Source organism: Epargyreus clarus, unplaced genomic scaffold, assembly GCF_041222505.1.
Source record: "Epargyreus clarus isolate Ecla_fem2 unplaced genomic scaffold, WU_Ecla_fem_2.2 ptg000019l, whole genome shotgun sequence".
Taxonomy (NCBI): Eukaryota; Metazoa; Arthropoda; class Insecta; order Lepidoptera; family Hesperiidae; genus Epargyreus; species Epargyreus clarus.
Genome location: NW_027332227.1, coordinates 2,507,144 through 2,629,039, shown reverse-complemented (window position 1 = coordinate 2,629,039; position 121,896 = coordinate 2,507,144). Strand labels below are relative to the sequence as shown.

At 35.2% G+C, this 121,896-nt stretch overlaps 6 protein-coding genes across 10 annotated transcripts; 4 read left to right on the top strand and 2 right to left on the bottom strand.

Moving 5' to 3' along the window:
* The first annotated feature begins 1,584 nt into the window (after positions 1 to 1,584).
* Yod1 (Yod1 deubiquitinase) lies at positions 1,585 to 8,638 on the top strand. Its single transcript, XM_073083300.1, has 4 exons — positions 1,585 to 2,128; positions 3,745 to 3,917; positions 4,566 to 4,724; positions 5,206 to 8,638. The coding sequence occupies exons 1-4, from the start codon at positions 1,735 to 1,737 to the stop codon at positions 5,413 to 5,415; spliced, it is 936 nt and encodes a 311-aa protein (XP_072939401.1). The 5' UTR covers positions 1,585 to 1,734; the 3' UTR covers positions 5,416 to 8,638.
* Positions 8,639 to 11,516: 2,878 nt separating this feature from the next.
* aralar1 (calcium-binding mitochondrial carrier protein Aralar1) lies at positions 11,517 to 33,248 on the bottom strand. 3 transcript variants are annotated; one of them, XM_073083386.1, is made up of 14 exons: positions 32,988 to 33,248; positions 30,531 to 30,669; positions 26,841 to 27,017; positions 24,664 to 24,950; positions 23,371 to 23,609; positions 20,650 to 20,740; positions 18,014 to 18,089; positions 17,241 to 17,449; positions 16,624 to 16,704; positions 16,000 to 16,212; positions 15,513 to 15,635; positions 14,959 to 15,061; positions 14,275 to 14,365; positions 11,517 to 13,621 (listed from the first exon to the last, which is right to left on the bottom strand). In XM_073083386.1, exons 3-14 carry the CDS (start codon positions 26,968 to 26,970, stop codon positions 13,459 to 13,461), a joined length of 1,806 nt encoding a protein of 601 aa, XP_072939487.1. In that variant the 5' UTR covers positions 26,971 to 27,017; positions 30,531 to 30,669; positions 32,988 to 33,248; the 3' UTR covers positions 11,517 to 13,458. The 3 variants fall into 3 exon arrangements, with proteins under 3 accessions (XP_072939487.1, XP_072939485.1, XP_072939486.1); XM_073083384.1 differs by having other exon boundaries at positions 32,992 to 33,248; XM_073083385.1 differs by lacking the exon at positions 32,988 to 33,248 and adding an exon at positions 32,369 to 32,437.
* Positions 32,293 to 53,357, top strand: LOC140750065 (oxamate amidohydrolase proenzyme). Of its 3 annotated transcripts, none has more exons than XM_073083391.1 (2): positions 32,293 to 32,580; positions 51,626 to 53,357. In XM_073083391.1, exon 2 carries the CDS (start codon positions 51,636 to 51,638, stop codon positions 53,220 to 53,222), a length of 1,587 nt encoding a protein of 528 aa, XP_072939492.1. In that variant the 5' UTR covers positions 32,293 to 32,580; positions 51,626 to 51,635; the 3' UTR covers positions 53,223 to 53,357. The 3 variants fall into 3 exon arrangements, with proteins under 3 accessions (XP_072939492.1, XP_072939491.1, XP_072939490.1); XM_073083390.1 differs by lacking the exon at positions 32,293 to 32,580 and adding an exon at positions 44,685 to 44,801; XM_073083389.1 differs by lacking the exon at positions 32,293 to 32,580 and adding an exon at positions 51,278 to 51,431.
* Positions 53,358 to 98,231: 44,874 nt separating this feature from the next.
* LOC140750165 (uncharacterized) lies at positions 98,232 to 99,994 on the top strand. Its single transcript, XM_073083559.1, has 2 exons — positions 98,232 to 98,513; positions 98,664 to 99,994. The coding sequence occupies exons 1-2, from the start codon at positions 98,381 to 98,383 to the stop codon at positions 99,953 to 99,955; spliced, it is 1,425 nt and encodes a 474-aa protein (XP_072939660.1). The 5' UTR covers positions 98,232 to 98,380; the 3' UTR covers positions 99,956 to 99,994.
* A 10,931-nt stretch (positions 99,995 to 110,925) lies between these two features.
* On the top strand, positions 110,926 to 113,479 carry LOC140750385 (uncharacterized). The gene is made up of 5 exons (XM_073083871.1): positions 110,926 to 111,713; positions 111,881 to 111,980; positions 112,393 to 112,482; positions 112,776 to 112,931; positions 113,426 to 113,479. Exons 1-5 carry the CDS (start codon positions 110,926 to 110,928, stop codon positions 113,477 to 113,479), a joined length of 1,188 nt encoding a protein of 395 aa, XP_072939972.1.
* Positions 113,480 to 118,130: 4,651 nt separating this feature from the next.
* Positions 118,131 to 119,182, bottom strand: LOC140750277 (uncharacterized). Its single transcript, XM_073083722.1, has 2 exons — positions 118,676 to 119,182; positions 118,131 to 118,139 (listed from the first exon to the last, which is right to left on the bottom strand). Exons 1-2 carry the CDS (start codon positions 119,180 to 119,182, stop codon positions 118,131 to 118,133), a joined length of 516 nt encoding a protein of 171 aa, XP_072939823.1.
* Positions 119,183 to 121,896: the final 2,714 nt, after the last annotated feature.

Sequence of the window (121,896 nt, the reverse complement as noted above, 5' to 3'; positions counted from 1 at the left end):
ACACGTGGCCCTATACGTATAACTTTGTTGATATAGTTATTGTGCTTTGATATTGTATGTTCTGGTCTGAGGCAGTCATTATCTTAATCTAAAATTAAATACTATCATGCTGTTAGCTAAATATATTATTTCTTCATTTACTTCAATTTTTTACATGCACATTTTAATTGTATAAAGTTAATTGCATAGCACCACGTGAACAAATTAATAAAATGGATCATAATTCAAATAAATCGTAAAACTGGAATAGACAAAACTATCGATAAACTCTATCCTAATCATACCAAAGATTGCAAATTCAATTAATATAAATGTTTCATTCGAAGTCTGGGTAACCAAACTACCTGTAAAATCGTTTGGACAATATGTGACATAATAAATTTCACAATCCAATGTATTGCTTAGTACCTACGTTATTGTTTATAAATTATTTATCTGAATTTTATACTCTATAATTATTATTTAAATCCTACTACGATTTCATGTTAAAGCTTTAGCAACTGCATTTAGATCTCAAAGGTTAATTTATTTCTAAAAATATGTTTATTCCAATTATTTGTATGTCAGTTCGTACTGTTTTGCTTAGTTGAAAAATACACACATCCAGTGCAATAATACCATAAACAATTTGTTAAGAAATTCAATAAAATTATTGTAAAATGTATTCAGGTACAATTATACTAAATAATGTGCCAAAAGTTGATACTTACTTATTATTAAATTTAGAATTAATAAGCTAGTGTTTTGTAACTTAGTCATGGAAATATTTATATATGTAGGAACGTTACATTATTTTTTATTAAAATGTGGAGAAATAATACCAATTGTTGTTTTAATGAAACTTACCATGATCATTTAAAATAAATAAAAATAAGAATATTATTTTATAATTACTCAATTTTAATAAAAAGTTAAATAAAAAATGATTTTATATTCATTTATAATTTGTTAAAATTTATATTGCTTAAATTAACGTAAAAGGCACACAATATAGACGAATGCTAGTAAATATACAAGTTGTTTGGGCTGTAAGACCAGCCAAAATCATTACCCTCCATAGTCGATAATAATGTTTTATCAGTCTACATACTACGATCGATCTACTATGGCTGTAGCCTATAATTATTTTAATACCCACTGTTGGGCAAATGTATGTAAGGTTCGTCCCCACTACTGGAAGTGGCGTATAAAAAATTTCCACAAGGCTGTCTTGACAGTCCAGAAACCTGTGTCGAAGTGTAATTAGTATTACATCTGTACATTTATCAATGTACAGATGTAATTACACATTGATAAATGTACAGATGTAATTACACTTCGACACAGTGACTTCGTGCTTTCTGAAAACAACACGGCTAATAAAATGAAGCTGGTGCTTATATTATAAATCGCGTTAAGGGTTTTGCGTTAATTATGAAATTATGTATTTAAAAAAAAAATACGAATTTTGTAAGAATCGATAATGTGAAAATCGATTCCACAGACGCGATTTCTATTTTATGCATCTACTATACTGGCAGCCCAATGTACTGACACATCAACGTCATCAACTGTCACGCCGTCATGTCAACCGTCACTTGCTTGCTCAATTGTCATTCTAAAAGTCAAAGCGCTACGTAACGTGATGTTATTTATTTATTACGTACAGTTTTTAACAACGTCTTTTTGACGAATACTACAATAAATTTTAATTATTAGATATTTTTGTTGTATATAATCGTTATATATAGTGCAATGGCAACGGTGGCTTTTAAAGTTAAAAGTAAAAACGGGCAGCAGATTTTAAAGGATTTGACCTCTGATAGCACTGTGGGTGAACTAAAAATGTTTCTGTCGAGTATATCGGACGTTAGTATTGAGAGGATTTGCGTGTTGTGTGGCTATCCGCCGAAGCCTTTAGATATTAGTAACGATGGGAAAAAGTTGAGTGAAATAGGTTTGAAAACTGGTGAGACATTGATTGTGGAGGAGAAAGCTAACCCCACGCCGAACACTACTCCGAAACACGAGCCCACGAAGCCAGTGGAGAACGGCGTAGCGTCCCACGAACCCATAGCACTATGCAGACCAGGCATTTTAATGAAAAAAGTTGTTCCTTCTGATAATTCTTGTCTCTTCACTAGTATAGGTGAGTGTGCATTTTCTTATTAAACAAAGAACAGTTCATTTGCAACACTGTTCTGAATTTACGTCACAGAATTAATGTTGCTTAACCAAGTTTGTTCCAGATATAGCATCCAGATAATATATTTCTATACAATTTTTGTTTTTGTGAGCCTTCAAACATGTTTATTAATTTACACAATAATTACATTACAATTGGCCTCCAATTAAATATCGTACGTATTCCAATAATATAATTGGATGTGTTGTTGACAATTTATTATAAAATCATTATTTACATAAACAATCACATATTAACATAAACATGTTTCTTGTAATCAGGTCAATTTGTTTACCAGATATTTAACATTCATACATTGTTGTAACTAAAATAGAAGATCAGAGCATGAACATGTTTTATTAATACCTGAGATGTTATTAATTTACTGTAACCTTTGTTAAAGTCATTGATAAATTGTCTTATCTGTTGTATTTCACAAATAATAAATAATAAATATTTTAATTAGTATTGGTAATTTATAAATACAGAGGCACTTATTTTCAAATTTTATAAGAATTCATTATTTTCTTCTAGACTCATAATTGGATAATTACATAATAAGAAATACACTCTAACAACACTCTATGTGCGTTAAACAATACTATTTTTCATAAATATTTGGCCCCCTATTTAATTTTATTATGAATCCAAATTCATGAAAATGTGTGTATAATCACCATCCAACAATTTATATATAAACTGGTCCGCCTGGCAGAGTATCAGGCATACTTGCCTGATACGCAGAGGGTGCCAGAAACCAGAAGCCAGAAGCTTTGATCGCCAGTCAGACAAATATGCTAATGATGAGTTTAGATTCTGATTTTGGGTCTAGCTGCTTGTATATTCATTTTTATCTATGTCCATGGTACCAAAGACACAGGAGATCCTAGTCTGGGGCTGTGAGTGTAGAAAGCATATTTTTCAAATTACATCTTTATTACGAAGATTTATTTTATGATGATCATAACATTATTTTGATCACAAAGCAATTATGATTTGTAATCTTTAACTGTATTAATACTAAATAAAAATTACTGACTCACATTCTTATGTTCTATGACTAATCCATTCTGACCTATTTACCTATTTTACTATTTTTTTGCTAATTGTAAGTTTGTCATTATTACTTATTGCAATTGCAATTATGCTGCATCAGTTTTTATGTTAAGAAACTTTATATTTAGAAAATTGTTTTTAGGGTTTTGTACCTAAATGGTAAAACAGAACTCTATTACTAAGTCTCCACCGTCAGTTACAGGACTCTCGTGATGTTGACAGTTGTATTTTGTTGTTGACAGATTATGTATAACGGTAGCCGCTGTAACAACAAACACAAAAAATAAAAAAACTTAAAAATAAATGGGGGTTGTCATACAAGAAACTGCTATTCTTTGGAATTATTAACCTAATCTATTGAAATTTAATAGGAAGACAGTTTTCACAATGCATTTAATTTTATGGCTGCTATGATTACAAATGCTAAAAATAAAAATAAATATGGTGTTACTAAACCCTTCATGTGCAACTTCGACTTGCACTTGATCAACTATATAAAAATAAAATCTGTTATATATTTCCAGGTTTTGTATTAAATGGCCAAGTGGACACATCCGTACATCAATTAATGCGTCAAATAATAGCAATGGAAGTGGCAAGTGACTGTGACACTTACAACGAAGGCATGCTTGGCAAACCCAATGCAGAATACTGTGCGTGGATACAGCAGCCAAGCTCCTGGGGTGGTGCAATTGAGGTATACCGACATTCAGTCTAAAGTTTTATGAAAAAAAAAATTAAAAGAAAGTATATTATTGTGGATGTCAAAATGTGAAGTTGTCTGTACTTATCTGAGGCGTTTCAATTTAGAGAATTTATCCTGGGGGGTAGCTACATATTTGTGAGTGACCTCAGGTAGGACTTTAGAGTCCACCTGAGCCTAGTATTTACTAGTCTTATCTGGGGTTGATAACATATGTCAATGGGCCGCACTAACTACGTAATATCGGGTGGACTGCATGCTAGTTTGCTACTTCTATATTATAAAAAGGATAAAATTGTCATAAGGTTCCTTAATCAGTTTAATGTCATACATTTTTATTTAGTGACAAACATATTTTGGGCTAAATGACAAGAATGTCAATATTATTATTGTTATTAGTTTGTGGTTACATTTTCATAACCATATTTTCTTCTTTAAAGCATTTTTTTCATTTTTAACACTTTGAATGCTATTGCAATCTGTCCCTATGGGACAGTAGCATCTGGTTTAAAAAAAAAATTTAACACAAAAAGTTTCAGTCTAATAAAACATGTGAAAAAAAACTGGTTTTACAAAAAAAATATTATGGAGGTTGTTAACTAAAATCACATTATATAAAACATTTTATTCTATAATTTCCAGGTAGCAATACTGTCCCGTTTTTATGGTTTAGAAATGGCTGTTGTGGATACGTTGAATGCAATTATAAATAGATTTGGAGAAGACAAGAACTATGGTCAGAGAGTGTTCCTGTTGTTCGATGGTGTTCACTATGACCCATTGTATTTGGAGCAATCAGATGTAAGTGGATAATAATGTTATCATTCAGCATGCAATGCTTAGTGCTAGATAAATGTTGGTGGAACATATTATGCAATAATTACTGGGAAACAAAATACATTACCTGTAGGAAACAAAATGACTGCTCAGTTATTGTTGAAATCTACGGCTTATTCTGAAGCCCTGATATTATCACTAACATCTAAACAAATGATGCATATAAAAAAATATATATCAACTCAACTGTTTTTATAAGTCCTAAGTAGGGCAATTAAGACAAAGCCATTTAGTTATACATGTTTCCGAAAACAGCATACTTTATAAATATTTTTATGGAAAGATGTTGTTTTCTATAATTAGACTTACTTCCTGCTTTTCGTATTTACTATGGATGGGTAAAGATGCAACTGAGGGATTTAATCTAGAAGAATCCACCGCATTGCACTATTCGGTTCTATAAATAAATTGCCTTATTATTGCTACAACTTATATCTCATTCCAGGGTGGTATCCAAACAATATTTCCAGCAGAAGACATGGAGATTTACAGGGAAGCGGAGCAACTCGCCCACGAAGCGAAGTCTTCCAGACAGTTCACAGACTTAAACAAATTCACACTCAAATGTATGGTTTGCAACCAGTTCTTCACGGGACAAGTGGAAGCACAGAAACACGCTAAGGAGACGAAACACACCAACTTTGGGGAAGTCTAGCAAAGGCCTTCTGGCGTAAGCTGATCTTCGTTGTGTCCACTTGCTCATAAACTTGATATAATTGGATTATTTGAGCTAGACGTATTATTGTGTCGAGGTGTCATGCTCTAACGATAACTCTGAGACCATCTATTGAACTCAAAGCCAGGTGTTAGACACCATAATTATGTAATGAAGGGTTCCTAATACCAAAACGACACGATCCTTATAAGCGACACTATTCGATAGTGGAATAATATAGAGAGTGTAATTTTTTTCAAAATGAACTCGTTCGATTCCCGGCTATTTAAAAATAGTAATGATGCAGTTTTAGTTTTTATCAAAATCGGCCTCGTAACTCCTTTCAGTATTTTATAATCATTATAGTTTCGGATTTGGCCCGGAAGGCCTATTTGCAAAATTCACCCTGTATATGGGATACCCTCCAAAGAGTTTTATAGGAGAGGTATCTGAAGTGCCTATATTGATATATGCCCTCCCTCAACTCAAACCAACACATGTCCTATATAGTTATTATAGTCATACCATTACATGCACGTGCACATGAAAAAGTATCACACCTCGATATAATAGTATATTTTTAGCTTTAACTATTTCTGTAAAATCAATTACAATGTGAAATTTATATCACATCGCATGTCACAAATTTCGGTACTGTTTTATTTTGTGTGTTACATATCACGTGATGTAAAATGTTTACATAGATAGGACAATGTTGTGATAGTAATTTGAAAATACACATTCAATTGTATTATATTGGTCAATGATATGTCATTTATATCAATGTTTTCAATGATTCTGTTCAGTCTGCACTCTGCAATCAACCTGGTCAATGGCAACACATGCCTCTGTACTGAACATCACAATTATTTTTACACAATAATTTATTTATTTAAAAATCGCGTTTTGGCAAAACTAAGCAATGTTTATGTAATAGTAAAATATTGTTAATTGAAATGATAGTGTTAATGGTGTTTATTTAAAATGTTAATTGTACATGCTTTAATGTTAAAAATACTAAATGAATTTTAGAAATGATTGCCACTATACATAGACATCGACATTATTTAACATTAATTGTTATTGATGAAATTGTTTATAAAATATATCAATATAATATGGTGGCAAGTGTGGCAACATTATTATGTACATTGTAATCTAGCCGCCATAATTTTATAAACTATACGAGTGTTTCCATTGGAGGGAAGTGCTTGCTGTCACTTTATTAAATGTCATTGACTATTTAAATGTATTTCTATGTGGGTATCTGTTTTTATTGTTATTTGCATAAATATTAATAATATTATTATGGTTATTTAACTGAATAATTAAGATACCCCACTTATAGAAAATTAATAACTATAAAGAACATACTGTTTCTTTGTATATAAAATATGACATAAAATAACCTTTAAATTATATTTGCAGTGTTCTATTATAAATGAAAACAACTCCTAATATATTATGGAGTGTCACACAATCATTTGACAATATTTATCGAAAATTGGGCGTCATCCAATGCCCTTGTCGGGTTATACTTTTAAACTAAGGGAGTGGACACAATTAAATATAGTGTATGTTTTAGGTAAAAAAATAATTATACTTGTTCTACGCTGTTTCGATTTTAGGTAAATCTACGAATAAACCTAGCCTTCCTATTACTGCCAATGTTTTCTTCTAAAGTTATTTATGTAGCTTTTAATTTTCACGTGCTCAAGTAATCTCGTTTAGTAGTTCTCCCCTAAGCACTTTTTCACACTAGAGATTAATTATTAGATAATCCTTGGAAGTTTGAATGGAATTTAATGTTAATATTAAAATATTTTTAATTTTATTTTGGTTTTTATTTTCGTTATTTTATTTCAAGAAGAGTAATAATAAAATATAAAAAAATTAAGCGACTTTATTACAGCTAAAATACAAATATAATTAATGTTAAAGTTAGTAGGGTCATTTAGTATGGAATAGTTATGAAATAAAATTGTTAGTGTAATCAGTGATTCGATAATGTAAATACCTCATTATACAAATTTATACATAACAGTTTATCTACAGCTTTATTCATAGAAAATCTCGAATAGACTTATGACTGTTGAATATTTTATTAAAGCCGTAGATTTAAAATATTCGATATGATAGTGCCTCCAAAGTCAATAATATAATGTTATATAGAATTGCTAAGGATTTAATCAACTGCCGATGCCCGTGTTCCGGTTGTTATACGTGTAGATTGAAACATTTAAAGTAAATTAATATTTAGAGTAGTTATCAGCACGAAATTAGAGCCGTTTTAAGGGTTAAGGTTGTGCTGAGTTAAGAGTTGTGAGGACTATGTTACAAACATAGGTAAACGGTCCCTCAGTATCGTATCGGTCTGTAGGTCGCGTACATAATTAATAAGTTAGGCATGTTGAACACATTTTAATATACCTAGTGTAAACTTTTGGACATACAAATAAAGTCAATCAACATTTTATACGGGATATGTCGAAAGATTTGTCAATCAATCAATCAATCATTTAAATACAATCACAATGCCAGCAGGCAGTTCGTATACTTAATTTTAAGCCAACGATTACGTGGTGATTATATTTCAGAGGAAAGTATTTAAAACTTTCCTAGAGAAAAGAATACAAAAAATAAAATCTCAAACATAAATTCTGCACACGGTGCATTTAATTTTGATGATTTAGTCTTATATGTACGGTTACACCCATTGATATTCAATAGATAACAATGTGAATGCGACTATTCACAGCTACCTTCATTGACTGTCGAGAAGCTAATATGTCCAGTTGATGTTGTGTGTGAAAGTACCTAATGTTTCGAGAGCTCAAGTTTCGTGCTTTAAACTATACAAGGATAGTAAACGCTAGATTTATTTTAAATAGTACAGTAAGTTTTGGGAGACTATTTTTATATCAAAGAGTAAGAATTATTGAGATGGATTATGATTCGTTTGAATGTTTCCCTGCAAATTCAGTTGTAGCTTTAGTATCTATTCACTCCTAATTTTGATGATGTGGTTTCCCCAAGAATTGCTCTATACTTGTATTTTTTGCATTTTATTTTAACTTATTAAACCCGATGTTAAATTAACTTCTTAACATTTATTTCGTTCAGCAAAAATCCCTGTCAATAACAATAGCATGTGATCTAACAGCTTGCCTTAAAATTGTCTGTGACCGCCTGGCTGAATGGTAAATAAATGAATTTTATTAAACATTGTTTTTGTACACCCTATTTTCATTTTAACCTTTAAAAGTATACCTGGAATGTGAATGTTACCTGTTATGACTATATTAGTAACAATTTACTTAATTATATTTTATTACAGGATTTTTCATTATTAATTTATCACAAACCGCAGCATACATAAGCTATATTCATTCGAATGAAAAACATCACAAAAAATTTACAGGTTTTTACAATTTTGGAATCATTATAAACATATTTTTGGAGCTATTATTTTAGGAAGAAAGAAAATACTACTTATTCACTTACATTTACCACAGATTTTTTGAACTGAAAGTACCAGGTTATCATATTCATGGAGAATGTGTTGTGTATAATTCGCCGCTACAATAAAACAACAACTTTCTTTTATTCGATTTATTTGTAACACAAAAATGTACAATATCAATAAATATAGTACCTAGTCACGTCAACTCCCTATCACTTGTCTTTATTACTATAAATCACTTTATAGTTGTCTCACAACATGATCACTTACATTTACTCACAGAACTAAATTCAGTTGTGCATTTGATATTGGGCCATCCATAGCACTATGTTGTGACAAGTGAGAGAAAGGTGTTTCGCTGATTTGCCAACACAACAATTACTGAAGTAAAACAAATGTTCATTACTCGACTGTACCTTTTCCGTTTTAAGTTTAGGTTTTTCTTCAGTTTTAAAAAAATCACCTACAGAACTATTAAGAAGGTATTTATATATTGACTTTTCAAAGGGTTATAATTTTAAAATGGCATAGACTCAGATTTGCAATTTCGGTAACAAAGAGGTAATTGAATGTAAAGATGGCAAGTCCGAAAAACACCCAAAGAGTATTTTATACTCCAGATAATTAAAAATGCAATGTTGATATTTTAATAAACTCTTTAACACAGAATTCAATAAATATATACGTCGATTTATTTTAATGAACCCCAAATGTAGAAGTAAAAGGTATGTATTAAAATATCACCATATTCAAGAGCATTTTAGAACAATATTGTTCATAGAATTTAGCAATTTAGACGTTGCTCAATGTGCATAAATTTGCACACGAGCGTATTATAATGCTAACAAAAATATATCATTAAGTTTTTCTTAAATCTTGTAATACCATGTGTATGATATGACAGGACATTTCTTAAAATACATATTATATTCTAGAAGACGCACACGAGGCGAATGTCTACTAATTTACAATCTTATTCGATTATACATAATTTATATACATTATTTCAGCTATGGATGCCCCGAACTAGTTATTACACAAACAAAATATTAGTTAAGCGATTCAAGATAAAATTGCATTAGAATCAAATCATTGTCTAACTACATAATTATACACTTCTAGATAATCTCGAATCTTGGCGTGGAACTACATTTAATTGATACGCGAAATTTTAATTATTAATGTATTATTATGGTCTAAATCCTAAATATAATCCGATATAAGACGAACTTCACCGAGCTGGTTAATGAATGAAAAGTATTTTAAGTCGAATTAAATATGTCGATAATTATATTGCAAATGGGTTGTCTAAAAAATTTCAATCATACATGATTTACTATTGATTATGAATACAGGTCAAATATATAATGTAAGGCGTGTCATTTATTTTATGTCGCTTTCTTGTACTATTGTGTACCGTACATAATCTAATGTAGTTTTCTTTTGAATTGAAAAACATATTGTTTTAAATTAAAATAATTTATAATAACGAGGCTTAAAAAAATAATAGAAAAAAAAACCTACAAGAAGTTATCTCAAATTTCGCGTATCAAGTTTTACAGTTCCACACATATATCGTATCAATTTACAAACACTTAGTCAAATCGTCTTTAACTTTGTACAATCACGATAGCTCTATTCACTTTGTACAACTCCTTCGGACAACGAAAAATAAATAACATTTTTTTTTAATTTAATAAGAATAAGTTTTAATCAAATTTAGCCCGATTCTGACATACACTTAGAACTAGGCAAATATTTTTAAATTATACCTTATCTTGAAAAGCGCACTAATGCTTACAACAATAGTTGATATTCCGTTGCACGTAGCTATGTTTTGTAAGAGATTAGAAATGTCTTTATGTAAAAGCATATGCGCCTAAATGCTGCGAGGTGTGTATGGACTTGCTACAACAATCAGGAAAAGTGTATTTTACTAGTTTGTCCCCGCGGACCCGTTCGGGTACGAAGCTAACTTCCATGTGGCCGTATAAAAAGTAAAAACAGACAGTAACTTTCATTTTCATTATATTAATCTCGCCAGTATCTCATCATTCAACTATCAGCAAAAAATACTAAAATTAAGGCAGTTATTAGCATTTAAAAATCCAATCAACTATTTTAGTTACCACTTAAATTAAAAGCTTTGTTTATTCGAAAAAATTGCTTCGTTATTGCTAATAAAACTCTCGCTAGAAAAACTTTTTAAAATTAATAATTAACTACTGCTTTGTAAACAATACGATCGGTTCCGATTCTAAACACACTCTTTAAATAGTTTATAAATACAATACATATTAAAATCGCTCGAATCGCATATTAATAAAAAAATCAATAGAAAAAATATATAATATAAAAATCCTTTAATCTGTTTGCACAGCCGGTACAAAGCCATTAGAAATAAAAAAATAATAACAAAAGCTTTATTTTTCTTATTTAGTATTAACGCCTACTAAGCAAGGAGAATGAAAAAAGTTAGAAAATTTATAATAATTTGATTAATTGAGATTTCTGAGAATGAATAATAATCAAGGTAATGTTTTTAAGATTGAGTACACGATTGACTAAAGGCTTGTACACAACGACCGCTTTGAGCGGATTTTATGACGAATTTGCATTTTTTTGTATCAACTAACGCTTTAGTCTTCATATGCCGCTTTTAGATAAAATTGTGTCTGTGCCTGCAGACGTATACAAATGTTATCACAAGGAGAATAATAAACACAGTAGTATCGAAAAAAATGAATACTATCGTTTTAAGTGATATTTTTAAAATTAAGAATTAATGTGTTATCTTTTTTAACATTCCGGTTACAAGCCGTCTTTTCTGCGCACGACACGACAATGAAATGGGGAGTTTCGTATATTACTATGGACGTTTTACGAACAACTTTACGAGTATATAGTTTTTATCAGTATTTTTTACAATTTTATATAATCATTATACGACAAAAAAATATACCCGCACCGGCGAATTTAAGTCTTTTGAAGAAGGTTCAACGCGTAATCGTTAGGATCGTCTTCGTAAATCGTGTCGTGTCGTGCAGTATCAAAATCCCTTTTTCTTTTCATCAAATGATGCGTTTATGACAAATGCTAGTTTTACAAAATGCAGGTTAACGCGAATAACAATGGTGCTTCTATTGTCATAAGGTTGTACATTCGAGTAGTTATTACTAAATGCTTTTATATAATAAATAATGCGATTACATTTAATTATTATCATCTGTGTTTATCGCTATGGGCCCCAGGTAGATACTTTTAGCGTCGGTGATCCACGATTTAGGTACTTTACGAATGTTAGATACAGCGAATAAACATCCCCTCGAACAAGTTTGAATGCCGGTTGCAGCTACTTTTTGTCGCTCTATGCAGCAACTGAACGGATATAACGCGATATAGCATTAATGCATTTCGTAAAACGTTTTTGCTATCGCATGCAACAACTCAACAGGAAAGACGCAATGTAGCATTAATGCAGTTAAAACGCGTTTTCGATATTACAACCAAACCCAGAGTCGTGAAAGTGTTATATAGCTTCGATGCAATCGCCAAAACGCAAATCGCCGATACTAATAGTAGCTAGTCTCTTAGGGCCATAAACTCGCGAAATCTCAAGTGTGTATGGTATCAGTAACTTCAGATAACTCAACATTTTTGATCAACATAATAATAACATCAGCTTCAAATATATTTTCGATTACTACTACAATATAATGTACAATTCGATACATATCTACGGCCATTCTTTATGGCATGAAATCAGCTTATTTACGGCTTAAACTTTACTTATCCGTTATTATCAATACAATAACAAAATTAAATAAGTTCTTCTTGTATTTTGCTAACGAATTAAGACTCGTATATTAATTTCGTAAGACGTTTTCTTGTTGAGAATGGAGCTGCTAATCTTATTAGCCTCCCCTACTGCATGTGCCATATTGAGGTAGTCAAATAATTATTTATAATATGCAATGAAGGCAATCCTTCAAAGTATCCTACAGGTAAGTTAAGGTAAGTTTCAGTAACAATGTTGGTCATGATTTTTTAATAAGTGTAGGTAATCATTTACGAACGGCGTTCGATCAATTCATTAATTCTTTAACTTCTATTTTTTTGTTATTAGAGTATCTTCTGAACCAAACTTGACGTTCCTTTATATTAATATTGGATGGTATTTTAATATTTGCAAAACGTGTGCCACTTATAAATAATGGACATTTGAAATATTTTATAACAACTTTTTACGTACACTAAAATAATGAGCTTTGAAGAACCTTAAATATAATAAATATCCACTTAAACGCGCTATTAAACATTTAATTGTTATTAATCGCTCATTAGCGATAAGACCGCCTTTTTGTATACCGTCTCTAATATTATTTTATGTGTTCCTAGTAATTTGGTTTGCAAATAAAGAGTATTCGTTGTTGTTGTAAACAAGTCATGGTACACGCAAAAATAAAATCACCTACGATCCGACACAGGCAGTAGGGGCGCCTATCACAGTCCTCTTGCATATCCCTACCTATCCTTACGCGTGTAGCTATCTACATATCGCTAGCTATCCTTGCAAGTGTCTACTGCGGCTTGGGGTACGAGAAGCGGGGCAGGGAGATGCCGAACTTGGTCTCGAGGCCGGTGAGCACGGGCGCCGCCACCTGGTAGCCGCCGATGTGGTCCGCCTTGCGCCGAGACTCCTCGATAGGTGTCGCCACGTGCAACTCCGAACCGGCGGGACGGCTGCGAAATAAACATTATCAATTAATATCGTAGAGTCCAACCAAACTGCTAGTCCGCTCTGAATATAAAAACGAGTCGCGACAGGAAATTGTAGATATTAGCGGGACGAAGACAGCGTGGGACATAGCTACGTTAGTGTGCCCTTACGTTGCTACGGAGTATATGCTTGTAGTTGTGTTCGACCGCATTCACTCTCTGACTACACCTGTGCGCAACAACTTCAGAGCGGACTAGAAGTTTGACTATACTAAACAAACTTTGAAGGTAATAGAATCAAATCATTTTTATTGTGTTCCACATAATAACATAAGTACAACATAACTAGCTAACAGAGATTTGCAATTCCACATATTTCCGCTACAGATGGTAAATACACATAACATACCATACAATAAATTGTACAAAAAATACAAAACGCAAATCAATATTAATTTATTAACCATTGTGTTTCGACTTCGACGGCACCACACCAGCTGTTCTGGTTTAAAGGGTGTGATATGGTGAGACATACATTTCAGAGGCGCTTCCACTTACTCCTCCGAAGTAATGGCGCGCCTATGGCCAACCTCAGGTAGAAATGTAATCTTACAGTAGCCATATACCATCAGGTGGACTGCTGTCTTTGTATGACTTAGTAAAACAATAATACTCACGATCCTCCAAAGTCGACGAAGAACAGACGCTGTAAGATTTCATACGTGACCAGCGTCACACCGAACTGCGGTGATGACCGGAACACTCGAGCTGAAGGGGAAGATTTAATACTAATTAGTATGTTTTTAGTGAGATTGCAAGTGACTCACGTTGCAATCATAAAATCAGTACCGCGCCATAGTATATCATCGGTGCCCTATATCGAATAATTAAAAATTATGGAATGTACCTCTAGTTATCTAAAGGAACGAATAAGCGACATTCTATCCCGACAAAATCCTTATAGCGTCACCTTAAAGTTGTATTTAAGCTTCTGTACACTTTTGTGCACTGCAAGATGATGCACGAAGCTAAACTATTTTCAAAATTATTCGTTTGTACTTGTACTTCCCAGAATTTGATCCTTATACGCAATACTATCAGATAGTGGAATAATATAGAGGTGTATTTTTTTTTTAATTAACTCGTTCCATTCTTCGCTAGGGAAAAAGAAATTAAAAAAAAGTAATGATGCAGTTTTAGTTTTTATCAAAATCGGCCTCGTAACTCCTTTCAGCATTATTCGCTAGTCCTTATAGTTTCGGATTTAGCCCTAACGGCCCGTTTGAAAAATTCACCCTGTAGAGTACAACATTATACTGCACATGGTATTAAAAATATTTAACATCTTAAACATGACTTACCTAAGGCACCCTTCCAGAAGGCCCGGGCACCCTCCTCCGCGTATATCTTCCGCGTGGCGTCGATCACGCCGTTATAAGTCGTCTGTCCAGATCGCGCCACTACCTGAAATGACACATAGTTTTTATATATTTATATGATACTACAAAGAAAAATGGTTTCTATATGTTCTGTGTACATCGTCATGTACCAGTACCGTACGGTAATACGCCATACAAAAAATATATGATTTGGATAGCTTTACATATCCATGGGAGGCAAGGTATAAGTAAGGGCTACGCTACGTAATAATCAGAAATTAAAAAAATCTGAAAATGTTGTGTTCCTGAATATTCAACGCATGGAACCCTCTACGACTCATTTTGACTCTACGGTAACGTTTCGCCCACCCAATAGAACAATAAGAAAAAATATTGGAACAATTGAATGATTGATAGAATATATAAGGTTAAATATTATACTGAAACTAAAAATTTAAATGTTAGTTCGTATATCTAGTAATTCTTTCACAATACCCACTCTCTACCATTACATAGTTTCCATCAATACAACTAACCTGCAATCGTGTCTTGATGACGTCAGCGGGTGTTACGAGCGAGGCAGCGGGGATACCGGCGATGGCGCCGGCCGCCAGCAGCGTCAGGGGGTGGTTGTAGCCGTTCTCGTCTGCGAATTTCGCCTGGAATATTCAAATAATCATATAAGACGTCAGTCAAATGACTTATCGCTTTTTTATACATTTTCCATATTAATATAATTTTATAACCATTGGGTTTTTAGCATTTAGTAAAAAATTTTCAAGGGTAAAGAAGCGAATGCAGAGAATGACATCGCTTTTCATGTCAAAAACATTGTATAGATTGACTTTATACATTGCCAATCTAACAATAACAACTTTTGGGAACTAGCGACACTTTGTTGACCAATGATAATCAAGAAAGTCAAGTGATAATAGCCTTATCCTATTGTACACCCCGAACAGCCCAAGGGCCCGGACCACGATCCAGGCCCACAGAGCTCAGTACACTCAACACACTTCGTACCTTAACGTGCGCGTACGCCGGGAAGTATATAGCGCTGAAGGGCACGTCCCTCAACAGGCAGGCCCTGGCGCCCTTGTACAGCCCGAACAGCCCGAGGTCCCGGACCACGGTCCAGGCCCGCACTCTACCTCCACCCGCTATCTCGCCCGCCACTTGCAATCGAATCTTCACGATCTCTAGCGGGTTCGTGAACACCACTTGAGAAGCGCCCGCCTGTGAAACACCGGTACATTAGCGATTTAAAAACAACAAAGTCATACGATATTATAGTATAATATATTTTTTTAAATATTGGAATAGCAGCATTCAGTTTACCTGATGGTAAATGGCCACTGCCGTCTATGGACATCTGTAATCAACCCCCAGAAAGATTTATATTCATGGCTGGCATAAGTCACAGATACGCCATTACCAGAGAGGACTAAACTGGAGTGTCTCAAAAAAGTATGTCTCCCTTACCGCACCCTTCAAACCAGAACACAGCAGCACTTAACACTGCTGCTACTAGGTAGTACTATAAATAGAAATTACTTAAACATTTGCAAATTGATTCGAGACTGCGAAAACATCGCTCCTACACTTATAAAGATTCAATTATTTTTATACAAGTGTATTGATACTTACACATCCACCAGCGAGAATTTCAGCGTATAGATTTATGTTGCCCTTTTTGTCCATAAATTTATCACGTACAAAATCGTTGACCTGTAAATGAAATAGTAATTTGAAAAAATCTTAGAATTCAATATTGATTATTATTAAGGAAGGCTTTATGCAGATTTATAAAAATCGATATTGCAAAATCGGAAATCCTGCTTGAACCTTCTGCTGTACGCGCTACCGTATACGCAGGAGGCCAATGACATTGTTTTTGCGTATTTTTTAACGTGGGAAGAGTGAAAAGGGAGGACAGATAGGAGTAAGGATCAACGATAAGTGGAAACAGTATGGATATAAAATTGAAATATAAGTGAAACCGTGAAGCATACCAGTTATAGTCCGCGCCAAACTTCAAGTTCGCTAAAGTTAATGCGCGAAGGTGTCAGTCAAAGAGCCAATGCGGTCGAACACAACTACAAGCATATACTCCGTAGCAACGTAAGGGCACACTGACGTAGCTATGTCCCACGCTGTCTCCGTCCCGCTAATATCTACAATTTGCTGTAGCGACGGGACTCATTTCTATATTCAGAGTGGACTAGAAATTTGGCGCGGACTCTACTTATATATTGTGAACGTACCGTCAGTTTGATGGCTTTTTCAGGGGCAACACCAATCAGCTGCGGTACCAGGCCTCTGTACAGACCAAAGACACCTTCATGCCGGATGACCTTCTTGAAGCAATCCCAGGAGTTTCTGTAGGCCACCTCACCAATGAAGGAGCCGGTACGCTGGTTCTGCATACGAGTCTTCACTAAATCTATTGGATATACCGCTGACGCACCAACCGCTGTGAAGTTTCAGATAAATTTTGATTAACGTGTTGTTCACTTGATATGAGGCAGTCAGTGCCATCTATGGGCATTTGTAATCAACTCGAAAAAGGACATACAAGTCTCTTAGATATTGATTTGGAAAGCCTAGGATAAGCTTGCCACTTTACCAAATATGGTAAACGAAGCAGAATAAAGCTATGGAACCAACACAAAAAGTCTGCTGTTCTGAAGCAAACTCTTCATACGATATTGTTGTAATTTATTGCAGTAAAAATGCCTTTATTTGATTACTATTCTAGTGACTAGAGTACTTCGATATTTTTATAAATTTTAATGTTAATTCTGTTAAATATATTAATAATATATTTAACAGAATATTTATATTTTATACCCATAAGAAAGGTTGGGTTGGGTTACCTTTGGTTGGGGACCTTTTATTTCATAGCTTTAGTAGGTGGGTATATTTTTATTCCATTGGTTAGTTGTTAGTATGGGTTTTATTATTTTTTCCAACATTATGCGAAATATTATTACAATGGATAATAAAAAAAAATCAACAAAAAACCCAAAATACTTGCCACCAGCAATAGAACCAAGGGTAAACCTATATGTGCTCTCCAAAATTTGGATTAAAACGCTTCGCTCTTCTGGACTCTGGAACAAACATACCATGGTATTTATCGATTATTTCATAGAAACGATGAACACATTAAATGTATGTATTTAAATAGAAGCAAAATTTTGACATGTTTAAAAATGAAATTACATTTATATCTACATTTGAAGCAGTGTTGCCAGATGCATTGTAATTACAGTAGATGTACTGTAATTTTACTGCATTTACTGTATAATTTATTGCAATTTTACAGTGTGTGTATTTTCTTGCCGATCTACTGCATTTTTTCCTCAGTGCACTGTAATATTACATATCTGACCTGGCAACACTGATTCAACGTGTTGTTTTCAGACAAAATCATATTTCTACACAATATTTTGACAAACACGGGCTGAGTCTGTGTGGCCGTGTTATGGAAAATATCTTACCTTAAATACGTAAGATATATTCCATATGAAGTATAGAAAAATATGATTTTGTGTGATTTACGATGTCTGTAGGTATAAATATACCATGGAAGTAAAGAAGAAGACCGTATGTAGTATGGACAGTAATGTAGCTTCTATAAATCTTAAATCTCATAATGTCACACTTATATCGCTTCCGCCTGGGCCACGTCTAAAGCATATCGATGATAATGATTATGTAATTATTTTAATTTATTATTATATTTGTTTTTCATTTTTGTATATATGTAAATTTTGTAAATAAGTTATTTTATATTTATAGTTTAATTTATTATTTTTAATTTTCTGTAAATTTAATTATAATTGTAAATATTTTTCAGTTAATAAATGTAATATACTTATTATTTTAAATTAGCTAACATTTACATATGTTGTTTTATTAATTCAAAAGAAATTAGAAATTAGTTTAACATTTTCGAATACAGTTTAACATTGCTTTTTAATATTTTATGAAAGTATGTGTTACAAAGTTATGAGCTATAAGCTGTAGTGAATTAAGCATTGTGTGGAATTCATAAGTGACATAATTCAAGAATGTTTATGATCGTGATAAATTCTGAAACAAAGTGACATGTTTAATATTTATGAAGAACATAATGAAGAACTTTTGTATAGAATTCCCTTAATATATCGTGTATACTAGAAAAGTAAATATTGGCGAATTAAAATAGAGGCTACAATTAGTCTTAATTTATATTTGTTGTACGTGTTTTCAAGCTATAAGAAATTTTAAATTAAAAAAATATTTATATAATCCATAGATTAGTAAAGATTACTCACTCCTAACATGAAAATGTAATCAGTTTCGACAATTAAAATTGTCACTGTCATCTATTTTCGTGTTTGAAAAATATTAGAAAAATGTAGTTTTTAGATCATTTACGAATGAAACGATATTTCTCCGCACAATTTCTTCGATTTCGTGTTTTTGCACCACTTAACTGCACATGTCGGCATTGTTCCACGTAAATTACACCATGACAGCCAATGACATTTTACAGCCATTAAATGGCTGACAGAATTTTCAGCCTTTTAAACCATTTAATGGCTTCCTTCAATTACAAGGCGGTGAGATATCTATACTTATCTATGATATAATCAAAAGATTTCTTTATTCACCGTATCTACTTTTTATAACTAGTATACATGAAATCTTAAATGAAGAGCCTTTTGTATAATTATGTATACAATGTCGTATATTGTATAATGAATTGTGACAAGTAGAAAGGATGATGCGAGGTTTTGGTAGTCACTTGAAATGAATCCAGTAGAAAACTCCAATCTTATAATTAGTGCCAATCCAATGATCAATCAGTATAAATGGGTAGCCAAATAAATGTTTACTTACTTTAGTTTTAAGTATATTTTTACGATTGGTTTTTAAAACTAAAGTAAGCAACAAAATATTTGGTTACGTATGAAATTATCAGATAACTTATAGTATTTTATGACACAGAGGAGTAACCAAGTAGAGTCCTAATAAGAGACCATTTTTCATAACATCAATTTTACATGTACAGGTACAGAAATAAAATTGCGCAATTATTGAGAAAATTGTTTGAGGCTAATAAATGTGAATAGAAGATTTATATACACATTATATTATTTTGGCAATGTTAAGTGAAAAATAAAAGACTTCATATTAGACATTTACAGCATTAGGAGTCTATTGAATTACCTCATCTATGCCATTTATTTACTTAACAATTTTGAATTTTGAAAATTCTCGTGACCCATGGACAACGAAACCGTGTTCGGACGACGAAAATCTCGCTTGCAAGAAGAAATAAATGTATTAAAGAAACATCATAATCTTCACGTAAGCTTACTCAGTACTTACCAGGACGCGTTCCAGAAAGTTTACTAAGCGAAATGGCTCTTTTAATGTATTTACCTCCTCCTTTTTGCGCATTGAAAGAAAGAGAAAAATACAGAGCAGTAAGTTAGTGATGTTCCCGTAAAATAAACTGTTCGATACACTTAACAACATTCAAGCTAAATAACTAAACATACATTCTTTTAGAAAAAACGTGTTATCTCGCTGACGGCTCCTGTAAGAATTACCCAATTTCGTGTTAAAGCGAGACAGATGTATCGAGGATCGTACGGGTAAGAAAGAGAGGGTGCTTACCGAAACTGCCTTTATTTCGGCGACTCGTCGCGTTACTTGCTTGAAGTACTGCTCGGGCGTTATCGAATTCAGGTCGTTGTACACGATGCGGCTGGAAAATAAAGAAAATATATCTTTGAATATCACTTTCCATTCCTTTTATATTAATTTTAAGGTTTAATATCTAAAATTTATTTCAATTTTTTTTTTAATATTTGTTCATTTATCTATAAGCCGAATATTGGGAACATTTAAATTGGCAGTTTCAATTTTTGGTACACTACTTGTTCTTAATGTACTGTAGTCAGGGCAAAATAAAAAAATATTCTATTCAATTCTCATTCCTTAACAGGTATAATGGTGGTCGATAACATACCTTTTCTATGTACATTACTATAGTTGTATACAAATTATTAATCGTATAAATAAAATTTATAATTAAGAGGTATATAAATAAAGCTGTAAAGAGGTTAAAGTAATTTATTTGGTATAATTTGATCGTTAACTGTGATACGACCATATTGGCCATTGCACTGACATGCACTTAGATTAGGTAAAGGGGAAATAACAAATAGGGTCACCAAATGTGTATAAAACTATAAATCATTTCTTATCAATTATAGCTATTTGTGTTATTATATTCTTTCATATTATTTTTAATAGGACAGGTGTTAAGTATAACGTAAATACGGTACCTAGTATTTATATTAGGTACCTAATATGATCGTGACTGCTCGTTACGTGGAGAGTACAGTAAAAACCTTGAGCAAAAGCCTCATTAAACTAACCAAAAAATGCAGATTAGGTAAAAGGGGAAAAATATAGGGTCACAAAATGAATTTAAAGCTATTTGTATGTGTTACAATAGTGGTGTTAATTATAACGGTATAACGGTACCTAGTATTTATATTAGGTAGTATTTTAATGACTGCTCGTTATGTATATTAAATTAACCAAAATAATGTACATTGTAAGGAGGAAGTGACACACATCTGGTTTCTATTTTAAGTCCCATTGTTTTGACCAGAAAGAGCAAAGATTTTACAGCATTTACTAGAATTAAATAACAAACTTGCTATACGCCGGAGATCCCCAACCTGTCACTCCAGTCTCCCTGGCGTAACGGGGCCGTCAATGTAATAAAACTATAATTAAAGTTTTGATCGATACATTAATTATATATCTATTTTTGTGGGTGGGTATAATAGAATAATATAGTGGAATATTTTAGAGGAATTGGACCCTAAATCATAATAGGCAGTTATGAGATTGTAAAACTACTATAATTTAATTAAAGGAGTGTAGTTTTTGGACGAAAACCCAAGAAAACCGTAATTTTATATTTTTTACTTGCTTTAATATTTCCATTGCATTTTTATGTTATTATATGTCTTTGTAAAGTTATCATTTTAGAAACTAATGCACCCGCAAAAGTTAACAAACATATAGTCCGCGCGAAACTGCTAGTCCGCTATGATGTTGTTGCGAGCAGGTTTAGTCAATTTAATATGGCGACGATCATTTCTATATTCAGGGCGGACTAGCAGTTTTACGCGGACTACACATACAATATTTATCTTGTATTAAAACTATGTTTGTTGTCTCTGTCTCTTTGTTCCAAACCCTTACTTGACATATCTTGTAATATTCAATACAATATGCATTGTATCATACGATTGCTTGCCTTGCTTCAACCATAACACACAAGCGGTCTCAATGCGTAATGGCCATTGAACTTCGCCCGTGATCGACTCAATTGATCTTCATTGACCGATCAGCGATATAGTAAATCATTTTATCTTATCGATCACGCGTAGTGATCACCGCGTGGCGACATCACTATCGCGGCTGATCGATATGATTATTATATATCTTTATTTTTTTTTATCTTTTACATTGTTGTTTTTTTAATAAATTGTAAGTTTATTTCGTTATAAATAAGTATTGTTGTACAATTTGTTTGCTGATGAGGAATCGAAAAGTATACGAGTAGAAATGTGAAATTAACTTCTTAAGAATTCCTATTTGCATACAATTAAATAGAAAATTTATTTAATTTGGAAACATTTTTCAGTCTTATCCATAAGTTTTTGGAAGATCAAAATTTATTATTCCAAGCAGTCTTGCATCTTCTGAACTCATTATTATTACTATGTATTTATCAATTCTGTAAGTAAACCTAGATATGACTTATAATGATGTTATTGAAATTAAGCCTCATTCAAATTTCAGGAAAAATAATTAATTCGTTGAAATGGTCAGTTCCCCTATTATATAAACGTCCGATTTAAGAAACACTTTAATTGTGTAGGTGTGTTATAAAAAAAGAAAAACAAATAGTAATATTTATGAAATTATAGTAACAATTAGCAACATTTACTTTTTATAGCATAGACATAATTTTAAACCGTGGCTGATACTCACGACATCAATTGAATTACCTTAATCTAATAGCAAAAAGTAAACACGTCGCGATAAATGTTTCAAATATAAAATACGAACATGTACGAACATTTCGCGAGTGCGTATTTTTTTAAATTGTAACGCACAAAAAATATAATATGCATGTACCTACATATTAAAATTATAAGGATTATTCAGCATCTACAAAAAAATGTTGTATACAAAAAAAAATATCTACTCTTTAAAATAATATTGTTTAAAGTTAGAATAGTTTCGTTATCAGAATGTTCTGAATAACCACCTCTATTGTAAATATAGTTCGCTCATTCATTCACTCACCCGTTCGAATGATGGATCATATCGCAGAGGGTGTACAGGATGTCGACTTCCAGCGGTGTGATCTGGCTCATCATCTGGGCAGAGTGGAGGAACTCCTCCTTCGTGACCTCCTGGGTTCTGTGGCCGTTGGTCGCGTTGAGGTACACCCGCTTGATCAGCTCCATATTATTTAGGAGCGAGTTGAACGCCATGTAGTATGGGAAGCTGATTTTGCGCTCCCCTTGGGGGAAACCGGACGCCTGGAAATGACATAAATCTGTTTTAAGACTTTTTGTTTTCAGATATTATATGAAAAGACATGTGGAGTGTATTTTGCTACTTCTTTTCCATAACAAAATGCCTTTCTAAGTGACTGATAAGTTATTGACGTTCAACAACAAATCTGCAAAAAAATTTGAATACAATATTTTGATCTGATTAATTTAAAGAGTGATGATACTCTTCACTCTTTAAATTCATGGTAGTAAGTACATAAATAAGTTACTCCCACTAAGTCTTCAGGGGTGGCAACACATCTTTTATCAAGTTTGGGTAGGACTAATGTTCTACTTACAGTGTCACTAGTGTTGTCTACATAGTTATGGGTTTATGAGTTATACATTATATTTAAGGTATTATACATTATATATATGGTAGACACTTTTAGGTAAAGTATAATTTCATTTATTTCTGTTTAGTATTTTTTTTATCACTATGAAATAATGGATCCACTTGTCCTATGTTTATTTATTACGAATCGTTCCCCTACCAAAAAATATTAAACTATATCAGTTTGATAATCGTCATCAAATAAGTTGTTTTTTTATCTAAGAATTAGCAAGTCATTCTATCATTGTCCAGTAAAAAATTGCAAAGTTTCGGCCTTATCGAAATGATTCATGATATTTTTATCAGCGTCAATTGCCGGGATATTACAATTATTACGTATAGTGTAACACAATCATCTAATTAACTAGTAATTAAAACGTTTCCGGCTTTCATCATGATATACAAGTACATGAATCTTTGATTACATCAAAGGGTAATTTAATCAGTTGAAATAATGTCATTTTTTTTGTAATTTTTTTTAGATTTAGATGATGAACATTGTTGAGATTGATTCTGAAACCTTTGCATTACAGGTTGGAGCGAAGGTACTTCTTTCTTAGCATATTTTAGTTCCGTAAAAAATACACAGGTATAACACAAGAAACATATACATTTTTAAGATAAATGACGTCATGTTTTATAGAATAAGTAAAATTATTCGATTTAGATTGCGTTAAACGAAACACTACTAACAACATTACTCACATTAATAACTTTCGTCTTCAAATCCTTAGTCAGCAGGTGGTTCTTGACGCTCATCATGATATCCCTGAAGTCTCCGGCGCTGATGAAGCCGGTGCCATCCTTGTCGCACTTCTTGAACGCCTCCACACCATACTCCTCGTGGAAGTCGTGGAGGAACTGGCTGAACTCTGGGTACGTGACTAGCCGCTTCTTGTCCTTGCCGAAGTAGAGACGCACGAACGTGCTCTCCATGTTGAATGGTAGTTTCTTGTGCAACGCCGTCTTGCGCATGACTTCGGCGAACTCGTCTGTGAATTTGGATGAAAAGGGATAGTTTTATATCATAGATATATTATAAAAACATAAACCCAAATACCCTTGAGAAAGAGTACCTTCGGAAGAGAAAGAAAACCTTCAGAAAGAGTAGTAAGTGATCATACAAGTATGATGAATTCTTGTTGAAAAAATTAATCATTAAATGTCTTTGAATGTAGGCAAAGTAACCTTGCAGAATGTTCATAGGTTATTTATAATGCTAACCCTATTTATTAAGTTTTGATCACTGTTGCATAAGTATTCATGGGCAAGGCGTTTCTTCCTATGTAGCTTGAACCAATGGTATTTGTTTGTGACTTACATCAGGTAGAAAAGGGCAACCCTTTTATACCCATTAGGGCAATACGAACTGCGACCTGCGAGTTTCGAGGTTCAAGGTACGTCTCCCAGGCATACATATTATGTATAAGCTTAAATGCCAAACGACAGGCATAAGTGTATAAAATATTATTTCCTCCCAAACGATTTCGTAATCACATCACATTGGAGCTATGCAGTTTTAAGTAGAACCTGATTATTCTGGTATCATTTGAGACGTCAATTTGGACATCCTGATAGTCACAGCTGATTCAAATTGTAGATCAAATAAGATTATTCCTTTGAAAAATTTACATTATAGGTCCTTATTTAGAGTTAAGCGAACATAAACTACGAGTAATATACATTTTACACTCTGATCTCATTTCGGAATTGAACCCAAAACGTGTTAAAATTATAGTTTGTTGATACACATTTTATACAAACAAAAACATGTTTGTTACCTTTTCGACTTACGTATTAACATTGTCATATTATAATAGTTACATATGTAATAAGTATAGGTAATATGTAATTTCAAGCTTATGGATAGCAAGATACCATACAACTGGACCTATCTGTTAAACCCTGATTCAATCTATACCAAGTTTTTAATCTATTTATGTCATACTATCCACATATAGTTTGTACTACTTGTAGCCATGTTGGAGTGATTAGCGCAAGTGCGAGCACTGACAACTTTGCAGTCCCACCCACTGTGTCCCTCTGGGAGTCTAATTATTCGTAATAGTAATAGAATTACCTGACTGTAGTTTATCAGTTTAATATATACCCGTCGCTAACTGTTTTTCGAATTAAAACATGTTTGTATTGTATAGTTGTTGCGAATACTCGAAAATCGATGTAACTATGTATGTCTGTATGATACTGAAATAGCAAGAATAGATAACCTCTCTTCCTTTGGGAAGTCGGTTAAAAATACATAGAACGTACAAGTTACAGGCCTATCCAATTCGTAGGATATTTTAACTCTTTATCGACTCTTTGTTAGTCATATATTATTCATTATACCTGGATTGTCCCCAGTTGTCACTAGTTATCCCAATTGATGACAAATATGTAAGCATCATACGCTGACCATATAACATGGTCACTAAATATGACCTAATACTTAATGAAGCTTTGATTAGGCCGCCATCAATTTCACAAATTGTGTTTGACACTGGGGATAGAGTAAATTAAGATCTTGTTGTGTATATCCATACATGTGTTTGGCAACGATACAGGATCTAACTCCTAACTATGTTATGATAACCTAATTAGTATTGTTTTTGATAGCCTAGTGATGACACACGACCTCGGTCGGGGGGTCCGAGGTTCCAATCCTAGGCACCTCTGAATTTTCAATATTATGTGTGTATTAGAAATGAATTATCACTTTTTATAACGGGGGAAAACATTGCAACATAAACTACATGCTTGGAATTTAAAAAAAAGTCCACAAGGTATTTGAAGTCTATCTCACGTTTGGTTAGTCTAACCCTCTTAGATGCCGATCAGTGGGACAATAATGAGTTAACGAGACATAGTTTTAAAATGCTTACCAAAAGCGACCAATCCGTTGCCATTAGTATCGAAGAGCTGGAAGGCGGTCTTGTACAGCGCGTCCGGCACACACAGCAGCCCTTCAAACGCTTGGAACTCCGAGAAGGATATGAACCCGTCCTTGTCCATGTCGACGATGCCCGCGATGAGCTTAACCGACTCCTTGTTGTAGTCATCTGGAATTGTATTGGGAATTTTAGTTTTCAGTACAAGAAACCCAAGTAATATCTTTGATGAATATTTTTTGGTAATGTGTCCGATTTTAATATTCAATCTATCTAATGTTTTGCCTACTAAGGATCGAAGTGTGACGTCTGCCTAAGAGAAATAGTTTTTTAGCTCCTTAGAAGCCAAAAATCGGATGGGTAGATTAATAATACTCGTAACGGGCGATAAATCTATGCCACAACCTGTAAAGTTATTTCTATGAAAAAGTTATAAGTTTTATGAAACTCGTGCAGTCCATTCCACTATCTAGTGGACTATCAATTAACTACTAACTGGCATTCATGGATTTCTGTAATACCAAAGAAGTTCTCAACCTCAAGTCGGCAAATGCGTTCATGCTCCTGAAGACGAGGTTGGAATGCTTTTTGTCTTACTTAAAAGCAACGCATCTGTAATGTATTTTAGGTACCAAGAAGCATTAGTCTATTTAATAGTAGATACTCAAGTTCATGACTGGCAGTGATCACTTAAAATTAAAAGAAAAAGAAAGTATAATTGCATTAATAAAGTTGTTAAGAATAACCGCTTAGCAACGGGGGAACCCTCGAGATAATTATCTTTTTGTGGAAGCGCTCGGGCAACAATGTCAAGAGTCTCAACACAATGTCAGCGATTCTATATATACGTATACGTTAAACTAGCTACTACTAAGGTGCTACACTCATAATAATGACAATAGTCGGTGTACAATCGAGATTATTGAATTGCAATCGATCCATCCATGTAAGGATTAACACACCAGCTTCGCCAGCAGACGGCCGTAGCCATAATGTATATCAGATATTATAAGCACATTGTCGCTTGTGAGCAATCTCCCTAAAACTGTTAAGCTCCGCGACCACGAGGACCATAGATTTTTAGGACCAAACAAAATCATATTACTATTGAACTTCCATCGGACTGTATTACATACAGATGTAATGTAAAACTTTCATAATGAGATATCTTTTGGGGTCCGGGATTCCAATCCCTGACACACACTGATTTTTCAAATTTATATGCTCACATTAAAAATCATTTTCTTCGAATTCGAACTTCGAACAAAGAAAGAAATCATCGCGAATATGCGATTGGCCAGCGTGATGGACTATGCCCTAATTCCTAAACCATTTTTCATTCTGAGACCTGTGCCCAACGGTGGGACAAAGCCTGTAACATTGACTGTAACATTACTCTCATCATATGCCTTACCAAAACTATTTTTTTTTTTGCAAACAACACGTCACAATTTAAATACTGTTATAATACTAATAATAATATTTTGAAGGTGGTAGAACCCTTTGTGGTTCGACTCCGGCGGCACCACCGCCACACCTATTTCTACCTAATAACAGCAGTGTTAGGCGCTGCTGTGTTCCGGTTTGAAGGGTGTGGTAAGGGAGACAGACTTTTCCGAGGCGTTCCTATAATATCTAATCCTATCTGAGGTTGATTACAGATGTCCATGGGCGGCAGTAGCCACTTACCATCAGGTGGACTGCATGCTCGTCTGCTACTCTTATATTATAAAAAAAAAACTAATGAAAACAATTGGGATCGAAAGCCACTTATAAATGGTCCACGTGATTACAGTGCAATTTGACTACGCGGCTCGTATTATTGCTTCCGTCCGCTTGGTTACAGTGCGTAGGTAACTTGCAATTATCTAGTTTACTGTTGCATAATAATAAGCTATATTCGATCACGTAATTACTCTTTCACGTGATAGCGACTAACTTCACGTTTCACGTAATAATAATGAGCGTATGTTCGTCTTACACAAGATTGAATTATTAATGGCTTGCAGTGAGGAGTCGAAGGTAGTAGAACGTATTCCTTTATATTAAGGTATAAAGGAGCAAGAATGTGAAGCTTCTATATTTTAATTTTAAAGTTGGAAATTTGAAAGTTGATACTAATACGATTTGTTCCAGTTTTTTTTTTCAGGTTTTATAGTTCTTTTAAGGTGGGACTTATTTAAACGTGAAAGGTGTAATAACCAGTAGAGTACGACGAGGGTTAATCCACCTGTATCCCTATTACTAGCGTGAAGGCGACCTTCTTAGTCCTCAGGAGTAGGCAATACCAAATACATCTGTTTTGGTAGAACTCCTGTTCAACATGGAGTTGGTTTCAGTCCAGAGCACTTAACACTATGTGGACTGCACGATCGCTAAGTATTGGGTACTCTAATGTCATAAAAAACATGTAATTCCGAAGCCTTGCCTTCAAACTAAAACCCACTAGCAAATAATACTATTATGATAATATAGTTTAATCAATATAATTTCGAATAGAACAATATAGAAAACAAAACCAAAGATAGGCAACAGTAATGTATAAAATATCGCATCATGCTGATATGATCAACATAATGATTACAGATATATGACATAACAATTGAATAGATAATTTACTATGGACATGATAAAACAACTTATAGGTAAGATTGTATTAACATTGTAAAATTGTATGGGTTTAATTTTCAAGGCAAGAGTGTAGATTGGCCCAGATAAGGGTAGTTCCCTGTAAAATAAATCATAAAATTCCTTTGAAATCCTATATCAATTAGATGTAACTATACTATATATGTACTCATATCATGGTATTTGATTCATTACATTTTCATTTATAACCGAAATCAGAGAGAAACCTCCGATTTTTGAGTTCTTAACAAGGAATATATCATGGCTTTGAACTAAGTAAGGAATCTATAAGGAACTAAGTATATGTCCAAGAGCTCTATAAAGCGTTTTCAGAAGCATATGAAGTCTACCGAATCAACCAATAAGGTGGATATTGGCATGGAATCTTCAAATTCTATGAAGTCGGTTAAAAACATGTACCTAGAAATTACAGTAATTAATTAATGAAGAAGACATTTATCGATGCTACTTTAAATAAGTTTGAATGACGATTTGAATTTGAAAGAAAAAATTATAAGTGAAAATGTCTATGGAAAACATGTTACAGTATGTTTTTAATACTATATTCAATTTACATAGATAAGCAAGTCACTGACCTACTTGTGCCAAATTATTTTTTGAATTGTACTGGTTGGTTCGATAATCGGTATGTACTGTAGGTATTTTTTTCACTATGTAAGAAAATGACGTACTTATACATCATGTGATATAGTGTTTTTTTTATATTATACGAGTGGCAGATGAGCATGCCGTCGACCTACTGGCGGCCATGGACGTCTATAATCAATCCCAGATAAGATTAGATTCCCACAGGAGGTCTGATGGTATCTGTTACCGTTACCACACCTTACAAATAAGAACACAGCAGCGCTTAACACTACACTTTACATTAAGCAGAAATCAGTGTAGTGGTAGTGCTGCCGGGGTTGAGCCAGAGAGGGTTCTACAACCTTCACTATGTGCAACAAGTAGATTCCAAAGATTATCATGATGCCACGGAATATAATCAACATGATGATTAAATAAATTTACAAAAGTCATCAAGGTTTTACATACCTTCGTCAAACAATCCAAGGAACTTCCTGACAAAATCCTCACTGGTGATGTGCTTCTCGCCATTCTTCTCTACTGTGGCGTACTGCAGGAATATCTCATGTAGGCGGTCGGTGTCGGCCCGTTTCAAATACCCAGCCCCCTGCAAACAAGGAAAATAGGTAAGATATGGAAGTAAATTATATTATACTAGCGGACCTGGCAAACATTGTGTTGCCATATAAAAAAAAAAGTTAAGGGTGAACAACCCTTATCACTAAGGGGTAAGAAAAATAGATAGTAGCCGATTCTCAGACCTACTGAATATATATAAAATTTGGTGAAAATCAGTAAAGCCGTTTCGGAGGAGTATGGTAACTAACATTGTGACATGAAAATTTTATATATAAGATTTTCTCACCATAGCTATAGTGTTAATGAACTATCCAAGAACTGTTAGTATATGTGTAAAATGTTGGATTTTAAACAATGTTTCTTTACCAATCTGTATTAGAATGGCATAGCAGAGTAACCTCTGGGCTTCCTTCAACTACAAAGAGCTGTGTTAACTTGTGATTTACATAAATTACAGAAATTGTTCTGTATACATTGTTGTAAAAATATAACCAGACGAGACTGTTATTTAAGAGCCCAATAACATAGTTACGTATGTGAGAGTGTTGACAGACATTCAATCAGTATCTTGGCAAGATATATAGATTAGAAAAGATCCCGCTAATGAATATCTTGTATAGGCCAAGTGATTATATATGTTGAATTGTTTATATGCTAAGAGCCAAAAGATAGGTACACAAAGCATAGTAAAATATTCAGAGTACAATGACCAATGTTCATACAATGAAGTATGGGTGATACAAATGTAATACATTGCCATGTGTTCGATTGAATGATATATATCGTCTTTTATAAGATTGGAGTAGCAAACTTATATACAGTCCACATAACGGTAACTGTCATAGGTGGAAGTCTATAACTAACTTCATATTCAACAGAGGTTATACATGAAGCCAATCACAGATGCATCGCCACTCCTGAGTACTAAGATGATTGTCTCAAAATACATGTATGCCAGCTACTATTGAGCTATTACAGCAATAATGGTTAACATGTATTCCTATTATAAGGGTATTGATGTTGTTCCAACACACCAGACATACAGGCTTAGTATCCTGGGTTTGGTTGAATGGTAAATGTTATGGGTTTGGGAGTTTTAAACTTGTTATTGAATTTTATGGGAATCTAAATAATATGTACAACAGTGTATAGGTGAACAATACATTAATCTATTCAATCTTAAGCCATCATAAGTCTTGTCAATGTAATAAAAAATAACAATAGATTTAACCTTTTACGACAAAAACCACAAAGTATTACAGCATGGGGTCAAGATAAGCTATCTGTCATCCTCTTGGTGCATGATATGTACTAAACAAATAACCCAAAGATGCTTTAAATTACATAACCCACAATATATAACATAACATTAAATATTTATTTGAATACATTAGCACAGAGTTAATGAATATTAAATGATAACATTACTTTACCAGTCTTAGACCATATGGAATATGTAATACTAAAATGAAACACTCAAATTTAATTCACATTAATATTAAACCAGTTAATGAGAATTCACTTTATATACAACCAGTTAGCACATAAATTGTAGCGTACAATTAAAAACCAGCTTAGCAGTTGAAATTTAAACCAATTTTAAACTTGGAACACTTCAATCACTATTATAACACAAACAACACATATAAATTTAAAAAAAGAACATCAAGTTTATTGCATTTCTCTAATTTAAGTAATTTTCATTACAATTGAAAAATTTATGTTACCCGTTGTAAAGGCATTGTGGTTTACCGAAGACTCAAATTGGACTGAATTGATGAATATTGAAACAGTTGACGTAACAGATAAGAATTATCTTGTGTGTTCAAGCAATATACATATCTCGCATGGCCATATTACTTTCATCATTCACCAGGACTGGCATATTCCATATTTAGAAAAAAAGAAACGACAAAGGCTTTTGATGCATAATAATCAGGTGAGTGAAGGACATTTTAATGTATTTAAAAAAAATGTTGTGGTAAAAAATATTATTTTCCGTCAGTTTTAAGTTTTTTTTCGTCTAAGGTCAAAAAGGTTAGCTCGGCTGATTATCTAACATTGTGTTAGTTTCTTTGAGATATTCACGTGTTTTACTGTCGTTAAAGACATGTTATTTTTAACTTATTATCACCATGTTAGCAGGAATTGTTGTACCTAACTGTTTGTCTGCATACCAGAACACCGCATCTTTGACGTTACGCCAAATTTCAAGGGCACAGATTCAAGGGCGTTCGCGATATAAAAATAAACGAAAAATCCGCATACCGATGACCGATAACAGTTTAACATTGCATTATGCGGTTGTTCTAATAAGAAAAGCCGATTTATAAATTAAAAACTTACCCACCTCTTGACAGCTGGCCGGAGTGATCAGAGAGTCGAACAAAGATTTAAACATTACAGTGTTTTTTTCACTGCACAATTTTTGTTACTTTAAATACTGTAGTGTTTAACTTGGTAACAGTTGTATAAAGTTCGTTTGCTCTGATAATACGTCACAAATTATAAAAATATTACAAAATCTATTTTAGTTGTCCACGCACTCTGCTCATGATCAAGCGAGGAGCGACCGCCGGGTAGTGCTGCGTTCGGTTACTTCGGAAATCGGAACTAGCGATGCGCGATTGTTACTAAAAACAATCGAATTATTCGATTGTTATTGTGTTCGATTGTATTCGAATAACTATCGAAATTCTTCGATTGTATTCGAATAACTATCGAACAATCGAACAATCGAAATTGTTCGATTGTTGGTCGATTGTTCGATTGTTCGTCGATTGTTCGATAGTTCGATTGTTCGTCGATTGTTCGATTGTTCGATAGTTCGATTGTTGGTCGATTGTTCGATTGTTCCTCGATTGTTCGATTGTTGGTCGATTGTTTAGTACACGCAAAACTAGTAACAGCGCAGTCAAGCGATACGCGATTGTTACGTAAAATTGGAACTATCGAAGCTATTTGGTTGTTGGTCAACTATTTAGTATACACAAAGCTACTAGCAGCGAGGAGCCCCTAATTTCTGTGTTTAAGAAATCTGAGTCAGTCTTATATATTATTATTTGGTGGGGGAAGCGCACGTGCGTCGTGCACCCTTCCGCTGCTTCGTTGCATTCCGTTATTTAATGGTGCGTCCACACCTTGCTTCTCGCACTGCTCACTGCGCCTCGTGGCCACACACTCTCACACCCTACTCGCGTTGTTAACATTATTTTTCTTCAAATATATAGTATTTCACCGAGTAATTTTAATGTAACTATGAGTACATAATTTTTTGTGATAACTTTTATCTATAATATACGCTAAAAAGACATATTTTATATTTTCTGATAATCTTTTTCTATAATATGCGCCATGGAGACGTATATTATATTTTTCAGATGACCTTTTTGAAAACGTTGTCATGAAACGAACTTAGGGGATGACTACGACATCTGGATTATCGATGATACTCCATAGTATTTGATACAAAATGATTTATGGTATAATTATTTCTCAACAATATATAGTACAATTGACTAAAATGTAATACAATACTTTACATTTTCCAACCAGTGGCAAGTGACGATAACTTTGCAACACGACGCACCTGCACATTGTCCTGAGCACACGCATGTGGCCGCGCGGTATAATTTGTATTCGGTCGTCGATTGTTATTCCAAGGTCGATTTTTATTCGTACGTCGATTGTTATTTCAAGGTCGATTTTTATTCGAACGTCGATTGTTATTCGTACGACGATTGTTATTCGTACGTCGATTTTTATTCGAACGTCGATTGTTATTCGTACGTCGATTGTTATTCGTACGTCGATTGTTATTCGTACGTCGATTGTTATTCGAACGTCGATTGTTATTCGAACGTCGATTGTTATTCGAACGTCGATTGTTATTCGATTGTTTTTTTGTTACTACGAATAAATCGACAATCGATTGTTGATTCCGTCGATTGTCAATTTATTCGATTGTTTTTTTTAGAACAATCGCCCATCGCTAATCGGAACTTGGCAAAATAGGGTTGTCAGTTGTTTTATTCGCAATTTATTTACATCATTCGCAAAATCGCAACATCGGACATTGTTAAGTTATATGCTTATCAGTACCTATGACGCGAATACAACCGATTGTTATGTCTGAACTAAGCTGTTGTGTTACTATGATTGATAATATTTAATTTAAGTATTAAATTCATACACAAACAAGTTTAATTAAATTTAATATGCTTACTTATAGAGAAAGGTTAAAACTCAGAGTAATCATTACTTTGAGGGTTAAACGTAAATAAATACTAAAATACATTGTAAATTTTAAGAAATTATTGAGTTATCAAGTTAAAATTAATTGTGTTTATAGGATTTATCAGAACTAGTATAGTTATGATTATGTTGTATCATGTACGTAAAAATAGTAAAATCTCAAATAGATGTGGCAGAATAATGGAATGTAATAATTAAACCGAAACGAGGAAATAATTTTTTAAAACGAAAACAGGAACAATTTTTGACGAGTGGGTTTCATTTTGATGCCTGAAATAATAGAAAGAGAAACAAATAAGTACCGAATATTAACACTCGTCCAGTAATATTGTTTTGACCGAAGTGATCACTAGATATTTTGTGGTAAATAAGATCTAGATATTTTTTAATAGTCTATGAAGGAGTAGACTGTATACACACACTCCACACAACCCTCACATACACACTTATTTTAAAGTGTTAAATTTAATTGAATTTATTTTAATATTACATCAAAGAAATTAATAATAGTAAATTTGTCGCTTTTGATAACCACAAATTAATTATTACAATGTTGCAGATTGCGTAGTCAAATGCCGGTCTGCGAATAGTTTTGTATTGTTATAGGTAGGTAATATAGATACCTAATTATATTGAAGCATTACGCACACATAACATAATATTATTTACGAGTAGTTATTATAAGAGCCAAGATATATGTTACTCGGGTAGTACATACTTACTAAGTATTCGATATGAAGTAACTTAATATCACTATCCAATTATCCCCTATGTGCTTCCATCTATACAAAAAAATTTAGAAATAAGTTCTATCATAGTGAAGTTGTTCGTTGACAGACAACATAGTTCTCCTTAAAAGATCTAGATGTCGCTATTTTCAAAGTAAATTAAATTTAATGATAACTTCATTTTTGTTTTGATCCGTTAAAACAATTTATTATCCTCAAATTGTATAAATTCATATTAAAATGTAAAATATGTGAAAACAACAACAAAAGTTGTGTACGTGAAATTTAATATGGATTTGCTACGTCTATCTACAAATGTATTCAGCAGTTTGCATAAATAACATTGGACTGTCCCAAGCTTCGAGGATTGGCATTCGAATAGCGAATAATAAGTTCGTTAGCGAATTCGCCATGTTGCGGTCGCAGTGGCAAACAAACGCACGTCACAATTTCGCCGCGAGCTTGCAAAATACGACGAAAATGTTCGATACTTTGCAACACCGCATTTTATACTTTAAACGAAACGTGTTGAAGTCAATATTGAGTGCGATCTCATTTGACCAATTTATTTCTGTTTATCGGGTTAGCCTACGGACATGTCATGCCTTACGTACTGTAAATCGCAAATACATTACGGTTGGATTTTTAACTAGTTTTCTAAATAAGGTGTTAGATATATTTGTAATAGAAATAGGTCATATCTATGATATAGGTACATAATTATGTAAGTCATTTATTTTGGTAACGATAAATAAGACTTGAGTTTATAGTAAGATTTTAGATTTCAGTATTTAATAAGATAAATATTTGATTTGATTTAAATGTGTCATGTTAAAATGATCATTGATCACATTTTGCAATAAAAAAAAATGGTTGCCTGTAAAGTCGGTTTTACGGGCGAAGATTTTACGTGACAACGTCTTTTTCTCGGTAGAATATTTATTGATATGAATATAATTAAATTGCACAATAGGAACAAGGAATTGAATGAAAATAAGAATTGCACAAATTTTAACAGTTGTTGTAAATGATAAATGACGAATCTAAGCACTCCATATTTTCACTACAGACACAGCTGACGATACTTTAACCACACGTGTGAACTTGTATTGTGACGCTTTCTTGTTTTTCCAACGCCAAGAACGTTCGAGAAAGACAAAGACAGAGACACAAGCATGCGCCGATTCAATGCGCCTAATTCTCTAGTGCTGCGCGCGCGGCAGAGCGATCATAGTTGAGTGGGAGAGAGACGCAAGGCATTCGGCGGGCCTCTCTCTCGTTCGGTGACTCATCGTAACGTTACCGGGCGTTACACTTTTTCATAAGTGACTCCCAGCCGCAACCTAATTTAAGACGTTGTCACGTCAAAATGCAAATAAACATTCTATATATTTTTATTTATTGGTTAATATGATTACGTTTATACGCGTAACAGAAGTTATTTGATAACTGGGTTCACAGACTGTAAATGAAAATGATTTCCATCGGAATTTACTCACAAAATTGCGCTAAAAATTGAGCTTGACTTTTTCTCGTAAACAAAGTCGTCTTTCCGAGGTCCTCATCAAGCCTTAAGTCTTCGGTACGGTGCTAGCCGAAGACTTAACCTATGTTAGTATGTAGGAACATAAAGATTTATGGATATATCGCATCTAATTCTAGTCCATTTAAAGTAAGATCGCGAGTTTGTAAAATGGTGTGGAAAAGATAACTGAAGGCCCTCAATCGAATATAAGTTCTTCGGACGCTCAAATTCTCTCGCCGAGGGACTGCGCTCGCCACGTTCCCAGAAGTAGTTTTTAACTGTGATGGTAAAAAGTTTAGTGTGTTTGAGTCGTTGAGAGACACTTCAAACAATCTTTTAGCGCACTCTGTAGTTTTGTTCAAGTTCAAATGGAATCTTTTAAGTAAATAGATACGTTTTATAGGGCTTTACTTTTTAACAATCGGCGATATTTTCGATAACTTTAAAGAGCACTCAATATAATGATGTAGAAGTTTTTTCTTGAAATCCCTCGATGTTTAAAAGATTTTTTTGTTTCGAAAATCAGACCGCGATTTTGTTTAAAATATTACTTTAAAATCGGAAAAAATCGATACATATGTGTACAAATTGAGAAGGTCCTGAGCGCTTTTCAAGCCAAGCTGCGACTTAAGCATCTTAAGCCGAGCTTTTCATGCTGAGTATTTCAAATCACCAATGAAAAGACTAATAGAGTTATCGACGCTAGGTATTAAAATTAGTTTCATAAATAAGCTAATAAAAATGCTCCAATGTTTGTACAAGTAGAAAGTTAAGTCGAACGATTTTACGCTTTTGAGGAAGAAATATCTTATACGACGCATTGGCGATTCTATTGATGCTTTTCACACTCACAATTGAGTGTAAGCGACAGTAATCTTTACTATGAAGTGTATGTCTCTTTGTTTTATATATTACTCCTTCATTCAACCGTGGCTTACGTGATATTAATATTGCGGCGAACATCAGCTGATGGTAAGTGGTGACTTTAGCAAATTCACGTAGGTAGAATAGGGGTACCCAAGCGTAGAACTGCCTCGTTCGTTACAAATATATAGGTGTGACGGTGGTAGCTTCCCATATTAGTCTACCATCATTAAAGTTAGATATGTATGTAATATGTACATGTAATAACCGGTGGGCACCGATAACCGGTGGGGAAGGAAGGTCCTCGGGTGGGCCAGACCAGGTGGACCGACGACCTGAAGAAGACCGCGGGAAACCGCTGGCTTCAAAGGGCATGGGACCGGTTGGTGCCAATTATGGGAGGCCTATGTCCAGCAGTGGACCTCAAAAGGCTGATGCATGGATGGATTGATGGATGTATGTAATGACGTTATATTTCCTTATACACTAAAGAATATCTTCCTACATGTAATATTTACTCATATTGCATACCCATAAAACGACCCGCTCTGAAACTTTAGGGCATGCAAATTTCGCTTGTCCGTCAAATGGGTTAGCCGATGGCTTGCAAAATACAGAGCCTTAAGGCTTCTCGTTATTGAAGCAAAGTGCCTCCACAGTAGAAGTATGACTGCTTTGAGCACAATTTCCATAATAATGCCTGCAAAAGCTAGCCGGTAGATTGCGAATTCTTTGAATTTAATTTCAGTGTTTGGTATCTTGCAAAATTTATACTCTGTTGAATGTTAATAATGGACGTTTATCATTTTTATTATGTTACAGTCGGTACATACTAAAACGAAATAACTTTAATGATAATAATATCTCGAGATCATGTTTTGTAAGTTCGTGTAAAATAATCATAGACATCCTCCTCATGCTTGATGTTAAGAGATAACTGCAGTCCATGGATAGCTGAAATCAACCCCAACTAATTTTACAATCCTACCTGAGATCGGTCATATAAGTGTTTTATCTCTGAGGACTAAGTTGAAACACTTCGGATGTTTATAAGTATGCCACGACGTTGGTCGGTATTCTAGCGATAATTTTCATAGTAAAAATAGGTCAGAGGTTCAAAAACAAACGTAATGCAAAGCCGTAATTTGAAATGTGGTTTACCAACCAAAGTTCATTTTATTGTCTTTTAATACTGTTTATTGGTACCTATTTATATTCATAAACACGTAGTACCATTATAATGAAATAGGTAATTCATCAAAAATCTAATATTTTATACTAGCTGACCCGGCAAACATTGTACCGCCTCAAAGTCTTAACTACCGCCTCAAATATATTTCATATAAAATATAGCATATGTTACTCGTGGATAATGTGGCTTTCGAATGGCGAAAGAATTTTTAAAATCGGTCCAGTAGTTTTTGAGACTATTCATTGCAACCAAATAAACAACAAAGTTTTCCTCTTTATAATATTAGTATAGATGATAAATATGGGTTCTCTTATTGTTTAACACGAAAAACGCAAGACGATGCCACTATCCACTATGGCTTTACATCTCTATCCTAGATTTTATTTAACTTTTAAAAGTCAGTATTCCACCGATCAGTGTTTTAAAAGAATTACGATTGCGCATCGACAAACGCTTTGCTGGCTCGAACGGCGAGGCTAAAAAAGTTTCCAGCATTTAAAGAAATCCTAAATGGACTGGTCTAACATGAAAAGTGCATAGAACTTAGAAACTTTAAAGAAGAGCTCTACTTTCATGTGGATGACGGTTGGAAGGTTGCCAATTTAATTTACAGTATGAATATTTCATTCGCCAGTGCATTAGACGGAAATGATTAATTTAATTGGTCATATTGTGCGCCTATCCTCTAATATTGGTTACGAATTTCGCTTCTATTTATTTAATAGAATATTGTGTGTTACCATGGCAATATGGGTAGTTTTCCGCGAGCTTTCATTTAAAACTCATAGCCATCGGTGTACAAAGAAATAGATTCATTGATATACTACTAGTACTAGTACTACTAGTAAAAGCGACTGCAATATACTCAGTAATAACTTAAAGCTAGGAATTAGGGTGTTTTACAGTATGAAAAGACTGTATGAAAAATAAATGTCATTTCAAAATAAATAAAACTATGAGCCTTTATTGTGTGCAATGTAAAGTAAAAATGTTATCCGTTCGTGATGGCAGGAGGTACCTTAACGAATTAAAATGAAACTTTGGTTACTTATATCCCACCAGCTTGGGCACAAACAGACCATGTGCACCAATAACAATTTTTCAACATAAAAAAAATATTCCTTTTGCAATAAAACCACGCTTACAAAAGTTATTTTTTCCAAGTGACCCTAATCCGACCATATGAATGTAACTGACCTAGAGGTAACACGGATTTTATATAATACGCGACCTCAGCTTGCAAGGGGTGGTAGAGAACCCTATTTAATATTCTATTCTCAGGGTAAGCCCTCTTTTCAAAGATCGTTTGATTAGCCCATATAAGTATAGGTCACTTGACACACACGCTCAAGTATGTAAGGACTATAATAAAGTAAAGGAGTCAGGTTTTATAATATAGGAATAGCAAACGAGCATGCCAACTATCTGATGGTAAGTGGACACTGCCACCCATAGCCATCTAATTACCCCCAGATAAGGTTAGAGTTGCTACCTCTGAGGTCTGTTGGAGCGTCGCTGGTAAGTATTTACGTTTCTAGTAAATAATATATTAGCTGACCCGGCAAACGTTGTGTTGCCATATAAATAAAAAAATGTTAAGGGTGAACAAACCTTATCACTTAGAGGTATGAACAATAGATAGTAACCAATTCTCAGACCTACTGAATATGCATATAAAATTTGGTGAAAATCGGAAAAGCCGTTTCGGAGGAGTACAGTAACTAACGTTGTGACACGAGAATTTTATATATAAGATTGAAGTAAGTAGCTATATTTAGTGTTTTATTTTCAAGAAGCGTTTTACTTAGACGGTCAAATAGTCTTAGATCTATAGCATTAGTTTTGCTACTTCTATTCGTAGAAAAATAACAGAATAAATTGTGGATAAAAAATATTACGAAAACACATTTTATGTTGTCTACTTAAAGAAGACTGCGTATTTAAAAAAAAAATCACTTCTTCAAATAATTAGAGGAGCGAGAGAATTACATAAAAGAAAACATCACTCTGAATGCAAAAGCAATAAAAGGCGTGATGTAAAGAATTCAGCGCAGTCCACAGCTGTAAACAAATCGAATTTAGTTCCTCCGTAACTTTGATTGAACTTTTGCAACCTGCTTTTGTAACGCGAGGTTGTTCTGTTGTATTTTATTTTTTGAATCAACTTTTGTAATGTGCAGTATACATAATATAAGACCGAATTCAGAGGACAACATGGATTGTCCCTGAAAATAAATTGAAGGTTTAAATAGGTATATACGTTATTTGAAGGTGCTAAAACTCTATGTTGAGCTCCGACGCTACTGTGATCTAGATTGAAGGGTTGATTGAAATTGTGATATTTTTCCATATTTTTCCTACACAGGCAACTTCAGAAAGTAATCAGGTTGCGACGCAACTGTTGTCGACCTCTGGAAATCTAGGAATCTAATCTTATTTGGGATTATTTTACATGCTCATGGGCAACAGTAGCCTCTTACCATCTTGTGGACTCCATGCTCGTCTGCTACTCCTATATTATAAAAAAGTGTCTTAATGTTTTAGAAGTCAATATTAATAACGATTGCTTGCACAGATTGCGTGAAAACAGAATAGGTTTTATTTGATATTATTGTTTAAAAAGTTTAAAAAAAATATATCATCAGTATGTAAGCATTGTTTAAAATAGTATATCTAAGGCTAGTAAATCATACGGCTTTTCATTTTATCATGTCAACGCAATGAAACGTAATGATAACGTAATGAAATCATTTATTTATTGAGATTAGGTAGTAAAGCCGGCTTAAAAATTGATTCCTTTGTATAAAAAAGTAATTGGGTAATTACACAAATCTTTGTTTTTAAAAGTAACTTCTACAGTAGCTTCTGAGGTAAGAAAACATGTTTTGCTTCACGGCAAAAAGTAATAACTGGATGTGGTCCGCAGATGGTGTAGGCAAATGGAGTTTACTTCATCTAGTGTTCAGTGACTTTCTTTCTTGAACAGACGTTGTACAGCTTCGGAATAGAGATACCATTATCTTTTATGTATTTGTATGTATTTGGATTCTAACAGAATAAAATAAAATCAAAAATATTTTGTTTAAAGTAGATCGGTGTTTCATTATGTAGAAGAAGCGGCGAAAGTCATTGGACTATTGGAGTCATTGGAGTATTGACTATGCATCAAAAAATTATAGCATGAGCTGTTTCGAATTTTGTATGAGTTTTATGTATGGTTATTAATGCATTAACATTAAAATCAGTGAAGAAAATACAAATTAAGCTACTTAATGTTAAAGAATTAGACTCGATGGCCCAAACATTGTCTTGTCGGTGACTATGGGACACGATTGCGACTTATAAAATAAATTAGCATACAACCAAAGTAAAAAAGCTTGAAAAAACCAAACATTATCAAAACCGCGAAGGAAAGAAAATGCAAAACTAGAACGGTGTTACAAAGAACCCGGTGTCGCGGTCCGCAGCTGTAAATAAATCGAATTTAGCCCGTCCGAGGATTCCTTTGGAGCTTCTTTGTCATTTTATCCGGACTAGCAAAGGCTACTCCGTAACAATATTTAAATATACGTTTCTTACGAAGACTTGCGGAAAATACTGGCAAAGCTGCCACAGTGGCTTACATTTTGTATGTAGGAAGGTGCTATTTGCCATAGCATCTAAAGAAAAGAGTTTATTTTTTATCCTTATTAATTGAGAACAGCAAACACGTAGTAATGTTATTTTGTTACCCTCCATAATGGAAAGGATTAAGGTACCTACATTCAATCATACGCCCCAGTTTTGATTGGTATAGAAAAGTTCATATTTGTCATTTTCTACTCGCCCATAAGCCCTCTGAAAAGTTTTAACGACTATTCTATTATAAGAACCTTAGTTCTTAATATAACCATTAACTTAAAAATCACTTATTCAAGTTTCGAAGTTTTGTTCTCAATAAACAAGAAGAAGAATTAGGTTAATATAAAATCCACACCTTTTAAAATTACCTCTCTGCATTGAACCTGTCATATTAGACAATACAATACAATACAATACAATACAATACAATACAGAGAATCGTATTTCTCGTGCGTAATTTAACCCTCTCGCTGTCTATCCAATGAGATCTCGTTAAATTAGGTAACTATTGTGTAACATGACATACTCCATTTATACGATAACATCCAACATGTCGTGTATCGGGTTTCACCTGTCCGGGTTCCATTTTGATAATTCCGTCAGTATAATTAATAATCGAAGTAAATTAGCGCAGAGGGGATTTTGTTTGGGATTGGTTTCGTGTAACAATGATGTAATGTTCTACCAGTAAAGCAGGTATATTTAATTTTATTCTAACATTGAAGTAGAACGGTTCGTAGGTCGACTCTGATAGCCATATTTATTTCATATAACATAACTGTGCTAAGCGTTGTCGTTTTTTAGTATGAAGGAGAGGAGAGGAGGCATTCCAATTTGGTTCTTAAGGTTAGCAACGCATCTCCGAGTAGGACTCTACAAATATTCGAAGGCAGCAGTAACCATTGACAATCGGTAGAGGCGCGAATGGATACGGTCATTACGACTAAAATCTTTCCAATAAGTCTATGTAATTTTGTTTTATGATCAGGCACATCAAGAAACATGCAATAGTTAACGCAATATTATAATTGATTGACATAGATTTATTTTATGACTGTTTCTGTCTAAATGTGATCGTGATACTCACGGCACAGAGAATCCTAGTATTTGACTATGAGTGTGAAAATCATAATCGAACTTTACTTTTCCCCTTCTGCACATTTTAAAGACCACGGGCTTCCAGTAAATAGAAAAATCCATTTCAACTCAGACAAAGCTACAGAGAGCGATAAAAAGATTGTGTGAAGTGTCTAAAACTAAAATCACACACTAAACTTTATCATCACAGTTTAAAACTACTTCCGGGAGCGCGAGGTCCCTCGTCGGATGAATTTGAACGGAACTTTTTCACATTTGATTGTGGTTCTACCAATCGACGTTCTTTCTTGCCGTTACGCCAGAACCTACTGTCTTTCTTCATTATGTGTTCCGTATTTTAACAATAAGGGACACTTCTTATAATATTGTTTTTATTATTGGGAGTAAGAATATGAATTGTCAAGTGTAAAAGTGGAGGTACACAAGGGGTACCAATTTATTCCTTAGCTAAGCATCTGTGAACGACTTTATCTTTAGCGTTGTGATCACTTGCTACTTATTGGACTAGAAGATAACCTGCTGTTTGCTAGGTACTTTTGTGTCAAAAAAATCATAACACAGAAGTAATAGTATTTAAAATATTATTTGTTATATTATTTTGTGAATACAAGGATTTTTTAGTCCTCCCAGAATTTCTAGAATTAATATGCACTTGCTTGAGATAAGATTGTGATGTCCTCTTTACTCTTATTTGTTTTGAAACTCCCGATAAGGCATCTGATAAAAATAGCGTGCGTGTGAATGGCCGCAGACATACGAGTATATCGCTCTGTGACTTGACTGTATTCACGCTATTGATAACTTCAGTGTCAACTTCAGATCTTATTGAATTAAATTTAATTGGAAATCAAGTGGACTGACAAAGGACATTCAAATAGGTTTGTTGCACTATTCATCTATCTATTTAATATTTTAAAATTTATCTCAGTGTTATGTTTGTACGTTAAAAAAGTAACTGATAAAGACAACTATTGAGTGGTTTTAAATATTTTAGTTTATTTATTTCGTTGTTCGTTATTGTCTATATTTTTTCCTCAGATTAAATCCATTGCACGAATATGAATATATTTTTAGCTTTAAAATTCAAATTTTAGTACTAGCAATTCGTATTTGATCAGCGTGGTGGATTATGGCTTGAACCAATATATTCTGAAAGATATAGGTGCTTCAACGTATCCCACTGCTGGGGTTAATAACACTGACTAAATGTGACTAAATGTGTCATGGTGACATTTCAATTTAATTGTATTTGTATAAAAAAGGTGTTATAAAAAGTACTTTATAGAAATAACTTAGACTCATATAAAAAGAAGTATAAAACAGAAGGTTAAGCGATCCTTTTCAGGCAATATTTGGGTAAAAGTATACATTTTAGGAGCTCCATTTATCAATTAAAATGAAAAGTAATTTAACGAAAGCAACTTAAGTTTTACTATTCAATGGGCTAAATTGAATAAAAACTACCCTTTTGTGTCGCCGTATTGAGTTCTATTTCATTGAATGGATTGGACAAATTCGTTTCAGTTTTGAATCTATTTTACTTTTCATCTAGTCATATGTCAGATTCGAGTAATGTTTGTTTGTCCGAAAAAGCTTTTGCATTGAACATTTTATTGGTGCTTGACACACAAAAACTAATGTTTTTTGACAATAAAATAAAATGGAGGTAAATATTCATTACCATCGTCAAATTCATTACCTACTGTTACTCGGCTGGGTACAGTTCTTCTTTCGGGGTGAGAAGGACTTAAGCCATAGGCTACCGCGCTGGCCAAACGCGAAATGGTAGACTTCACACATCTTTGAGATTTTTTTTAAAGAACTGTCTGGAATGTAGGTTTCTTTATGATGTCTTCCTTAACCGATAAAACAAGTGCTAATGAATTTCTAAAACGCACAGAGGAGCTTGCTTTACGAAAGAAAAAGCATCTTTGATCGCTGGCAGCTACAATTTCGTTCCATTTGAGGTCGGTTAAAAATGGCCAAATTAGGTAGAACCAGAATTAGGTAGTAATTAGGTAGAACCAGTGTTCTATATAGAGTGAGACATACGCTCGAAAGACATTACCCCTCCGGAGTCGAGTAAAACCAAAGAGAAATTCTGTACATATAAGTCGCGAGTCCAACCACGTATTGCCCAGCCCACATACAATAACAACCTAATTTCATCATTATATTGTAATAATTTCAATTTAAATACTTATCACTGTACTCCACAATTGAGTATTGTTTACAATAAATATTGATATGTTTTCATAATATCATCATGCGTCAATAACATTGTCATATTAAATGTGAAACCATCAAATGGATATGAATTTAAATTGTATACAGTGATACATAGGAAACAAAATTGCAAGTTTAGGTACAGCATATATTTAACCTCATACGGGCATTCATGGCGAATTTTCGCAGTGCAATTGAAACTTTACTGACACTAATAAAATTTGAAATTGAGTATTTGTAAATGTACTGAATAGATTTCAGTAATCCTTTGAAATCATATCCGATACGAATGAAAGTAAACTATAATTTCTATTTTTACGATAAATGTCGAATTGCGGATTAATTTAGCATGTGTTAAGCCGATATTTTGCACCATTTCAGCTTAAATTACTTAGTTATTGTTACTGAGACTGATCTGAATTAAGTCACTGAAAACTTTACTCATGTATCTTTGCTACATCTGAAATACAAAGGCAAGTTACTTAAATATTTTAAGATTTTCTTTCTAATTAACAGAAGCGAGTCTTAATATAAAACTTTTAAAGGCCTTCGTGGTACAACTCCAGAGGTGTCACCACTGCGTCTATTTCTGCTTTATAATTGTAGTACTCGTATCATGTGCTATTCTGGTTTGACGGATGTGGTGAAAAAAGGTACGTGAAAAATTTCAACTCAGTACCTGGCATTGGGACAAAAAAATATGGGCGGAGGTGACCATTTGCCGTGATATGTACTCCACGCTCGTTTGACAAATACTATGAAGTCTGGAGACTTGAGGATCTCCTAGCGGTTCGCATAGTATGTATAACAACGTCTATAACCGATATCTTGAACAAAAGAACACCCCAAAAAGAAAATTCAACAAAAAACTGGCGGTCGTGGTATGCAAAGTCGATTTATTCCCTCCGCATCGAACATTGAGCGAATTAAGTCATGCCCTGGCGAAATAGCGCGTATAGGCCCATAAACCGACCTATGACCCTTCCGCATTCGAGGCGACTCGTAAAATATGTTTTAGAGTGTTCCCCGACATATTGGCAGTGGGAAATATTGAAAATGAAGTTTTTTGTATGCATTGAAGGTTTTATGGGGGAAAGTGACGACGGGATAACGTGACGCGCTGACTGCTCGCCGTCTTCGCAATGGGTTCGTACGAAACGAATTACAATAAAAATGAGATGTGTCAGGGTTGGAGACATTCATATTTGGTCGGTTAACAATAGGTTACAGCCATTGTTACATTAATTTTATATGTACTTTATAGTCGTTTAGAATTTCTTAAACTATGCAAATTAATTCAATTAAAATTTAGTTCGCGATTTGGCGTTACAAATATGTAAACCAGAATGAAGTTGGTCGCCTAATATTATATTAAAAAGGGCAGATTTTATCACTTACTATTAATATTTATTGTAAGAATATCAGTGTAGAGTCAACCCTGCCGTATCGTCACCATAAACGCATTTATGAGGGCTATTCGAATCGTGTTCATGTGAAGTCAGTATTACATACAGTTCTAGATAAACAAATGAGATGACTCTTAACGTGTGTCAAGGTAGTATTTCAATATGATAATAATACAAGTCTAGTTTTGACCCCGAATAATCTTCATTTGGACTATTATACTTAATGCATAAGTAAAATGGATCATCATTTTTTGGATTATTTTTTTAAATAATAACGAGCTAGCCATTAGATTGTAGGTATTTCAACGTAATCTGATAGGAATAAAGACCTATAAATAACGAACGTCGCCTAATAATGGATAATTAGACTGCTGTAGATTCTGTAACTTTAGGAGGTCAATTTAGATAGTGTATACAGAATAAATGATACGTTATACTAAAATTTAATTTAGGAGAGAACTGGTTTTAATTGAGTTAAAAAACCTGGCACTGTTGACTTTTCATTAACCCTAACTCGGATGGAAAATGGAAGCTCAAGGCGAACAAAGGTCAAAACGCGAAATACGCATCGCTTAAGGTTTTTTGTTGATAAATTGAATGAAAACGAAGCAACGATAGATCGGACTGCTATTCTGTAGGTTTTTATCATCTCGGAAGCTAAATCTGCAGTTAAATGGTAAATCAAATACCGCTTAGGCGTATCGGGAAATAATTACATCAAAGTACATAATGATGTAAATTGTATGTGAAGCTTGGGCAGTGTAGCGTACTATGGTCTAAATCTGACAAGATTCGTGTTTTCAGAAATGAGTATGTAATATATTTTTAAGTATCATGTGAACAATAACATTTCATTTCTATTTTTTCCCTTAATATTTTATATATTTTTCTTTACCTGCGTAAATAAGCTTGCTGCTAAAGCTAAGCTAAATCTCTTTTGACTAATTATCACAAAGCCTAAAAATTAATTGGATAAAATGTTCACCTTATGATTATTTTGATATTCCAACCCTATTGGTGTAAAATAAGAATATTTTTTGACGTAGTCCGCGGCATAAGTTGTTCATGTACCTACATATACAATTACCATATACACAGCATCAGATATCCTAAAAATAATTTAAATTTTACAACATACCATATCAAACATTTACTAGGTAAGAAACGTGATAGTTCCATGAAACTGTATTCATTTCGACTCGTCTTTTTCATTACGTTCTCGTTACGCTATTTTCAAATACGATTTTTCCATTCACCGAATATTCTGTATCTGTTATGAATAGTACCGAAATTTGAGTGTGGATTAAAACAATAAAAATGTAACGAAGTTCTATCCGAGTGCGCCCGGATCACTATTTTCCAGATTTTTTCGATAACTTTTAATTAATATTTTGTTACCGATGAGTTTTATTTTTATTGCAATATGCGAGGAAGCGAGCCCGAGAATTGTATATTTAAATGAAACATTTATTTATTAAATCATATTCACTAACATTACAGGAATGCCTAATTCGTTAGTAAATGTGACTACATTTGACTAAATGTGTTAGTATACATATATTATTCATCTATACTAATATTATAAAGAGGAAAACTTTGTTTGTTTGTTTGATTGTAATGTATAGGCTCAAAAACTACTGGACCGATTTTAAAAATTCTTTCACCATTCGAAAGCTACATTATTCACGAGTAACATAGGCTATATTTTATATGAAATATATTTGATAAATAGATTTTTAGGCGGTACAAAGTTTGCCGGGTCAGCTAGTTACTTATAATATTCATTCATTCATTATCATTATATAAAAGTTTCAAGTTATAAAAGTATCATACACGTTTTATACCCTATTTAACCCTTTAGGGCAGCGGTCGGTAGCTAACTTTTTAACAACACGGGTCACATAACAGTAACATAATGAGTTAAATAGGATGATAATAAATAATGGTTGCATTATTCCTTTAGGCTTTATTACTTCAAACTAGGACATTGCAACATTTAACACTACATACATATAATTAAATAATTTTATTTCTATTACTAAAAGCAGATAAACAATGTTCTATCTTACTTTACCGTCTAAGTACATAGTACACCTCAAGCAGAAATAAACGTATCATTAGAAAGCGCTATTAAATTTATGCTAATCAAGATCTAACACTATTATTTGGTATTTTGCATCATTCAGGAAATACTAAGAAAGCACTATTAAATGTATGCAAATGAAGTTTTAATACTATTATTTGGTATTTTGCATCATTCAGGATATACTATTAATAATTCGTCGTGGCCAAAGTGATAGTTTCTGTATGAAATCATTCGAAACAGCCATCGAAGTTAGACAATTAAGCCGCGGGCGCTGTAGGAGTTACTCAATGAAACTTGTATTGCACAAGTGGTCAACACTGCTCCACAGCTCTGTCTAGCTTAGTCCAATTATTTAATGAAGACGAAATTGACAATTTACGTTTATAGTCTTACTTCATCTATTGTGGAAGCTACCGCCAAAGATATATGAATTCACATAAACCAAGGCTATGTACATTTATCTTTATTATTTGCCGGGAATCAAACCTGTTCACTATGGATGTCAAATCGGTATAACGTATGTTCCGTCTCAGTGATTAAATCCCTCGCCAGGTAAACTAAATAAGATTTGTGTATTGTATATGAAGCCATGATTATAGGAAGCCCACTTTAGGAGTTAATACGCGCTAATATATCTTCACTCATTAATCACACTCACAACATCACTAAACGAAATTTAAAAAATAATCCGCATTGAAACGTGTACCCATAATTATTTAACATTGGTTTCCCAATGTTCATCAACATCATTGTCTACTTACCTGGAAACTTTTCCAATAGCCGAAACACGGAATAGCTCCATTGTAGCCATTAGCCAATTTATCGGCGCTTTTTCCTCAAACCACTCGATAAGCCCATTAAACTAACGAGCCTTTACCATTACCTTTAATTAAACTGCTTTGATTGTACTTTGCTGTAAGAAACTCGTGTTAAATCTTAGGTCGTACCTTAAAAACCGCGTTTTGAAGTATTGAAAACATGCAACATCAAAATTGATAGCTTGTAGAGTTTTAAAGTTTAAGGGTTCGTACACAAAACTGCGATGCGACGTCGCATCGCAAAAATCTGCGAGCTCCCTCGACGCATCGCAAGAACTTGCGAATTGATTCGCATCGCACAGTGGTTGTTGTTGTTGGTCACCCTGAGAGACGCTACGCCGCACGATATCGCATCGCAGCAATTCGCATCGCAATTTTCTGCGTTGCGAATTCGCATCGCGTCGCATCGCAGTTTTGTGTTCGAGCCCTAATTGTAGCGACATCTTAAAACCTGTGGGTATGAGGTACTTATGCGTACATAAACTGCTCCTTAGATTTTGTTAGTAGTTTTGAGTAGGATTCAGTTATTGGGAATTGAGTAATACGACCTTTTTTGTCACAAACCAAAATATATTTGTGTCCGAACAGTCTTAGGCTTAAACAAGCTTAGTCTTCAAGCGCAATAACGTATCTGAGATCAACCTGAGGTAGGATTTCAATCCTATTCGAGTTTAATTACAAATGTATATAGATCACAATGATAACTTACCGTCGGACTGACTTATCCCCGTTAGCTACTTCTATTTCTTAAAAAAACAGGCTTAAGAAAAAGTCAAAATCTGCCTGTCCGATCTGACATAATGTATTTGCCCTAAGAATCCACGTCATGTATCGCCATCGCTGTAATCTTTATTATTGTATATTTTATTATAATATCTATCCATCGGCAGTTTACGGCGTACGGGGTCTTCGGGGAGTAATTTTTAGTATAGCCTCCACGCTATTTATGACAGAGCGGCTTAGACGCTATCGGTACGTTAAGGTTTATATACGACGCCGCTGCACTCTCCAGCTTTATACGGACACATTATAGCCTCTCACTATATTTTCTTGATGCCATTAACTTAACGAGTTCAGTAAACAGCGTTTAATATAAAGGAGGTGTGCCTTAAAACGATTAGGAAACGCAAGGCTAATATTCTTACGTATTATATTCTGTTTTTCAGATATAAAGCCATGGCTACAAGTAATACAGCTCCGAGAGGCATGGTGGTCACGCCTCACCATCTTGCTACACAGAGTGCACTAAAAGTACTTCGCAACGATGGGACAGCTATGGAAGCTATGGTTGCTGCAGCGGCAACTGTGGCCGTTGTATACCCACACATGAACAGCATTGGAGGTGATAGCTTCTGGCTCATTGTACCTCCTGAAGGAGACCCAGTAGTAATAGAAGCCTGTGGTGCTGCGGGAAGCTTAGCTAATTTGGATTTTTATAAGGGCTACAATAAAATTCCTTATACCGGACCCAAAGCCGCAATCACCGTAGCTGGGACTGTTGGAGGATGGGAAGAAGCATTACAATACGTAAATGAAAATGGATACCAACGAGCCTCCATTTCTAAACTCCTGGAAGATGCAATTACTTATGCTGACGAAGGTTTTCCCGTGTCTTCATCCCAAGAAATGGCCAGTTGGGAATACAGAGGAAACGACAGCATGTCTGCCGAATTTAAACGTATTTTTATACCTAACGGCGAAGTGCCGAAGACGGACGAAAGGTTCTGTCAGAAGGATTTAGCGAAAACCTTAAGAGAATTAGCCAGCAACGGACTAAATAGTTTCTATCGTGGCAAATTGGCAAAATTGATAGCGAAAGACATGGAGTCCCTTGGTATGCCAATCACAGAATCAGATCTTGCAAATTACTCGGCCGTTAGGCGAACTCCTCTGAGATTACAACATGAATCCGGAGAAATTTTCAACCTTCCTCCGCCAACACAGGGCTTAGTTTCTCTGTCTATCCTTGGAATCTTAGATAAGTTACTTATCGAAGGTCGACACGAAGGTCAATTTATTCACGCAACAGTCGAAGCTACAAAACAGGCATTTGTATTACGAGACCAGCATATAACCGACCCGAGTTACATGAAAGTCGACGCCCAATCACTGTTAGCAAGTCACGCAATTTCCGAAATGGCCGGTAATATCAGTCTTGATCAAGTATCTTCTGCGGGGAAAGGTATGGGCCCAGGGGACACAATTTGGATGGGCGTGATGGATAGCAAAGGGTTCTCCGTATCGTTTATTCAAAGCGTATACCATTGTTTCGGCAGCGGAGTTGTATTGCCAGGGACGGGTATATTATGGCACAACCGAGGGGTTTCCTTTGAATTGGACAAAAATCATATAAGATGTTTGGAGCCGGGAAAAAAACCATTTCATACTTTGAATCCGGCTGCTGCAAAACTAAAAGATGGTCGTATCATGATTTATGGGACTAGGGGTGGTGATGGGCAACCGCAAACACAAGCTGCTATTTTCCATAGGTATGTCGTTCAAGGGTTGAACTTACAAGCGTCTGTGACTGCACCGAGGTGGGTATATGGATCCCATATTGGAGAAGATGATGACAACTTGAGAATGGAAAAAAGGTTTAGCGAAGATACATTGAAGTATTTGAAGGAAAGGGGTCATAATATTATTATGTTGTCTGAATATAGCGAGTTGGTGGGCCACGCTGGTGCCTTAGTTAGGCACACTAATGGTATGTTAGAAGGTGCTTTCGATCCTCGAAGCAATGGTAGTGCAGCTGGATACTAGTCTTACTAAGCTTTATTATGTTAGACTGATAGGCGACGTAGTTTTTTATACTCATGTTTTATTTTTATTATCGATTTGATTTGTATAAAAACTGGAGATTAAGTATACTTAATATTAGATATTTTTTAATTTTTTATAATTAATTATAATTAATATAATAATAAACTCAGTATGTAGGTAAACACCTACATACTGAGTTTATTATATACAGGGTAAATAAAGTTTATTGTACGATAACTGTCAAATGTATTCGTTTTACTCTTTTTTAGTTTTTAAATTACGCATTGTTGTATTCTGTCAGTTATTACTAACAAAGTTAGGCTTCAGGGGTAGTAATGTGATAGTTATTATGGCCAGTCCCGTGTAATAGAAATCCTCCTCGTATTTAAGGTTGGTTTATGAGCTGTTTCGGTGCCAAGTGGATGAGTGCATTGCACTGCATTATCTGTATTGATTGTATGTCCGTTTGTGAATTTGTAAGTGCTAAAATATCTCGCGTTTATATGCTAAAGAGAAATAGATAACAATGTAGCTATGTATAGTCCACGCACAAACTGCTAGTCCGCTCTGAAGTTGTTGCGAGCAGGTGTAGTCATACAATTTACTATGGCGACGCGATTCATTTCTATATTCAGAGCGGTTTTACACAGACCATACCTAAATACTAGGAAGTTATCTACCATATAGGTTTTTAGAAGCTCGAATAAAATGGAACATTAGAGTTGTGTAATGAAAAATCGTTTTCCTTTACATGAGCAAACATGCTACATGTACTAGCGATAATATACGATTAAGCGATTGTATCGGTAGGATATTAGAGAATGAAGTTGAAGATATAATTCAATTTTCAGGAGACATGTGTCAAAAGGGTACTGTGAGTAATTTTAACATTATTCCTTTATTAGTAGAGACTGAAATAATTATAAGGAGGTATTTTCTCTACTCATTCGTCTTTTCTAGTGTAGTTTGTATCTGTCTTCTAGTCTCATTAATTAATTAGTGCCACTTGATTGGAAACGAAAGTAAAAGTCTCACACGTTGTTTAGTACGCTGTCTTACAGAAGTAGAAAGTGCCAAAAATCAATCAGTTAGACATCGGTAAATAAAATATTGTTCAGTCTTCGAATCCCCAGACGTAAGTAGCAAGTCTACACGTGCCGCTAATAAAGCGTATCCAACCATCCAACCCAAAACTGTCAAACAGTCGCACTATAAACTGGAAGCGTCGCGGACCCAAAACTTCGGAGACTTAATATGTATCTAATAAACAGAGTTGGAAGACCAAATGAAGACGAATGCGGTCACTTCATTATCCTGAGAGTTTAATTTCGCTACGTAGCTGTTCGGACCATTCATCCCCATTAGCGCCAACCGGTGACAAATTAACGGATTTATTACCGTTTTTACAACCGTGTTTTGAGTTTACATTACTTTAGATTAGGTAAGGATTTTGGACGCAGCGCTGACAGGTAATTCTTTAGGTTATGAATACCGAGACAGACGTGTCTGCAATACTGTGGTCGATGTTACGTAATGATTTTTTTCATAATAGATGGCGTTAGGTGTGACCTGGTTTTGTCCCTGTAGTTCCGGGACCAGAATAGGGCTACGGTATCCCCTGCCTGTCGTAAGAGGCGACTAAACAGGGCTTCCGGGTTTGCGGGGGGTAAGAGTGGGAGCTCAAACCGCCCGGCCGGCAACCCCGGGAAGGACGGCGGTATGTGCGGTCGCATACCGTCGTGTACAACAGACGGTGTGGCGAGCGGCATGCTCACCTGGACGGAACCCGATGGGGCAACGCGCTAAGAGGACTCCGGTTTGAGTTCCTTTGGAGATCCCGGAGTCCTCTACGCAGCGCCGAGGACAGCCGTCGAGGGGGTTTTAGTGCAGTAAGAATCCAGGTACCCTATGCCGTGGGAGCGGCAATCCTCCTCCGTCCTCCATTTGAAGGTATCCCCCTCGTAAACAAAAAAAGGTGTAACCTGATTATTGAAGTATTATTTCGCAAATCCGGATTCGTAGCCCTGATTATTCCTATAGCTGTTTTTAGTACTTATTTGGGAATACCTATCTCCCCTTCATAGTAAATCTTCGCAATAGCTGGTTATAGAAAAACCCTCAATACTACCCTAGACACACTTTTTTTAAACATTTTTTACAATTATTATGTTACATAAAATTACCATTATCGCATACGCGTTATAATTACGGATCCTTGTTAAGATTCTCCATTTGGTACGGTTGGAGAAAGGGCATCTCTTGGATGATTAGAACAGCGCCTAAAATATATATGGTTAGTTTTGCGGTTGTGCTACATTCGAGTTACAAAAGTTTCCACCGTCTTTAATTCATTCACACTCACTCTAACATACGTAATTTCTATACCATGACGTTATCTCCGAAGCTACATTACCCCAATTGTTCTTCCAAAACTAACGGATTCAACCCAATAATACAAACGCTGCCTAAAATTTCCATATGACTGCAGAACAAAAGTCGGCAAATATGTTATTGTTATACTCGACTGCCCAACGCTGGGATGACGATATTGTTCTAAATTGAACATTGTTCTTGATTGTTCTTGCTTATCCATTATTCATTTATAAACAATAAATTCAACCCGCTCGCCCGTAGACAATTGTTTTAGATAATAAACCAAATTATTCTGTATTGTAATCTGGGAAAATATTTATTGGTTATGAATAATCAAAGCAAAAGTTTATAAAGCAGTCGTTTTGTTTGTTATTATAAGCATTAGAAAACCTTTGTGAGGACCGTGGGATGAGTTTCAGTTTAGTTATTTATACTGAGAATATTTTTCCATTTTTCATTCTTGGAACATACTTTCGACGAAAAGTAGTTTAAATACAGGAATTTTGAGTTGCGCAAATGTATTAATAGTATTTTCAAAAACTGAGAAATACTGTGATGAATAAATATTTTTTTCTTGCAAATAAAATAAAATAACTATCCCTGAAATCTAAGTATCTCTCATGACACAGTCAGTTCTATAGTAGATGAACACATCCAGATATAAAAATCATCCATACACCAAAATGATGGGTGGATGATTCTACCCTTTTTACCATCAGTTTAATTTCACATCAGAATTTTGCTTCCATTTACTTGGCCATAAAAACATTTGTTACGAAATTTTCCTCGTCGATTTCCGCATTGAGAACTTTTGAGAATTTTGAGGAAAAATAATAAAGATTCACGAACACAATGGATTGTTAAAAACTGAAGATATAAGAAAGAAAGATAAGAATTAAGGTGCGCGTGTTATTGAAATGGAAATTCTTATATTCATGGCCTTTAACGATCCAAACTTATTGGTATTGTCATAACCACAATCGTAACTCGCAAACTTAGAGACCTTTCTTCAAAATCTTTTATCTGCGAGCTTTGTTGGAGCCGAATAGAAAGCGACTTCCCAGAGCTTCAGAGCTCAGTAAATTAACTGTGTAGAACAGTTTTAAATTAGACAATCTTTTTGAAATATACCCCCGCTCTTCCGAACAGCGGTTTCCAATAATTCACGTTCATTGGACGATAAGGGAACAAAGAGCGGTCAATGTAAATCAAAAGTCGTTATTTTAAATTGTTTCACAGATATTGAAACCACCATGTTATTATTGGTTTAATAGCATTTCGAAGCTATATAATTATGTAAGTAGGTTAAAAATGGACTTCATTTTCTACTTTATTTGCATTTATTTTATCTGCATGTGTATCGATCTGCATGTGTATATGCAGATATTTTTTTCTCCTCATTTATTTTATTCACTATTCGTACTAGTTACATAATAATTTTATTTTGATTATTTTAACTAAGGTTGACGACCTAAGAACGGCTGCAGATGCGATGCAGATTCTTGTGAACTAGGTATAATGCCTTTTTATCTCTCCCGTAGCAAACCTTTCAACCAGAACAGAGAAGCCCTTGCCCAATAACAATACACATTATTTAGATAAGACTATTGCACAATGATAATGTAGCAGTTATAGCCTAGTGGTTAAGAAACTCAGCCTCTTGATCGATGGGTCCGAAGTTCAAAACCCGGGCACGCATCTCTGATTTTTCAAAGTTATGTGCGTATTAGAAACTAATTATCACTTGCTTAAACGGTGAAGGAAAACATCATGAGGAAACCTGGTATCTGCATATCGGAGAAATCCTAAAAATATGTTTTCAAAGGTATGTGAAATCTACCAATTCGCACTTGGTTAGCGCGATGGAATCGTTCACATTCTGAGAGGAAATCCATGCCCAGAAGTGGGACAGTAACATGCCCAGAAGTGGGACAGTAATGGGATGATGATGATGATGATGATGACAATGATAATGGATAAAAAGCGGGTGTAAATCAAAATTCGATATTTTAAAACCATTTCGCTGATATCGCGTTATGGCGTGGTATGTTAATGAGCTGGATAATTAATTTATATCCTTTTTTAGTTCCGATACGGGTGCTATTGTTCTGTTTTAATACTCAACGGTTTATCGGCAAATGGACAGTAAACATTTTATTGAAATTGATGATAGTTTTTCAACTATTGTTGGCTAGATACGTGGGTTTATATTTATGTGTGGGTTTAAATAATGCTGCCTACACTTATAGAACAACCCTAGATTCCCCTGAGACGGGAACATGCATAAAGAATAGGCTTTTATAGAAACACCAATAACAGGGATCTACATTCATCATTTCGATAGATTAGTATTTTAGGATAGGGATAGAATATTGACCCTTCTGTGTGTGACCGCTTACAACTCTTATCGTCAGTCATAATTTATTTTGTATATTCCTAGTCGTGGTGTGATGAGGAAGAGATATAATTATAAAGCTTTCGAACTCAGAAGCCATAAGACATATGTATCATTACATACACCTTAAGCAGGACTCTTTGTGTCGTATTATGGTTGGTTACAAGTCTATGGGCAGCAGTGACCAAATGGTTATTGTTTTGTTATTTCCATTATTAAAAAAATATATAGAAATCTTAAAAACCTTCAATTTAGCTTAATTTCAGTGCTTTTTAGATTTAGGAACTCATGACTTAAGAATATTAAACAGTTACTTACCCCACCAGCGGCGAAACGTTTTTAATTAAAATTTTAAACACTTCACGGACTTTAGTAAAGTTCTAGCGGAACACCTGTAGTCCACCGGTGGGGAACTAGAGTTATAAATAGAATGCTTACATGTTAATATAACTGTTAATGTGGGTAACAGCCAATTAATAGATAAGGATTGAAAGATATTAAATACTTATCTTTTTTTTATAACATAGGAGTAGCAGACGAGCTTGCAGTCCACCTGATGTTAAGTAGCTACTGCCACCCATGGACATCTGTAATCAACCCGAGATAGGATAAGATATTCCTACCTGAGGTTGGCCACAGATGCGCCGCTACCCCTGAGGACTAAGCTGGAACGCCTCGGAAAAGTCTGTCTCCCTTACCACACCCTTCAAAGCGGAACACAGCAGCGCCTAACACTGCTGTTATTAGGTAGAAATAGGTGTGGCGGTGGTGCCGCCGGAGTCGAACCACAAAGGGTTCTACCACCTTCAAAATCTGTTGTCTTTATCGCTGTTAATTCATTACTGTTGGGCTGTTTTCCTCTTTGAGTGAAGAGAGATTGTATGCCATAGTCCACAGTTGTAACCAAGAAATCTTTTTTAACACTCATCTCTTAGGCGTGCAGGTTACTTTACGATGTTTTTTCACCGTTAAAATAAATGAAATTTACACACACAAAACACACTGAAAAATAAGAGGTGTATGCCTGGGCTTCGAATTCCGGATGCGATGATCGATTCCGATAGCGAAGATACGTTTTAATCACTAAGCTATCACTGGTCGATATTTGAGCTCGATTCTAGCTCGATTCATTCCCAATACTACAACAAAACAGCATGTAACTTAACTCCCCATGACGTATATCCCTAGGCGCGTCCTCGCCAATATTATGCACGGAAGCCTCCTCATAGGTAATTGGAGTAACGTGCGCTCCTCGGCTACTTAGCCTCTAAGTAGCGCTAAGTAACTTTATCCCCAGGGCTTGCGGGCTTGAAGTTATATTAAGATTCTTACATTAGGTAATCACTTAGGAATTGCCGCTTGACTTCACCTTTAAATTCAATTTATGTTAAGTTTGCTAACAATTATTTCGGTATGTTTTACAGAACTCAGACCCTAAGTAGTAAAGTTAATTAATTTTGGTACATTAGATGTTCTGAAAATGTGTGGTCTGCATATAATTCTAATTAACTTGAGTAACATTTATTTTGTCCACGAAATATTCGTAAATGGAAAAGCTAATTAAAGCAGCTGTGACGTCATAGAATCTAACATCCAAAAAGGTGTCGTACGGTGTATCCAAAATACGAATTCATGTAAAGATGGCTAAACTATTTAATAATTATTAGAATGCGGCTACGATGAGTTACCAATAATGTACAATTTTTCTATTTCATTATAATGTTGCATTTTTCGGAACTTACTGCCACCTATGGACTTCTGTATCCAACTCTATATAGAACAGGTCTTACGTTTTTTTCCTGGGAAAACCCTACATGGGTTCCTCTCCCTTTGTCGGGACCACGGGTACCATAATAGTACGCTTAACCGGTCCTGACGGCGTTTTCCAACAGCAGGGCTCGCGTCTTCCTAAGATTATGCTGGAGTTACTCGTGCGTGCGGGAACACCACTGTACCTGAAGCCGTTCAAGAATGCGTTGCCACTTGCCACTCTTGAGGACTAAGATAGTCATTATATTTAATATAGCATACGTATACATATTCCATACATATATATGTATACTGCAAGGTTAGTTATGTTAATCCATAAACTATCAGTAAGGAAAGTATATTTAAGTTCGTCCAAAATTGAATTCCGTGTTGTTATGGAAACTGTAATGCTAGTTATTCTGGCACCGTTCGCTTACAGCCTTTGAGTAGCTTTATCCTTAGTGCTTATACTCTTAAGTAATATTGAAATTCTTCAATCCTTAAATAAAGTTATTAATTTGTAACACCCAAAATGCATAAGATTAACAGAACTTGTTAATAAAATATTTGTTCGACATTCTTGATATAGACTTAATTTAGAAGCAGTAGTAACGCTACCATACCTACTTTTGCTTTATTTTAGTGGTGGTGTTCTGTATTGTGTATTGTTTGGATGGTTGTGGTTAAATTGAATGAAATGCCTCATGTTACATACAATTTCTGTATCATATAAGAGATACTTATTATACTTTATGTGGTGTCCCCACTTACTTCTTCGGGGTTTCAATGCATTTGCCTTTAGCTACGACTCTCATATCCGTAATATGTCGTTAGAGACGTAAGGTGGACTGCACGTTTTCTTTGACAATTCCATACAAAAAACTCTGACGCAGTTCTTTCAACTTGATGAATATCATTATAAGTACATTTTTAATACACTTTATTCCTAAGTAAGGGAACTTGCTTATTCCAAGTGCTTACACTAAGTTGATCTAAGCAGCGGCGAAATAGTTCAAACTTCCTAGCTCCACCTAGGCAACTATGTACACCCCTGGGGACTTGTGGTCTTAGTCGCATCAGAATGTAGATCCAGGTGTTGGTGCGTTCCAAGAATTGATTGCTTAGGAGCTAATCTAAGTCAAGGACCGGATTAGGTTAGCTTGTTTAAAGTTGGATAGTTTACTGTTAGAACTACATCTTTTGTTATTGTTTAAAACTTATGCATTAATTTGTAAGACAGTTTGAAACGTTCAGATACAGATTGTTTATTAACTTATTTATACGAGACCTTTATTTCTCGTTAGATTGGCTTGCCTTAAGTTGATTACAGATTTTTTAATATAAAAGTAGCAGACGAGCTGCAGCTGCAGTCCACCTGATGGTAAGTGGCTACTGCCGCCCATGGACATCTGTAATCAACCCCAGATAGGATCAGACATTCTGACCTGAGGTCAGCCACAGATGCGCCGCTGCTCTGAAGACTAAGCTGGAACGCCTCGGAAAAGTATGTCTCTCACACCATACCTTACAAACCGGAATATAGCACCACTTGACAGTGCTGTTATTAGATAGAAATATGTGTGGCGGCGGTGTCGCCGGAGTCGAATTACAAAGGGTTCTACCACGTACAAAAGCTAAAGCTAAAATTAATCTAACCGCAGCAATAGCTAAGCTTGTTCAAAGTTGTTTGTTCAATCACCCAAGGTGTTAATCATTGTTAGAAACTTCTGAATCATACTGCAACATTTCGTTGTCGCATTGGCGTTCATTGGCAAACATTGTAGATTTGGTTATTTTAGAGCTAATGGATTAGCTTGGCTTGTTTGGAGTTGTGCAGGTAGTTACTTTACAGTTGCTTTTGTAGGAAAGTTTTGCAAGAGACTTTGAAAAGTCACTTTGCGGCTCTAGGTTTGATTTCCGGCTAAGGGGAGAGCTAAATGAAACATTTCATTACTTTTTATATATAGGTATATAGCATAGCTAGACATATTTTATGCAGTTGTGACCTTTGAGTGTAGAAAACATTACTTTTTCAGATAATATTTCCTTTACATCAAAAACGAAGCAATGTTAAATATATACATATAAGTGATCAATAATCACATAGGAACTTATCACTTACTTGATTATGGCAAAATAACTTGAACATATTTGGCGTAAAAACTAAACGAAAACTACTTTTTGTTCAACATAAAATTCACGTTTAGAAAACAGACAACTTGTTCAATCTTACGAGTAGACGACTTTAAGAGAATCTCATTAAACTTTTAATAAATAAATTCTATCCCAAAGCCCTTTACGGAGCGTCAATTTACTTCAGGCTCTTAGGAGTATCCTATTAACATATTGTAAGATTTTTTATCTCTACCATCAAAGAAAGTGCATGTACAGTAAAGGACTGTATAAATTGTATAAATTCTCTCAGTGCATCGAGCTCTCGTCGTCTCATTTGACTTTCATTGAGTTGCTTCACCCTTTAAGTTTAAAATGTATCTATTTACTTTTTAATTTATTTTAAATGGGTCATTATTTTGTATATTGCACTTATTAACTTTACGGGAATAAACCTTTCTTAGTGCTCATCACGTGCTAAATTGATAATAAAAATGATGAATTTGAGTTTATTAGATTAGCTGAAGTGTGTGGCACGGGAGACATAAAAACGTAGAAAAATAAGTTGTGGTGGTAAGAAATAAGTGTGTGGGTATTGCGGCTGCAGTAAAATTATGAAAGATTTAAATTTTATTTCCTTTCTAACTATTGTGTAACAATTTGAGAGCAATTATTATACTACTACAATGAGATTGCGTTAGTGAAAGTCAATATACGAAATAATTTGAATAGTTTGCGACGAAACGTGTTTTAAAATATACTTTATAATGTACTAGTGGTTAAGAAACGCGGCCTCTCGATCGAGGGGTCCGAGGTTCAAATCCCAGGCACGCACCTCTGATTTTCAAATTTATGTGCGTATTAGAAATTAATTATCACTTGCATAAACGGTGAAGGAAAACATCGTGAGGAAACCTGCATACCTGAGAGATTTATATAAAAAAAAATCTTAAAGGTATGTAAAGTCTACTAATACGCACTTGGCCAGCGCGGTGGACTATGGCCTAATCCTTCTCATTCTGAGAGGAGACCCGTGCCCAGCAGTGGGACAGTAAGAGGTTGATGATGAATGTAGATAAAGATTATAAAGTATATTTTAAACATTATCTAAATGCAAATGGCTCGCTTAAAGTGAAAGACATTATAAAGTTATAAGTGACAATATTAGCGAAGCGAAAACTTAATACAGATTTTAAATACTGTGGTTAAATAATCTTAATTCGACTAACATTCCTTAGTCTTAACATTTTACGATTTCCTCGTAGCGAATGCCCAGAGGCTTTACGGAGAAAATGCAGCTAGACTGTATAAATTGTATAACTCATTGCATATCCGAAGCTCAACATCTCATTTGAATTTCATGGAGATGTAGATGCTTCACCTTTAGTTTAGTTTGCATTTATTTGAAGAAGGATATCGGGTTCTTGTACTGCTTGCAACGTAAATTATTTGAGAATTTAATTAGTGTTTTCGTATTGTAGTGTATTTGTTTCCTCGAGTGTTTATGTTACTTTGTTTATATTATTACTAGCTGACCCGGCAAACGTTGTGTGGCCATATGAATAAAAATATGCTAAGGGTGAACGACCCTTATTACTAAGAGGTATGAAAAATAAATAGTAGCCGATTCTCAGACCTACTGAATATGTATATAAAATTTGGTGAAAATCGGTAAAGCCGTTTCGGAGGAGTACGGTAACTAACATTGTGACACGAGAATTTTATATACGAGTATAAGATGATTTTATAGATAAGTATTGTTAACGCATTATTGTCCCACTGCTGGGCAAAGATCTCTTCTCAGATAGAAAGACGTTTAAGCCGTAGTTTTCTCAGCTGGCCCAGTGCGTAGTATTGATATACTTGAATTTTCTTTGAGGTAATTTTTAAAGAAAATGGGCGTGGAGACTTTCTCACAATGTTTTTCTTCGCCGTTATTAAAAATGATAATCAATTTATTATATGCACATAATTTGAGAATTAGATTCGAACCCCGGACCCTCTATTGAGAGGCCGAGTTTCGACCACTAGGCTATCACGGCTACCTAAGTAAAATAATTATTTAGTGTAATTAAGTAGTAAAAGTATATCTAACAATTAATTAATCTAATTTGAAACGTATAAGGTAATTATCCTTACGTTTCTGCCACTTAAAAATCAACAAATAATTCAATTACATGAAACATAACTTCTCGTAGCAATCCACTAAATGTGTAGGAAGTTAATATTTTATTTTAAAGTCACACAAGTAAGAAACCGCCGAACTTTTCCCATATTTATTTAGTTCTGCCAAAGCAACTCGGCAAGTTAGTGGAGGTATGTCAAAGTCGGTAGCAGCTCATACATACGTTGCTTATACGGGCGAACTTTTCTACGTCACTGTTATAAGTGGACGACAAGTTTTGCTCATTCTTAGATCCTTCGCTTAGAGCTCACGACACGACTACGATTTTAATTTATTTCGCCGACTGTTTTGTTTCTTTTGAAAAGGTTAACTTAGCTAACTGAGAATTTCATAGTTAAGGACTTAGATTCAACCTTGCAGTATTCAGATAAACTGATGGATAATAATTAATAAATGTTTTACGTAAATTACGTAAAAACCAATCTAGTTGTCTGTCTGTTGTAGCCAAGTTACTATTTATTTGTCTAGGTCAACAATCGAAATAATATTTAAAGAAACTATAAGGCTAAGTTATTATCATATTCACGACTTGAAACTATTTTTAACTGTAATGTTGGCGGTTTAAAGGTTAGTACATAGAATTTATATACTTAATTAGATATACTCATTTATAATAGTAGACGCGAATTATGAGTATATATAGTTTGCAGTATTTAAAGGTAGGTTCTTTATGAATAATTTAAAAGAAAATTTACTAAAATCGTTAGGTGTAAAGGTTCCCGGCTCCCATTCTCCTCATAGTCTGGAGAGCGCTCGCGAAGTTTGAATCTCCACAGTATTGTTTTAACACAAACTTTATTCGACTTCAACAAAGGTTCACTTCACAGAATCAGTAATTCACTCGTTGTGAACATTGTATATGTATGCGTATTTGTAACAGTCACCTGCATGTAAAATACGTCTTTATACGAAAACACAGACAATTCCGTAGATTTGAACTCTGAAGTAAGAAAGTGTTTTTAAAGGAGTTTGTTAAAAATAAGTAAAGCAACATCGGGTGCGGTCAGAAGTTGGATGGGTAACTGAGAGCGTTGTAAACCAATAGGTAGCCTAGAAATAGTACTTTCTCGGTCGAAGCATATTATTTCTACCATCTTTTAAAAATATATTTCTTAGTTGTGGGAAGAGAACAATGCACAGCAGACAACTTAAAATTACAGCTATATAACATGTTGACTCCTATGCTTAAGTGCAGTTCATAATTCTTTCTCTTCTTCTTTAATATATTCTTTAGTCTTTAATATATTAGATATAATTCAATACATCGTAGACGCAGAGGTGTAAAGTAGGAGATGGCATTCAACCTAGCAATTTCTATCGTACATTATGAGATGTCAAACGATCATGTAGGCGAGAACGTATTTCGTGAATATTTTCTATAAATTAAATTATGGTTATGTAATATATTTTCCAACTGCGAAGATTTTTTCCTAGTATATGTATGCCTCGTTCTTTGACACGCAGCCCAAACGGAATTTTAACATATGAGGTGTGAGGTGTGAGGATTCGTCTAAATTTAGGGAGTAATGTAGCCTATTACTCACTTTTTCAGTTAATTATTTTTAAGCGGCCCAGTTGTTGTAAACTTAAATAATTATTCGATTACAAGTTATGTATCAAGTTTCAATTGTAATATTAATGGAATGAAAAAGAAGAAAGAAGAATAAAAAAAATCGCATTAATAAATATTTTATAAGTAAAATCCAAAATAAAATATATTAGAAGATTGTTATTCGATTTCGATTTTTTACTCCGATGTTAATTTTCCGTTTAGAAAATAATAAATTAAGAAAGATACACGAACAACACAAATTCACAAAGATATGGTTAAACAATCAACATCTTTTCTATCCTACAAAATGACATTGATTCTGCCATTTTGATATACAATTGGTGGTAAGGGTTCTACAAATGATCGGTGTTTCTATTTGCAAGGAAAACTATGATTTGGAACACAAATTACTACTTACTTACTAGCTGAGACAAAAATAATAATTTAGTTAGTAAGTTACGAATTTTCTAAGAACTGAGAGAAGAAGATTGAACCACAAATGGTAGCTTTTTCGGGGTGGTGGCAGTATATTGGTGGCAATATGGCTGTAATATCATGGCACTGTGAGTTATATAATGCGTCGGGATGCAGCAGCCAGGATACAGAAAGACCGAATTCCTTATATATATGTATTTAATCAAAACAGAATGTTACATGTTTTGGATTAAATCTAACCTAAATTATAACTAACTATCCTAAGTGACTTGCTGGGGCAATGGTAGCGCCCAGAGTGAATTCCCACGTTCGGGACTATACAGTGGAAACGGAGCGGTGGTGCGTAGTCAGCGTTCCCACGGCGCGGCGGCGGTGCAGGATCAGATGTCTTCTTGATAATTTTGTTTAAGGCGAATTTCTAACTATGGTGATTAAGGCCAATATATGACATATGTGTCAATATTATTTCTTTCATACAAATACTCGCATTTATCACAGATTTACAAAACATTATTTATATAAATAATATGACAAGTTTCTTTACCTAGGACGGAAATTTAGCGTCGTATTATAAGAACGCTCCTATTCCCACGTCTCATTTCTATGTGCCGTATTTTATTTTGCGCGATGCTAAGCACTGTGACGTGAAGTAGTTTTATTTCAACGGATTCAGATCTTTTCTTAAAGAGCTTTAATAATAGAAAACGAAGTCTAATACGTGAGCTCAGATATATTACTTGACGGCCGGCGTGGTGTAGTCACAATATTAATTGGTTATGCAAAGGATTACAGGTTCGATTCCTGGTCAGGCAAGGTTTTTATTTATTTTGTATTAGAGTTTTATAATGCATTGTCGATAAGTGTTGTGAAGTGATACCTAAGCAAACCGGTCTGATACGAAAAGTGTTTCGGGTTCGATTCCGGACCATGTACGAGTACATTGTATGCATTTAACTGTTAAATTAAGGTTTCGTCCTGGGTCTGGGTATTTTTTTACTGGTCTTTTTGCGTATTTCATTATTGACACAGAAATCTAAAAGGGACTATGCATCTAAAAAGCTGTATTTATTTATTTCAATTTTAATCCGATTCTCTATTAAATTGGATTAGAATGAAATGTGAAAGAGGCATACGAATATATGAAATTATTTTATCCAAATGACGAAAGTCGCAGGAGATTTTCTGGAAAAAAGCAAATCTTTTGCCATTGTGAGCGCAAAGGTAAAGTAAGAAATGGAAAATGAAAGGTTAGTGAGACTTGACACTTTTTTGTAGAGCGTAATGCTCCACTGTAGAATTCTGCGTATCTAAAACCGTGTAAAATGAACACAGAATTTTTGGAAAATTCCTGACTACAAAGAATTTTTAGCTAGGTTTTTATATTGTGGCATAGGTAATGATTTTGGTTCTATGCTATGGTAAGGGATGGTGTTAACGCCAAACTTATGTCTCGTATGAAGCAATTATTGTATTTTATATTTTGAAGGTGGTAGAACCCTTTGTAGTTCGACTCCGGCGGCACCACCGCCACACCTATTTCTGCCTAATAACAGCAATATTAGGCGCTGCTGTGTTCCGTTTTGAAGGGTGTGGAACGCCTCGGAAAAGTATGTCTCCCTACTTTTTCGAGGCGTTCCAGCTTAGTCCTCAGGGGTAGCGGCGCATCTGTGGCCGACCTCAGGTAGAAATATCTAATCCTATATGGGGTTGATTACAGATGTTCATGGGCGGCAGTAACCACTTACCATCAGGTGGACTGCATGCTCGTCTGCTACCCCTATATTATATAAAAAAAATACAATAAAAGGATGTGGATGTCGGATGGTTTACATATAAGTTAACCATATTAGTCAAAAACCAACTCTGGACCTTATTATTCCTTAAAAAGGGCGGTTTTTCTACCTAAATATAAGTGAAAACAAAATGTCAAGCGGTGGTACTCGTACGTTATTTCCTCTAAATATATAGTAGTTCTAAACATAATCTACTCTTAAATATTTTCATTCGATTTACCACGAACTATTTGGGAAGTAACTCTAGTGTTAGTAGATGAATAATTACTTTAGAGAGCGGTCCCAATCTCCTAGATTTAATTCCTTAGTCGCCTCCGATACCCAATAGCAGAGAACAAATTTGTATGACGGCTTTGTTTGTCGATTTTGAGAAAGCCTTGCAAAATGTAAGTTTATCGCCTTTTAAAGAATTTCGTTTTATCTCATATTATACACTTATACATATAATATTCGTCTAGTTTTTATTTATAACTAGCTGGCCCGGCAAACGATGTGTTGCCATATAAAGAAAATGTTGAGGGTGAACAACCCTTATCACTTAGGGGTATGAAAAATAGATTGTAGCCGATTCTCAGATCTACTGAATATGCATATAAAATTTGGTGAAATTCGGTAAAGCCGTTTCAGAGGAGTAACTAACATTGTGACACGAGAATTTTATATATAAGAAAATGTGAATGGCGCAGAAATTATAGTTGTAGGATCTAAGTTAAGCGCCTTAACTATAGCGGCTAAGTCCGTCTAAGTTTTTAACGTCTTTATTTAATCGCTTTCGTTCATGTCTGTTCGGTTTGTAATAAATTTGAGACTACCCGAGGAGCTAGAGACTTGAAATTTCAAACGTACTTTATGATGACACTGAAAAATAAATAAAATCGTACTAAAAATTATACATTCCCAAAACATATGAAATAGTTCATTAAAGAAAACTATTTTACTAAATCCTAAATAGCTCTTAGTAGTAAAACATTTTAGTGTTTTACGAAGATGAAGTTAAATGCCTCTACTAGAGGTATGAGTAATATATTAGTAATAGGTACAGGTATTATAATACAAGCCACGTATATTCTGGATATGCGAATATAGAGTAATAGGTGACCAGGTATTAGTCAAATAATAGTGACGCGTAATAGGCGAGTCAACTTGTTATGACAATATTATTTGCTGGCCAATATTATTTTAGTTTGTTTGCAACACTTCAAACGTGCGTATGTAGGTAGATTTTTAGCACTTTAAATAAATTACAACAAAAAAATAAAAAAAAATACAAGAAAAAAAATGACGAAAATTTTTTATATTATGTAATGTAAGCGTACAGAAAAAACATTGTACACAGTAATAATCATTGTTCATAGGTGATTAACTTTTTAAATGCGCCAACATAACCAACGTTGACAGTTGTAAGCCTGTTGAAGCATGAAGGAAAATTTAATCACCTTCACTGGTTTACTTCTGTAATAGGCATACCTACGTGATTAATATCGTGCATATGCTCGAGAAACTTATATTTCATATTAATTATTGTAGATAATATTACCTACGCAGGTATCAATATTACTTTGAGTAGCTAATATTGATCGGTTCACTAATATTTGACTAATACCCAGTAATAGGTATGGTATCATAATATAAGATGGCTAATATATTCAATAATAGGATTACCTAAAAATAACCCTAATATTATCTATCTCTAGCCTCTACTAACTTAAATAGCTAGTAACATCAAGACTAAATCAGCTGATAAGATTATGAGAGTGACGCTCACACCTATTATGAAATTCAAACTTAAATTACCCCGTAACATGAGAGCGAAATCGCGTGAGCAATTTGTTAATGCTTCGGTATTCAAGTTACATCTACGTAATACGGTATAATTTATTAAAAAGGCATTAAGATATCTCATATAAGAGCCGGGGGCGCGAAATTTGTCGCTGCCGTAATTATTGTTTCATTCATTCGCACACAACTGCTCTGCTATTAGGAGATTAGTTGCTAAACTTCGGCCCAAGAAACTCGTAACCGGCGAACTTTTTCCCAAACATATGATAACCGCTCTTGTTAGAAAGAAATAAAGTCTAATGGACGTGTAAAGGTAATTTGGTGAAATCTTGTCACCAAGTAGGCGTTACCGCAGAAACAAGTGTTTGTATAGCGTAGGTTCTAAGATTTATTGAGGGTTGGATTGTAATCGTGTTGTACTTTTCGCTCCAATATTAAAGTGGCGCGCATGAAATAGGGGCTTAATCTCGTAGTGAACAACCTGTGAACTACGCCGTAGCTATTATAAGAGATAATGAGTAAGATAAAGCAATGTGCACAGGCGGTTACGGATTTCGTAGACTTGTAGAGGATTACGTTGCTACACGAGCGCTACGTGCTACGACGTTGTGAGGATTTTTAAGTCTTGTATATTATATGAATTTACAGGCGATCTCTTTCACTCAAATTTATTATTGTTATTACCTAAGCATATTAGTTGGACCGAAAAGTAATCAATGTTTTGCTGGCTAGCGAAAAAAATATTAAAGAAAAATATATAATTAATAAAATAATTTTCATCTTTTTAACACTTTTTGCTACTGTTAAAAATACTCATACTTTTCGTTTTTTTTTTAATATATTAATTAAAATTACCTCTTAGAGCACTCTAAAATATTTTTAAACTTTAGATATTTTCTTTTAATCTAACTACTTAATATCATTATCTTCAAACGAGCATTGAGTAAATGTCAATAGTGTTTAGTATACCTAAATCTGTAAATCATTCTACCGTTAATTTTTTTATTGCTTTTTAATTTAAAATAAAATATATGTCATCTTCAGCCCACGTTAGTCCACTGCTGGACATAGGCCTCTCCCAAGGTACGCCACTGGGCCCGGTCTTCGGCTCTTCTCATCCAACTAGTTCCCGCCGCCCGGCGCAGATCGTCGCGCCACCTTGCAGGAGGGCGTCCCACACTACGTTTGCCTAGACGCGGTCTCCACTCCAAGAGCCGTCTACTCCAGCGGTTGTCGGCTCTTTGACAGATGTGGCCAGCCCATTGCCACTTCAACTTGCTAGCCTTCAGAGCTATGTCGGTGACTTTGGTCCTCATGCGAATTTCATCGTTACGGATCTTGTCTCTCAAAGATACACCGAGCATAGCTCTCTCCATAGCGCGTTGAGCGACTTTTAACTTATGGACTAGCCCTACTGTAAGTGTCCATGTCTCGGCTCCGTAGGTCATCACCGGTAGGACGCACTGGTCAAAGACCTTGGTCTTCAGGCTTTGCGGTATAGGCGACGAGAAGATGTGACGAAGCTTCCCGAATGCTGCCCAGCCCAACTGGATCCTCCTATCGGCTTCCCTCTCAAAGTTGTTTTTACCTAATTGCATGATCTGCCCGAGGTAAACATATTCCTGAACAACTTCGAGAGTCATGCCCTCAACGGTAACAGGGCTAGGAACAACATGCTCATTGAACATAACTTTCGTTTTGTCCAAGTTCATTCCCAGACCCACCCGTCGGGAGGCACCATTTAGACTGTTCAGCATTTCCTGCAGCTCCTGCAGCGACTCTGCCATAATGACAATATCATCGGCAAACCGCAAGTGCGAGATGTATTCTCCGTCTAAGCGTATGCCCCGTCCATGCCAGTCCAATACCTTGAAGACATCCTCCAATGCAGCAGTGAACAGTTTCGGGGACAGTATATCCCCCTGTCTCACGCCTCTGCTTAATTGGATGGGTCTTGTTTGGACGTTCTGGATTTGGACGGACATAGTGGCGGCATTGTAGAGACATCTCAGCACTTCGATGTATCGCCAGTCGACCTGACATCGCTGCAGGGACTCCATAACAGCCCAGGTTTCGATCGAGTCAAATGCTTTCTCATAGTCCACAAACGCCAAACACAGGGGCTGATTATATTCTGCAGTCTTCTGTATAATCTGCCTCACTGTGTGGATGTGGTCTATGGTAGCAAAGTCTCTACGAAACCCGGCCTGCTCTGGTGGCTGGAATTCGTCAAGTCTTCGTGCGAGTCGATTCGTAATAACCCTCGAGAACAACTTGTAGACGTGGCTCAGGAGCGAGATGGGACGATAGTTCTTTAGCATTGTTTTGTCCCCCTTTTTATGGAACAAAACTACGATGCTCCTGTTCCACGCCGTCGGAGTTCTCCCTGTTTGTAGGACGGAGTTAAATATCCTAAATAACTGTTCAAGGACTGGCTTCCCTCCAGCCTTCAACAGCTCGGATGTGATGCCGTCCTCACCAGGGGCTTTTCCGTTTTTAAGTTGCCCGAGGGCTAGTACGATCTCCCCAAGACTGACTTCAGGAAGCTCGTCGGTGTAGTGGCGTGTCAAGGTGGCTCTAGGATCCGTGGCTTGAGGTTCTGGTCGTCGATAATATATATATATATATGTATGTATATATATATGTATATGTATGTATTGATAATATATATATATGTCGAAAATATGGAATTATATTTTATAAGATAACTTGTCTGACTACAGTAACATATTAATTCTAATCTTGTCCTAATTAATATAATGTATTGCACGATGATATAGTGTGTCAAATATTGAAAGAAATATAATTAAAAATACATAGTTAAAGTTAAAATCTCAGTACCATTTATATCGAAAAGCTAAAATCTAAACTCTAACCGCTAAATAGAAACCAGAATCCAATCTGGTGTCTATAACCGAACTATTGATATCGGACAGTCTGATTTCCGCACATTAGTGGAATGGTACTTTTCAAACAGTCCGCTTAATGGGTTATTATTGTGGTCACCGTATTACCGCTTTTGCTCTCGACTAGCGCCACAGTCTATTCGAATTCGAAGAGATATTCTGTTAATGTGAACAGTATACGAATATTTTGTTCTTAATTATTTTATCCATGGTAAAGAATTTAATACGAAGCGAAAACCACAATCCACTATTTGTTTTTATGGCTGGCACTTGGCTACTGGATACGGTTATTACAATCGTTCTGGAATGCTCTGTGTGCTTACTCGATGCACTTATCAGGGCAGGGCTTTGCTAGTTTACACGCCATTCGGCCACGATTTTTCTGGTTCGTTTTTTAGTTTATTCCTGGGAAACTGCGGTAGTCATAGAATTCAATGTCACTAGTTGAATGCTGTGTTCTATTTTTACCTGAAGGTAATGTTTTTCGTGCGTATGTATGTCTCGTTATTTGGCATGTCATACAGCCCAAATCGCTTGACGAATTTAAAATATGAGGTGTAGTAGGATAGTGTAGTTGGATTCTTTAAATGTCGGGATCTAGTCTTATATATAAAATTCTCGTGTCACAATGTTAGCTACCGTACTCCTCCGAAACGACTTTGTCGATTTTCACCAAATTTTATATGCATATTCAGTAGGTCTGAGAATCGGCTACTATCTATTTTTCATACCCGTAAGTGATAAGGGTTGTTCATTAACCCCTAACATTTTTTTTATTTATGGCAACACAACGTTTGCCGGGTTAGCTAGTATAAGTATATATTTGTAAGCATTCAGGTTTTTCTTTTTATAATAATTACTAGTGGCTGGTCTATCAGACCTGCCACATCTATTTCTACTATATAGGAGAAGCGTTGCTATGTTCTATTGCATGCGGTAGTTATTCATATATACATAGTGACATTTACATAGCAATTTAGATAAGGGTATTGTCACTACGCATAAATGAAAAGTTCATATGCATATAACTATATTATATACAATGTTCTAATATTCTTATACAAGAGAACTAACATTGTTCTAACATTCTTATACAGGAGAAATTCTTGAAGTTGATTTTACGAATTTTTATCTTGTTTCTAAGGAAACGTAAACTTACATTTTAACTACGAAACTTTTAATATTTGATACTCAGTGTTTAGGATCATGGCCGAAAGTACCCTTAATACCTTAAAAAGTTTTTATGCCCGTAATGTTTTTATACCCTGTATACATTGTTTACATTTCAGTCGACAAAGTGAAAACTCCTCCCTGGATAGTCGTGGACAACGAAATAAATTAATTAACCCGACGCTGCTGATGTAAATAGTGGGACATAAATATCCCCCTTAGGAAGTCCGCACATATGAGCTACTTTGATTTATTTTTACGGAACACAGAAGTCGTATTCATCGAACAATGCTGGAAATGAAACAGGAGTTCCAATATTATCTCCAAGAATTAAAATTAAAATATTGCGTGAACAAACTCGTGTAATTATTTTACTGTGAAGGCATACTCGTATTATACAACTCAACATATCTCTACCTATATGTGTATTCGGACGCCTTTTATTCTTGAACGATTGGTCCAATTGACACATCGATTTTTAGTAGACAAAAGAATTTCAATAAATTAAAACATAACATTGAGAAGCTATAAAAGGAAATAATTAAATAGTTTGAAACAGTGAGCGGACCGCCTAACTACGCTACGATTAATTAAAACAATTTATCTCTATTTAGCAAGCGGCGATGAGAGGGTTGTCTTGTATGTCTTTTACTCGCCTAACTTTCAACATAAATAACCTTTGATTACAGGAAACTCGATTTAAAATTTTATAAAAGGGAAGAAACTTAGTTTAAAAATCATCCGACAGTTTTTTAATTTATTTTTATACGGAGTCTTTTCAGAAATGAGTTAACACTATTAAATAGGTCCGAAATGTGAAATATGAGTGTTTAACTGAATTTGCCTAATCTATATAAACAATGTTGGAATTGAGAGAACTTAAACAGATGATACAGAAAGGATTTAACGTATTATCAAAATTATTATTAAAAATTGTGTGATGTATAGGGGAGGTCCTAATGTTTATGTAATACCAAATAATAATACGAGTAAATAATATGATTTATTTTTATTAAGATATGTTTATGTCTTATTTTTGTCACACTCAAATGTTTTGACGAATTTTTATGTACGCTACATAACATTACTTTTCAGTTAATTATATTTCAGCAGTCGGATTTTAAGTAGGTTTTTGTTATTATGAGCAGCCGAGAGACCCGCGCCAAAAGGCTTACAATCATAACAGACTTCAAACACTTAAGAATGGAGCATAATATTAAACTGCAGTTGCCCTTTGTTAGTTAAGTATACAAGTAGCTTGGAATTGGCAGCAATTTCTTCGTGGAACTGACTACCAATCTTGTCTAATTTCGATGCGACGTTTCCAACTCGTTTGCACTACTCTTCACCTTTTCATTGCAACAATGAAATCAATTTAAAGTTAGTCACTTCTCATTTCGAACGAATAACGTCTTATCCGACATTATTTGGAAATTAAATGTAGCTTTATTACTGGTGAACTGGATAGGTTTTACCATAACTGGGAAACTGGGTATCTGTTATTTAGTCCACAGGTACAGTTTGAGTGATAAAATTCATGCATTGCTAATTGCTCGCGACGAAACAAACGAAATAGGTGACAATGGCTTTATTTGTAGTAACGATTCTGCGCTAGACTGTCCAAACTTTCCAACTCGTCTGCCAGTTTCTCCAATTACACTCAGCTCGTTATGAAGCAACAATTGAAGTGTATTTACTGTTTAGGATTATTTAGGGACTTAGAATTTGGAAGTGACGTCATGTGTTTGTTTGGGTTCTCTGAGTTTATGTTGTTGAATTAAAAAAGTGTGTATTAACTATACTAATGATATTTTACTTGACAAAACTTTAGTTAAGTTAATATGATACATAATAAATTAGCTCAGTGTCAGTACGTCACATGCCTACAAGACGGATGGAAATATAATTATAATATTTGAAATAAAATTTAAGGCCGTATAAAGTGAATGAGAGAAAAATAAATGAAATACGTTAAAACAGAACACAATCAAATCTAATTAGAATGAATGTAAACATGTATTATTTCGTTTATTTACAAGTATATCATTTTGCATTCAACAAAATATTATGCCGAATTTACAAGTATATTTTTTGTCTAGTATAAAGAGTTAAAAAGATCATCGAGTTTTTATTATATTGTACAAAGCAAACAAAGATTAGAATTTATTTTAATTTTGATATGAACAAAGATAATATTGGGCGTTCGCGTGATCCAAATTAAACATAAATATCGAATGAACATTGAAAATATTGTCACGTTTGTTATGAGGGCAAACAATCACGTTTATAAATGCCATCGTATTTAAATTAAGAATTTGTTGTTTATTTTAATTAGGTACATATAATTTGATTGTTTTAAAATAATAATAGGCTTGTATCTCTTTAATTTTTGTAGAGACATATTAATACGTTTATTGTACAAACCATTTTTTAATTATACGTGTGAAGTCGATTTATTTGAAAGACTCAGTAAACTTAGGAAATGAAATTTTATGTTGTAGTTGAATCATGAAGAAATCTACCATCTTCATGTACTTTATGACTTCGTCGACCCGCATGGCGGAGCGGATACCATACCGGTCTGACGCGTAGCGAGTCCCGGGTTCGATCCCCGGCCAGACAGATATCTAAATGAGTAATTTAGATTTCTGTTTCTGGATCTGGGTGTTTATGTATTTGTCTATGTGTGTGTCCATGGCACCCACGATACAGGGAATCCTACTGTGGGGCTGTGAGTGTAGAAAGTGTGAGCGTGGAAAGTGTTTTTATGATGCCTAACTACACCTATCACTTTAACTTTACTTTTATTATCATCCGTATTAAAGTCCTAAAAACAAAAATAACATGTATGTTAACTTTCCTCAAATATACTCGTAGTAATACCGAATTAATAACCATCACGTATTCAATACACCGCGCACCGCGCAGACATCAAAAACAACATTTGCATAAAATAACACACACAAACACACAACGCGCGCTAATTTTAAATAGTACTGTCACGTAGAATCGCTGATTATGAGACCCTTTTGTTAGGTTGTTAGGTGTAGTCATTGTCAGCTTTTTGTGAACCCGTACATCCGACGAGTCTCATTAGTTCGTCTTGTTCTGTAATTAAAACTCGACGGAAGCACTCGACATTAGCTGTATTGTATTTTTACACGGCCGTGTTTTGTTTATGTCTAGGTATTTAATGACGTAATAGTGAAGAGTTAACGCCAATTAAAAAAACAAAGTTTTGAGAGTTAAAATTACCCGTAGCTTTTTTATGTCCCATAATTGGGCATGGATTTTGTCGTCGTAATGTATTTTAGCCGTCCTGAAGTATCCGGAACGAATCCAATAATGACTTATGTACAATATAGGAGTAGCAGACTGGCACGCAGTCCTGATGGTAACTAGCTATTGCCGCCCATGGACATCTGTAATCAATACCAGATAAGATTAAATTTCTATCTGAAGTCGGCCACAGACGTGTCAGTATTTCTAAGAACTAAGCTGGAATGACTCAAAAAGTATGTCTCTCTTAGCACACCGTTAAAATCAGAATACAGTACGCTAACATTGCGGTTATTAGTTAGAAATCGTTTATATTAATTTAATTAATTTTTACTGAAATAGTTATGCGTTCTACCACCTTTAAGTATGCATAAAATCATGTAATAATTTGTGATTTACTTTAACGGTAAAGGAAATGTGGTAAAATTATGTGAATTTTCCGTAATATTCTCAATAATTTTTAAAATCCAGCGTGGTGGACTGACTACTAGTGAGTGTCAGTTCTGAGTGAGTTGTTTCAGGTCATTCATTCACGTTTCGCCGAAAAAGTTTCAAGGTAATGAAACCTTTGTATCGTAAGTAAATTATAATCTGGTCTGCGCTTAAAATCAACGCTGTTGGCTCTTCTCAGAACAATTAATGCTGAGTGCATACCCATTTGTTACTGCAGTTTACATTTTAAATATATATTTTGATTTTGTTATTATTAATTTCCTTTCAAATAGACATTGATATGTGTTTCTATATTGCAACATTCTTAAAATGACTCTTTTATAAATATAGTTGTAACAGACGAGCATGTAGTCTACCTGATAGTAAGCAGCTACTGTCGTCCATAACATATGTATTCAACCCCAGGTTAGATTATATTCTTAAATTTAAGACCTTTAAATCCGGCCCCGGGTAGACTACCGATGAGCTACCAGACTAAGCTGAAACCACTCGGAAGTATGTCTCATTTACCACACCCTTTAAACTATAACAAAACAGTGCTTATTACTGCTGTTATTAGATAGAAATAGGTGCGGTAGTGGTACCGCCGAAGTCGAACCACAAATAATTCTGACACTAACCTCACACCAGACCTTTTTAATGAGAATATGCAAAGTCACACTACGAAAATACAAAGAAAATGTAGAAATACAAAGCAATTATCTCAAAATAACCCTTAATACACCAGAAAGCCGAACCAATTCGGTCACGGCAGATATGGTTCTCTGAAACTAATGAGAAAAATAATTGAGCCCTTTATCAAACGCCCCAAGTGGGTATATTGGTAGGTATTAGCTTTATCTTGCAACGCCATAGTCTGTGGTTTAGGTTTACGTATATGTAAACTTATTTTTAATTAAAAGTTGCGATAAATTAGCTGCAATATTTATATGAACGTTTGATAAGCACCCGTCTCCCTAAATTTGAAAAATCTAAAGTAGTCTCTACCATATTCTCCAACGTGGGTTATTCTAGGCAATATCGCGTGCAGTCCACCTGATGGTAGTGCCTATATAATGACGCCGCTTATCTTATCTAAGGTTAGCTACAGATGCCCCGCTACCTTTGAGGACCCAGCTGGTGTACCTTGGAAAAGGAAGTCTTCCTTACCACACATTTAACAGCGCTTAACGCTGCTGTTATCAGTCCTAACAAAGGCGTGGCGGTGATGCCGCCGGAGTCGAACCACAAAGGGTTGCGCAACTTTCAAAATATTATAAATTATTTATATTATTTCTTTTTTTTATAATACAGGAGTAGCAGACGAGCATGCAGACCACCCGATGGTAAGCGGCTACTGCCACCCATGGACATCTATAATCAACCCCAGATAGGATTAGATATTCCTACGTGAGGTCGGCCACAGATGCGCCGCTACCCCTGAGGACTAAGCTGGAACTCCTTGGAAAAGTCTGTCTCCATTACCAAACCCCCCAAACCAGAAAACAGCAGCGCTTAACACTGCTGCTATAAGGCAGAAATAGGTGTGGCGGTGGTGCCGCCGGAGACGAACCACAAAGGGTTCTACCACCTTCAAAATCTTCAAATTTTAATAATAATAATATTATGCTTATGTTAACATTGAAACATAAAAGTGTTACAGTTTTAATATTATTCTTAGTGGTCGCTCTACTTTAGCGTCGCCGGAAGGCCGCGGCGAGTATTTAATATGTTTTCTGGGGGAATTCCTTTTGCGGCTTCAACGTTCTTGGTGAGCATTTTCTAGCTTCACGTAGATTTATGATCTGCACCGCTATTTGAATAATCCTGACGGGGCTTTTGTGTGTGAATTAAGCATGGTTGTTTTATTTTTGTAAAATAAGTTATTTTCTTTAGTGAGGAAACTTGCTTGTCTGGGAGATACCTAAAAATGTTCTTGAAGGTGTAAGAGAGTCACCTGTAGATGGCCAGCATAATGAACAGTGGTCTCAAAAAGAGTACTATTCTGAATATTCGAATATCCAGCAGTGAAATAGTGCAGCAGTGAATATTGATTACAGATATCCATGGCCGGCACGGTAGCCACTTACCATCAGGTGGAGTTATTGCTCGTGTGCTACTCCTATATTACAAATAAATCTCTTCAGGGTGATTTCTTCAAAGATTAGTTTTAGTGTGCGGCGTTCCAACTTAGTCCTCTAGTGTAGCAATGCATCTGTGGCTGATCTCAGACAGGTATCTAATCTTGATTAGATTATAGATGTCAGTATCCATCGTGTGCCGATGTGTCTTACCATTACACAAAGTGCATGCTCCTTTGCTACTTTTAGCTACAAAAGAGATAACTTTCCCAGCACTAAAACAGATGTTATTTTTATAACCGTCGGACAATGCACTTTATAGCATTTCATTGCAGCGAGATATTGATCGCTATCCGATTCAGTGCTATTTCCTCGAGGGATGGGGTACTATTTTCGCCTTTTCGGTTTACTGTTCTTCTGTCTTTCTCAGAGTATAAAATAGTTTTAGTGGCTGTTTTAATTATTATTATTAGAGTGATCACGTGAATATTTAAAGTAGTGTTACGCTAACATTCTAGAATAGTTGTAACGTTATTACTTAGTAAGAGTAGTAATTTTGCCCCATAGACAATATTTTTATCCAGCTACGCATTTGGCATGCTTTACATTGTAAACATATGAAGTAACATCATCAACCCATTATTGTCCCACTGCTGGGCACGGGTCTCCTATAAGAATGAGAAGAAGTAGGCCATAGTCCGTCGCGCTGGCCAAGTGCGTATTGGTAGACTTCACATACCTTTTGAGTTTTTTTATAAATCTCTCAGGTAAGTGATAATTAATTTGTAATGAAGTGACATACGCCATGTTTATTATTAATCAGTGCCCTTAGTATGAGTTTTTACGATTTACAAAAATAACTGTTTTTGTATTTGTTTACGTATTTCCCATACATTTCCAAGCAGTTCTGATACAGTCCGCTAGGGGCGCTGATTAGAAATGTATGGGCATATAGGTAAACAAATACAAAAACAGTATTTTTTGTAAAAATGTAAATACTCATACTAAGTAACAGAGGAGTTTATTGTTTTTTGTTATAATTGACAGTTGAAAGGTGTTTTAATGTAAACTTTAAATGTTTTTATATGTTTATCCCAGCACTTATAAATAAAGGTAGTATTCGTAGTTATTTTGAAAACAAATGGTATACCTACTGACCAAGAAAAAAAAATGATAACTTGTCAAACAAATGCCAAACATCCGGCTCGCTTATAGATCGGTATTCAAATCTGAAAGTGGCAATTTCTCAAAGGGACTTGGTTAAGCTGCCATTTATCAGCCCTTATTAACATGATCCGTAGATTAGTGCACAAATATAAGGGCGTAATCCCTTCGCTAGCTAGTACTTAACGAGAACCTTAGAGTAGGGCGTGTTTACATTCGATGGATTTGCACTGCAATTAAGAGGCATGAATTAATTTATTCTTTTAAATTGCTGGAACCGTTTGAGAACAACGCCCCACCACTTTCTGACTAATAATAGTGTAAAGCGCTGCTGTGTTCTGGTTTGAAGGTTGTGGTAATGGAGACATCATTTTTCGAGATGTTCCATCTTAGTTCTCAGGGGTAGCGGCGCACCTTTGTCCGACCTCAGGTAGGAATCTAATCTTATTTTGGGTCGATTACAGATGTCCATAGTCGACAGGAGCCTGTTACCATCAATTACATGCTCGTCTGCTAGGGTTATACAATAATAAAAAATAACTAGATTGGTGTTTAGTCTAATCTATATTAAAGAATATTTACTGACCTGCATAAATACATTTCAACATACTCGTAAATATACAATACAATATGTAGAGAGAATAAACATAGATAGACCCAATTTGGAATTGTGTGGTTTTGTTAAAAAGCACTTTCAGTTGGACATTGATTTTCCCAAGTGTATGCCACTTTGACCAATCCTTAGCAGTTTGCAGCTATCTTTTCTTGACGTGGGGACGGTTCCTTTTGGGGATAGAGATCCTACTGATTTCCATAGGTAGACAGTTACTTCAATCTTTAGATAGTGACTTAGTTCAGAGAGTGTGGTAGATAGTTTTGCTTATCATAATTTTTACTTAAAATTTAGTAAGTAACAAATTATAAGTAAAATGTGATTGTTGTGTTATGTGGGTGTGTGTTGCTAAAAATACAAAATAATCAAGAATGAAAATAATGGCATCTTAAAAAAATATTTGCTCGCTATTCTGGAGTGTCCGCCATATTGCTTTTAAAGTAACACAACTTATTAAGCATTGTCATCCAAATCAAACAATTTATGCAAAATTTCAGCTCAATTGATTTCGCACTCAGACACCTACATATGAACTAACGAGGCAAGTAAATAAAAGCTTTTAACAAAGCTCCGATTATCTTAAATACGATAAATACAATAAGAAATAAAATATTTTTAAACACGTTTTAAAATATAAAGTCCTTATCCGTAAAATCGCAAAATCGCATCGTTTATTCACACATAGGCCGGCTCCGTTCAACCCTCATCATCTTTAATCGTAGCAGACAGGTCTGTGCTAATGAGAAAAATAATGAGGGCGAGGCTTTAATCAGCAGAGAGCGGCAGAAAGGGCTCCTCACCTGTATCGATATACACACTGACTCGACAAATGTGTTAATTGTTTTTTTGATATATTAAAATTGCCTATATGTACTTAAGGCGCTTCTACTTACTCGTATTCTTAGTAATAATGATTTAAAAGGTAATAGTGGGTCTGTTGACTTATATTATATCTAACTGACAGACTCCGAATAACTCGGTCTTTTAGTCAGCGGTCCAAGGTTCGAATCCGTTGCACGTCTGATTTTACAAAATTAGGTGCGAATTAGAAATAAATTATCACTTTTTCTATTTCTATCCTTCCACTATACTTTACATATACTTCATATCATCATCATTATCAACAATCCATTACTGTCCCACTGCTGGGCACGGGTCTTCTCTCATAATGAGAAGGATTAGGCCATAGTCCACCGTGCTGGCCAAGTGTGTATTGGTAGACTTCACATACCTTTGAGAATCTCTCAGGTATGCAAGGTTTCCTCACGATGTTTTCCTTCACCGTTTAGCAAGTGATAATTAATTTCTAATACGCACATAACTTTAAAAAATCAGAGGTGCATGGGATTTGAACCTCGGGCCCCTCCATCGTGAGGCCGAGTTTCTTAACCAATAGTCTATCACTGCTATTTCATATATTTCATATAGTTCATATATATAAAAAAAATCCTGCTACCTTAACATTTTTCGTGGTTGTATTTAATGCGTTTACTATATAAGAAAAAAGCTAGTACAATTGTCACAGGTATTAGCAGGAGATGTATAAATCTTATGGGGTGCTGTCGCAAGGTAAAAATACGGCAATAATGTTCCACAGCTCAGTCTGAGCTTTCGACTTCAGTCTTTGAGACCTTAGGCTGTCTTGGGGCTAGAAGTTATGAGCGATAAGCGATGAAAATTAATCTAATTAAACATTTTTTATTAAAGAGCGTCTATTTATTTATTAGAGCGTTTATTAATGAAAATATTTATTTCTGTTTCATTTTAATATTGCCAATACGCAGCATGACTTCAAGAGCTACAGTACATAATAATTTAAAAAATAAATATGTAATTTCATTTGAATTAAATTTATAAAAAATAACAATGTGTAGACGAAGTGTTTTAATGTCGGAACTATTTTCTGTCTTTTAATAATAATAATAATGAGTAATATTTTTTGCAACTTCATTATTATTTCTATGTTTGTATATGCGTGTCATCGCTGCCTAAAAATACGGCGCACTTAGCCCTTTTAATAATGTCTCGCTTCATCTTGTGTTTTAAACCCAGCCCACCTCAAGCAGGCGTAGGAACGAAACGACCGCCGAATCCCGTCGGTAAATCTCGCAAAAAGGATTTGCCCCTTGTATCCAACGCCGATTTACTACCGCAACACAGTTCCTGCGCCTTTGTAGATTCCGAATGCCGATACGACGACCGATTTTTAGATCCGTGAATTGATAGGATGAGGCGTTAGTCATAAAAGTATAAAGTGATTTTGGGATCTGATTGGAAATTTTATGGGGTGTTATATAGCGGAGTTGATTATAGAGTAGTGCTTATACGCAAGGACATTGTGATCCTGATTCAAGATAATTCGGGGATTTTACAAAGTACACATTTAGTCTCATTATAACTTTAATGTTTCAAATTGTTGCTATCTAGTACAATCAGTAAATGAACTCCTTTGAACAGATCGACAATGGTCGCCATGGGCGTATATGGGGCGAGTTTTGGGATATTTGGAGAAAAAAAAATATTCGCCGAATTCGAGCAGAAAAACCACAATACACCACTGACTCAGAACTCAGAACCAGAACTAACTCTTACTGACGTGCTCAGTAAATGGATTACTAACCAAACTCCTATCACTAAATAGTAATAACAGCTAATATTTGCATATATTCGTTTCATAAATGTTAATAAACACTGCAACTCCATTATCACGCTTGTGTTCACTGAGGCGTTCCCGCGGCGTTCCCTTACCTTAATGGATTCCCGGCATAGGGTATGATGGATCATTTTGTGTTACCTGCGGACAACCCGACGGTTTAAAACCATACGGTTATTGCTATTTTTTATGATTACGTCACGGAAGGAAATGAGTGGGCAACAATCAAGTTATAGCTGTGCTACATCTCTTAGGCTGACTACTAACGTTCAACTAGTAGCTTTTGCGATTAAATAGCAGTTAATGCGACTACCAAAAGATTACTCAAACAATAAATTCGACGGCCTAGTGAGAGGAAATAGAGCAACTGATCAGTAGTTTAAGCGACAATACGTTTGCGCAACTATCGCTCAGGTAATAGTCGTCAAAGTGCGGTCAGCCTCATTAATCTCAAACAGGATGTCAAGGAGCTTCATGGGGATAAATTCCATATTTAAAATAACCGAACGGAAAGTGTTGCGATACGGAAAAAGAGCTACAGCTCAGTTCTCCAAATCACTGCAATGAAAGACTAAACATCTTCATTTCTAATTATGCAATAACTATGTCACAATAATAGCGAAAAGAAATGCATATGTACATTACTTACTTTTTTTTAATTTTGTTGAAATTATTACATTTAATTTTAGCTATTACCAAATTAAAACAAAATAGTTTATTTTTAAACTGTTACCCACTTGTTACGATGTGGTAATAACATAACTCATGGTTGCTTATTAATTTAACTTAGATGTCAAAATATGTTATATATCATATTTTCTTAAGCCATCTTTTCGTCTTTCACCATATCCCATTTATTCTACGTTAACACCACCTATAAATAAATAATCTATCCACCTATTTTTTCCTTCTGAAGATCGAAATATACAAATTCTGGATAGATTAACAAAAACAAATATATGACATATTTATTAAATTAGTTTTAGCGTCAGCACACAGACAAGTCCTATTTGTTCAGTCAGCTTGGTTGGATTAAATCCAAGCGGTAATGGATTTGTGACGTCAGGGATTGATGGATGATAATTCGGTTGTTACTCGTGTTTTAATAAATAGTCCTGCTTGCTAACATATATGGCATTTGCTGCAATGACGTGGGTGGATTTAAAGGGACTTCGTATATATTTATAATTTGTAAGAGTCGTAAATGGGCGTAAGGCGTAACGAGTTTCGTATTTTGAACACGATAAGCTTTGAAGGTGGTAGAAACCTTTGTCGTTCGACACCGGCCGCACTACCGGCACACCTATTTCTGCCTCATAACAGCAGCTTTAAGCGCAGCTGTGTTCCGGTTTGAAGGGTGTGGTAAGGGGGACATACTTTTCTGAGGCGTTGCAGCTTAGTCCTCAGGGGTAGTGGTGCACCTGTGGTAGGACCTCAGGTAGGATTATCAATCCTGTCTTGGGTTGATTATAGATATCCGTAGGCGGCAATAGCCACTCGTCTGCTACGCCTATATTATAAATAAAAGCTATTGCTCCCGATAATTGTTATAGGGCTTTGTTGGAGGTCTTATTGGCGGTTTGAAAAACTTTGTGCGGTGGAATCAGTTTATGGCTTTTACAATCGTAGAGATATGAGAGGGAAAATTATTGTGGCCAATTAATTGCATTTTTTTTTAAATCTGAGGATATTACTAGACATTAATAATACAACGTCGACTGAGCTAAAGTGTAGCTCAGACGACGCGGCCGAGTCAGCAGGCGGTAATGGATTCCTGACACGGGCAGTGATGGATCTTGCCTTGCATTACCTGTGGACAAGTCGCTTTAAAATATTCAACGAATCAATTTGAAATGTTTAAAATAGAGGGCTATTTTGTAGTAGCGTAGACATAGCGATTTCATTTATTTTTTAATTATTATAGCCTTAAATAAGACCCGTAAACAGAAAAGGTTTATTCCACTTATTGCTTACTGCAATACATTCATGTTGTATATGAACATCCAGGAATAAAGTTATTGATACGATATACAAAGTAAATAAGAAACAAAGAAATGTTTAAAAAATACAAATTGTTTAAATTTTACGTCTTGGTACTTCAAAATAAACACGTTGGCTTACAATTAAGCCGTATTTTGGGTATTTGGTAGTAACAGATAGATAGAGATAGAGAACCTAGCTACTCACTTAGGGCACCGTACGTCAAAAATCAAAAAATAGATCCCTTATAGGTCAAAAATAGGTCCCTGTCTGTCCATCCGTCACAGCCAATTTCCACCGAACCTACCTTTGTTATAAAAACGTCATCAATAGATATGTAGAACAAATTCTAAAATAATTTGTTTTAGTTTACGATTGAGATATTTTGTAGACAGAATTAATATACGAGTATGTATTTGTCTGCCCGTCGCCTTCAGGTAACCAATTTAAAAGTGAAATAAGTCTTAGAATCAACACGAACCTGGGAAAACGGTAAAGTTTTCAGAGACAACAGCTTAAACTTAGCCCGTGAGCGTCGACTTTACAAGTGGTGTTACAATAAAACCCACCTGGCTCTGCCTTCGGCGTTTGTTGACACTTTCGACTATTTTCTTGACTGTTTGAATCGGATTATATGTTGTTACTAGGATTTTCCAATGCGTTGGTCTACAAACCAGTTTTCTGTATACGGTAATAAAGGTCGTACGTTTTTATTCGGTAATAGTGCGTTTTATTCTACTATACAGTATTCTGTAAAGATGATAATGATGAAGAGAAGGAAGGCAGCGACTTACAACAAATAGCATAAAAATCTTTTTTTTTATAAAATTACTTCTAGATCTGATAAACTTGTGTACGAAGTAATAATTCTGAAACATTAGATAAACACCTAAAATTGAAAGAATTTAATAGTTAGCATTAAGTAGCGATAAAATATTTATGCTGCATCCACACATTTGGCACTTGCCGCAAACTCCAAACCTCTAGAAATGCACAAAAACCTGGAAGACTGGACGCGTCGCAAGCTTTTGCGGCAAATTTCCTTTGATTTGCTAAAAAACCGACCGTCAACAAGCCCTTGCAAAGCTATACAAACCAAGTCAAACACTCTATCCGCACGTTCAAATTTGTGTCGGTTTGTTGAGGTTCGCCAAGCATACGGACATGGCTTCACAATATTCATTGTAAGATTTACGTAGGGATTCTGTGACGTTCCTGTGACGATATTTCAGTAGAAATTTCGTGACAAGATATAACGAGGATCATAATTACAAGCTTCTCGCTTTCGATGAAGCCTGTGCCTAATTCCGCTGGCGAAATGATTTCCTAAAATAAATCCATTTGGAATCACTCTCTCTGAATGTAAACGCGGTGGTCGGTGATTGATCATACGTCGGCGCGTTTTTCCCGACGCGTATTGATGTGTCGCGACCTTGTTGACGAATTGCTGAAGGCTACAGTGTTTTGCTTCTAAAGATTGAATTAATGTAATGGGGGTAAAGTGTAGGTTATTAACTTCTGAAGCTCGCATCGCACATGTTAACAGTTGAAAAGAAAAAGTGGTTAGCTTTTACCGACTTCAAATTAAAGAAATGTTCGGCTGCAGGTTTTTACAATAATCAGGGGCATTACCATATGTTAACCTAAATATATTTTTTTAAATTTACTCTGTTCTTATACCCCATAGATTTTTTTAAATTATAAAAGACATAGATTAACCGTCCATTTCCTTTAATAAGTACTAAGGGCAGTAGAGTTCAATATACTTTGGCATTATAACGATATTATATCTTTTACACGAAATATTCATAAGACAACATAGATGCCCGAGTTTGTTAAATATTGTCAAAGGTATGTTAAGTTTTTTATTTCTGCGAGAATTCGGTTCCATAAATGGGTCACTATTGTTCGGAGCTATAAAGTAGTCCAAAAGTAACAATTCAATTATGCAATAAAAAAATTAAAGTACTAAACAAATAATATGACGAGCTAATAATAATTAACATATAAGGCTAATAAGCTACGAATTACTCCCAAAACACACGTACACCTCATCATATAACCAAACGTCCATTTACTGTAACAATACCATTACCATAACAATAACAGGGATAATAGAGTCATAATGACTATTAACTTAACTCGAGAACGAATTCCAAAAGCAACCGCAAAAGGGATCGTGGCCGTTATTTTAAAGGTTCATAGAATATTTCATAACGAACTTACCCTAATGAGAAAGTAATGAATTTTCTGCCCCGTCATAAGCTCGGACTCTGCCCTTAGATACCTGTATGAAACTCGATGTCCGAAAGGATGTGTTTGTTTTGGATGTGCTCATTAATTTTATTATTAATCCTTTCTTTAGGCAGCGCACTGCGTACGGGTGAGTCCGATTCATGTTAATTCGGACCTGTAGAAGGGTTCTTTTCTTTTTTTATAATATAGGAGTAGCAGACAAGTACGCAGTCCACCTGATGGTAAGTGTCTACTGTAGTCCATGGACATACTCGTATGTAATCAACCCCAGATATGATTAAATATTCCTACCTGAGGTCGGCCACAGATGCGCCGCTACTCCTGAGGACTAAGCTGGAACGCCTCGAAAAAGTATGTCTCCCTTACTACACTCTTCAAACCAGAACACAGCGCTTAACACTGCTGTTATAAGGCAGAAATAAGTGTGACGGTGGTGCCGCCGGAGTCAAACCACAAAGGCTTCTACCACCTTCCAAAAGTAGTTGCCGGCTGACTCACATATGAGACGACCGCCTTCGTCCCCAAGAGTTCGTCTTTAATTGGCTTGAATTAGAGTCTATGTGACAATTTAATTAGGTGATCCTTAAAAAATCTCGTAGAGCTTAAAGAGTATTGTGCAGCAGTGCGAGGTGCACAGTTTGAAATGAAATATAGTTATAGATGTGAAACATCTATAGCCGCACGTAAAACCGATTTCTGACGTGGCGACGCATGCCGTGGTATATATATACAGTCTATATGCAGTAGTGTGTACGGTGCGGCGACGCGTCGCCATGCGCAATCGACCACTAATTAAACGAATTAAGTAGTCACGATTTGAAATAAATTCGTAATTGTTTGTATTTAATGAAAATAAATGTTTATTCAATAAATAGTCATCGTTATCTGGAAAAAATCGTAATATTTTATTTTATCATTATGACATATTTAGTTCCTATCACAATATGTTCTTTTCTGCATATTACTTTTACAAAATAATGTCGATGTTTCACATCTGCCAGGCGTCCCGTGACGGCTCACATTTTTTTTTTTACTTTTACATTATTATGTTTTATTGATACTTCAGCCTGCAATTGGTAACCACTGCATGTCAACATTCTTTCAACAAATTGCGTTGTGGTGTCAGGTAAATATGTATCTCACGGAAAACTAAAACATGTGCCATATCCGCCACTAACTATCTGTGTTACCAAGACCTATTACATTTTTTACCGGAATTTGCTAGCATGTCCGTAATAAGCGATCTTTTTATACTCCGCACTTTCTCATTACGATCCGCCGTATTCCCGACAAATTCCCGAAGCCTAGGCGTCTCGTGGAGTTAATTTTGTACGCCTGCAGCGGAAGCTGGTCTTCCTAAACACCTTTCTACGTATATTAAAATGCTTCTTCCATGAAGCTTGATTATATTTTTTAGTTCTTTAGAGATTAAAAACTGAGTTACTACTATTTTTGCGTTTTAATATTAAAATTTTGAATTATAAATATAGCAGAAGTGAAATAAGCAATGGCTGAGGTCGTAAGGCAAATCGAGAAAAAGATATTTATTTCTGTTTATAAATAGCGGTGTACCTTTTTTGTTTAGAAGGATTTGGTAGGGCAAATATAATAAGTTTAATGCGAAATTTTGAAGTTTCCAAAGAAACAGCGATAGTCTAATGGATAATCGGAGACACGCACTTCTGATTTTTCAAAGCTATGTGTTGATTAGATATAATTCCCTGTAGTTCCTGGACCAGAATAGGGCTACCGTATCCCCTGCCTGTCGTAAGAGGCGACTAAAAGGGGGCTTCCGGGGTTGCGGACGGCAAGCGTGGGAGCTCGAACCGCTCTGCCAGTTACCCCGGGATGGACGGCGGTTGGGTAGTTGCATACCGTCGTGCACACGAGATGGCGTGGCGAGCGTCAAGTTCACTTGGTTGGAGCCCGACGGGGCAACGCGCCAAGAGGACTCCGGTTGCGTTCCGTTGGATATCTCGGAGTCCTCTACGCAGTGCCGAGGACGCCCTTCGAGGGGGTTTAAGTGTGGTAAGAGTCCCACATGACCCTGTGTTGCTCCCAAGGCAGCGGGTCTTTCTTTTGAAGGTTTCCCCCTCGTTAACAAAAAAGAGACATAATATATTACTAGCATAAAACGACGAAATAAAACATTCGAGCAAATCTAAATGCATGAGTTTACAAAAAAAAGTTCTTAAGGGTCTGTGAAGTCTACCAATCCATCCTTGGCAACCGCGGTGGATTATTATGCCCTTTATAAGAGAGGTTTTCGCCATTCGGCAGTAAGACTTTATTGAGTTAATGATGTCTCCATTTTCAGTCTTCGAGTACTTATGCAACTCACGTGGGATGGACCTCAGTTAATAATTTTACGTCACGTAGGTTACATTCCATGGTAGCTACACCGTTTTCCGGTTATTCACAAACATTTATTATCGCCAGTATCTACATATGGTTTCCAAATAGTCTACGAGTTGATCCTATTCCACGTCATGCGTAACGACCATCACGTGCTTCGAAGTGACAAACGCGTGACGGTGACCCGTGACGTGAGGCCCCGTGAGGATCGTGACGCAGGGTCCCGCAACGCCAGCGTGATGCGGGTTGATCCACGGACCCGTTTGCATTGGGCAAGTTACTTGCGCTAGCTCTCTTCTGTAACTCAAGCTCCAGTCTTCGTTTGAAAGTTGATCCTTTGCGTCATGTGTGACAAGTATCTCTTATTTTGATGTGACAAATGCATAACGGCGATAACTTTGGCCATGTTACTTGCGTTACCTTTTCTGACATGATTTTCCGCCTATTTTATGCAAGTAGAGCCATTTAAAACAAATTCACTGATTCTTTTCCGTAAGTCTCTTTTTTATGAAATTATGCATATGTTTTTATTTATGTATAACTAAACATTGAATTACACATAATTAGGAAAATCCGCTTTAGTGTAAGCAGTACCACATGAATCTCACTATACTTCATTGCAACAAATAATTGTGGTAGTAAATGAACTCGTGTAGCATATAGGCAAAGAACAAGTCACCGTTTAGTCACGATCGTAAAGCAGCGCTTATGTTCAACTGTCGCAAGTAACTCGCTCAATGCAAATGGACGTTAATGACCCTGTTCGGGTTATGTGACATCTGGAATAATAATGTCACATGATTTATATCATTGGAGACATGGATGCCGAGAAATACAAACGTCAAAACGGAAGGAACACGCCATGGACCTTTGTTGGATTTTCGATGAATGGAAGTGAATAGTGAATTATTTGAATAGTTCCTTAGGTCTATTCAAACAGTCGTAGCGTTAAAAGGGTTATTCAGCGTATTGGAAGTTATATAATAATGTGAATTATGTTTTTCGTAATACGAGTTATTTATCCTTTATGATTCAATTTAACCTTACCGACTAGTAATAAGTAACTTTGTTTGTATAATTACCATTATGTTTTTGTTCATAAGTTCTTTATTATAAATTATCTTTATCTTTATCTTTATTCACAACGAATTTGTCGTAGTTAGTAATATATCATTAATTTCTGTCTAACTTCCTCAGATTAGATTCTACATTTTTACAGATTAGATTTTACATATTTTGAAGGTGGTAGAACCCTTTGTGGTTCGACTCCGGCGGCACCGACGCCACATATATTTTTACCTAATAACAGCAGTGTAAGGCGCTGCTGTGTTCCGTTTTGAAGGGTGTGGTAAGGGAGACAGATTATTCCGAGGCGTTCCAGCTTAGTCCTCAGGGGTAGCGGCGCATCTGTGGCTGACCTCAGGTAGGAATATCTAATTCTATCTGGGATTAATTACATATGTCCATGGGCGGCAATAGTCACTTACCTGCCCCCTGATAAGTACCACTAACCTCTGTGTGCGGTGGACTGCATGCTCATCTGCTACTCCAATATTATAAAAAAAACATAAATATATCTTTATAATCCCAATTGTTTTGAAATGCAACGAAATATAAAATGATAGAAATGTTAAAAATAGAAGGCTATTTTGTCGTAGACATAGCGATTTTATTTATTTTTTAATTATTATAGCCTTGAAAAAGACCCGTAAAAAGAAAAGGTTTATTCCACTTATTGCTTACTGCAATACATACATGTTGTATATGAACTTCCAGGAATAAAGTTATTGATACGATATACAAAGTTACTAAGAAACAAAGAAATGTTAAAAAAAACAACAATTTATTTAAATTTTACGTTTTGGTACTTCAAAATAAACACGTTGGCTTACAATTAAGCCGTATTTTGGGTATTTGGTAGTAACAGATAGATAGAGATAGAGAACCTAGCTACTCACTTAGGACACCGTACGTCAAAAATCAAAAAATAGATCCCTAGGTCAAAAATAGGTCCCTGTCTGTCCATCCGCCACAGCCAATTTCCACCGAACCTATCTTTGTTTTAAAAAAACTCATCAATAGATATGTAGAACAAATTCTAAAATAATTTATTTTAGTTTACGATTGAGATATTTCGTAGACAGAATTAATATATGTATTTTCTGCCCGTCGCCTCCAGGTAACCAATTTAAAAGTGAAATAGTCTTAGAATCAACACGAACCTCGGAAAACTGTAAAGTTTTCAGAGACAGCAGCTTAAACTTAGCCCGTGAGCGTCGACTTTACAAGTGGTGTTACAATAAAACCCATCTGGCTCTGCCTTCAGCGTCTGTTGACACTTTCGACTATTTTCTTGACTGTTTGAATCGGATTATATGTTGTTACTAGGATTTTCCAATGCGTTGGTCTACATAACAGTTTTCTGTATGCGGTAATAAAGGTTGTACGTTTTTATGCGGTAATAGTGCGTTTTTTTCTACTATACAATATTCTGTAAAGATGAAAATGATGAAGGGTAGGAAGGCAGGGACTTACAACAAATAGCATAAAAACCTTTTTTTTATAAAATTACTTCCAGATCTGATAAACTTGTGTACGAAGTAATAATTCTGAAACATTAAATAAACACCTAAAATTGAAATAATTTAATAGTTAGCATTAAGTAGCGATACAATCTTTATGCTGCATCCATACGATTGGCACTTGCCGCACACTTCAAACTTCTAGAAATGCACAAACAACTGGAAGACTGGACGCGTCGCAAGCTTTTGCGGCAAATTTCCTTTGATTTGATAAAAAACCGACTGTCGACAAGCCCTTGCAAAGCTATACATACAACAAGACAAATGCGCTATCTGCACTTTCAAATATGTGACGGTTTGTTGAGGTTTGCCAAACATACGGACATGGCTTCACAATATTCATTGTAAGATTTACGTAGGGATTCCGTGACGTTCCTGTGACGGCATCGTGAAGTAGAAATTTCGTGAAATATAACGAGGATCATAATTACAAGCTTCTCGCTTTCGATGAAGCCAGTGCCTAATGCCGCTGGCGAAATGATTTCCTAAAATAAATCCATTTGGAATCACTCTCTCTGAATGTAAACGCGGTGGCCGGTGATTGATCATACGTCGGCGCGTTTTTCCCGACGCGTATTGATGTGTCGCGACCTTGTTGACGAATTGCTGAAGGCTACAGTGTTTTGCTTCTAAAGCTGGAATTAATGTAATGGGAGTAAAGTGTGTGTTATTAACTTTTGAAGCTCGTATAGCTAATGTTAGCAGTGAAAAGAAAAAGTGGTTAGCTTTTACCGATTTCAAATTAAAGAAATGTTCGGCTGTAGGTTTTTACAATAATCAGGGGTATTGCCATATGTTAAGGGAAATATATTTCATAAAATTAATTTCGTGGTTCTTATACCCCATAGATATTTTTTAATTCTAAAAGAGATAGATTAAATGTCCATTTCCTTTAATAAGTACTAAGGGCAGTAGAGTTCAATAAACTTTGGCATTATAACGATATCATATCTTTTACATGAAATATTCATAAGACAACATAGAAGCACGAGTTTGATTAAATATTGTCAAAGGTATGTTAAGTTTATTTCAAACACCTAATTTAAACACCTAAAGTATTTTTTTTCTGCGAGAATTCGGTTCCATAAATGGGTCACTACTGTTCGGAGCCATAAAGTAGTCCAAAAGTAACAATTCAATTATGCAATAAAAAAAATAAAGTACTAAACAAATAATATGACGAGCTAATAATAATTAACATATAAGGGAAATAATAAGCTACGAATTACTCCCAAAACACACGTACACCTCATCATATAACCAAACGTCCACATTTACTGTAACAATACCATTACCATAACAATAACAGGGATAATAGAGTCATAATGACTATTAACTTAACTCGAGAACGAATTCCAAAAGCAACCGCAAAGGGATCGTGGCCGTTATTTTAAAGGTTCATAGAATATTTCATAACGAACTTACCCTAATGAGAAAGTAATGAATTTTCTGCCCCGTCATAAGCTCGGACTCTACCCTTAGATACCTGTATGAAACTCGATGTCCGAAAGGATGTGTTTGTTTTGGATGTGCTCATTAATTTTGTTTTTAATCCTTTCTTTAGGCAGCGCACTGCGTACGGGTGAGTCCGATTCATGTTAATTCGGACCTGTAGAAGGGTTCTTTTCTTTTTTTTTATAATAAAGGAATAGCAGACGAGCATGCAGTCCACCTGATGGTAAGTGTCTACTGCAGTCCATGGACATATGTAATTAACCCTTGATATGGATATGGATTAAATATTCCTACTCAGGTAGACCTCAGGGTCGGCCACAGATGCGCCGCTACTCCTGAGGACTAAATTAGAACGCCTCGAAAAAGTATGTCTCCCTTACTACACTCTTCAAACCAGAACACAGCAGCGCTTAACACTGCTGTTATAAGGCAGAAATAAGTGTGGCGGTGGTGCCGCCGGAGTCAAACCACAAAGGGTTCTACCACCTTCCAAAAGTAGTTGCCGGCTGACTCACATATGAGGTGACCGTCTTAGTCTCCAAGAGTTCGTCTTTAATTGGCTTGAATTAGAGTCTATGTGACAATTTAGTTTTAGGTGATCCTTAAAAAAATCTCATAGAGCTTGAAGAGTATTGGGCAGCAGTGTGAGGTTCACAGTTGAAAATGAAATATAGTTATTTTTTAACTTTTACATTATTATGTTTTATTGATACTTTAGCCTGCAATTGGTAACCACTGCATGTCAATATACTTTCAACGCAGTTTGGTGTCATGTAAACATGTATCTCACGGAAAACTAAAACATGTGCCATATCCGCCACTAACTATCTGTGTTACCAAGACATATTACATTTTTTACCGGAATTTGCTAGCATGTCCGTAATAAGCGATCTTTTCATACTCCGCACTTTCTCATTACGATCCGCCGTATTCCCGACAAATTCCCGAAGCATAGGCGTCTCGTGGAGTTAATTTTGTACGCCTGCAGCGGAAGCCGGTCTTGCTAAACACCTTTCTACGTATATTAAAATGCTTCTTCCATGAAGCTTGATTACATTCTTTAGTTCTTTAGAGATAACTCTGAGTAGTAATTTTGCGTTTTAATATTAAGATTTTGAGTTATAAATATAGCAGAAGTGAAATTAGCAATGGCTGAGGTCGTAAGGCAAATCGAAAAAAGGATATTTATTTCTGTTTGTAAATAGCGGTGTACCTTTTTTGTTTAGAAGGATTTGGTAGGGCAAATATTATAAGTTTAATGCGAAATTTTGAAGTTTCCAAAGAAACAGCGATAGTCTAATGGATAATCGGAAACACGCACTTCTGATTTTTCAAAGCTATGTGTTGATTAGATATAATTCCCTGTAGTTCCTGGACCAGAATAGGGCTACCGTATCCCCTGCCTGTCGTAAGAGGCGACTAAAAGGGGGCTTCCGGGGTTGCGGACGGCAAGCGTGGGAGCTCGAACCGCTCTGCCAGTGACCCCGGGATGGACGGGGATGGATGGGTAGTTGCATACCGTCGTGCACACGAGATGGTGTGGCGAGCGTCAAGTTCACTTGGTTGGAGCCCGACGGGGCAACACGCCAAGAGGACTTTGGTTGCGTTCCGTTGGATATCTCGGAGTCCTCTACGCAGTGCCGAGGACGCCCTTCGAGGGGTTTAAGTGTGGTAAGAGTCCCACATGACCCTGTGTTGCTCCCAAGGCAGCGGGTATCTTTTGAAGCTTTCCCCCTCGTTAACAAAAAAGAGACATAATATATTACTAGCATAAAACGACGAAATAAAACATCCGAGCAAATCAAAATGCATGAGTTTACAAAAAATAGTTCTTAAGGGTCTGTGAAGTCTACCAATCCATCCTTGGCAACCGCGGTGGATTATTATGCCCTTTATAAGAGAGGTTTTCGCCATTCGGCAGTAAGACTGTATTGAGTTAATGATGTCTCCATTTTCAGTCTTCGAGTACTTATGCAACTCATGTGGGATGGACCTCAGTTAGTAATTTTACGTCACGTAGGTTATATTCCATGGTAGCTACACCGTTTTCCGGTTATGCACAAACATTTATTATCGCCAGTATCTACATATGGTTTCCAAATAGTCTACGAGTTGATCCTATTCCACGTCATGCGTAACGACCATCACGTGCTTCGAAGTGACAAACGCGTGACGGTGACCCGTGACGTGAGGCCCCGTGAGGATCGTGACGCAGGGTCCCGCAACGCCAGCGTGATGCGGGTTGATCCATGGACCCGTTTGCATTGGTCAAGTTACTTGCGCTAGCTCTCTTCTGTAACTCAAGGTCTAGTTTTGTGATTAAATCTTTTGAAAGTTGATCCGTTGTGTCATGTGTGAGAAGTTTCTCTTATTTTGATGTGACAAATGCATAACGGTGATAATATTTCGTCATGTTAATTGCGTTAGCTTTTCTGACATATTCTTCTGTCTATTTTATGCAATTCTTTTCCGTAAGTCTCTCTTTTATGAAATTGTGCCTATTTTTTCATTTATATATAACCAAACATTGAATTACACATGATTAGGAAAATCTGTTTTAGTATAAGCAGTACTACATGAATCTCACTATACTTCATTGCAACAAATAATTGTGGTAGTAAAAGAACTCGAGTAGCATATAGGCAAAGAACAAGTCACCGTGTAGTCACGATCGTAAAGCAGCGCTTATGTTCAACTGTCGCAAGTAACTCGCTCAGTGCAAATGCACCTTAATGACCCTGTTCGGGTTATGTGACATCTGGAATAATAATGTCACATGATTTATATCATTGGAGACATGGATGCCGAGAAATATAAACGTCAAAGCGGAAGGAACACGCCATGAACCTTTGTTGGATTTTCGATGAATGGAAGTGAATAGTGAATTATTTGAATAGTTCCTTAGGTCTATTCAAACAGTCGTAGCGTTAAAAGGGTTATTCAGCGTATTGGAAGTTATATAATAATGTGAATTATGTTTTTCGCAATACGAGTTATTTATTCCTTTATGATTCAATTTAACCTTACCGTCTAGTAAAAATTAATTTTGTTTGTATAATTACTATTATGTTTTTGTTCATAAGTTCTTTATTCACAACGAATTTGTCGTAGTTAGTAATATATCATTAATTTCTGTCTAACTTCCTCAGATTAGATTCTACATTTTTCCAGATTAGATTTTACATATTTTGAAGGTGGTAGAACCCTTTGTGGTTCGACACCGGCGGCACAGACGCTACATATATTTTTACCTAATAACAGCAATGTAAGCTTTTTACCTAATAACGCTGCTATGTTCCGTTTTGAAGGGTGTGGTAAGGGAGACAGATTTTTCCGAGACGTTCCAGCTTAGTCCTCAGGGGTAGCGGCGCATCTGTGGCCGACCTCAGGTAGGAATGTCTTATCCTATCTGGGGTTAATTACAGATGTCCATGGGCGGCAGGAGCCACTTACCATCAGGTGGACTGCATGCTCGTCTGCTACTCCTATATTATAAAAAAAAAACATAAATACAGCTTTATAATCCCAATTGTTTTCAAATGCAACGAAATATAAAATGATAGAAACTTCACCTAATTTTTCATGTTTAGGATTCGAAAATTACAATACCATTTCTATACAATACCATGGTTCTGACATTTCTGATAATACAAGCAAAATGAAAATCGTTCATCTGCGCCAACGACAATAAAATTAGGCAAAGTGATGTATAGTGCCACCAACTTTTCTGTTCAGTAGACAAATCTGGAACTAAAACAAAGCCGACCGCCATTTTGAAATGTCATTCCGCTGTCAATTCTTTGAAGTGTGAGTGCTCTTTGTTTTTCGATTCGAATATAATTGTAATAAGTGATTAAAAATGCCTAAGCCTCTCAAAAGTGATGCACGGGTCATTATTTTAAAGGTTTTAGATTTCATGAGGGAAGAAAAACGCCTGCTAGCTCCGAAAATACCGTTTGAGAAAGTGACAGAACGCGTCGCAGCTGCGACAGGTTAGTGTTGCTATGAAGTGTTGATAGTTAATTAATAGAAAGTCCCGCGTAAATATTTCAGTTATTTTATTTTACTTAGTTAAAGTGTCACTGAGTATTTTTGGTAGTAAATGTTTTTTTATACTTCATGTATTTATATTTTTGCTACAGGAGTAAGCGAACGATTTGTTTACAAGCTCATGAATGAAAAGAAAAAAGCTGAAGAAAGTAATGTCAAACTATCTACTCCCGGTAAGAATAGAGAAAGAAAAACAGGAAAATTGGACATTGATGATTTTGACATTGGCGTCATACGGAGAAAAATTCATGAATTTTATTCATTTAGGAAAGAAATTCCGACTATACCAAAATTATTAAACATACTTAGAGAAGAAATTGATTTCTCTGCAAAACGTGAAACACTTAGAAAACTGCTGCATAAAATAGGATTTCGTTTTAAAAAAACTAAAACAAATAGAAAAGTGCTATGTGAGCGTAATGACATAACTGCGTGGAGGGCTGCATACTTACAAAAAATTCGTGAGAATGAGTCTGGAGAAAAAAAACCCGTCGTTTATTTAGATGAGACCTATATACACTCATCTCACTCAACTGACAAATGTTGGCAAGGCCCAGATGTTGAAGGTGATTTGGAGCCAGTATCAAAAGGGAATAGGTGGATTATAGTTCATGCAGGAGGCGAAGAAGGTTTTGTAGAGAATGCTCTTCTTGTGTTTAAATCAAACACTAAGAGCGGTGACTACCATGATGAAATGAATAATGATAATTTTAAAAGATGGACTATTAAGAAATTGCTGCCGAACCTGCATAAGCATACTCTTATAGTGATGGACAATGCCCCCTATCACAGCATTTGTGTTAATAAATGTCCCAATTCAAACCACACGAAGGCTGTCATGCAATTGTGGCTGAGGGAGAGAAATATAGAATTTTCTGAGCAAATGACGAAACCTCAACTGCAAGAATTAATAAAGCGTAATAAACCAGCTCCTGAATATGAAATAGATAATCTATTAAAAAGTCATGGCCATTCTGTTCTCAGGTTACCGCCATACCACTGTGATTTGAACCCAATCGAGATGGTTTGGAGTTCAATGAAGAGAAATGTCGCTGAGCGAAATGTTGGTAAATCTAGTGCTGAAATGCCCCAGTTAATTCAGAATGCATTCGATAAAATAACAAAAGAAGAGTGGAAAAACCATTGTCACCACGTAAAAAGAATTGAAGAAAAATACAGGAACAATGATGGATATTTAGAAGAACCATTCATTATTAAGTTGCATAGTGATAGCGAAAGCGATTCAAGTGACTCTGTTGACGAATTATGTAAATCACTTGGCACAGGCACCTCAGGCGCATCGTCATTATTTCGCTCAGGGATGTCTGGTGTGGAGCCCCTCGAAGTTAGAGATCATGACCATAATTATTTTTATAAAATATAAATTTTATTTTTATAAAATATAAATAATTATAGTTAATAATTCTGGACTTTTTATTTTTCCTGTCCTAGAATATCATTTTATGAATTAAAATTTGACATTATTAACCTAATTCTTTTTTTTAGGATGTTTACGAAGGTTATTTATCTTTTTAAATATTTTTTACATATTTTATCTAGTAAAAATCATAGGTCTCAAAGTTGTTGAGCTCCCTCTTCAGTAGGCAAATATAATTATATGGTAACATTGGACGCTGCACTAGCGACCCTGTCAACTGAACAGATAAGTTGGTGGCACTATAATTTCAAATTAAATCTTGAATTTTCTTGACGCACAAAGCCTGCTCGGAATTAATTACGAGAAGACAGACGATGTATTCAAATGTCGGCCGATTCAGATATCGGAGCCATTCTAAGCAATTTATTTTCTATAAATAAATAAAAGTGGTCTGTCTGCACATACGTAAAAATAACTATGATTTTAGAGTAGTTAAGGGAATTGATACATTTTAATATGTAATGGGTGCATACGTAGTTTCATTACTGTCGATATTTCGACCCAGTTGCATGGATAGGTGTCATAGCGATGTCCCTGTAGTTCCGGGATCAGAATAGGGCTACGGTATCCTCTGCCTGTCGTAAGAGGCGACGAAAAGGGGGCTTTCGGGGTTGCGGGCGGCAAGAGTGGGAGCTCTAACCGCCTGGCTAGCGACCCCGGGAAGAACGATGGTATGTGTGACCTCATACCGTCGTACGCTCCACACGGAGTGGCGAGTTTCATAAGCATCTGGGCGGAGCCAGACGGGGCCACGCGCCAAGAGGACTCCGGTTGCGTTCCTTTGGAGATCCCGGAGTCCTCTACGCAGCGCTGAGGACGGTCACCGGGGGGGGGGGGGTTTTAGTGCGGTAAAAGTCCCACATAACCCGTCGTTGCTCCGACGGCGTCGGGTACCTTTTGAAGGTTTCCCCCTCGTCAACAAAAAAAAGGTGTCCTAGCGAAACTGCTGTGGCTGTAATTCTAGTTGACAAGAATTAGTGGTACATTAATCAAAGATTGCACAAAGTTCAGGGTTCGATCTTCGATAGACGTTATATTATTATAATTTAAATTATAACCATACTAATACTATGCAATAATAATACTAATAACTAACTAACAATAATAATTACTTGTTTAAAACCTGTAAATCTAAATTTAAAGTTAACTTTAACAATAAATAATCTATTCCAACAAATTTCTCGGAACTAGCAATATTTCCTAGATCGTACTCAAGCACAATTTATTTCCTTATTCATTCCCATAATATCAATGTTCTATACCGCACAGATTCCCGGTATTTGTTTCAGATAACGAGACCATTTCCCAATTAATTGATAATTCTACTTATTCGTTTTCGAAATGATCTTGGAAAGGAATCCAATCAAGCAATAATCGAAATATTCAGTTAATTAACTTCCAAGTGATATTGCTATTCGATTATTAAATTGTTGAATGAAATCAATGTTTTGGATTGAATTGAAGCTAAAATATTATAAATAATTGTGTTGATGTTCTTCTTCAAGTGAAGAATACCAAATGTTTATTTTGAGGTTTCGTTCTCAAAGAGGAAACATTGGACCCTATTACTACCTTAGTTTCACCAGTCCACGGTTTGTCTGTTTGTTAGGGGTTTATCTTATACAAACTAAAAATAGTGATTTGGTATATGGAACAATTTTAATGATATAGCGGCATTGTAAAACAAACTGTGAATATATACCAAATCACTATTTTTAGTTTGTTTCGGTTTATCTATACAAGTAAAATATTTATTTCAAGGGTCTACTTGATACTTTAAATTTTTACGACACATGTACTCGTACATAATTATGTAGCTGCTATAATACCTAGAAATACTAAAAAATGATGGTACGGTACCCTCTGTTACGTGTGCGACTCGCACTTGACTGAAAAACCTCTAAAGAAATACCAAAACTACTTACAATGTTTCCTTTTGTTAAAATAGTCATAATTAATTTCGCATTGTCCTTTATAAACTTACACAACTGTCAAGTATTTTGATGAACACAATAGAGGCCTAAATCTTATTAGTTTAGGACCATACCTGAACTTGTAAGCTTTGCGTTACTCTATTGTTTTGTCCTTATAGTAAATATAGCCGTCCTTTGGGATAAGTAGTAACACAAACTTAACCTGAGACAATGGAAGTAATGTTCAGTGACGAATTTGCGCAGAGGACTAAGGAGACTGGTTTATAACTGAAATTCAAGTTGAGTTCAGAAATCTTATTAATTAATTTAAAGTATTCGTCACAGTTTCACTATTTTTCTTCAATAAAGGACTGGATGAGAAACTATTTCATTAGTATCATAATTAAGCCCAAATCCGGACGTATTTTGCGTAACCGTTTGAACATTATTGAAATAACCATTTTTAAAAGAAGACTTATTTTCTTTAAGAAGACTATTTTTTAAATTTAAATGAGTTATTTCAATAATGTTATTATTTTAAAAGTACGAATTATTTTGTGATATTAAGTAAAATGCTATTTCATAATTTTATTACATAAATGTAATTCCCGTCAATAAGTTACAATTGATAAGATTTTAAATCTTTGTTAGTAAATATAACAGCTTCTTATTTATATGTTTTATAATATAACTCTTACATAAATAATTCAGTTTATAAGAGTAGTTAGTTTGTATACTTAATTTTGTCTAGTTAGTTTTACTTATGTAGTTAATTTCGTCGATGAAATTCCGACAAGTTTAAATTGATTGATTAATACTAAGAGCTTATTGCGATAAACATTTATCGTTTTAATCATTAAAGTCCATTTTAAAGGCCGTATAAAATCCTTCCAGGGCTTACGACGGCAACAAAGGCTTAGTTCCCTTTTAATCAAAAGCCTGATTAAGTATATTGCGTCTGTAAACAGCCCTAACCGATACCGCCTTTTACGTTTATTTCATACAAGTTTCTGCCCGTGACTTTGGGTTTGTAGGGACGGTTGGGTGTTTATTGTAATCATATTATTTTTTTAGGGTTCTGTACCCAATGGGTAAAATCGGAATTACTATTAATAAGTATCCGATGTCTGTGCGTCCGTCCGTATGTCACAGGGCTCTCTTAAACGATAATATATAGACACTTGATTTTTTTTCAATTTGAAAAGATCAAGGACCTCTTTTCTAGAGTATCAGTGTTTTGAAGAGAACGTACGTACATTCGTACACCTATTTGTGTCTTATAACAGCAGTGTTAAGCGCTGCTGTGTTCTGGTTTGAAGAGGAGACACATTTCCTAACTTAGTCCATTGGGGTAGCACATCAGTTGCCAATCTCAGGTAAGAATCCTTATCTTATTAGATTGCGGATCTCCATGGGCTGTAATAGGTAGACTTGGCTTGTTTGTTATTTCCGTAATATAAAAAAATCGTCAACAAAGTTTCGTTACAAAAGTTTTGACACAACTATCCGATGTAATTGTCACATATCATTTTATGAGCATTTAGAGAATAGCATTCAGCATTGGATTAATTGTTTAGTATTATAGAAGTCCTTCCGAAACGGACATCCGTAGGAGCACAGATGCAACATTTAGATACGCGCGAACAATCCAAGTAACTCGCCAGACAATGCCGAGTGTGTAAACGGCGGGCATCAGTACAAGCGCATAATCTTTGGATTTGCGCTGAAAAACCTACAACTCGCGAAAAACGGATGAGCATCGTAACAAGTACCGAATACATGCAAAAAGTTATTACATACTCGTCTACACTCGACGTTGCCAAACAAAAAAAACAAATCTTTCGGACATAATAATGGATTTCTAAAAGAGAGTAGATTACTTTGATTTGAAGGCGTTATTTGTAACACCGACTCACACAACAGACTCACACCGAGAACACAGTGGTTACACTGTAGAGATAACTAGTAATTAGTTCACTTGGCGTAGCGGTCACACAATCAACCTAATATATAAAATGTTTAAATCTAATAAATAATGAATTTTCATTGGGTTCGTCCATGAATGGAATTCATACAGGAAATTTTAAAGTGTTAATATAATCCTTACTAATATTATAAATCCGAAAGTAACTCTGTCTGTCTGTCTGTCTGTCTGTCTGGTTGTCTCTTCTTCACGCCCAAACCACTGAACCGATTTTAATGAAATTTTGTACAAAGATAGTGTGAGACCCGAGAAAGGACATAGGATAGTTTTTATCCCGGAAATCTCACGGGAACTAGGAATGGGAATCTAAGATCGATTAATCGGAGAATCGATCTTTTGGACCCAAAACATCGATTATTTTAATCGATATTAGTAAGGATTGAGAATCGTAAATTATGCATTTGATCAAGTGATGATCTTTAGCGAAGATTATTTTCTTTTAAACGCTGGCGAAGCCGCGGGCAAAAACTAGTCTGAATATAAGTACCTAAGTAACACAAGTAATATTATTTTATATGGCGGCATTAAAGCAATCTGAAAGATAAATAAAAATAACACGATTTTGGATTTCAATGTTTATTAAGACACTAACCTTACTTCAGATATAGAAACATTGTAACAAACATACAATCCTCACCTTACACTATGAGTGATAGCTTCAGTTTATGACTTAACGACACTGTAAAGGAAGCAATGAAAATTAAAGTCCGAGCGACTATCCCCCGTATATACGTGACTGGTGTTTATGGTGCCCATAATCTTAAATTAACGTTTTCATTTCTTAGAAATTTCATCTATTACTAGTGTCGTTAAGGGCTTCGTGGCTTCTGTAGAACAGAACGTATTATAAAGTTAATCGACGTCGAACGTACTTAAGAGGTTGATGGGTGACCGCTATTGCCTAATAACAGAATTATATACTTGTGTATTGGAGAGGTCCACGTAGTTATTATTGTACAGTAGCAATTTAATCTCGTAGGTGGTCTTAGAGATGCTTTGAAATTGGTTAGTCCACAGATTTATATTTGTTTTCTGTGGGTTAGTCACAAACCCGCACCTCCTATCACCAAGAATATCTTAATAGTGTTATTTCGGTGTTTATATATTATACGCAAATGTTTAGAAAACTTTGTCAGCGTGATTCAGGATGTTGTAGCGCCACTACTGTCAAGTTACAGAAGGTCTCCACGAACCCCTAGTTCACCGTTTACAAAAACGGGTAATCTTTGTTTTGCATTTGGATTTGCACACATTTTGGAGAGTAATAAGTTCGATTCCTAACTGTATTAACTATAATATATTACTTATTTGTGGCTCCTCAGATACTTCCCTATACCATTTTATAATATTGGTAATCATGATACAACCTAATAAAAACATAAGTCGAAAACTCAAGCTATGCATTTAATATCAGACAACGCAAAAAGCATTCGCGAAATTAATTCGGAATATTTCCGGAAGCCGTAAATCAAATTTCCAAATGCGTGTTTCATTGGCAATGAATTATTATTGTGCAATTTGAAGCTCCCGGAGCAATTAGAGAAATGAATTTTAATTCCCTTTAAGTTGTTCGTAGCGTCACACATTCAATCAAAGTGAGCAATCGAAATGCTACCCTATTGCTTTGCTTGCTACGTTTCTGTTTAAAATATTACTAGATGACCCGGTGAACTTCGTACCACCTAATTATGAGTGACTATCTGTACCTCGTGGTTTCACTCGTGTAATTTATGTATTATGTCCATAAACTACTGGTAAATATTAGGAAATGGCCACAGGAGAACAGGAAAATAAAAAATACAATTAAATAAAATTCACTCTACCTCTCTGCACTCTGTTATTTTTTTACTCGGTGGTTATCAATTCGGCCGGTATCTTTTTTTTATGTATGTACACGAATTACTCCGCCGTTAGTGAACCGATTTTAATAATTCTTTTTTTTATTGTGTTATTTTTTATTGTAGGTTCTAATGAAATTACAAAGTCAGTTCATCATTGACTATTTAAGGGTCTGATAATGTGGCTCGGAGACAAAATATGTAACTCCTCAACCGATGGGGATATTTGAGTTGTGTTTGAAGATATTTGGTGTAAGTTCTAACGAAATTGCAAAGTCAGTTCATCATTGACTATTTAAGGGTCTGATAATGTGGCTCGGAGACAAAATATGTAACTCCTCAACCGATGGGAATAATTGAGTCGTGTTTGAAGATATTTGGTGTAGGAGGCTCTAATGAAATTGCAAAGCCAGTTCATCATTGACTATTTAGTTAGGTTAGGTTGGAACACATAAGACAATTTAAAACTAAGCGGGCAGGGCGCGGCAGCGCCCTGCGAGCGGGCGGTTCCAATCAATGTAAATTCAGACCTTACCTTAATTCATGATCACGTTTATACAATTTTATATTGTATTAATATAAATGTTATTATGTCATCACTAAAAAGGGTAAAAAAAAATTTAACAATAAATACAACCGACTTCTATGTCACTACATAGTAAAAAATAATTCAAATAAATGTTGGTTTAGTACATATTTCTGAAGTCGGCGCTCAATATATTTCGTTCGAATTATTTTTTACTTTGTAGTGACATAGAAGTCGGTTGTATTTTTTGTTATTTTTTTTACAAACACGCGAAAAGAAATAACGGTATAACTATAACTTCAATAACGGTTTTTTTTAAAGAAAGTTTATTTACTTATAGTACTCTAATCGGGTTGTTGAATAGCTAAAAATGCTGAAACAGGTGTGTAAATAGAAAGGCGGTTTATAACAGTCTTAAGGGTTGATCTAAAAAAACAAACAGTGACTCAGATGCTTCATTATGTCTTATGATAATTTTCTTAGTGCTCCAAATTAACGGATATTAAATTAAAGTTCCATACCCGATTAAACGACCCTAAGGGTTGATTTTCCAAAAACGGTGAAAAATGTGTTCTATTATTTTGAATCAAAAAGCTAAATTCCAATTTTCATAGACTTTGCTTCAAAATCTGCCGACTTCTAAACGAAGTGTCTTCTAAAACCAAATGCAAATTTTTACAGTCTTTGCTTCCAAATTAACGGATTTTAAAATAAAATTCCAACCCCTACTTAACCAACTTAAGGGTTGATTTTGCAAATATCGTAAAATAGATATTTAATTACTTTCTATCGAAATCCTATCAAATACAAATTTTCATATAGATTTGCATCAAAACTGGGGGACTTTAATACAAACTTTCAACTCTTATTTATTCACGGAAACGCGGTCGAACAGGATAAAAAGTATCCTATGTCCGTCTCCTGGTTCTAAGCTACCTCTCCACCAATTTTCAGTCAAATTGGTTCAGCCGTTGTTGAGTTATAAAATGCTTCACGAAAACGCGGTCGAACGGGATAAAAAGTATACTATGTCCTTTTCCTGCTTCTAAGCTACCTCTCGATTAATTTTCAGTCAAATCGGTTCAGCCGTTCTTGAGTTATAAAATGACTTCACGGAAACGCGGTCGAACGGGATAAAAAGTATCCTATGTCCGTTTCCTGGTTCTAATCTACCTCTTTACCAATTTTCAGCTAAATCGGTTCAACCGTTCTTGCGTTATAAAATGACTTCAAGGAAACGCGGTCGAACGGGATAAAAAGTATCCTATGTCCTTCTCCTGGCTCTAAACTACCTCCCTACCAATTTTCAGCTAAATCGGTTCAGCCGTTCTTGAGTTATAAGTGGAGTAACTAACACGACTTTCTTTTATATATATAGATTAATATAAATGTTATTATGTCATCACTAAAAAGGGTAAAAAAAAATTTAACAATAAATACAACCGACTTCTATGTCACTACATAGTAAAAAATAATTCAAATAAATGTTGGTTTAGTACATATTTCTGAAGTCGGCGCTCAATATATTTCGTTCGAATTATTTTTTACTTTGTAGTGACATAGAAGTCGGTTGTATTTTTTGTTATTTTTTTTACAAACACGCGAAAAGAAATAACGGTATAACTATAACTTCAATAACGGTTTTTTTTAAAGAAAGTTTATTTACTTATAGTACTCTAATCGGGTTGTTGAATAGCTAAAAATGCTGAAACAGGTGTGTAAATAGAAAGGCGGTTTATAACAGTCTTAAGGGTTGATCTAAAAAAACAAACAGTGACTCAGATGCTTCATTATGTCTTATGATAATTTTCTTAGTGCTCCAAATTAACGGATATTAAATTAAAGTTCCATACCCGATTAAACGACCCTAAGGGTTGATTTTCCAAAAACGGTGAAAAATGTGTTCTATTATTTTGAATCAAAAAGCTAAATTCCAATTTTCATAGACTTTGCTTCAAAATCTGCCGACTTCTAAACGAAGTGTCTTCTAAAACCAAATGCAAATTTTTACAGTCTTTGCTTCCAAATTAACGGATTTTAAAATAAAATTCCAACCCCTACTTAACCAACTTAAGGGTTGATTTTGCAAATATCGTAAAATAGATATTTAATTACTTTCTATCGAAATCCTATCAAATACAAATTTTCATATAGATTTGCATCAAAACTGGGGGACTTTAATACAAACTTTCAACTCTTATTTATTCACGGAAACGCGGTCGAACAGGATAAAAAGTATCCTATGTCCGTCTCCTGGTTCTAAGCTACCTCTCCACCAATTTTCAGTCAAATTGGTTCAGCCGTTGTTGAGTTATAAAATGCTTCACGAAAACGCGGTCGAACGGGATAAAAAGTATACTATGTCCGTTTCCTGGTTCTAATCTACCTCTTTACCAATTTTCAGCTAAATCGGTTCAACCGTTCTTGAGTTATAAAATGACTTCAAGGAAACGCGGTCGAACGGGATAAAAAGTATCCTATGTCCTTCTCCTGGCTCTAAACTACCTCCCTACCAATTTTCAGCTAAATCGGTTCAGCCGTTCTTGAGTTATAAGTGGAGTAACTAACACGACTTTCTTTTATATATATAGATGTAGACGCGAACATCGCTTTAGAATTATAGAGGTGCATAGTTAAAACAGATAATTGCAGTAAATGCATAGAGAAACAGTTGAAAATTACGGAGGCGAGGCCCTAACAAGGCGGCGAAAGATTAATTTGTTGATTGGATAATAACGTGCCACGACTGACGTACAGTTATCGACATAAAAATTGAGGGCAATTTTTTCATATTATTTCTATCATTATGATTTAGCATCATGGTATTTTACAAATGAGTTATGGAAAGAAGTGTTTTTGGATCGTTTCGATACTATCGCCACATATATTTTGTCTTTTTGTAGCTATTTAGAGCTACTGTATTCGGGTTTGAACAGTATTGTAAGACATATTTACCATTCCGACGAGTTCAATGATAGTATTAACTCATATGTGATCATCTTCAAGCTTCTAATCTATATTGTCACATCTCCTTCGTAACAATTGACGACACGCGTGGCGGAGCGGTCACCATGCCAGTCTGACGCGCAAAGGGTCCCGGGTTCGATCCCCGGCCAGACAGATATCTAAATGATGAATTTAGATTTCTGTTTCTGGGTGGGTGTTTGTGTATTTGTCTATGTGTGTGTCCATGGCACCCACGACAAAGGGAATCCTAGTGTGGGGCTGTGAGTGTAGAAAGCGTTTATTTTTTATTTTTTATTTTTATTTGCTACAAAATTAGGTAACAATTTGTTAATTTTATAACCAACATATAACCGTATCGTTTATACGTCATTTAACTAAACTAATAAATGCTGGATAACTTTATGAAATAAATTGTCCATAATCAAATTAACATGAATAATTTGAAATAGTAATGTTGATCGAAAGCAACATTAGACAGAAATAGCCTCCGGCATACATTCGCGGTCAGTGGTTTCACTCACCGGTTCAATTTAGCGTTCATTAAAACTGTCCCGATACAGATGAATAATTCAAACTATCCCTGGAATTGGTTTGTGATTCACTAATATTTTCCGTTACGGCCTGTTAATGTTTAATTTTTATTTAAGTGTAATGTAAAATATCAGTTTTTGGTCAGAAAACTATTTTTGATGTTAATGAAGAAACAGCTCTCTAAAATTAAGTTGAGAGCAAATAGCCACTTACCATCAGGTTGACTGCTTGCTCGTCTGCTACTTAGATATTATAAAAAAAGAAGTTTATACCAGGTCGTGGTCACTGTAGCGTTTTTAAATTTCAATCTTCGGCTTTGAATTCAAAATAATCGTCAATACTAAAACCGTTTCATTATGGCATCCTCAATTATCAGCGCATCATTACACTTTGTCCACCAGTTTTGATGAAATTTCCATTTCTCAACATTGTGGACAGTTTTCATTCATAAACTAAAATTCTACGGAATAACATCGTCTCAGCGTACCTTGAATCTATATTTAATTTTCACTTAGACTTAAACCCTTATCATATTATTATCGAACACCATGGCCAGTTTGAGGAGAATTAAAGATTGAGTACCAGACCATACTCTAATCGAGCTTAACGATACATTTTCTTGAGTAATATTATCATACTCCTATGAGGAAATATTCGTCACTAATTATTTTGGAACCATCAGCACACGTAAGAGGGATTATGGCTATTTATAGATAAATATTTCCAAATAATAATTCTCCAGGCATGTTTCCGATAGATGGAAAGACATACTTGGAACCAGCTTGATTAGATAGGTATTATTTCGAACAGGAAATTGGGGCCGCTTCTCGCAATTTAATGAAGGAAAGAAAATATCGATGGAATATTGCAGACTAAAAATATTCATGTCTAAGGATAACGTGTCGAGGCGACTTGTTTTGTAAAATCCATTATGTTTTTAGATGGTGTCATATCGTGAAATACATTTTATATCCATTCATAAAAAGAAGGTCAAATGAACACAAGGTGTGATGCATATATTTTAACATTTTATGGTGGTGAGTATACTTTATTAAGTATTTATTAGTGTAGCAAATATAAGCAAATATGGATTACGGATATTATGGGTTTTGGTTGCATAAACGTTCTTCGAGTCTTAACGACGAAACGTCTGCAAAATGAAGGAGTTTTGTTGTAGATTAATCAAAAAGTTTTCAAAAACTGTCGGTGAAGCCAGCGAACTCGATGAGATGACTTCGGCTGCTCTAGTCTTTCAAAGAGCTTTTGGGCAGCAAATTTTAGATCCAAATTGGACATGGCAAAGATATTTTGTGCACCAAATACTGAGTTTGTTACTTTTCGTCTATGTATTTTTCGGGACTTTACAATGTTTAAAAACGACCGACGACGTCGAGCTCATGGCTGAAGCCTGTTACACCCTAATCATGATCGGCATTTTTCCTTTAAAAATGTTGCTCTTTATCGGAAACAGATCAATATTCCGAAAGCTTTACGTTACAGCCAAGACCACCCTTATCTATGTTATTAAAGCAGATCCCTTAGGAGATATCAAGAAGGTATTAGCAACGGGAAACAAAATTGTGTATTCGCTGTTTTCAATGGTGCTCGTGCCTTGCTCGATTTACGAGTTGACGACTTTATGGCACTACGTTAACGGGAGAAGGATTCTGTTATCTCCATCTACATCTACATTAATGCCGATGACGTCACCGTACTACGAATTTGCTTGGTTTCTCCATACAGTGTTTCTTTTTGAGGTATCTTCAACAATTATCCTGGATATGTGGTTTGTTCTGTTGATTTATTTTCTTTGCGCTGCCAGTGATAGCTTGCTAAGGATTTTAAACGTAGAACAGCGAAGACAGAATGAAAGCAAATTAGCATATGCATCGCGTTTGAACGAAGGTCTGAGGAAATTTCACTATGCTCATGTAGAACAAGTTGGGTATGTTGTTTTGATTCCCCAGTTATTCGACTTTACTTGCGTTTAATTTTTTACTCCCAAATTTAGCTTAACTAGTAATTTTGGAATAATTTGATAAAAATATAATGTGCAAAATTCTCATAACAGTTTTATATGCGCATGACGCTAATCCATATTCTTCATTACAGATTTTTGAACTCTTTGAGCCAGATGTACAAATGGTTGGCGTTTGTCCCTCTTTGTAATGCTGCCATGTGTACTTGTGTTATATTGTTGTTGATGAGTAAGGTGAGAGAGCTGTATGACCTTTTTCTTACACTTTAAGACTTTCTCGGACCATGTTAAAGTCGCTGCTTGTAATTGTTTTGTATTATAGATTCTGCGATACTGCATAACTTACTATATTTATATTTTACATGCCTCGGTATTTGCGTTGCAAACAATTATAAACTGTGATATTTTGCCATGCAGTATTTTTTTATTTTGCTTGTGGATAATAATCAAATATGTTCAATACAATGTATCGAAATATCGTAGACTCATAAGAATTTAAGATAACTTTTCGAGGAGTGAAAAAGTCTACAACTGGCGGAAGTATTTAGTGTACCTGCGCTAAAGTTGAATTCGTGTCCGGCGATGCACGTGGTTGGAGTCGCGAGGAAAGCTGCTATTACATAACTAGTTCAAAAATATTTTGCAGGACATGAATTGGCGTTTTGCGCCCCACGTGATGCCGATGTTCGCTGAAATATTTGCATACAATTGGTTCGGAGAGAAAGTCAAAACGAAGGTTTGTACCTAATTTCGAATTCGGTGATTTAAAGCTAGCAAAATGGAATTTTGGCTTGCAAAACTTCTGTTTCGCCTTATTTATCGTTCATTAGAAGCATAGCTGAACCTACTGCACTGAACCAGTGTTTTGAATGTAGTGGAATTCTTCGTAGCTTGATTATGGTGGCACCATCTATTATCTATATCTATCATCACTTATTTTTACTTTCTAATCGCATTGCCGTGCTATCCAGATATGTCAACTGTTTCGGAAAATGTTTGACAGTAGGTCTATTCCCATTATTTTTACAGGCGAGTAATTTGAACATGGCGCTTCTAAATTTCGACTGGACTAATTTGAAAATAAGTGACCGAAAATGTTATTATATTATTGTGGCGTATATGCAAAAGGAGTTTGGAATTAAGACTGCTATTGGAAATGATTTGTCTTTGATAACTATGACTGCTGTAAGTATTAAAAAAGTTGATTTCGGAAAACAAAAATAAATGAAGTTCATATTATATGTTTCTAATAAGATGATTTATGCGAGTAGTATGAATTTTTTTAACATTGTTTGAATTTTTTGATAAAAGAAACGAAGTAGGGCTAGGATTTGACTAATTTTGGATTTCTTAGGATGTAGCGTAAGACTTTAATTCAAATTTCAATGAGAGATGTAAATGACTGATTTTATTAATATTGTCCATCAAAACTGATTAAAAGCCAATATGTTCTACTTCATACATCTAATGTTAACGACACCAGTAATATTTCACGTAATTCTATTCGATCTTCATCTATTATTTCTTCGTGACTGAACCATCTCAATCTGACTGATGTCGGGGCTCCCAACCGGGCCATTTTAATTTCTTTGTTTTCTTGTCTATCCAACTTTCGACAACGCTCTTTTCTGGTTCAATGGCTCGATGATGATTATTTCAAATCGTTATTTCCCTTTCAGGTTCTCAAAGTTACGTATCAAGCGTTTACCGTTTTGCAGACTATGGACAAGTAGCAAAATCATTATAGAATTAGTATTAGTAAAAATATTAGTTAGCTTTCTATCACTTTCAACTATACATCTAGGCGGAGGATACCATGGATACGCGCGAATATACCAAAATACTAGATTCAAAAGAAAAAATAAATCTATGATTGAGATGTCTGCATGGCTACAAATTGAGGGCAGAATTATCTACGTGGCAGATGGGTGAAGTGATCACGGGTATCCGATTCAAATTGTAGTTTTATTTTATGTGATGCTTTCGGCACTAAAGAGTGATAAAGACGCATATATCTTTTAAAATATGAACAATTTAATAAAAACTAATATTTGTGCAATTATTTACATCTCCAATAAACTTGCATTTCATCACGACCTCCTTATCCGTGCTTCCTTTTCTCAAAGTTATTTTTGTATTAAAACCTATTTTATACAACTTAGCTAAATAAAAATAAATCTAAAATAAAATTAGATTCCTTACTATTAATATCTTAGACATTGTTTTTATATAACTTAGTTTGCCACAGATTGATTTATTTTGTGAAGTTCTCATCTTCTTATTAACACGCTTTTATTAGCTTGGGTTGTATGTAAAAATTCTGTTACAAAGTTACATACATACATACTATGTATGTAACTATGTAACGGAATTTTTGAACCCGATTTCTATCCACTTTGAACGTTCAGTTTAATTCAAATTTTTGAAAAAATATCAATAACCGATGATACACGATTTTAATAATTTTGTACCATTGTCCTTGTCAACATTCTCAGGATTAACGATTTTCGAGGCGAGATTATTCGAGCGCCTTAGAGAAAGTTCATCACAAAGTTACTAGATTGCAACAATTATTGCTTTTTAGTTTCAATAACTGTTATACTCGTAGCGTGGTTTTTAGTATTGAAAATAATAATGTTATTATATTTTTCATCGCAAAGTATTAAAATTAAACGATACCAATAAATTTGCAATGTTCTCCCGTTCCACGTTCATTTTTGAATTAAGGATCGCTAATGGTTATTAAGCGTATTATTCTCAATCTCATTATTGAAATAATTATGCCTACTATTAAAAGCATGACATTTTAATCCCAATATAAAATTTGTCGAGTTGCCGTTAAATTTCTTTTGTCCTATTTACTTTTCTTTGAGGTCTTTTACTTTTATCACTCGATAGGTGAAAATGAATTTCTTTCATTGTGGCTTTGAACTTTGTTGTCGCTGAAATATCCCGGGAATATTTGAAATTTACATCGCTAGGTTCTGAACAATACGCCTTTGGTATTACGGTTCATTTTGCAAGTAAGTTTTAAAAAGTAAGCAGAAAATCTTTGTAAATTTGTAAAATAAGTGAGACAAAGTTAGGGGTGGTCTAGTTTTTGTAACACTGTAATAAAAGTTATCTTGTGTAACATCTTGTTGTGAACCCATTAATGTTCTGCTGCTCTTAAAACATTTTGAGTATTTTTTTAAACAACTCTCAGACGTGTATGCCAGGTGTGATTGGTGTATAATTATTATCAACTACCAATACGCATAATTCTTCAAAAATTCGTAGTACCTACCTGGCATTCGTTTTAATAAATTATTACAACAATATGTGGCGGGGATTTTCAATAAAATAAAAAATAGAGCTCTATGTATTTATTTATAGAACTTTTTTTATTACCAACGTTAAATATTTTTTTGGTAATGACTATAGTTAACAGCAGTGATAATGTAATGGTTAAAATCGGCGTTTTTATCAAGGGGTCCAGGATCCGTATCCTCTGATTTTACAAAGTTATATGTGTAGTAGAAATCGACAGTGAATGGGTTGACGACAACGAACTAGGTAATGTGAGAAACTGTTGCGAATATAACTTAAAATGTAACTTTATATAAAATAAATATAAAAATGGACAAAACATTTCATAGAATGTGGTTGGATGTACTATTCACACCGCTATTCAGAGGTTGTGAAGGTACAACCGCTCGAACCAATTCACTCCATCCTCATAATGACACAATGTTTTACGCGGAAAATTTGGACCCATTAACTCCAGTATCGTTTTTCAAAACATTTAACTACAAAGCCGTTTTTAAGTAGTTTTCAAAAGAATTTTTGCAAATTCTAGCAGATAGTGAAGTGCGAATAGCGTTACCTAAAGGTTTTACGAATTTCCAAAAAGCACCAACAAGTTTTTATCTTGCATTCATTAAATATTCTTACTTTTGCCGTTAAAAAAGAAATTATTGATGATTGTTTTTTAATAATAACTTACGCTCATAAATTTCAGGTTAAATTAAAACTGATAATTCCAACGTAGTGGTGATTTTAACTCTCTAATACACATAAATAAAAGTAAGTATTTGTTAAAATGCTCGTAAAATGTTTTTTTCAAGAAACTTAGAACTTTTGCTTCCGCTTAAAATATAACTGAAACGACAAGTCACATTTTTCTTTTCTTTTTTTTTATGCTGTGTCATAAAATCTTACCAACCATAAACAATAACTTATCTGTGCTTATTATTATTATAAAAATAACACATCATTCAAATAATGAAATTAATACTTTAATTAAATAATTTGATAGTTTTCTAACATATTAAAAGAAAAACGTATGTATACTAAATACACATAGTAAGTACACATAGTAAAGTAACTATTAAATAAAAAATGTACGGAAAAGTAAACCTTATTATACATTGCTCTTCTACCGGCAGCCTTCTTTTAGAAAATGACAAATGTAGAACAACACGCATGATGTAACATTAAAAAAAAAGAAAAACGTGATAATCTTAATGCTATGGAAAAACAAATTTGACACATGTAAGCCGTTGCAGCGGTTGAGACATGGGGTGGCTTACCCTAAGCTCTCTCACAATGGAAGAGCAAGGGAGGTTTATGAAGAGCAATAAATAAAATACTTGAACACCTGGTATTTTAACATCTTGTTTACTTATTTTTAAATAATATAGGATTAACATAAATTTTCAACATTATTCTAATATTGAAAGAATACAAACGTGTAATATTTTAAACTCTGTTTAAAGTGCTGACGTCTAGAGTCATTGTGGTTCTGCTGTTTCTATCTATACGAGTTAGTAAATGACGTTTACTTTCAAAAAGACACTAAGAATTTCATCTATCTGCCAGTAGGAAAAGGAAACAGGTGACTGTACAATATTACAGTACATAGTAGAGCAGAATCCTAAAATGATCGGACCCTTTTAAATCAAGATTTATTTTAACTATTGACAATATCGTATTTAATACATCTACACTACATAATTATCGTGATAATCGACTCCCTACTATCCCACTACTAGACACAGGTCTCCTCTTAGCGGAATAGTCTACCGCATTGGCCAACCGCAAATTGGTATACTTCACACACCTATGAGATTTTTCCAAACAGCTCTCAGGCGTGCTAATTCGCGCTTGGCTAGTGCGGCAGGTTTCTTCACGATGGTTTTCCTTGGCAAGTTAGAGATATTTCTAATACACACACAAATTTGAAAAATAATTGTTTTGAACCTAGGATTGGAACCTCTAACACCTCGATTTTGATATTAACTTTTGTTATATCAAATATTCAGTTACTTTCTAATTTATTTAAGTATAATTATGTTCTAGAAGTAAGAAGCAGAAACGCGGTCCTCCTGATAAAGCTTAAATAGGATACGAGGCAACAAAATTCCCATAATTCATGCAGGCGAACGAACGCACATGCAGGCTTCCTTACCACGAAATGTTCATATATGTATCCTCTGTAAAAATTTCAAGTCCCTATCTATTGCGGTTAGGGCCTGGCGGACAGACGGACAGACAGCTAAGTCTTAGTAATAGGGTTCCGTTTTTACCCTTTGGGTACGGAACCCTAAAAACGGGACACGTCTACGCGTTTGAAACAAGCTCCGAAGCTCCAAAAGCTTATTAAAAATCTCCCAAAGCGAGTTTAAATTCTAACAGAATTCTTGATCTTAACTAAGAGTAATATAATTGAAATAATGAGCAATCCCAAGAGTTCCCGTTAAACAATTTGCAAGCCTAGTTTCTCAGGCAGATTGCGAACAGAATCAATAGAGCTTAGACTTAATCCCCGATTACTTCGCCTTTCACCGACATCCGCGTTTTCGCCAAATAAATATACCTTAGGGCTACGAAACACTCTCGCGGATGTATCGAATTTCACTTGTTAATTGACAGCCAACAAAAAATGTTATTACTCTATGAACCAAAATACAAGTAGGTATAAGTCTGCAGATAATGATAATGTTAATGTTTTAATGAACATGAACAAAATAGAGTCATTTAACAAAATAACGCAGAGTTTAATAACTTATTCTGAAACAAACTATAACTTAAGTAGGTACACTCACTTTACTATTTCTATGATTAATAGTTTTTTGGTAAGCTCTCTCTTGAGTATGTGTCATGTATTTTAGATTGTGTGAGCTGCGCGATGCTTTACTTTACATAATACTTAGACTCTGTTCCATCACTCGTATAATTTTGTTAGCATTTTTATTTTCATTCATTATAATATGACTAAAAACTTTTTAGTCAGCGTGAGTATCGAGCAGCTTTTCAATGTTCCGCTCGGGGAATTACATTCACAAATCTCTTAAGGATGGTTTTCTGTAATGAATTTCACATGTTTGCGAGCGTTGTAAGGATTTATCGTTCCTGTTGAGACAATTACAAAATTATTTTACGGTTACTTAACTATACTTGTGACGTTATTTAGTGATTAGTCTTATAGGATAAGGAGGTGTGACAAATGGTGCTAGGGATTATGAAAAATGTCATATAAGGGCTCTAACATACGGGCGACAGCGCGCACCGGCGATCGTCAATAAGGCTTAGCACGCACCACGATTAAACGATTAAAGCGGAATAGAAATAGTTGAAAACGTAAAAATGAACACGTACTACGGTTGGCTTAATTTTATTTCAGTACCATCATGGATTACTATTACTATAGGACACAAAAAACGCGCATAAAAAGCCGCGATCGAAATGTAACTGTGGCGACCTCCCGCTACTCGTCAAGAGATGGCGCCACGAGTATTCTGAATCACGCTATCAAAGTTTTCTAAACATCTGGTATATATACAAGTTCCGAACTGAGACTGTCGGAGCACGGCCGCTCCCCGGGCATGATCACCTAGCGGCGGGAGATCTCCCTTTGCCAAAGTGGTTATCGATGATGTAGCCGCTACTTGACATGCTGGGGTGCCGAGGTCGTATATTCTGTCTGCGAGATCAGCTAGAGCGCCGAGGCAGAGGGTGGCTTGGGATGCGACTATGGGTTGCATGGCCGATGGTAGACGGCTAGTCCATATAGTGCGCAGAACGTCATGTGGCATGCCGGGGCCGGCAAGATGTTGGAGGTGTCGGAGGAATTGTGACGGTTTCCGTGAGCCAAGTTGTTCGTGCATTAAAAGTTGCATAACTTTATTTTCACGCGACACTGAGAGTCTTTTTATTAGTTCGCTTTTAAGTCTCTCGTAGCTAGGCGGTCCGGTTAGGATGTCCTCGATTTCGCCGGCGTACTGCCGATCCAGGTTACCGAACACGTGGTGAAATTTTGTTTCATCGTCCACTATATTGGCGATCTTAAATTGACCCTCTACTTGGGCGAACCATATCGAGGGCTTTTTTGGCCAGAATGGTGGTATTTTTAGGTGAATCGCGTTGGTTTCGGTCGTCTTCACGCGTTCCGCCATCTTGATAGGACGACGTGGCCGTGTGTTCACTTGTGAGCGCGCTGTGTCGGATCCGCTATCACTGGACATTTTAGCACGTGTTTGCGCGGGGTCACCACTTTGGCAAAGGGAGATCTCCCGCCGGGCTAGGTGATCATGCCCGGGGAGCGGCCGTGCTCCGACAGTCTCAGTTCGGAACTTGTATATATACCAGATGTTTAGAAAACTTTGATAGCGTGATTCAGAATACTCGTGGCGCCATCTCTTGACGAGTAGCGGGAGGTCGCCACAGTAACAATTTAGGTTTTTTAAATCAGTGACAAAAAAAGTCATTAAAGCGTTCAGTTGTATAGAAAGCAATCTGTTACATTATTCTTGCGGTTAAACGCGTGCGTTTAATCTTAGTACGTGTTAAGGCTAACGTTTAGTGGCAGTCGCAAAAGACATGCCGCGAAAAATGGCGACAGACGTCGGTTTGTTGTCGTCGCTCACTGACGATATTATACTGAGCATATTCAGTAGGTCTGAGAATCGGCTACTATCTATTTTTCATACCGCTAAGTGATAAGGGTTGTTCACACTTGATTTTTTTTTATTTATATGGCAACACAACGTTTGCCGGGTCACCTAGTTTCTAATAAACTTTTATCTCATGGATATGAAATTTCAAAAACAAAAACCAGTTGAATTTTCGATCAGGCCACGTGTCCTGACCGGAGTTTAACATTTTTACCCATGGCAATATGTCTATAATGTCGCTAAAAAAGTTTTCATTTCAAAAAATCTGTTGTGTTGAAGTTCTATGTAATCTTTTACTACACTATTTCAAGCTACCTGCTGTCTGTCACTCAGTATTAATTTAAGTAGATACTCCATACATAACAACGGTAATTGAAATACGAATGGAGCTAGAATGGGTTAAAAAGTAAAGTATATTTTTAGATTGACGCAGACACAGCTCTGCGACAGACAGTTTGTGAATAGTTAGTTACATTTACCTGAAAAGGCTTTCGCAATTTCTAACTAGTTAACGTTCTTTGTGACTTAAGTAATTAAGAGCTAGGAGATAAGTAACGAGCACTTTAATAATATTTTCTCGTTTTAATTAACTAGCGCGGAAGAGATGAAATGTTAATGCTTCACAATTTTCAACTGCCACATCTGGGAACGTTTTTAGGGATCCGTACTCAAAAGGTAAAATCGCAATCTTATTAATAAGCTTTCGTTATCTGTCTGTCTGTTTGTCTGTCACAGAGCTCTATCTCTAGGACCGTAATAGATAGACACTTAATTTTTACAGAATGTGTATAATGGTGGCTACTATAGCAAAAATACTAAAAGAAAAAAAACTTGAAAATAAATGGGGGTCGCCCCATACAAGAAACCGCAATTGTTCGTTGTTTGTCGCTTTATCTGTTGAATAGTAACAGTAACGGTTAAAATTTTTACAATGCTTTTACTTCTATGATAAAAATACTAAAAATAAAAAACAAATGGAAATTTGTTGGTACGGAACCCTCCACCTGCGAATTCGACTCGCACTTGGCCAATTATTTTCATTTTAATATTTTTTGCCATTTAGGTACCTAACTTGTGAGTGGAAAAATATTTCTGTAATGAATATGTGTCTCTTGGGTATGTAACTTGTGAGCTCACAATTTTAGACAAATATTATCGTAGAATTGAGACATTTTAATATACCTAAACACTTTTAAGAGGGTTCCGCCACTGTAGAACCCGCGGTGGTTCAATTTCATTGGCATCACCATCAGACCTACTTCTGCCTAATAACAGCAGTGTTAAGCTCTATTGTATTCTGGTTTGAAGTGTGTGGTAAGGGAGACATATTTTTCCGAGGCGTTCCAGCTTAGTCCTCAGGTGTAGCGGCGCATCTGTGGCCGACCTCAGGTAGGAATATCTAATCCTATCTGGGGTTGATTATAGATGTCCATGGGCGGCAGTATCAACCTACCATCAGGTGGACTGCATGCTCGTCTGTTACTACTATATTATGAAAAACATAACATTATTAGGTATGCTTTGTAAACGTTAGCTGTATTTAGCCGCATTGAAAGTTGAAATGTACGAACAAAAACAAAGGGGTAATTACTAATTAGCAAGTCAAGCCTGTTTGAACGCTAACTACATGTTTTTGTGTGCTTAGTTTTAGACGCTTGAGCTGTAATTATGTTAGCGGTCCATACAAAAGTTTCAGTCTATTTAAACAAAGAAAGTAAATATCTAATTATAAGTTTTTCTTTTAGATTACTTAGCTCTTTTAGTGTACTCGTATTTAATTCACTTAGCAGAGGGTCTGATGATAAGTATCTGTATTTATTCGAATAGTCCAATTCTGAGGTCGGCCATATATGCGTTGATTTCTGTGAGGACTAGATTGGAATGCTTCGTGTCTCTTATTACTACATCCAATAAATCGGATATATCAACACATCTTAAATGCCACCGCCACAGCTTTTTCTACTCGAAAAAATATGTATTCATCGCTGCTGTATTCTGGTTTGAAAGGTGTGGTAATGGAGACATATTGGTCCGAAGCGTTCCAAGGTAGTCTTTAAGGGTAGCAACACATCTGTGACCAACTTCAGGTAGGCAGACCGAGCATGCAATCTACCTGATGGTTTGCTATTCCTATATTATAAAAATAAACACAACTGTTTCACTACAATTTTAGAAATAAGTGTGGTATCGGTGCCGTTGAAGTCGAACTACAAAGA

Excerpts from the sequence above, each read along its gene's own strand:
- Yod1 (XM_073083300.1), top strand. The coding sequence starts at position 1,735 with ATGGCAACGGTGGCTTTTAAAGTTAAAAGTAAAAACGGGCAGCAGATT. Across the intron at positions 2,129-3,744 it reads TTGTCTCTTCACTAGTATAG|GTTTTGTATTAAATGGCCAA; the intron begins GTGAGTGTGCAT and ends ATATATTTCCAG. Across the intron at positions 4,725-5,205 it reads TGTATTTGGAGCAATCAGAT|GGTGGTATCCAAACAATATT; the intron begins GTAAGTGGATAA and ends ATCTCATTCCAG.
- aralar1 (XM_073083384.1), bottom strand. The coding sequence starts at position 33,042 with ATGTTTAAATCTTTGTTCGACTCTCTGATCACTCCGGCCAGCTGTCAA. Across the intron at positions 18,090-20,649 it reads CCGAAATAAAGGCAGTTTCG|AGTCCAGAAGAGCGAAGCGT; the intron begins GTAAGCACCCTC and ends TGTTTGTTCCAG. Across the intron at positions 16,213-16,623 it reads AAATTCTCGCTGGTGGATGT|GCGGGCGCTTCTCAAGTGGT; the intron begins GTAAGTATCAAT and ends GGTGTTTCACAG.
- LOC140750065 (XM_073083389.1), top strand. The coding sequence starts at position 51,286 with ATGTATCGCCATCGCTGTAATCTTTATTATTGTATATTTTATTATAAT. Across the intron at positions 51,432-51,625 it reads GAGCGGCTTAGACGCTATCG|ATATAAAGCCATGGCTACAA; the intron begins GTACGTTAAGGT and ends TCTGTTTTTCAG.
- LOC140750165 (XM_073083559.1), top strand. The coding sequence starts at position 98,381 with ATGCCTAAGCCTCTCAAAAGTGATGCACGGGTCATTATTTTAAAGGTT. Across the intron at positions 98,514-98,663 it reads ACGCGTCGCAGCTGCGACAG|GAGTAAGCGAACGATTTGTT; the intron begins GTTAGTGTTGCT and ends TTTTTGCTACAG.
- LOC140750385 (XM_073083871.1), top strand. The coding sequence starts at position 110,926 with ATGAAGGAGTTTTGTTGTAGATTAATCAAAAAGTTTTCAAAAACTGTC. Across the intron at positions 111,714-111,880 it reads GCTCATGTAGAACAAGTTGG|ATTTTTGAACTCTTTGAGCC; the intron begins GTATGTTGTTTT and ends TCTTCATTACAG. Across the intron at positions 112,932-113,425 it reads CTTTGATAACTATGACTGCT|GTTCTCAAAGTTACGTATCA; the intron begins GTAAGTATTAAA and ends TTTCCCTTTCAG.
- LOC140750277 (XM_073083722.1), bottom strand. The coding sequence starts at position 119,182 with ATGGCGGAACGCGTGAAGACGACCGAAACCAACGCGATTCACCTAAAA.